At 48.8% G+C, this 136,912-nt stretch overlaps 10 protein-coding genes and 3 non-coding genes across 18 annotated transcripts in view; 10 read left to right on the top strand and 3 right to left on the bottom strand.

Annotated features, from left to right (window-relative positions):
* The window catches only part of Polr2a (RNA polymerase II subunit A), a 26,110-nt gene extending 18,521 nt beyond the window's left edge, over positions 1–7,589 (top strand). Inside the window, exons 22-29 of the mRNA XM_059270990.1 lie at positions 613–713; positions 4,137–4,241; positions 4,335–4,517; positions 4,715–4,918; positions 5,345–5,531; positions 5,686–5,799; positions 5,893–6,042; positions 6,126–7,589. Coding sequence (XP_059126973.1) covers positions 613–713; positions 4,137–4,241; positions 4,335–4,517; positions 4,715–4,918; positions 5,345–5,531; positions 5,686–5,799; positions 5,893–6,042; positions 6,126–7,282 — 2,201 coding nt within the window. The 3' untranslated portion in view covers positions 7,283–7,589. The remainder of the gene's footprint in view (positions 1–612; positions 714–4,136; positions 4,242–4,334; positions 4,518–4,714; positions 4,919–5,344; positions 5,532–5,685; positions 5,800–5,892; positions 6,043–6,125) is intronic.
* Positions 7,590–57,030: 49,441 nt separating this feature from the next.
* Positions 57,031–66,659, top strand: Tnfsf12 (TNF superfamily member 12). The gene is made up of 7 exons (XM_059270989.1): positions 57,031–57,517; positions 57,672–57,719; positions 58,426–58,501; positions 59,293–59,346; positions 59,978–60,013; positions 65,993–66,117; positions 66,320–66,659. Exons 1-7 carry the CDS (start codon positions 57,359–57,361, stop codon positions 66,569–66,571), a joined length of 750 nt encoding a protein of 249 aa, XP_059126972.1. The 5' UTR covers positions 57,031–57,358; the 3' UTR covers positions 66,572–66,659.
* A 1,286-nt stretch (positions 66,660–67,945) lies between these two features.
* Positions 67,946–70,716, top strand: Tnfsf13 (TNF superfamily member 13). 3 transcript variants are annotated; one of them, XM_059270985.1, is made up of 7 exons: positions 67,946–68,383; positions 68,715–68,793; positions 68,928–68,975; positions 69,125–69,243; positions 69,471–69,609; positions 70,165–70,258; positions 70,529–70,716. In XM_059270985.1, the coding sequence occupies exons 1-7, from the start codon at positions 68,129–68,131 to the stop codon at positions 70,617–70,619; spliced, it is 825 nt and encodes a 274-aa protein (XP_059126968.1). In that variant the 5' UTR covers positions 67,946–68,128; the 3' UTR covers positions 70,620–70,716. The 3 variants fall into 3 exon arrangements, with proteins under 3 accessions (XP_059126968.1, XP_059126970.1, XP_059126971.1); XM_059270987.1 differs by lacking the exon at positions 68,928–68,975; XM_059270988.1 differs by lacking the exons at positions 68,928–68,975; positions 70,529–70,716 and having other exon boundaries at positions 70,165–70,494.
* Positions 70,717–71,570: 854 nt separating this feature from the next.
* On the top strand, positions 71,571–80,996 carry Senp3 (SUMO specific peptidase 3). Its single transcript, XM_059270982.1, has 11 exons — positions 71,571–71,755; positions 72,573–73,283; positions 74,135–74,374; positions 74,468–74,579; positions 74,937–75,084; positions 75,203–75,250; positions 76,335–76,412; positions 79,495–79,632; positions 79,816–79,899; positions 80,023–80,073; positions 80,482–80,996. The coding sequence occupies exons 2-11, from the start codon at positions 72,584–72,586 to the stop codon at positions 80,590–80,592; spliced, it is 1,710 nt and encodes a 569-aa protein (XP_059126965.1). The 5' UTR covers positions 71,571–71,755; positions 72,573–72,583; the 3' UTR covers positions 80,593–80,996.
* A 768-nt stretch (positions 80,997–81,764) lies between these two features.
* Positions 81,765–87,423, top strand: Eif4a1 (eukaryotic translation initiation factor 4A1). Its single transcript, XM_059270983.1, has 11 exons — positions 81,765–81,894; positions 83,162–83,210; positions 83,433–83,565; positions 83,931–84,070; positions 85,099–85,267; positions 85,590–85,699; positions 85,801–85,944; positions 86,021–86,158; positions 86,239–86,328; positions 86,574–86,653; positions 86,746–87,423. Exons 1-11 carry the CDS (start codon positions 81,872–81,874, stop codon positions 86,888–86,890), a joined length of 1,221 nt encoding a protein of 406 aa, XP_059126966.1. The 5' UTR covers positions 81,765–81,871; the 3' UTR covers positions 86,891–87,423.
* Positions 84,292–84,435, top strand: LOC131918148 (small nucleolar RNA SNORA48). The gene has a single exon (XR_009380888.1). It is a non-coding gene; the product is annotated as a small nucleolar RNA SNORA48 (small nucleolar RNA).
* Positions 85,352–85,492, top strand: LOC131918166 (small nucleolar RNA SNORD10). The gene has a single exon (XR_009380901.1). It is a non-coding gene; the product is annotated as a small nucleolar RNA SNORD10 (small nucleolar RNA).
* Positions 86,371–86,512, top strand: LOC131918130 (small nucleolar RNA SNORA67). Its single transcript, XR_009380871.1, has one exon. It is a non-coding gene; the product is annotated as a small nucleolar RNA SNORA67 (small nucleolar RNA).
* Positions 87,424–87,520: 97 nt separating the features above from the next.
* Positions 87,521–89,939, top strand: Cd68 (CD68 molecule). Its single transcript, XM_059270984.1, has 6 exons — positions 87,521–88,218; positions 88,303–88,721; positions 88,854–88,973; positions 89,095–89,167; positions 89,272–89,442; positions 89,664–89,939. Exons 1-6 carry the CDS (start codon positions 88,173–88,175, stop codon positions 89,795–89,797), a joined length of 963 nt encoding a protein of 320 aa, XP_059126967.1. The 5' UTR covers positions 87,521–88,172; the 3' UTR covers positions 89,798–89,939.
* Positions 89,940–91,644: 1,705 nt separating this feature from the next.
* On the top strand, positions 91,645–96,662 carry Mpdu1 (mannose-P-dolichol utilization defect 1). 3 transcript variants are annotated; one of them, XM_059270978.1, is made up of 7 exons: positions 91,646–91,812; positions 94,706–94,771; positions 94,880–95,012; positions 95,424–95,509; positions 95,603–95,721; positions 95,877–95,987; positions 96,094–96,334. In XM_059270978.1, the coding sequence occupies exons 1-7, from the start codon at positions 91,710–91,712 to the stop codon at positions 96,217–96,219; spliced, it is 744 nt and encodes a 247-aa protein (XP_059126961.1). In that variant the 5' UTR covers positions 91,646–91,709; the 3' UTR covers positions 96,220–96,334. The 3 variants fall into 3 exon arrangements, with proteins under 3 accessions (XP_059126963.1, XP_059126961.1, XP_059126962.1); XM_059270980.1 differs by lacking the exons at positions 95,424–95,509; positions 95,603–95,721 and having other exon boundaries at positions 91,645–91,812; positions 96,094–96,662; XM_059270979.1 differs by lacking the exons at positions 91,646–91,812; positions 94,706–94,771; positions 94,880–95,012 and adding an exon at positions 95,190–95,299.
* Sox15 (SRY-box transcription factor 15) lies at positions 96,513–98,200 on the bottom strand. Its single transcript, XM_059270981.1, has 2 exons — positions 97,461–98,200; positions 96,513–96,905 (listed from the first exon to the last, which is right to left on the bottom strand). Exons 1-2 carry the CDS (start codon positions 97,985–97,987, stop codon positions 96,749–96,751), a joined length of 684 nt encoding a protein of 227 aa, XP_059126964.1. The 5' UTR covers positions 97,988–98,200; the 3' UTR covers positions 96,513–96,748.
* Positions 98,201–99,940: 1,740 nt separating this feature from the next.
* On the bottom strand, positions 99,941–121,782 carry Fxr2 (FMR1 autosomal homolog 2). Its single transcript, XM_059270976.1, has 17 exons — positions 121,514–121,782; positions 111,578–111,630; positions 111,182–111,275; positions 109,971–110,042; positions 109,719–109,867; positions 108,561–108,654; positions 107,172–107,288; positions 103,824–103,994; positions 103,572–103,650; positions 103,123–103,232; positions 102,531–102,617; positions 102,017–102,248; positions 101,651–101,848; positions 101,359–101,559; positions 101,178–101,273; positions 100,930–101,030; positions 99,941–100,634 (listed from the first exon to the last, which is right to left on the bottom strand). Exons 1-17 carry the CDS (start codon positions 121,592–121,594, stop codon positions 100,539–100,541), a joined length of 2,031 nt encoding a protein of 676 aa, XP_059126959.1. The 5' UTR covers positions 121,595–121,782; the 3' UTR covers positions 99,941–100,538.
* Positions 121,783–133,655: 11,873 nt separating this feature from the next.
* Sat2 (spermidine/spermine N1-acetyltransferase family member 2) lies at positions 133,656–135,491 on the bottom strand. Of its 2 annotated transcripts, XM_059269450.1 has the most exons (6): positions 135,242–135,491; positions 135,030–135,081; positions 134,801–134,884; positions 134,632–134,733; positions 134,448–134,488; positions 133,656–134,011 (listed from the first exon to the last, which is right to left on the bottom strand). In XM_059269450.1, exons 1-6 carry the CDS (start codon positions 135,305–135,307, stop codon positions 133,844–133,846), a joined length of 513 nt encoding a protein of 170 aa, XP_059125433.1. In that variant the 5' UTR covers positions 135,308–135,491; the 3' UTR covers positions 133,656–133,843. The 2 variants fall into 2 exon arrangements, with proteins under 2 accessions (XP_059125433.1, XP_059125434.1); XM_059269451.1 differs by lacking the exon at positions 134,632–134,733.
* Positions 135,492–136,912: the final 1,421 nt, after the last annotated feature.

Raw genomic sequence — 136,912 nt, 5'->3', positions numbered from 1 at the left:
TTCCAACAGGGCTTTTCCAGGATCCTGAAATCCTGCAGGTCCTCTCTGTACTTCTTTCTCTTTCTAATGTGTTTTGGGTTTGGTTTGGGTGTATGCATATGCATGTGTGTGCAATGTACATGCATTTGTGAGGGGCACACTTGCATATCTGGAGGGCAAAAGGTGACCTTAGCTGTAAGACTTTATCACTCTCCACCATATATACATACATACATACATACATACATATATATAAAATGTGTTTATCTGTTTATTTATTTATTGAGATAAGCTCTCTGGCTGAACCTGGAACCCACTGTTTTGTCTGGGCTGGATAACCAGTGAGTCTCTAGGACACATCCACTCCCCCACACACACACCCACATTTTACTTGAATTTACATGGTACTGGGGCTCCAAACTCAGGTCCTAATGCTAGCTGAGCAAGTGCTCTTACCCCCAAGGCCTCTCCCCAACCCCCTTTTCCTCTTTCTACAGAAGTGTTTATGAGAAAGAGGTATCTGTGAGGAAGAATTAGCCAAAAGAGTTCCCTCTGAGAGAAAAACTGCACATGAAATGAAACTGGGGAACGGTGAACTATGGTTTTTCTCATGGTGCGTTACTGTTCTGCCAGGTTTTGGCGATGATTTGAATTGCATCTTCAATGACGATAACGCAGAGAAGCTGGTCCTTCGTATCCGCATTATGAACAGTGATGAAAACAAGATGCAGGAGGTAAGGGGCGGGACACAGGAAAGTGATGGGTCCTGAAAGTCATCAGATTGTGTCTAGTAACCTAAAACAGTAAGATGGGAGTGGCATTGAAGGTCCAGTCACACCCACCTAATCCCCACCTAGTAGGAAACAGTTGATAATGATTTTCAAAACATTCAACAACAACATCTTTAAACTAAAGTCATAATGGCATCCAGATCGACAACAGAATGCAGTAGAAAAGGGGTGCTTAGAACTCTGCCACTTGGCTCTCCTCCCAGAGCTCCTCCTACAGCTGGCTTGCCTAACGCAGTAGAGACTTCAGCCTTGGGGGCAGATTGGATAGTAGGAATTATTGTGTTCTTGGGAAATGGTATACAGTAGACATAAAGATCCATGTTTGACTAGTGACTTGGTGGGCCTGGCTCCTGAGAGGTTGTGCTGGTCTGGAATTAGCTACATGGCTCATATATTCCAGATTCCCTTGAACCTTACTTTGGTGGTAGTGATGGGTTTTTGAGTCAGGTTCTGACTGTGTAGCCCATTAGCCTAGGTAAATCATGGCCCTCCCTCCTTAAGGTCCTGAGGGAGTGTTGTGATTACAAGTGTGTGCCGTCTATAATTTGGATAGTTCTGATTTTTAGCTATTTCAAGTTAAGAAGGTGGGAGAAAACTTAAAGCATTACTTTGGAGAATTGCATCTGGGTAGATAAAGGAGGAAAAGTCCAAATTGTAAGTAAAAAAATCTTTGAAGCAGTGAAAAGCATGCCTGTCTCCACTTTTGGGAAGATCAGTTACAGTAAGTCCACTTAATTAGAACAGTCACATTTTAGTATTGGTCTGATCATTTATATGAGTATAGCAAGATTTTTAGGATTTGTTTTGTTTGGCAGTACTCAGGAGATAGAGACAGTTGGATCTCTTAAGTTCCAGTCCCACCAGGATTACATAGTGAGACCCCATGTCACAGAAATGGGGGCAGAGCTGGAGCAGTAACTCAGAATTGAAGAGCCCTGGCTACTCTTCAAGAGGACCCAGATGCAATCCTCAGCATCCACATGGTGACTTCCAACTCCTGTCCTGGGGGTCTGACGCCCTCTTCTGGCCTCTGAGCTCCCTGCATGCATGCAGTACACAGACATGCAAGCAAAACACCCAGACCTACAGTGTAATGAGTTCAGAAAGAGACAGTCTTGCCAGATGTAGTCAAGCATACCTGTAATTCCAGATCAAGATGTTGAGGCAGGAATAACAAGTTTGAGCCCTACCTGGACTGCATAGCAAGACCCTGGCTCAAAAATAGCTGGGCGTGGGCTGGAGAGATGGCTCAGAGGTTAAAAGAGCATTGGCTGCTCTTCCAGAGGTCCTGAGTTCAATTCCCAGCACCCACATGGTGGCTTGCAACCATCTATAATGAGATCTGGTGCTCTCATCTGGCCTGCATACATACATGCAGACAGAACACTGAATATATAATAAATAAATACATAGCTGTGTGTGGTGGTGTACGACTCTGAGTTTGAGGCCAGCCAGATCTACAAAATGAGTTCTAAGACAGCCACAGCTACACAGACTAATCTCAGCATTTGGGAGACAGAGGCAAGCAAATGTGTGAGTTTAAGGTCAGCATAGTCCATAGAGCGTGGTCTAGGATAGCCAAGGATACATAGTGAGATTCTATCTCAAAAAAAATAAGGAAAAAAGAAAATGGTATTCTTTACTAACTCTTAAGATTAAAAACCCTGTAAAGGAATTGCTTTTCCCAGGATTTTTATTTATTTGTTTTTGAGGCAAGATTTTACTGTACCACTGGTTGTCCTGGACTCACTATGTAGACCAGGCTGGCCTTGAACCTTGTAGATTTCCCCTGCCTCTATTTCCCAAGTGCTGAAATCAAAGGTGTTCACCACCACACCTGGCCCTAGTACTCCATTTTTTGTTCTTTAAATTTATTTGTTTGTTTATTTATGTATGTATTTTTGTTTTTTTGTTTTTTTTGAGACAAGGTCTCTACATGTACCCCTGGCTGTCCTGGAGTTCATTATGTAGACCAGGTTAGCCTCAAATTCATAGAGATCCATCTGCCTCTTAGGTTCTGATATTAAAGATGTTGTCACCACACTCAGCTAAGTTTTTTTTAAATTGTAGGTGTGTGTGGGTGTTTCCATGTGTATATGCACCACAAGTGTGCCTTGTGCCCTTGGAGGTCTGAAGAAGCTGTTGGATCACCTAGCACTAGAATTATAGGTGATTGTGAGACACCATGCAGGTGCTGGGAACCAAACCCAAATCCTCTGAAAGGGCAACAAATGCTCTTAAAACACTGAGCCATCTCTCCAGCCACTCCAGGTTTCCTTAATGTTAAGTCATATCTCTGTCTTAAACTCTTGATCTTCTGCCATCATCTGCCAGTTACTGAAATAGTAGGAGTGCTTTACCATGCCTGGCTGCATGACATGAAGAACTTAGCAGCTACTGACTTAGAGGAATTATCAAAGTAATAGCATATCTTGATAGATGATACAATATATCCATTTAATGAAGTCATTTGGGAGCTGGAGAGATGGCTCAGTGGTTAAGAGCACTGGCTGCTCTTCCAGAGGACCTGGGTTCAGTTCCCAACACCTACATGTTGAGCCATAACCATCTGTAACTCCAGTTCCAAGGGATCTGATGCCCTCTTCTGGCCTCCATGGGCACTGAATGCACATAGTACATAGACATAACAAGCAGGCAAAATACCCTTACACATAAAAATAAATAAAATTGGGGCTGGAGTGATGGCTCAGTGGTTAAGAGCACCAACTGCTCTACCAGAGGACCTGGGTTCAATTCCCAGCACCCACATGGCAGCTAACAACTGTCTGTAACTCTAAGATCTGACACCCTTACACAGACATACATGCATACACCAATGCACATAAAATAAAGATAAATTATTAATAAATAAATAAATAAATAAATAAAATTGTCAAGCTGGGCAGTGGTGGTACACACCTTTAATCCCAGCACTTAGGAGGCAGAGGCAGGTGAATCTACAGAGTTCAAGGCCAGCCTGGTCTACAGAGCAAGTGCCAGGACAGCTGGGACTACACAGAGAAACCCTGTGGGGGGGGGGGGGATACTGTTACTCTTACAGAGGACCCAGTATCCATTCTCAGAACCCCCATGGTGGTTCACAATCATCAGTAATTTGAGTTCCAGAGTATCTGGTGCCTTCTGACTCCAAGGGCACCATGCAAGTATATTGTACATAGACATACATATAGGCAACAAACCACTCAAACATAAAGTAAATAAATTTTCTTGAAAGTTATTTTAAAAAGCTAAGAGTCTCAGTGGAGCCAAGGAAGCAGTTTTTTCTGGGAAGGTTGTAGTTTGGGGAGGGACCAGGGTTGAGACCAAAGGTGCTAGATAGGGTTCCTGACCTCATTCTTGTTGCAGGAGGAAGAGGTGGTGGATAAGATGGATGATGATGTTTTCCTGCGGTGTATTGAGTCCAACATGCTGACAGATATGACCCTGCAGGGTATCGAGCAGATTAGCAAGGTCAGCATTCAACCTTCTCTCCTACTCCACCCCAGGGCCGGCTGCCCCCTACTGCCCCACCTCACCTGACTGGAGTTCATGGTGTCTCTCCAGGTGTACATGCACTTACCTCAGACTGACAACAAGAAGAAGATCATCATCACAGAAGACGGAGAGTTCAAGGCCCTGCAAGAGTGGATCTTGGAGACTGATGGTGTGAGCCTGATGCGGGTCCTGAGCGAGAAGGATGTGGACCCTGTGCGCACCACATCCAATGACATCGTGGAGATCTTTACGGTGAGCCCGCAGAGCATGATGCCTGGAAGTCTCTAGGGCTCCCCACTCATGATTTCCATGCTTAGGCTTTCTGAGTCCATTTTTTAATTTAGGGTGGGCTGACCCTTGTTATCCTCCTGACAGTCTGGGTAGTGACAGGATCAGGGAGATGAACAGAGCCGACTTGGTCTTGACTCTTCCCTTCAACTCTGTGGCAGGTGCTGGGCATTGAGGCTGTGAGGAAGGCCCTGGAGCGGGAACTGTACCATGTCATCTCCTTTGATGGTTCCTATGTCAATTACCGGCATTTGGCTCTCTTGTGTGACACCATGACCTGTCGCGGCCACCTGATGGCCATCACTCGGCATGGAGTCAACCGCCAGGACACTGGACCACTCATGAAGTGCTCCTTCGAGGAAACGGTAATGGCAACCCGCTAAGCGTGCACGTGCCCACACTTCACTATGTAACCCTGCCTAGCCTTAGACTCAGTAATCCTCCTCCCTCGCCTTCTGAGGGCTTGGATGACAAAGCAAGCGTGAGTCACCAATCATCATTGTCATCATCATTTGTGTGTGTGTGAGACAGGGTCTCACTATGTAACCCTGACCGGAACTCACTGTGTAGACCAGGCTGGCTTTGAACTCAGAAAGATCCTTCTGCCTCTGCTTCCCAAGTGCTAGGACTAAATACTTGGGCCACCATGCCCAGCTTAGTAAAGGTAATCTCCAAGGAGCTTGAGTGGAGGGGATGGGTGCAGTGGGCTGGCACTGCCCTTCACTGTGGTGATGCTTGAACTGCTATGGTGCTGCGTATAGAAGGGCTGATGTGTCTCTTCTGTTGTTCAGGTGGACGTGCTTATGGAAGCAGCTGCCCACGGGGAGAGTGACCCCATGAAGGGAGTCTCTGAGAACATCATGCTGGGCCAGCTTGCTCCAGCTGGCACTGGCTGTTTTGACCTCCTGCTTGATGCTGAAAAGTGCAAATATGGCATGGAGATCCCCACCAATATTCCTGGCCTGGGGGCTGCTGGACGTGAGTCTGAGGGCTGCCTTCAGCTGTGTAGAACTGGCCGGGTCTCTGGAGGGTGGGTGGGTGAGGACAGGTGTGGGAGGGAGGGAGGGAGGAAGGGAGGGTGCCGTCAGTCCCTGAGCACTGTTCCTCATGATTACTCTGGGCTTCTTTACAGCTACTGGCATGTTCTTTGGCTCTGCACCCAGTCCAATGGGAGGAATATCGCCTGCAATGACACCCTGGAACCAGGGTGCAACCCCAGCCTATGGTGCCTGGTCCCCAAGTGTTGGTGAGTGGCCTCGTCCAGAAGAGAGCCGTTGGACTTGAGCGGCTAGGGGGCTGGGAAGGTATTGAGCTACAACTGATTGCACCTGTTCTCCAGGGAGCGGGATGACCCCAGGAGCGGCTGGCTTCTCTCCCAGTGCTGCGTCTGACGCCAGTGGCTTCAGCCCAGGTTACTCTCCTGCGTGGTCTCCCACCCCGGGCTCCCCGGGCTCCCCTGGACCCTCAAGCCCGTACATCCCCTCACCAGGTGAGTTGCTCTGCTCATCTCCTCCTCTCCTCCCCTCTGGGCCAGGCCCTCCATCACTGTCTCCTTTTGTCTTCTCCCTACAGGTGGTGCTATGTCTCCCAGCTACTCGCCAACATCACCTGCCTATGAGCCACGCTCCCCTGGGGGCTATACACCCCAGAGTCCCTCGTACTCCCCTACGTCACCTTCCTACTCCCCGACCTCCCCATCCTACTCTCCAACCAGTCCCAACTACAGCCCCACCTCGCCATCCTACTCGCCAACCTCTCCATCCTACTCGCCAACCTCTCCCAGCTACTCTCCTACATCTCCATCCTACTCCCCGACTTCTCCCAGCTACTCCCCCACATCGCCGAGCTATTCCCCAACCTCTCCCAGCTACTCCCCGACTTCTCCCAGCTACTCCCCAACATCTCCTAGCTACTCACCCACGTCTCCCAGCTACTCACCAACTTCACCAAGCTACTCTCCCACCTCCCCCAGTTACTCACCCACGTCTCCAAGCTATTCTCCTACATCTCCAAGCTACTCACCAACTTCTCCAAGTTACTCACCCACCAGCCCTAACTATTCTCCAACTAGTCCCAATTATACCCCAACATCACCCAGCTACAGCCCAACATCACCTAGCTACTCACCCACTAGTCCGAACTACACACCGACCAGCCCTAACTACAGCCCAACCTCTCCAAGCTATTCCCCAACTTCACCCAGTTACTCCCCCACCTCGCCAAGCTACTCCCCCTCCAGCCCACGGTACACGCCACAGTCTCCAACCTACACACCAAGCTCTCCCAGCTATAGCCCCAGCTCACCAAGCTATAGCCCCACTTCACCCAAGTATACCCCAACTAGTCCTTCCTACAGTCCCAGCTCACCAGAGTATACCCCTACCTCTCCCAAATACTCTCCTACAAGCCCTAAATATTCACCTACTTCTCCCAAGTATTCTCCTACCAGCCCCACTTACTCACCTACCACCCCAAAATACTCCCCGACCTCTCCTACATACTCCCCGACCTCTCCAGTCTACACCCCAACCTCCCCCAAGTACTCACCGACTAGCCCCACCTATTCCCCCACTTCTCCCAAGTACTCCCCCACCAGTCCCACCTACTCCCCCACCTCTCCCAAGGGTTCCACTTACTCTCCCACTTCCCCTGGCTACTCACCCACTAGCCCCACCTACAGCCTCACGAGCCCAGCCATCAGCCCAGACGACAGCGATGAGGAAAATTGAGGGTGAGCAGCGCATAGCAGCGGCAGGTTAGGGTCAGACAACCTTGGGGGCCTGTGCAGTCTCTTACCGCAGGCTGAGACCCTAGCCTGGGTCCCTTGTACATAGCTCCTTGTGACAGAATCCTCTGGAAGTTCTGAATCCCGTCCTTTGATGGCGCTTTTCGTCTTGTCCTCCACTCATGCTGTCTTGGGACTCACTGACAGCTGCAGGGTTTGGCCACCCACCTATTCCATGCCTGACTCCACAGTGAAGGTCTTTGCTTGCCTGGGATTTGATTGGGTGGGATTAAAGGCATTTTAACTCTGAAGGCTAGTTCCTGCTTTGGGTCATACAAATGATCTGGAAGAACAAAGCTTAAGCTGCCTTTTGTCTGTTATTTTTTTGAAATTTAAATAAAGTTTACTAATTTTGACCAAAAGTCAGTATGTGTGCTGCTTATTTGGGGCTCGGGAAGAGGAGAATTTCCAAGGCCCTTTCGCCCGATTGGAAAAGCACAGGAAAGGTTGATGCAGAAGGAACGGAGGTACTCTCCTAAATCCCACCATGAGGAGGCTTGCTTTGTTTGTTCTCTTTCAAGACAGGGTCTCTGTGTAGCCCTGGCTGTCTGGGAACTCTATCTGTAGACCAGGCTGGCCTCCAACTCAGGGTTCCTCCTGAGTGCTGGAATAGAAGAGGTGCACTACCACTGCCCAATAAATTGTGAGGGTTTGGTTTGGTTGTTGGTTGTTGGTTGGTTGGTTGGTTTTTCGAGACAGGGTTTCTCTGTGTAGTTTTGGTGCCTGTCCTGGATCTCGCTCTGTAGACCAGGCTGGCCTCAAATTCACAGAGATCCGCCTGGCTCTGCCTCCCGAGTGCTGGGATTAAAGGTGTGCGCCGCCGCCGCCGCCGCCGCCGCCGCCGCCGCCGCCGCCGCCGCCGCCGCCGCCGCCACCACCACCCTGCTTGGTTTGGGTTTTTTTTATTAGTTATTTTTATGTCCTGGTGGTGGTGGCAGCTGTGGCGAACACCTTTAATTATAGCACTCCAGGAGGCAGAGGCAGGTGGATTTCTGTGAGTTTGAGGTCAGCCTGGTTTACAGAGAGTTCCAGGACAGCCAAGGCTATACAGAGAAACCCTGTTGCACTGTGAGACTGTTAATAAAATTAACCTTGAATTGGGGGTGGAGCCAGTGACTAGTTGACAGGAATTAGGCAAGGAGAGGACAGGAGCCAGGAGTGCAGATAGATACACAGAAGTAGGGAGGGACTTAGAGTGGTTTGTTTTGGGGGGGTTTGGGACTGATGGAGAGACGCTCCCTTGCTAGGTCTCTGGCCCAAAAGCAAGGTCAGCTGGTTGCTTCTTGGCTTCTTTGATCTAGCAGGTTTTCACCCCAACATCTGACTCCCGAGTCTTCATTGGTGAATAGAATAACTTGTTAAAAACAACAAAACCATGTAAAACAAGAAGGAAGATTTGTGTGTATGTGTGTTTTGCCTGCATATTTGGTGTGCCACATCTGCATTGCCTTTTGAAGCCAGAGAGGGTGTTGGATCCTCTGGAACTAGTTACAGACTACTGTAGCTGCCATGTGGGTGCTGGGAACTGAACTGAGGTCCTCAGAAGAGCAACCAGTGCTGTCAACCCCAGCCATCTCTCCAGCCCCATTGTTTAGATTTGTTTAAAAAATTATTTTGTTTTAGCCAGGGGGTGGTGGCTTACGCCTTTAGTCCCAGCATTTGGGAGGCAGAGGCAGGAGGATCTCTGCGAGTTCGAGGCCGGCCTACAGAGTTCCAGGACAGGAACCAAAACTACAGAGAAACCCAATCTCAATAACAACAACAACAATAATAATAATAACTTTGTTTTGAGACAGTGTCTGTATAATCCTGACTGGCTATTGCGTCTCTGCAGACCAGGCTCCAACTCACAGAGATTCTCCTGCCTCTGCCTCAGGAGTGCTGGGATGAAAGGCGTGCACCATAATACCTACCCTTAAAAACATTTTTTGTTAAGGTTTGTTTTTATGTGTGTGAGTGTTTTTGCATATGCGTGTGTGCACCGAGTGTGTACGTGGTGCCCAAGGATCAGAAGAGGGTGTTGGATCCTCTGGACTGTAGTTAAAGATGGGTATGAGCCAACATGTAGGTGTTGGGAACCAAACCCAGTTCCTCTGAATGGAGTGGTTCTTAACCATTGAGCCGTCTCTCCAGCTCTCCCGACTCCCATTTTGATATTTTTATTTTACACACAGAGATCTGCCTGCCTTTAGTCTGGAGTGCTGGGATTATAGACATGTGCCACCACACCTAACCTCATAACTTAGTTTTTTAGAAAAAAGATTTCTGCCAAGTAGGGTGGCACATGAATTAATCCCAGCACTCCAAAGCAGAGTTGAAGACAGCCTGGTCTACAATAGTGAGTCACAGGGCAGCCAGGGCTATGTAGTAAGATCTAGAGACATGAATCCTTTTAAAAGTGCTCACTGCATTTGCAGAGGACCCAAGTTCAGTTTTCAGCCCACGTCAGGCAGTGACTCACAGCTACCCATAACTCTAGCTCCAGGGAATCCAACTCCACCTGGCCTCCAACGACTCCCGCACTCATTAGTACACAGACACAGAGACAGACACACACAATTTAAAGGTCTTTAAAAAACAGCCGGGCAGTGGTGGTGCATGCCTTTAGTCCTAGCACTAAAGGGATCTCTGAATTCGAGGCCAGCCTGGTGTACAGAGTGAGTTCCAGGACAGCCAGAGCTACAAAACAAAACAGAAGTTACTGGGCTGGAGAGAGAGTTTGGGGTAAGAACTGCGGCTGCTCTTACAGGGGACCTGGGTTCAGTTACCAAGCACCCACATGCTGATTGATAGCTGTTATGAATTTAATGCCCTCTTCCGATCTCCGCAGGTACCGGGCACACACTTGGTACACATACATACACGAAGCCGAGACACTCAGAAGTAAATCCATGAAAGGGGTTGCTTGTTTTTCTTTTCCGTGTGTACACGTCTCGGTGTGCTTGTGTTGCCCGGCTTTTACGGGAAGGCTGCCGATGGAACTCAAGTCGTCGCGTTTGAGGGGTGGACACTACCAGCTGAGCCATCTCTCCAACTCTCCCGTTACAGCTTTGATTCCCTGTGCTACTTCAGGATGAGGAATTTAAGTAAACTGACTAGAACTCATCTTTGTCTTCGGTCTTTTTAAAATATTTTTCCTATTTTTTTTTTTTTCGGATTTGTTCATGTGTAGGAATGTTTTACCTCCATATGCCTATGTGTACGCATGCGTGGTGTCTGCAGAGGTCAGAAGAGGGCGTTGGATCCCTGGAACTGGAATTATGAATGGTTATGAGCCACCATGTGCTAGGAAACAAACAAGTTCTCTAGAAGAGCGCTGAGCAGTCATCTCTCCAGCCTTATAATGTTTGTTTTCAAATAAAACTTCCAGGCTGGAGAGATGACTCGGCAGTTAAGAGCACTGGCTGCTCTCCCAGAGGACCTGGGTTGACTCCCAGCACCCACATAGCAGCTCACAACTGTCTGTAACTCCAGTTCCGGGGATCTGACACCCTCACAGACATACATGCAGGCAAAACACCAATGCACATAAAGTAAGAATAAATAAATTCTAAAAAATAAATAAATACAAAGTTCAGGCTAGAGAATTGGCTCAGTGGTTAAGAGCACTTGTTCTTGCAAAGCACCTGGATTCAATTTTCAGTCTCCTCATGGTGGCTCACAACCATCTGTTAACTCCAGTTCCAGGGGCTCCAACACCCTCCTCAGACCTCAAAGGGCACCAGACATGCATGTGGCACATAGATATACATGCGGTACACAGATATACACGCAAGCAAAACACACACACACACACACACACACACACACACACACACACATTTATTTTGAAGTAATAACGGGCTGGAAAGCTGATTCAGTGCGTAAGAGCGCACGTGCTGCTCCTGCCGAGGACCTCAGCTCAATCTCGGCATATGTCAGAAGGCTCACAGGAGCTCTTAACTCCAGCTCCAGGACCTCTGAGGCCTCTGAAAGTGCCTGCATTCACCTGCACACACCCACACTGAGGTACACACATACACACAATTAAAATAATAAATATTTTATTGCAGTAAAAGAGCTGGAGAAATGGCTCAGCAGTTAAGAGTATTTGCTATTCTTGCAGAGGACCCAGGTTTGGTTCTAGCACCTCCTTCTGGTTGTCCTTGACTCCAGTTCAGGGGATATGGCACCTCTTATGGCTTCTGAAGGCACCAGTCAACACACTCAGTGCACAAACCTACGTGCAGATAAATATACTCATACATATAAAACAAATCTTTAAAACAAAACAAAACAAAGAAAAAAAAAAAAAGCTAGTTCCAGGACAGTCAGGGCTACACACAGAGAAACCCTGTTGGAAAAACAAACTAACAAGCGAACACAAAAACAAAAGACTTGGGCATTTATTTTTCTAGGTAATGTACTAAGGCTAAAATTCTAGGGCTCAGGTAACTTTGCCCAGTTGGAACTGAACTTTCTCATCGAAGAATGGGCCTCAGAAGCAATGTTCTCAGTCGTGTGGCTGAGTCACTACAATTTTAGAAGAAACTCAGAATCTGAACAAAATCTCAAGAAGAGCCGTGCCAAGCTAAGCATGGTATGCAGGCCTTTAATCCCAGCTCAGGAGCCAGAGGCAGGTGAATCTCTGAGTTTGAGGCCAGCCTGGTCTACAGAGCAAGTTCCAGGACAGCCAAGGCTACACAGAGAAACCCTGTCTCAAAAAAAAAAAAAACAAAAACAAAAAACAAAAAACAAAAAAAAAAAAAAAAACAAAGCCAACAAAAAACAACAACAACAAAAAAAACAACCCCAACCCAACTTTAAAATGCAATAAAAACTGAAAGAGGAAAACAGTAGTGTTTTGTGTTTCCCTAAATATGTATCTTGCTGCGTTCCCTCCTTCCTGAGGGCCTCAACATTCTCTTCATACCGTTGCCTTCAGCATGAGAAACTCGATTTTCCACAGCCCCGCCCACCAGTGCTGCTGGCAGTGTTTTCTTTTCCACAGTTTTCTTTTTCTTTTTTTTTTTTTTTTGGTTTTTCAAGACAGGGTTTCTCTGTGTAGCTTTGTGCCTTTTCCTGGAACTCACTTGGTAGCCCAGGCTGGCCTCGAACTCACAGAGATCCGCCTGGCTCTGCCTCCCGAGTGCTGGGATTAAAGGCATGCGCCACCACCGCCCGGCTTTGTTTTGATTTTTTGAGATGGGATCTCACTAGGCAGCCCTGGCTGGCCTGAAAATTATTTTGATCCTCCTGCCTCTGCCTCCAAAGTCCTGGGATTACGGGTGTACATTACCACACGTGACTTCTGTCTTGTTCTTCTGAGAGCCCACTAACTATAACATGACTTTCTAGGGGTATTTTTCTTTTTCTTTCTGTTGTTTGTTTGTGTTGGGGGGCGTGGAATGTGGTTTGCTTGTTTATTTGGTCCTGGGAAGCAGTTAACAGGGTCCTGCTGTGTAACCTAGGCTGGCCTCGAACTCATGGTCTTACTTCAGCCTTCCAAGATCAATAATTACAGTCATGTGCACCATGTCCAACTTCTCATATCTGGTATGGCAGTGTGTGTCTGTAATCCTAACACTTGGGAAGTCAGGCTAGAAGATGAGGCGTTCAAAGCTAGTCTTGGCTACATAGCAAATTGGAGTTAGCCAGGGCTGCATGATAAGAGAGATACCGTCTTAACAAACCCCTTCTCACCTCTTTAAATAATCCGTATTTCCCCCTGATTTTTCTCTGTCATCTACACTATTTAAACTTATCCAATGAACTATCCATGGAAGACATTATTTTTTCAGTTCTAGAATTTTTCGTTGGTACACATAGTTGGCCTTTTTGGTTTTCCAATAGTCTGGTTTGGTACAATTGCCATAAACACTCTGGTAGCAAGTACTTTTTCCCAGCTCTTAAAAAAAACCCACAAGTTCCTGTCATCCTGTGGTTTCAAACTTTTCGTCAGCTGAGCAGTAGATGACCTTGTTTTACTTTGTTTAATATGTGTTGTTAACACATTAGCCCTGAAGTCACGGCCAGTGGCAGTATAACTCATGTGGATATGAAGCGTAGTTAACACCTGTTCATAACAGCCCGCTAGCACTTAGAACAGCGGACAGCACATTAGCACTGTGTTAGAAGCGGTGGGAGGATTGGGAGGGTGGGGGGAGTGGGAGGGTAGGGGGGTGGGGGGTATTTAAAGTCATACGTCTGTAAGTTCAAGGCCTGCCTGCCTCAACTACAGAGTGAGTTCAGAGCTAGCCTGGGCAACTCAGAGAGACCCTGTCTCAAATGGAGGGTGTCTTAGTTAAGGTTACTATGGCTGTGATAAAATACCATGACCTAAAACAACTTGGGGGGGAAAGGGTTTATTTCACTCAAAGCTCCGTATAACAGTTCATCATCAAAAGCAGAGAGGGCAGGAACTCACACAGAGCAGGAACCTGGAGGCAGGAGCTGATGCAGAGGCCATGGAGGGGAGCTGCTGACTGGCTTGCTTCCCCTGGCTTGCTCAGCCTGCTTTCTTATAGACCCCAGGACCACCAGCCCAGGGATGGCACCACACATAATGGGCTGGGCCTCCCCTATCAATCACTAATTAAGAAAATGCCTGGGTTGGGGATTTAGCTCAGTGGTAGAGCACTTGCCTAGCAAGCGCAAGGCCCTGGGTTCGATCCTCAGCTCCAAAAAAAAAAAAAAAAAAGAAAAGAAAAGAAAAAGAAAATGCCCCACGGGCTTGCCTGCTTTTATGATCTTATGGAGGCGTTTTTTCAGTTGAGTCTGAGTTTCTTTCCTCTCCTATGACTCTTGTATCAAGTTGACATAAAATTAGCCAGTACAGACAGGCCTAGAAACAGTTATTTTGAGTGAGGTAATCCAGTCACAGAAAGACAAACGTCACGTATTTTCTCTCCTTTGTGGATATAGCTTTGAATCTTCAGCTGTGTGTGTCACCTGAAATATCCAATGCAGCAGGGGGATGGAGGGGACTTCTAAGGGAGAGGAGGCAGAACACGGTGGTATACAGGCTTAAAGGGGAACGATGGAACAGGAAAGGTTAAAACTGAGAGACAGGGCCGGGCGGTGGTGGCGCACGCCTTTAATCCCAGCACTCGGGAGGCAGAGGCAGGCGGATCTCTGTGAGTTCGAGGCCAGCCTGGACTACAGAGGGAGTTCCAGGAAAGGCGCAAAACTACACAGAGAAACCCTGTCTGGGGGCGGGGAGAGTACTTATACAGTGGTAGAGCGCTTGCCTAGCAAGCGCAAGGCCCTGGGTTCAGTCCTCAGCTCCGGAAAAAAAAAAAGAGAAAAAAAAAAAAAAAAAAAAAAAAACCCTGGGAGAGAGGAGGGCATTTGATAGCTGCTGGGAGAGACAGTCAGTTTTCTTTAATGGTGGATTCACAGTCCATCCAAGGTGGACCACTCCAGGGAAGGCTCTAATGCTGAGAACAGGTGAGTTTCACAAACTGGACTGTGGGGGAGCAGGAGGAGAGAAAACCCGAAGTTGTATGAGTAGGTGAAGATGAAGAGGATGATAAGGGAGGAGATGGAGGGTCCATAGGATCAAAATACATTGTATGATGTTCTCAAATAACTACAAAATAGTTTTTAAAATAGAAAAATTTTAGAGCCAGGCGGTGGTGGCACACGCCTTTAATCCCAGATCTCTGTGAGTTCAAGGCCAGCCTGGTCTACAGAGCAAGTTCCAGGACAGCCAGAGCTACAAGTGAAACCCTATCTCAAAAAACCAAAAGCAAAACCAGAAAGATTTTTAGAAAGATCTAGGTTTGTAGCCCAGTGGTATAGTGTTTGTCTGGTATATGCAAGGCCCTAGGATCAAATCCTAACACCACAGACGCACATAGCACAAAAATATTTAAATATAGATTTATAAACATTTATATACATTATCTAAATTATATCTCATATAATATATAAACTTAGATAATATAGCATATATAATATGTATACATTATATGTAAAGTTTTTTTCCCTTCCCTGTCTAGGGGTCTTGATTTGGGTTCATTTTTGCTCAGTAACAGGGGTGAAATCTCAAACAGACGGGAGCAGACAGAATCAGCAGTTGAAGAAATGCTTTTATTAGGGTCGAGGAGACAGGCACAGCGCAGACACACAGAAAGACCCTCTATAAAGCAGAGAAAACCAGAGCAGCGTCCCCTTGAGGGCTGGGGCTTTAAAGTCTCTGAAGGGTTTCCTGACGGGAGCCATAAGCCTAAGCGACCCTTGACACACGTGCTGCCATATTTGGGCTTCTCTCCTCTTTTCTTAGATCTAGGCCTTGCTTAAGTCTCCGTAGCACCAGAACCTCTTCTCACAGATACCAGAACCTCTTCTCAGAAATCAGGTGAACGAGCTGCAGTCAAACAATTAGGCAGCTTGACAAGGGTAGATAGATAACCTTCAGAGCAACATTTCCTGCTGGCCGAACAGCCCATAATTAAGTCCCTTCCTGCTTGCGACCCCCATTACTAGTCCCTTCCTGCTTGCAACCCCCATAATTAAGTCCCTTCCTGCTCGAGACCCCCTTTGCCCCTGCCTATATACGCCTTGAGAGAAAAATAAAATTTTGGAGCTTGATCAGACGTCCTGTCTTGCTCTCATTCTTTGTGTCTCTTGTCCCTCTCATTCGCCGACCCTCCCTTCAGGTCCCCGTTGAAGACCCCGCTGGCCGGGGCAGTTTTCCTCTGTGGAGATGCAATATTTGAAAATATCTCTTCCATCTTAAGAACGTTTGCTGGATCTCCCAGCCAGAGTTAGTGACACACCTTGAATTCACTTAAGACGGCTACCCGGATATACTGTGTACTCTGCCTGTTTGTTTAACCTGCCTTTCTTTCAAGGAACAATGTAACAATCAACCTTGTGTGCCCGGACATTTACAGCCTAAGCTAATGTGTAGCTGTAATTTTAAGCTATCTGTCCCTCGGTGTCCCTGAACCAGAGGCACAAATGTATTATTTTGTGAATGAGGCAAATACAGGAATTGAAAACAACCATTTATGGATATTGGTCAATAAATAATGATGTGGTGTGGGTCACTGAGTGAATCTCTTGTAAAACTCTGTTAAAGATTTCTGCCGAGTGTCCCATTTCTTCTGGGTGTGATGCTTTCTGTCCTCTGACAGAGCGACAGACACGTGGTCACAAACACAGTCACACACAGGGACAGACGGATTCACGAGACAACCTCGGGCAGGCACAGACAGACAGACAGAGGACCGAAGACTCGAGGAGAATGAAATAGAGAATTCAAACCTGGACTCCGAGGGCAGTGTTTCCTGGAGTGGATACGGACGCATTATTGGTAACCCGGAGTCGATGACTAACCTGTAGGATTCCAGCACCCCTCCCTAATTTAGGGTTGGTCAGTTTGAAGGAAGACAGGATGATGGCTGATTGGCCCACAACTGTTGTGTAAACATGATCTGATCTGGCCTGAACTAGTTAGGCCAGTCCATCCACAGGGGCCAGCATTGGCAGGAGAGAAAGCCCACAGGCCTTTGTTTGAAGTTACCAGGCTTTTGTCTAAGTCAGGAGGGTGGGGAAGCCTCCAGCCACCTTTAACTCCTAGTTACCTCGGCCCCTCACCTTATCTGTCTGCCTATCAGGGACTCTGTCTAACTCTTAGCCCCTCAATATCACCAAATAGAAAGATACTTAGAGCCAGGCATGGTGGCCCACGCCTAATCCCTGCACTCGGGAGGCAGAGGCAGGCAGATCTGAGTTCGAAGCTAGTCTGGTCTACAGAGTGAGTTCCAGGACAGCCAGAGCTACATAGAGAAACCCTGTCTCAAAAAAACAACCAACAAACTTCCCCTCCCCAATACATACATGTCTTCATGTATGTATGTGCACCACATGCGACCCCGGTACCTGAAGAGGACAGAAGAGGTTGTTGGATAGGTCCCCTGGAACTGGAGTTACAGATGGTTGTGAACTGCTATGTGGGTGCTGGGAATCAAATCTGGATTCTTTTTACCACAGCTGCCTCTCCAGCCCCTGAAATACTGATTTTAGATTTACGGATCATTTTTAGAAAGTCAGCTCTCCCTACCCTCCTTTCTCCCTCACTCTTGTTTATGTGAGGGGGCCCCAAAATAGCTTGACCACACAGCATCCATGACAGGCCTAGGGGCCTAGACACAGCTTCTGTGACAGGCTTACTGGCAGGCAACACCCAGATCCAGGAAAAGCCTTAAGCTGATACCACCCAGGGATCTACCCAGGGGTGAGGAAGTACCTGACATCCCCAACATTCTAACCATTAGATAAGGTGGACAGATGTCCTTGAGTCTAGCACACACCTATTTTTGTTTTACAGATACCCCTAGACAATTGTCAGCCAATCAGGGTCCTGGACCCTGGAAATCCCCTGACCCCAACCTCTGCCATGATAAAAACTCTGCCCCACCTGAGCTCAGGGATCTCTGCTCTCACCGCTATGTCAGACAGACAGAGGGACCAAGCTCTGAGCTTGAAATAAAGGCTCTTTGCTTTTACATGTGGGGTTCGGTCTCCGTGGTGGTCTTTTGGGGGTCCCTGCGATCTGGGCATAACAGCTTTGTTGTTTGAGACAGAGTCTCAAGGCTGGCCCTGAACTGGCTGCTAGCTAGCATTATAGGCAGAGTGCAAGCACACCCCGCTTTTGTGGATGTGGTAATGGATACATTCACCATCCCCTCACCCCACAACTCTCCCTACCTCCCTACTCCCACCCCTGCCTCTGCCTCCCGAGTGCTGGGATCAAAGGCCAGTGAGTGGACCACCACCGTGCATTTAAGTCACTGTTTTCTTTAGCTGGGGTTTCACCTGTTGAGTTTATCCGTTGAGTTCATTTCAATTCACACACACAAACAAAACAAAACAACAACAAAGACAAAACAAAACAAACAACCCACACACACATTCTAACCTTTCCCAAAGTCCTAACTTGTTATTAAAATATATGCATGTTCATCTGCTTGGCCGGTCTAGACACCTCTGCTTACGCTTCATGCCTCTCGCTTGCTTTGCGGGCCTGTGGGTTTAGGCAGGCAATACTAGGGAAAGAGACAATCTGAGTGTGCTAGGATCTGACTTTCCTCAGGCCTCAGCTGGGGCAGCCCTGCCTGGGACCTCCTTGTCTACAGTTCCCGGCGGAGAAGCTAATGGAGCTGATCCGGCTGTCTCCAGCCCCAGCTGCAACGTGACACCACCGTGACACCGTCTACTCACATTTCAGCATCCTGAGGCCTAAGCACTGGTGACAGAGTACAACCATCTGGAAGGACAAGGATTTATATCAGCGAACGGAAAAAATTCTACTCGCCTTAAATAATGTCAAGGCGGGCATGGTGCAATCCAGCACTTGGGAGTAGAGGCAGAAGCATTAGGAGTTCAAAATTAGCCTCTTTATTTTTTTTTAATGATGTATTTATTTTTATTTTTATGTTGCATTGGTGTTTTGCTTGCATGTATGTCCATATGAGGGCGCTGGGTCCCCTAGAACTAGAGTTACAGACAGCTGTGGGCAACATGGGTGCTGGGAATTGAACTTGGGTCCTCTGGAAGAGCAGACAGTACTCTTAACCACTGAGCCATCTCTCTAGCCCCAAGATTAGACTCTTATACATAGCAAGCACAAGGCCAGCTACTTGAGATCCTGTCTCAAAATAATAATGATAATTTTTCAAAGGTTTCAGATTCATTTCTTTCATGTGTGAGTGTTTTGCCTGTGTGTAGGTATGTACACCATGGAGGTTAGGAGAGGTTGTCAGGTGCCCTGGGACTGGAGCTGTGGAGGTTTGTGAGCCACAGTGTAGGTGCTGGGGATTGAACCAGTGTCTTTGGCAAAAACAACAAGTGCTCTAAACTGCTGACCCATTTCTCCAGCCTAATTTAAAAAAACAAAACCAAAAAAACCTATGGTAAAAAGTAGTTTTATTTTTTAGAATTTTTAGTGGACCATCAATTTCTTTCTTTCTTTCTTTCTTTCTTTCTTTTTTTTTTTTTGTTGTTGTTGTAGGGCATATTCCTTTTATTAATCTCAGTGGTGGCAGATTTTAGTGCTTTGAGCACAAATGTGAGCTTGAAAAAGATCAAAGCCACTTCCTACCTACTCTGATGAGGAACAAAGTGGGTAACTGACATAAGCAAGACCATTTTACCAGCCTAGAAATGGCACTAAATAATGTCTTTATATGTCTCATGGAGTAAACAGATTCAAACATTCATCATAGTATCTCATAAGCAAATCCATACCTACCCAAAATGCTTACAGAGAACACAATCTGGTTGTTGCAAGGATTCATTCATTCGTTCATCCACTCATTTGCTCAATGAAATACTTTCTATTAAATGTAATAAGCCCACCACTGTCTGGATTTGAACGAGACAAAGTCTGCAGCCCTGGGAGGGACAAAAACCAATGAGCATCATCTTCACTGAAGTTAGACTGTAATAAGTAGCCAAAGTGGAAACACTTGACTTTGACTGACAAATCCATTTCCTCTGTTGTATCTCCAACACTGGAGAGTCTCTCTTCCATCTCTTATATTCTGTTGGTTATGCTCGCATCTGTAGTTCCTGTTCATTTTCTCAGATTTTCCATTTCCAGCATTTTCTCAATTTGTATCTTCTTTATTGTCTCTGTTTCAATCCTCAAATCTTGAACTGTTTCCTTCACCTGTTTAATTGCTTTTTCTTGCCTTTCTCTAAGGGATTTGAGTTCTTCCCATTTTTTGTTTGTCTTTTTCTTGAATTCTTTCAATTTTTTGTTTGTCTGTTTCTTGAATTCTTTATTGAATTCTTCCAATATTTTGTTTGTCTTTTCTTCAAATTCTTTAGGGGAATTTTCCATTTCCTCTTCAAGGGCCTCTAGCATCTTCTTAAAGTCATTTTTAAGGTCTCTTTCTTCTATTTCTTCTGCATTGGGATGTTCAGGTCTTGCTGATGTAGAACTACTAGGTTCAGGTGTCGCCATATTGCTCTTTATGTTGCTGACTGTATTTTTGCACCTGCGCCATCTCTTCCTCTACTCGGTGCAAGTGGTGTCTGTGTCTGAGGGGCCTTTCTTGGTCCAATTGACACTCTTGGTCCAATTGGAGCTCTTAGTCTAATCGGAGCTAGTGGGCTCTGTGTCTCAGGGTTGACTCTGAGCACAGATTCTGGAATTGTCCCTCTCTTTGGAAGATGTTAGAGGTGACACAGAAGCCTTTTGCCTCTGAGTTGCTGCCCTGAGGCCAGATGGTTAAGAGCCTTTGAATGTTGCTCTGATGTGTCCTTCTCACAGGCACCTTGAAAGCAGGTTGTGAGCTCAGGGGTCTTAGGAATGCTCTTTGGGAACTACAGATCTAGGCAAGGCCCAGAGCAGAGCTAGATGGAAGCTGAAGTTGAGTGGTGAGGACCAGGAGCCTTTATTAGCAAGGCATGTTCAGCTCCTGCTCCCTCTGCATCTGGCGGGCGACTCCAGACTCTGCCCTTCTCCTTCCCATCATCCTTAGTTTGGACCATCAATTTATGACCTTCTGACCTTAGCCTCCCTAGCGACTGGGATTGCCTACCTGCACCACCAAGCCGGGCCACTCACAGTTTCAATGAAAACAGTCGTCTTTACTGGAGGCCCCTCTGTGCGGTGATGTCCAGCAGGGCCTTGGCAACTCTACATCCTCCTGTCCACCGCTTTCACGGTGCCTGGCCAGCTTGTAGCTTTTGCTTGTGAGCTATTCTGTCCCTCGGAACCCTGTCTGTGGGGGACCTTTGATCCCTCGACCTGAGCACAATCTTCCAGAGAGAGCTTGTGAGCTCTCTCTACACCCTAGAACCCTTTGAACGTTGAGTTCACTTGGGCGATGGGCAGGGTCAAGCCTGAGGAAAAGCTGCAGGGCGCTGGCTTGCAGTGAGTCTTCCCTCAGAAAACATTCACGTTTCTCCAGAGTCAAGTGAATTTTTTATTCCCTACCTCCTTCGTTGAGATGTGTTCTTGTTGTTTTGGGATTTTTCCAGTGCTTTGAGACAAGGACTTTCTATGTTCCCTCCATGGGATTAATACTAGATCTTCCTCCTAAGTACCCGGGGTCATAAGCATGGGCCAGCTCCCTGAAGTGGGTCTTAGTTTTGGGGAGTTTGCAGCAGTCCGCTGGCTCAAACGCCATTACAAGATGGCGCTGGTTTCCTGTTTATCCCGAATGCTAACGTGTCGCTCTCCCGCCCGATAGTACTGACCAATCAGCTTACCGCCCAAGCTCCGCCCCCAGAACCTGCATATAAGCCAGCTTGCCCCGGCGCCCGGGGCCCTCCTCCCGTACCAGCTCTCCCGAGAAGCCATAACCGAGCAGCGTTCAATAAAACCGTGATAGAGGAAGAATCTTGGAGTCGTGTCTTGCTTCCCCGCTGGTCGGGGCGCGCCGCAACTGGTGCCGAAACCCGGGAAACTTCGGACCTTGCGAACGACTCGGAGGAGGGCCGAAGATTCAGAACCTCACACGGGAACGAATGCAAGAGACCCGATTTGGGTGCCGACAAGACTAACACGAGGGGTACAACAACATGAGGAAGATGGAGAAGATGATGCTGACCTTCCTGAGAATTTGAAATGTTACAATTGAATTTCACCGCCTCTATTGCTGCCCTAAATCAGACGCGTGCTCATTTGACCACCTTGGGAGAATTTACTGATTTTTTGGTCACAGCTGCATCTTATGTGAAGGAATGGGCTGGGGTGTGGGCGATGGGAACAGTGGGCTTGATTGGTCTAGTCATACTGGGTTGGATCCTCTGTAGGTTGATAAAGCGCAATCGTACAGAGCGTACACTTATGCTCAAAGCTATGGCCGCCCTGGATGCTGGCGGTTCCCCAAGTATCTGGTTGGCCCAGCTGAGGGAACTGTAGGCTGTCCTTGCACTCGGAGGGCTCTGCCCATTGCACCCGATTAGGAAGCCTATGATACTGCTCCTGCACACGGAGAGCTATGCTCATTGCACCCGTTTTGAGAGTATCATTGTTCCTCCTACTCAGCACTCGCCCATCGAGCAGGAAGCTCATCATGAGGAGACTCCTAGCTCTGGGTTGCCAAAAACAAAAAGGGGGAACTGCAGCAGTCCGCTGGCTCAAACGCCATTACAAGATGGCGCTGGTTTCCTGTTTATCCCGAATGCTAACGTGTCGCTCTCCCGCCCGATAGTACTGACCAATCAGCTTACCGCCCAAGCTCCGCCCCCAGAACCTGCATATAAGCCAGCTTGCCCCGGCGCCCGGGGCCCTCCTCCCGTACCAGCTCTCCCGAGAAGCCATAACCGAGCAGCGTTCAATAAAACCGTGATAGAGGAAGAATCTTGGAGTCGTGTCTTGCTTCCCCGCTGGTCGGGGCGCGCCGCAGGAGTTTACTTTCTTTGTACCTTTATACTGACATTGTAGGAGGCCACCAACTACACATAGGAGTGTCTCTCATCCATGAGTTTCTATTTTCTTTTTTTTTTTCTCAACAGGGTCTCATGTAGCTCAGGCAGGCAGTAAGCTTGCTATGTAGCTGAGGCTGGCCTTGAACTCCTGATCCTTCTGCCTCCAGTTCCAGACTGGCCTTGAACTCACAGAGATCCCCCTGCCTCTGTCTCCTGAGTGCTGGGATTAAAGGCATGCACCACCACGCTGGGTTGAGTTTCCTGTCTTTTCTCCTAAGTGTGTGAGAACAATTTAGGGAAAAGGAACTCTTTCTGTGTCTGCAGAACCCTTGAAAGAGAAGCTTGCTTTGGGTGCAAACTGGGTGGTGGTGGCGCACACCTTTAATCCCAGCACTTGGGAGGCAGAGCCAGGTGGATCTCTGTAAATTCGAGGCCAGCCTGGGCTACAGAGTGAGTTCCAGGAAAGGTGCAAAGCTACACAGAAAAACCCTGTCTCGAAAAACCAAAAAAAAAAAAAAAAAAAAAAAATCACCCTTGCTCTGTGATGGTGGCACACACCTTTAACCCCAGCACTCAGGAGGCAGAGGCAGGTGGATCTCTGTGAGTTTGAAGCCGGTCTGGTCTACAGAGCTAGTTCTGGGACAGCCAGGGCTACACAGAGAAACCCTGTCTCCAAAAACAAAAATAAAAACAAAACAACACATCACTGTAGTTGGATTTTTATTTTGGCTGCCAGCTCACAAATAAGGACATGGAAACTTATTATTGATTATAAAGACTCGGCCTTAGCTTAGGCTTGTCCCACTAGCTCTTATAACTTAAATTAACTTACTTATATTAATCTGCATTTTACCATGTGACTTTTTACCTCTCTCTTATTCTGCATGTCCGACTCCCTCGGTGTCTCCTAGGCATCTCCACATGCCTCAGTTCTTTCCCCTCTTCCTTCCCAGAAATCCCACCTATCTTCTTTCCCAGCTATTGGCCATTCAGCTCTTTATTACACCAGTCATAGCAATACATCTTCACACAATATACAGATATCCCACAACGCATCACCCTTGGGCTGCAGGGATGTATCGGCTGGCATTTTACAACACTGTTGCTCTTGCAGAGGGCTCTTCCCAGCACCTACGTGGTGGCTCACAAACATCAGTAACTCCAAGGGATCTAACACCCAGTTCTGACCTCCTCTGGCCCCAGATGTGATGGGGCAAGACAGGGCAGAGGTTCCTCCATCTTGTCTTCTTGCTGAGGCCATCCAGACCTCCTTGATGGAGAATCCCATGGGAAATGACCCAACTCATAGGAACCAAAGGTCAGGATGTCCTAGCTAATCGTTAAACTGCCTGTTGGTGTGGGACCCCCTCCAGCTAAGGGCTTATCTTATCTTAAACTAAAACTGCTTGCTTCAGCCTTGTGGTGGTACACACCTTAATCCCAGCACTTGGGAGGCAGGAGGGTCCCTGTGAGTTCAAGGCCAGCCAAGGCTACACAAAGAAGCCCTGTCCAAAGAAAAGAAACTTCTACTGGAGTGTGAGCAGGTGGCTCCAGCTCTTGCTGCCAGGATTTCCTACTCATGCCTTTATCTCACAAAGAGATGAGTTACCTCCGAATATCTCTTGAATTACAGTTGATCAACAGGGTAGCAGAAGCTGTATTCAAGCTGTGAAACAATCCCATGAAAATACAAATAACTGCTCAGTCCAGTTCACAGTGAGGCTGCTATACAGGAGCTCAGAGGTGGCCTCACCAGGACCAGACAGAGCTGGTCATACTCATCACATAATTCATGGTCTCTTTGAAGAAAACTTTTTTTAACATAATTTTTAAAATTTATTTTATGTGCATTAGTGTTTTGCCCGAATGTAAGTCTATGTGAGGGTGTCAGATCCCCTGTAACTGAAAACAGCTGTGAGCTGCCATGTGGGTACTGGCCATTGAACCTGGGTCCTCTGTAAGAACAGCCAGTGCTCTTAACAGCTGAGCCATCTCTCTGGTCCCTGGAGGAAACTCTTTTTGTTTTTTTGTTTTCTTGTTGAGACAGGGTTTCTCTGTGTAGCCTTGACTGTCCTGGAACTGGCTCTGTAGACCAGGCTGGCCTTGAACTCACAGAGATCTGTCTGTCTCTGCTTCCCAAGTGCTGGGATTAAAGGCACCACCCGGCAGGAAACAGATTTCTAAAGAATGCCGGTGCCCACCTATTTTCCTTTCCTTCTCCTGCTCCTCCTTTTCTTGTCCTTCTCCTTCTTTCTTCTTCGGTTTGGTTTTTGTTTGTTTGTTTGTTTTTTTGTTTGTTTGTTTTTTGTTTTTGTTTTGTTTTTCCAGACAGAGTTTCTCTGTGTAGCTTTGGCGCCTTTCCTAGAACTCACTCTGTAGCCTAGGCGGGCCTAGAACTCACAGAGATCCATCTGCCTCTGCCTCCCGAGTGCTGGGATTAAAGGCGTGCACCCCCCCCACCCCCCACCCCCCACCCCCCACCCCCCACCCCCCACCCCCACCCCCACCCCCACCCCCACCCCCACCCCCACCCCCACCCCCACCCCCGGCTTTTTGTATTTTGATCAGGTTTGTTATTTATTATTTATTTAAATTTATTTATTTAAATTTATTTCATGTGCATTGTGTGAAGGTGTCAGGTCCCCGGAACTCAAGTTACATACATCATGAGCTGCCATGTGGGTGCTGGGAATTGAACCCTGGTCCTCTGGAAGAGCAGTCAGCTCTCTTCACCACTGAGCCATCTCTCCAGCCCCTTATTTATTTATTTTTGAGGCAGGGTTTATTATGTAGCTCTGACTGTCCTAGAACTTGATATGTAGACCAAGCTGTCCTCAAAACTCACAGACATCCACCTGCCTCTGCCTCCTGAGTGCCGGGATTAAAATGAGTGTGCTACCATGTCCAGCCTCTTTTCCCTTCTTTTTTTTGGAGCAATCTTGTCAGTACTTTAATGTGTACATCAGACTGTAGGAGGCAGCTACACAGTGTGTTTCCTTGGTTCCTGCACGGCACCTGCACTACAGCAAGCCCAGCTCGTACTCCACCATCAAGTGCAGCTCGCCCATCAGTTTACTCTGGGATGGATCATTAAGAATATCCTCACCAGGCGGTGGTGGCGCACGCCTTTAATCCCAGCACTCGGGAGGCAGAGCCAGGCGGATCTCTGTGAGTTCGAGGCCAGCCTGGCCTACAAAATGAGTTCCAGGAAAGGCGCAAAGCTACACAGAGAAACCCTGTCTCGAAAAACCAAAAAAAAAAAAAAAAAAAAAAAAAAAAGTAAAGAGAGCATCCTTACAGATAAATAAATCATTAGGTGTGAGGAAAGACAAGAGATTCCCCTTCTCCAACTCCATCATCCCTCACAGTCCTGGGGTCCAAGGAGGAAAGCTGGATTCGGATGCTTGCTGTATTACGCTTTGAACTTCATGACAGACACAAGAAGAGCAAGTCCCAGAAACTTTCTATTTTGGATTCATTTATTTTTGTTGTATGCGTATGGGTGTTTTGCCTGCTTCTATACATGTGCACCACATACACGCAGTGCCAGTAGAGGCCAGAAGAGGGCGTCATATGCCCGTGCGTTGGTGTTACAGATGTCTGTGCACAGCCTTGCTGGAGCTGGAATCCAAGCCTGGTCCTCAGCAACAGCAACTCGCGCTCTTAACTGCTGAGCCACAGCTCCAGCTCTTCAAGCTGCCTACGTGTTACGTGCCTCTGCTGCTTGGAAGTTCTGGAAATGTGAGAATTTACAAACCAGGCGGACGCCACTGGCATGCAGCAGAGAAACAGAAGACGACCATCGGGAACAGCTCTTTCTTTGGCGAGGCCCTCGTCATGTCCCTTGTCCTGTCCTGCCCCTCAAAGTCCACATCACACACACACACACACACACACACACACACACACACACACACACACACACACGTGAACCCTCCAGTGTGTGTAAGTTCTTCAGTGCCGTTTGAAACAGATCAGGCAACTCATCTTGGTGTGCCTGGGACATTCACAGCTTTAGTACCCAGAGTGTTATGTCTTGTGAAACACTTCAGTCTCAGGCCGTTGGGACTCAGTTACTCCACCTTGTAGGACCCCGGGGCAGGCTTGGTGCAGGAGGTTTTCTGCCCAGATTTGAATACTCATGAACCTTTAGCTTTCTTGAGTGTTTTTGAGCCCAACTTCTTTAAGCAAAGTCTGTGTATGGCCAATTGCAGGGACTTCCTGGAAGCCCTGTGGCCACCTTGGCCACCTCACCATCAGGCTTCAAACTGCAGGAAAAAAGAGGCTGGGCAGCGGGACTTCCTGCATGGCCTCCCAGATGATGTCTCTGAAGACAGGGCCCAGGGCTCAGTTACAAGGTCAAACCTCATTACTAACCCAAGTACAGGGCCAGGCAGTGCAACCCCCTGCAGAGAGGGTGTTTCTGAGAAGCCTTCTGACTCACCTCCCAGGAACGGAGGGAGGTGTCTTTACCTCGCCCTTTGAGAGGACTGGAAGTCTTGTCTTTTGCTGTGATCCGAATACCAAGGTGAGGAGGTGTGTTCTTGAGCAGGGGCTTGCAGTTCATCAAGGGCACCGGGGCGGTCATGTGACACACCCACTCAAGCTTCTTACCTCACCACAGGGAAGATCAACGCAGATGTGCCGAGCCCTGACCCACACGTGAGGCAATTATGCCATCACAGCCTCTCAAACACAGGCTGCTGGTTTATGACTACCTCCATCTGCTTTGCCTTTTCATTGTGTTTTCTTTGATATCCCCCTCCCGCCCTCTCTCCCCCTCTGCTTTTTGAGACCAAGGCTTACTTAGCAGCCCAGACTGGCCTGGAACTCACTGGAGTGCCGGTCAGCTTTGACTTTCAGGCCGTCCCCCGCCAGAGCTCTGGGATTACAGACGAGAGCCCTTGCTTCCTCTCAGTCTTCTTTCTCTTTTTATTTCATGTGTGTGAGTGTTTTCTCTGCATGTATATATATGTGCACCATGTGTATGCCAGTGCCCATGGGGGCAAAAAAAAGGGAGTCGGATCCCCTGAAACCGGAGTTACAGACAGCTGTGAGCAGCCAGTGGGTGCTGGGACTCAAACCCAGGTCGTCTGGAAGAGCAGCCAGTGCCCTTACCTGCTGAGCCGTCTCTCCAACCCCTCAAGGCCGGGCATGGTGTCACATCTTCAATTCCAGCACTCGGGAGGCAGAGGCAGGGAGATCTCTGTGAGTTTGAGGCCAGCCTGGTCTATAGAGCGAGATCCAGGACAGCCAGGGCTACATAGTAAGACTCTGTCTCAAAAAAAAGAGTTGACACCCAATACCCAAATAAAAAAAAAAAAACTAGAGCATTTGTAGCATCTAGAAATTTCTCTCATCCTTATGATTGACTTCCTGCCTGTCACCTAAGTGTAATGCATTATCCTGTTTGTTTTTTCCCCCACGTGTTCAAATGTCTGTAATCCTGACTTGGAATGGAGAAGAACGTGAATAACCAGATGACAGGCAGGAGAAATCCCAGCCCCTGATCCTATAAACTATTTGTATTACATCTGTCACTTTACCAGCTGATGGGGACATAGAGACTTTGCTGGTCCTCAAGGGCCTTGCTAATTCACAAATATTAAAAACCACTTGTTTAGACTACTTTTCATTATGTAGCCTAGGCTGGACTCAAACTCATAATCCTCTTGCCTCAACTTTCCTATTCTTGGGACTACAGTCTGAACCACCACACCTGGGTAGTGAAGTTACTTCAAAATACAAGTCAGTACGTGACTTCTGAAGATGACTCTTACTGAAAATTACGTGCTGGTTGTGTGTGGTAAGCCCACACCTTTGATCCCAGAACTCGGGAGGCAGAGACAGGCAGATGTCTGTGAATTCGAGGCCAGCAGGGTGTACAGAGCTAGTTTCAGGACAACCAGAGCTACATAGTGAGACCCTATCTTAAAACCAAACCAAACCAAAACAAACCAAACCAAAACAAAACAGAAAGAAGTATTGTAGAGTATTTAACTGGGCAAAGATGTGTTACATTTGTTTATGCTGAAGAATATTACTTTAACTGTGTAAAGGTGTGTTACTTTTGTTTATGCTGCACCTCTTTAACATATAAGGATGTGTGTTTATGTAAAGACGTGCTACATCTGTTTAATATGTAAGGATGTGTGTTTAATTATGTAAAGATGTGTTGCATTTTTCACCTTGTCTGCCTGAGGCACCTGATTGGTCTAATAAAAAGCTGACCTGTCAATAGCTAGGCAGGAGAAAGGATAGGCAGGGCTGCCAGGCAGAGAGAATAAATAGGAGAAGAACTCTAAACCCTGGAGAAAAAAGAAAAAGGAGAGGAGAGGAGGAGGAGGAGGAGAGAACGAGAGAAACACCCAGGGCCAGAAGCCAGGCAGACGCCAGACAGACAAGAGATGCAGCGAAAGTAAGATGTACAGAAGTAAGAAAGGTAATAAGCTCCGAGACTAAAGGTAGATGAAGAGAAACAGGTTAATTTAAGTTGAAAGAGCTAGCCAGAAATGAGCCTAAGCTAGGCCGAGCACTCAGACCTAATGAGTCTCTGTGTCATGATTTGGGAGCTGGGTGGTAACCTAAAAGAAAAAGCCTGGTACAAAAGGAAGGAAGGAAGGAAGGAAGGGAGGAAGGAAGGAAGAAAACATGAAAACATGTGCCAAACTCACCCAGGTTCTCCTTTAGGTAGTCCAATTCATCAAGTTGTTCTGAAGTTATTGTTTTGTTTTTTGTCTGTTTGGTTTTTTTTTTTTTTTTTTTTTTTTTTTTAAAGATTTATTTATTTATTATGTATACAGTGTTCTGCCTGCACATATCCCTGCAAGCCAGAAGAGGGCACCAGATCTCACTACAGATGGTTGTGAGCCACCATGTGGTTGCTGGGAATTGAACTCAGGACCCTTGGAAGAACAAGCAGTGCTCTTAACCTCTGAGCCATCTCTCCAGCCCTGTTTGTTTGTTTTTTAAGATAAGGTTCCTCTGTGTCCCTGGCTGTCCTGGAACTTGTTCTGTAGAGCAGGCTGGCCTTGAACTAAGAGACATGCCTGCCTCTGCCTGGGATTAAAGACCTGTGCCACCACCGCCCAGCTGAATTAGTGGTTTTCATGTTACTACATGCTGGTGCAGTTCTTGACACTGGACTACGTCAGTATGTAAAGCTACTAGACTCTGGGGTCTTGGAGGCCTTATGTTTTATTGGGAATGAGGGCTGGAGAGGAGCTCAGTGGTTAGAGCACTGGCTGCTCTTCCAGAGGACTCGGCATCAATTTGGCACATGGCAGCTCAGAACTGTAACTCCTGTTCCAGAGACTCTGATGCCCTCTTCTGTGCTCTGCTGACACTCCATGCACATGGTGCACAGATGCAGACAAAATACCCAGGCGTGTAAAATAAAATACGGGGTTGGAGAGATGGGCTCAGCACTTGTAGTTCTTGCAGAGGACCCCTGGTTCAATCCCCAGCATCCACATGTTGGCTCACAGCTACCCACAATGCTAGTTCCAGGGGATCCACACACGTGTTGCACAGCCATATGTTCATAAAATGAATCTAAAGAAATTTTAAAAGTACCTTTATTTTAAAAAAATTAGCAGGAAATGACACACGATAACAAGTGAGCAAATCCTGTGGTGTTTCAGATGGCAACGGTTGCTGGAGAAGAGAAGCCCAAGGGGAGGGGTCCGAGGTGGGAGCAGATGCAGGGCTTGATAAGCTGTCGCGGGACCCTCACTGACAGGCTGAAGTCTGTCTGGAGACTTGGCAGGCCAGAGGACTCATCAGGAAGAAGCTGCAGAGAGATCATGGGGCCGTGATGTTCAGGCAGTGGCGATTCCGTGCTCCAGCCTAGGGGACACTTTCCAACATCTGGAGATGGTTTCGGTTGCGGGCAACCAGGCAAGGAGGGAATGTACTACCGGCATCTAGTGGGAAGCGGAGGGAATACTGCTGAAATCCTTCGGATTCACAGAACATCCCTCCTCGGCAATAATGGGAAGATTCCTGAGCCCAATAATCAATAATGCCTGGCTAACAGAAAGAACAGCCGGTGCAAAAGCCCGGAGGTTGGCGCTGAGGAAGCCAGAACACAATGGACGATGACAAAGTCTGGGAGGGACAGCGGTGCTAGAGGTCTTCGGCTAGGGGCACTGGAAACGAGGGAATGACGTCATCCTGCTTCGCTGTGCCGAGAACAAGCTCAAGGGAGAAGCAGGACGGAAGGGGGTGGACATGGGGCACCCACGTGGCTTCCAACAGGCTGCACTACCCTCTTGGCATCTCCTCAAAGCTGGTCCACACGCCCGTCCGCTGGACTCTGTGAGAACCTCCCTCCTGACTTCAGAGCAGCTGGCAGCCGGCTCTCCTCACAGCCTGCCATCGAGGACCTAACCCCGGGGCCGCACGCCTCTTTGTGCCTCCTGTGTGGGCACCAGCTAAGGGTCCAGGATCAATCACCATTGACCTCTCCACTCTCGGCTTCTACACCCTCCCCTTCAGACTTGCTCAGGTGCTCCCATGTGGAATACCACCTGATCAACCAGATGTACACCCCTTTCTCTCCCCCAGGAAGCTGGAGATGGGGTCATCCATCTCTGGTCACTATCCAGGGTTACCACTCTTCCTAAACGGTTGACCATTGTTTGTTTGCTGGCTTGCTTTTTCTTATTGTCAGAGAAGGTCTCACTGTGTAGCGCCGGCTGCCCTGAGACTCCCTGTGTCACCCAGGCTGGCCTAGCACTCAAGATGCTCTTGCTACAGTCCCAAGTGCTGGGACAGTATTGTGTGTGACAGACACCCTGCCCGGATTTAACCTCTTTCACTGTGCAAGGTGCTGGAGCTCCTGCCACCCCAATGTCTGTGTCCTTCCCTTCTCCCACATAAAGTACGTGATATAATGAGAAGTCGTTGCAGGCCATGGTGACCCATGCCTGTAATCCTGGCACTCGAGAGGCAGAAGCAAGGATCGCCGTGGATTTAAGGCCAGCCTGGGTTGTATAGTTAAGTTCTAGAACATTCTGGGCTGCTGAGTGAGAATCTGTGTCAAGACAACAAGAGTGGCTTGCTTTGATTGCAGAGATATTACATTTGAGCAGCACAGGGGGGATTACCATGTCCCGCGCACAAGGATGGCATACAGTCCTTGCAATGTTTGTTTTTATCTTTACGTATGGGCGTTTTGCCTGCATGTATGTCCACATACTGTTTGTGTGCCTGGTGCCCAGGGTCCCCTTAAGCTAGAGTTGCAGAGAGTCATGAGCCACCACGTGGTTGCTGGTAATTGAACCCAGGTCCTCTGCAAGAGCAGCCAGTGCTTTCTTAACCACTGAGCCATCTCTCCAGCTCCTCCCCAGATCTTTTCGGGTCACAGAAGTTTCTGAGGAAAACTTTTTTTTCTACAAAGAACTCCAAAGTAGTCTGCTTCTCACAATTTGTTCTGAGCGAACTTCTTTTTCTCTTCTTTTTTCTTTTTTGAGGTTAGAGCTCACATAGCCCAGGCTGGCTTTCGATTCTCTATGGAGCTGAAAACCACCTTGAATTCCCAATACTCCAGCCGCACCTCCTGGTGCGGAGAATGCAGGTGAGCACTGACACCTGGCTTCTAAGTGACCTTTCTAGAACACAGGTCTCCCCAGGCATGGCGATTCACACCTGTAATCCCAGCACTCCAGAGGCAGAGGCAGGAGGATCCCGACAAAACCAAGTCAGCCTGGGCTACACAGTGAACAGAGAAATCAGGGGTACATACATGCCCTGTCTGAAAATATGAAGTAATAATAATAATGCACCGGCCTCTTCCCTCCCAGGCTTGAACTCAGTTTACGGGCCCTTCTGGCCATACAATAGACTCCAAATGTTGAGTAGATCTCTGACTAGAGCAATCTGCAGAATGAGGGGTGGGGGTGGGGAGAGAGCCACAGTTCCCTGACAGTGGAGTCCTGTCTACTTCAAATTTTATATCTTTGCATCCTTTAACCCTTATTTAAAAAATAGCCTGAAGTAATTAGATATTAGCAAATCTGGTTCTTTTAAAGAATTTTATTTAATTTTTTTTTAATTTAAATTAAGCTGGGTGATGGTAGTGCATGCCTTTAATCCCAGCACTCTGGAGGCAGATGCAGGCAGATCTCTGTGAGTCTGAGGCCAGCCTGGTCTGCAGAGCAATTCTAGGGCATCCAGGGCTACACAGAGAAACTGTCTCGAAAAAGCAAAACAACAACAAAAACCTGTATTGAAAATAAATTTTTGTTTGTTTGTTTATTTGTTTTTTCGAGACAGGGTTTCTCTGTGTAGTTTTGCGCCTTTCCTGGAACTCGCTTGGTAGACCAGGCTGGCCTCGAACTCACAGAGATCCACCTGCCTCTGCCTCCTGAGTGCTGGAATTAAAGGCGTGCACCACCACCGCCCGGCGAAAATAATTTTCCACACAGTATATTCTGACCGTGGTTCCCCTTCCTCGCCTCCCCCAGATCCTCCCCTCCTCCCCACACATGTCTTCTTTCTTTCTCCTTTTCGAAAATAGTAGTATAAAACAAAGCAAACAGAAACAGACCGAGGGGAAAACGAACAGAAAAAGCAAGAGAAGCACATACACATGCAGACACACACACACACACACACACACACACACACACACACACACCCATAAAAACACAAAACCGGGAACCATAAGATACAAGCAAAAGACCATCAGGGTAAAAAATGCCCAAACAAAACACTATGAGACAAAACATCTCCAAAACTACCACTGAGCTCGTTTTGTGCTGGCCATGGGGCCTGCCGTACTGTGGTTTGTATACCCAGTGAGACTCCACTGGAGAAAACTAATTTTTCCTTTGTGTACAGTTGTCAATTTTTGAGACAGGGTCTCTATGTAGCCGTAGCTGTCCTGAAGCTTGATATTTAAACCAGGCTGGCCTGAAACTCACAGAGATTTGCCTGCCTCTGCATTCTGGGAATAAAGGTGTATGCATATTGTAAACTTGACTTTGGACACTACTTATCAAAAGATTGGCTAACATTTCCTCCTATTGTGAGGGCTAAAGTTACGTTTTAAGTTGTTTGTTTTTTGTTTGTTTGGTGGTTTTTTTTGGGGGGGTTGTTTGTTTTGTTTGTTTTTGTTTTTATTTTTGAGACAGGGTTTCTCTGTGTAGCTTTGGAGCCTATCCTGGAACTCACTCAGGAGGCAGAGGCTGGATCATGTTTTAAGTTTTAATTACTATGTTTAAAAGACCTATAAAACAAGCCAGTCATGGTGACGAACGCTTTTAATCCCAGCACTTGGGAGGCAGAGGCAGGTGAATCGCTGAAAGTTTGAGGCCAGCCTGGTCTACAGAGTGAGATCCAGGATAGGCGCAAAGCTACACAGAGAAACCCTGTCTTGAAAGCGCCCCCCTAAAAGAGAAATCTGTAAAATAAAAATGCCTCTAACCTATAAGCCCCACTTACTCAAGGACAGAGAACTTCCTGGGATGCTGGGGGCTGTTGTTCATGTAAGATAACAAGCCACTGTTTTGGCTTCTGTAAACAAGGTTGGTTGCCCCAGGTGCACAGGATGTGCTTGATCACACATAGGTGGGTGGAAGGTAGGCAGGAAGTACCTAGCCTTGTGGGTACTGCCTTTATAGCTTCTAACTAATGTATTTCACTGCCATTCGCTGGGAGTCCCAGGTATGGACATGGCCAATATCCGTTGTCCCAGCCAATATTTAATAAAGCTTGCTTCAAAGTTGGCTCAAAAATTGTGGTAGTGGTTTCATTCTCACCCAGAGGGATTAACACTATTCTATAGACTGCCTTTCATTTCAGCTGATCCAAGGAATATATGCTTCCGTGCATAGAAGTTTGGTTTTGGTTTTTCCAGACATGGTTTCTCTCTGTAGCCCTGGCTGTCCTGGAACTCACTCTGTAGCCCAGGCTAGCCTCAAACTCACAGAGATCTGTCTGGCTCTGCCTCCCGAGTGCTGGGATTACAGGCGTGGGCCACCACCGCCCACTAGTGCACAGAAGTTTTGAGTTTGGACCTCATCTCAGCTGTTTATTTCCGGTTGCCAAGAAATTGCTGCCAAAGCCCACGTCATGAAGCCATGAAGGTTCTACCTCATGGTGGAGGTCTGAGAGGAACTTGTGGAGTCAGTTCTCACTCCCCACCACGTGGGTCCTGGGGATTGGACTCAGATCACCAGGCCTGACAGCAAGGGCCTGTACCTGCTCAGCCACTCTGTCTCTTTACTGAACTCACTCCTTCAAGAACACAAGAATTGGGGGACTCACCCCACCTGCACTCCCACCTGACAGCATCCATGGTAATAAATGCACTGAGGGAAGGTGGGCTTTCTGCTCTCTGTAGAGGCCCCAGAGCCAGCTTCACTTTCCCAGCATCCCTTGCAGTGGATGGGGAACAGGCATTGTCTGAGGCAGGAGGACCACTACCTATTCAGACTTTGGTTGGACTAGTGAGGCAAGAAATCAAGAGGAGAAGGCATCACAGGGCAGCAGTGACCTCCAGCGTCTGCTGGCCTGTTGTGCTGGTGGGTCCCGGCCAGGAGACTGTGTCTTTATGGGCTATGTGAGGCATCAGGTGAGTCTTCACCAGGCCAGCTCTGCAGGGAGCTTTGGCCCTTTTCCACAGTGAGGCCTCTTCTACCCGGCTTGCTTTCCTAGTCTGGTTCTACAGCTTTGCCAGGGATGCTGGCTCTGCATGATCATCCATCATCTCATTTCCTGCTGAAACCCACCCCGGTTGGTTTCTGTTCCTTCCACTTACAAACTCTGCTTTGTCCGTCCCATTCGGGGCTCCGGGTAGAGCTGGAGGCCTCAGGTCCTGCTTATCTGACGGCCAGTCATCAGCCTCAGACCCAGCTCTGCCTAGGTCTCCCTCTGGTAGGGCTGGAGCAGAACACTGAGCCGGAGGGGGGTAGGAGGGTGGGGAGTGGGGTGGGGTGGGGGGTGGGGGGTGTTATCAGGTTCTGGGGCTGCTGATGGAATGCAGCGCAATTGTCACTTGGAATGCAAATTCCAGTTACACACACCAGTGAAACTCCAGGGCTGGGGCCAGTGCCCCCTACGTAATTTCTCTCCAGGCAATTCAGCTTCACACCCAGGTTGCCCTGCAGCTCCCAGGGTCTACTTAAGAAAAGGCAGCAGGGCCAGTTCCAGGTTCTGGGCCTTGGACGCCTTCACTCTGTGCAATGGCTTTACTCTGAGTCTGGATTTCTAGCCACAAGAGGTGATCACAATCTCACCACAAAGTCTATCGTAAGGAGTCATTAAATAGTATTTGGGGCTGAAAAGGAGAAGAAAAATTCAGGGATTATGAGCGCTGCTCTTCCAGAGGATCCAGGTTCTGTTCCCAGCACCTACATGGTCATCCCACATCCTGCTTTGTGTTTTGGCTTCCAAAGTCATGTTGCTTTGTGTGTGTGTGTGTGTGTGTGTGTGTGTGTGTGTGTGTGTGTGTGTGTGTGCATGTGCATGAAAGCTAGACACCAGCATTGGGTAACACAGGACATGCATGTGTGGACTTCTCACTGAACAGGCCCTGGGCTGTTGTGGGCAGAGCTGGATGAGGTTTTGCAGAGGTTCCAGGGATCCAGGAACTCCGTGAGCTCCCTAAAGCTGTTTGCACTCCTCGACTCCATCAGAGCAGTGTAACATGCTCATCTCCCCCGTAGAGCATTCAGATGTTATACATCCATACGGACAACTCTACAGAACTATCAAGTATGTAGCAGAATTAGAAATCACCTATGTGGAGGCAGAATTGCAGAGTTTGAATTAGATTTGGATTGAGATTAGTTTGAAAATAAAAAAATAAAACCTTAGCTTTCCCCTTTATTGTTAGAAATTATAAAAAAAATTACCGCCGGGCGGTGGTGGCGCACGCCTTTAATCCCAGCACTCGGGAGGCAGAGCCAGGCAGATCTCTGTGAGTTCGAGGCCAGCCTGGGCTACCAAGTGAGTTCCAGGAAAGGCGCAAAACTACACAGAGAAACCCTGCCTCGAAAAACCGAAAAAAAAAAAAAATTACCTCCATTTATTCCCTTCTCTTTCTTTTTATTGTTGTTTTGTGGGGGGAAGGGTCTTGCTACGTAGCTCAGGCTAGCCCCAAACTTGTTATATCACCCAGGCTCTTATTTCTACCTCAGTTTCCCAAGTGCCAGGATTACAGCATGCATCCGCACACCCAGAAAACTGATGTTATTCATTGACATATGTTTATTATCTAATTATTTAATGCAGTCCGGAGGGTTGAACACAGGGCTAGGCATTCTAGGCAAATACTCTTCCAGGGAGCTGAAGACCCTGCCCTCACAGCCATCTTAATAGCAAATGCTATTTCCCTGTAGGAAAAATTCCTCAGGAAAATCCAGACCTAGAAAGAAGTGCCACAAACACAAAAAGAATGTTGCCTTGAGGGTAGGTGTGGTGGCCCAGCCTATCACTCCAGTGCTTAGGAAGCTGAGGCTTGAGGTCACCCAAAGGTTCAAGGTCAGTTTAGGCTACAGTGGTGAGTCCTAGGATATCCTGGGCTACATCGTGAAACTTTCAAAAACAACTGAAAAGATAAACACATGTTGTACTAAACAAACAAAACTTTTCAGCATATGTATGTGGTCTAAAATCAACAGGAGAGGAGGGTGGGTTGAGGGGGAAGGCTGGGGGGTAGGAGGAGAGAGGACAGGAGAATCTGGTTGATATGTAAAATGAATAGAAAATCTCTTAATTAAAAAAAAACAATAAAAATAAAATAAAATAAAATCAACAGGCGGAGTCTCCTCTTGGTTCTTCTTCATTTAAATATTGCTCCTTAAACCCTCATCTGACACTCCTGGCAACAGGGGGAGAGCAAGTCAGGGCAGTAAGTCAGTCAGAGGTCTTATCTCAAGCCTCCCGGGACAGAGAAAAAGGCAGAAGCCACAAGGATGAGAGAGCTTCCAAGGCAAGAAACAGCTGGCCTCAGATTCACAGAGAGCTGGGCCAGGAGCCGAAAGGCACCAAGGCCGCAGTGGGGTTCCTTAGGGCTCAAGGCAGGGGCTGGAGATGCACAGTTACAGAGGATGAGGTCTGGATGTGGAGTTCAGTGGTGGAGAGCTGGACCAGCATGCATGAAACTTTGTGTTCAATTTCCAGCATTTCAAGACAAAAGACAGACTTTTATTAGTTCCCTCCACTGGAAACTGCAAAAGATCTGTTTTGAAGATTTACAATAGCCCTGCAGATGTGAGTGTATAGTGAAATTTTCCTTCCACGGAGCTTTCCGGGTTCTTATAACCTCCTGATACTAGGCCGTGCATACACATGGGAGACAGATCTGTGAGCTGTTTTTCTTCTTTCGCTTCACAATGTACCTCAGAGCGAACTCTCGTGAGAGCCAAAGTTACACTTTAAGTTTTAATTACTATGCCTTTGAGATCCATGAAACAAAAATGCCTCTGATCTGCAAGCCCCTTGCCCAAGGACAGATAGTTCCTGAAATGCTGGAGGCTATTGTTTGTGGGAGATAAAAAGTCACATGTTTTTCACTCCCTTAAACAAGTTTGTCTGACCCATCTGCACCGGATGTGCTTGATCACACGTGGGTTTAATCACGTGTGGAGGGAAGGTTCACGGGCAGGAAATACGTCAGGATGTACACTTGCCCCTTTTCCTGTTTGTTACCTGGTTACCCGTGTAACCGGCCTCCAGACCTTAGCACAACCGACTCCATGATGGAGGTACCATTCAGGCCATAAAACTCAGCACACAGACAGCACCACCTGCCAAAATGAAAACAGACCTAATCCATGAAAGTCCTATAGTTCTGGGAAAGTCTCTAAGTGTCCTAACCTTCCTTTTTGGTCTGTAGTTCTGCTTCTGGCTAACTGTTCTTGTTAACTGAAGTGTGTCAAACCAGGGTGTGGCTTTGTGCAAAATATCCAGTGTAGTCACCAGCCAGCTAATAAAGGCTTCCTATTGGCTTAAACCTGTGTCCGAGTAGTCTTCTCTGGAGAATATCCCACAACAACCCAAATGAAGTCTTCCCAGAGCCTTCAGTCTGCAGAGGACAGAATCCAGGTGCTATAGTTTGTATCTTAAATGTCTTCCAGCCTGGTGGTGGTGGTGGCGCACGCCTGTAATCCCAGCACTCGGAGGCAGAGCCAGGCGGATCTCTGTGAGTTCGAGGCCAGTCTGGTCTACAGAGGGAGATCCAGGACAGGCACCAAAACTACACAGAGAAACCCCGTCTTGAAAAAAAAACAAAAACAAAAAAAACAAGTCTTCCAAACATTTGTCCCAGCATGTGGTGCTACTGGGAGGCGGTGGTGAGACCTTTAGGAGATGGGGGGGTGGGGTGTCCCTGAAGGGATTGTGGGGATCCTGGTCTCTTCTCTTTTTCTCTTAGCTTCTCAGTCAGGAAGCAGTTATCTCCCTCCCCTTACTAGCCTGAAGGCAATGAAGCTATCTCGGGTACATTCTTACAGTAACCGAAAGCTGTGACTAACCAACCGGATTTTCCATTTCTTAGTCCATCATACCTAAAGGGTTAACAGCTAGCTGGCTCACTCAGGGTTTATTCCCGAAAGGGTCTCGGAGCAGCTGTTAGTTTTGTTATTGTTGCTTTGAGAAGGTCTCACCATGTAACATTGGCTGGCCTGGAACTTGCTCTGTAGACCAGGCTGGATCTAGAACTCACAGAGATCTGTCTGCTTCTACCTCCAAGGGCTGGGATTAAAGCCATGCCCCCCACCCCTCAGGAAGCTGTTCTCGAAGGCTGAAGGACACTCTCTTTTACCATCTCCCCTCTCCTGGGAGGGAGGACACATGGAGTGATGTATCAGCACTAAGGCACAAGTGAGTCAAGCTGCAGCTTGGTGCCAAGGGCCAGGAGCCAAACCAGGCCAATCTCATTAGAGCCCGGGCCAGGCAGCCGGTAGCACAGCCAGGTGTGAGCTAAAAGCTGAAGCCTGGCTGGGAAGCCTAGCTCAGAGTGAACCTTAAACAGCTACAGACTGAATGGAGAGTAGGGAGAAAGGCAGAGGACTGATTGTGGGGAGCTGGGTCAACCCAAGCCTTTCTCAGAGGCCACCATGAAAGGACAGAAGGACTTTAGATCTGTGTCCTTGTCCAGGAGTGGACTTGGTAAGCCCTGTCTGACGCTGCAGCAGGTGCCTCATATGGGTGGAGGTTTCAGTGTCTGGGGACCCAGCTCCTTCCCCTGGGCCGTAGTTATCAGTCTGAAGGCAGCTGGATCCTGTGTTCTCTTCGCCAACACTGTCAGACTCAGCTCTCTGTTGACCTTGGCTGTTTCCCACCCTGCAAATAGTATATATGATGCTGTACTTCGTAATTAACTTGCTTGGCACAAGTCAGCTTCAGCAAGACCTGCTGGACCCAGCTCCTGCTTTTGTCTTTATTTCTTCTTTCTTTCTCATTCCTGGTCCTCTCACTCAACACCTCATCACTCGCAGGTTTGGGGTCAACTGATGACCTGAGAAGCCCAGAACCTGTGAAGGTCAACTTACAAAAGAGCAGGTGACAAACAGAACCCAGGCATCCCCTTCCCCTCTGCTCACCTCTTCAGGCCTGGGTCCTTTTTCCCTCCTCCAGCGGGAACAGAGCATGCTTGGGAAAGGAGGTCGCTTTGCAGACCCAGGTTTTGCTGCAGGCCGCAGGAATATATCATAAGAACTCACCTGGTTATGGCAAAGTCACCACCTGGTGGGATCAGGGAATTCCTCCAGAGGAAGCCAAATTCCAAGGAGCTTTTGGTGTTACTTGGCTTGTTATATATCAGCTGTCTTCTGTTAAGAAAATCATGGCCGGGCGGTGGTGGCGCACGCCTTTAATCCCAGCACTCGGGAGGCAGAGCCAGGCGGATCTCTGTGAGTTCGAGGCCAGCCTGGGCTACCAAGTGAGTTCCAGGAGAGGCGCAAAGCTACACAGAGAAACCCTGTCTCGAAAAACCAAAAAAAAAAAAAAAAAAAAATCATGTGTGCCTTCATAGTTTTCCTAATTGATTTTTCCCTAAGAAGGGCTAACAGTGTGGACTGATCACTCTCTGGACATACACATTTCAGGTATTTGGAGAACTGCCTCAGGCTTTCTCTGGAATCAGATCTCCCTTGGCCACTTTCAAGGACTTGCAGTAATAACAGTCCACATGCAAGTCTCCTGATTTAAGGTAAATTCCACAAGGAGACACCGCCTAGGTCAGGTGGACGTTAAGTAATAGCTTTACACAATTTACTTGGACCCTCCTTTCTTACAGCCTTACTAACTTCATAGACCTTTAACTCCTTACCTAACCACTTCTAGGAATATTTAGATAACCTTCTGTACTGACAGCTATGCTCAGCCAGAACCCCAGTTCAAGCCTCCCTGTAATTATCGTCATTGGCAGCATCCGGCCAGGTCCATCCCAGAAGGAGGAAAGTACCTTATCAGAGATACCTCTGTACTCTCTAAGAACAGACTTAAGCATCCAGGCTACCTGTTTGAGAAGGCCTGGCGGATGTGCCAATTAAGCCTTACTTCCTCTTTTCCCAAACCTTACCTGTAGTTCCAGATCTCCCTTTAACTATCACCAGAGGCATCTAGCTGTACACAGGTTGCCTAGCGACTGAGCACACTTTCCCCCACCCTGCAGAAAAACGGCAGATAGCTTGGACAGATAGGAGCCACAGGAAAAAAGAAGGCAGTTTTATTTTCTCCCATTGACCTAGCAACTTATAGATTCTTAACATTTTCTACTAATCACATTTAAGACTATAGTTGAGCATATAAGATCCCTCTTCTTAGATGTTACCCGAATTTAGCCCTTAGTTAATTCATTTCCTCATTGGTCACTTCCCTTTGGGGTGGCAAACTAGATGGGGAAGAACTTGTGAGGAACAAACTGAGATGGGGAAGAATTAGATTGAAGGGCTAGAAGAGAGTACTAGAGGAACGAGATGGAAGATGAGGAAGAGCCAGATGGGGAAGTATTTGCTGGGGAAGAACAAGCTGAAAAGGACCTGGATGAGGCAGAATTAAGACGAGAGAATTAAGATAGAACTTAGAGGGAGTAATAGATAAATATAGAGAAAAAATCAGGCAAGAAAGGAGCTAGGCACGAGAACAGAACTGAAGCTGTGTAAATACGATGTTATGCCAGAGGAATTAAAGCAAGTGGACTATAGAGCTCGGTGTGCTGAGATTCTATTTCCCGAAAACAGTCCTCGCGGTAGTAGTTCTCTCTCCTGAGCCCCTGGGATGTATAATATTAAGGCTGGTCCCTCTAATATTGTACAAGAAGGTTTAACTCTGGAGGCTCCACTTCCGGGATGTGGTATGGCATCGGAGCAAGGTCAGTAGCTTTTCCAGGCAACACTCTGTTGAGGAATGTCTGAGGCATCAGCTAGTCCCGGGGAGTAAAGATGAGTGAGTCCAGTCCCTGCACTTGTGAAGTGGAGAGGGGAGTCAGGTAAGTAGATGATAACTTGAGAGACACTGGGTGTGGTTAGGGGGAGTCAGGCTGTGTGGGACACAGAATGCCCTAATTGGGAGAAAGTCTCAGAGAACCCGGAAAGCTCAGTGAGAATCCACTTCATTCATGAAATACATAACAGGAGCTGTCTGTGGTGGCACACACATTTAATCCTAGCATTTGGGAGACAGAGGCAGGCAGATCTCTGTCAGTTCAAGGTCAGCCTGGTCTACATGATGAGTTCCAAGACAGACAGGAACAGAGAGAGACCCTGTCTCAAAAAAAAAAAAAAAAGAAGCTGGGTGGTGGTGGTGGCACATGCCTTTAATCCCAGCACTCGGGAGGCAGAGGCAGATGGATCTCTGTGAGTTCAAGGCCAGCCTAGTCTACAGAGCTGGTCCAGGACAGGCTCCAAAGCTACAGAGAAACCCTATCTCAAAAAACCAAAAACCAAAAAACAAAAAAAAGAAAGAAAGAAAGAAAAGAAAGGAACATATAGGAGAGGGAGAGAGAGAGAGAGAGAGAGAGAGAGAGAGAGAGAGAGAGAGAGAGAGAGAGAGAGGAAGGGAGGGAGGGAGAGAGAGAGTAGAGGGAGCACATCAGCAATAGAGCACTTGCTTAGCATGAACCAGGTTCTAGTTCCCATCTCCAGAAGCCTCCCTCCACCACACACCAATAGTATAAAATTCTTACTGTGTGCCAGGTACTGAGCTGGGCCAGGAGAGCCAAGGACCTCAAGATAAACAGTCTTACCAGGCATGGGCTGCGGGAGGTTCGGGAGGTGTGGGAGGCAGACTCCGGGCAGTGAACATGGCCAGAGCAAGGATAGAAACTCAGGTGCTCTGGTGGTAAGAGGCCCTTGGGGAAGCCATAGGAGACAGCACTTGGTAGACTGGACCAGATCAGAGGTGACATGAATTTATCACGGTGATACTCAGTGGGCTTAAGTCCCAACAAATCCCAGTAGCCCAGAGAGAATGCTGGATCCGCCTTAACCTACTCCACACTTAGGACTACTCAGCACTGGGTAGTAGGGTGCAGTCGTTTCTTGGAGAGCAGAGGACTGGACGGACCTAGGGCTCTCAGCATCATAGTAGACTTCATGTCACTGGATGTGGGAAAGAAACCAATTCAGACTTCTAGAATGTGTGGTGCGGTAGTGCCAGTGGCAAAGGCTTGAGCTTTTATCCCGTGGCAAAGAGGAGCACTCTAAGCTGCAGGGTCCACCTGCTTGTTTACCATTTGCATATTCCATCTGTGCCCACAGGGAGCCTAGAGGCAGGCACACACCCAGGCACACTCAGCTAGTGTTTAGATCTTAGTTTCTATGTGGTGGTCTCCACAAAAGGAAGGGAGCTCCTCCTCAGAGAGATGGGTTCTGAATGGGGGAGGGAGGGAAGGAGGAGGGAGAAGGGAGAGAAAGATGGGGGGTGGTGGCGGGTGGGGGGTGGGGGGAGTTGTTGCGGTGAGTGCCTGCAATCCCAGCATTTGGGAGGCTGAAACAGAACCTCGATTAACAAACAAACAAGCAAACCGAACTGAAAACACAAGTTTCCCAGAGAACCAACTGAAACAGTTTAAGTATTAACATGGATACTGACTTAAATAGGTCATAACACATTTTAAAATACATATGAGTAGCCAGGTGGTGGTGACCCACACCTTTAATCCCAGCACTCTGGAGGCAGAGGGATCTCCATGATCTCAAGGCCAGCCTGGGCTACAGAGTGAGTTCCAGGACAGCCAAGGCTACACAGAGAAACCCTGTCTCGAAAAACAAAAACAAAACAAAAAAAAAGAAAGAAAGAAAAAGAAAAGAAAAAATGTGAGTAATGAGTTTATGACCACACTCAAAATGAATCCATGGAGCAAACAGGAGCCTGCCGCTGGCAGTAGTCGTCTGTCGATAGCAACTAGAGGCTGGTCAGGAACCGAACGACGACGCAGGCAAGAATTAGACCCTGAGGTCTCTGGTGAGAGCTGATGGAAACCGGTCACGGAGCCTCTGGACGTCCTTCCACGAAATACTAGTTAGTTATGAAGATGAAGAGGTGGCCTTAGGTGGTGAAGCCCAGCAGACGCCACCTTAGCGAGCGACCGACGCTGAGCCACGAGCCTCCTGACACACACACAGAGGGAGCAGCGGCGGTCCACAGTGGCCCTGTTCGAACAGCACCACCTGAGCTTAACCACGAACAAACCAATGGGGAAGCGTTCCATAAGACATCACGCCTTTAATCCCAGCACTCAGGAGGCAGAGGCAGGCGCATCTTTGTGAGTTCGAGGCCAGCCTGGGCTACAGAGCGAGATCCAGGAAAGCCTCCAAAGCTACACAGAGAAACCGTTGTCTCGAGAACAACAACAACAACAACAACAAAAAAAAAAAAAAAAAAAAAAAAAAAAAGAAGAAGAAGACATCAGGGCTCATACTCAAAATTATCAGTGTTGTGAAAGACAAAGGCCAAGCAACTGTTTTCCTTAAAGCTGCTGGCAGGCTGGGCGTTCTCTTCACTGCCCGCCAAAAATAAATGAGAGGAAGAAGCAAGTGAATGAAAAGGCAGTTTAAAGACAATGCTGATGAATCATATGATCCTGAATTGGAAAGGACAGTTGATGTAAAGGACGGTGTTAGGACAACCAGGGCCATCTGTACGTAGCCGGTGGAATTCTTTGGATTAACTGCTCACATTTGACCATTCCACAGCAGATGAAGAAAAGCTCTGTGTTAGGAGCGGTGGTACACACCTGTAACCCCACTGTAAGAATCAGGAGTTCAAGGCCTTGGCTGCAGTGAGCTCAATGCTATTCTGGGCCACATGGGACTCTCTGTGGGGTGGGCAGCCCTAGTTCTTAGGAGGCTGTGCTGGGGCAGGTAGGGTTGCTCTGTCTGCCCTCTACAGGGCTGAAGTTCCAGAAGCCCGGCTCGCTATATGGGCGCTAGGGGTCTAAATTTAGGTCCCGGAGCTTGTGTAGCAGGCAATACTGACCGAGTCATCTCTCCAGTGTCTCCCCAAGTTTCATATATTAAAACTGAATTCTTACTGTCAAGATCAATCCACCTGTGGCATTTAGCAGTGGGACATTTGGAAAGTGATTGTTAGAATGAAATAAATTCATCAAAGTTCAGCTCTGTGACTGAAACATGGAGCCTTTATAAGAAAAGGGAGTGGAGGCTGGGTGGTGGCACACGCCTTGAATCCCAGACCTCTGGGAGGCAGAGGCAGGCAGATCTCTGTGAGTTCAAGGCCAGCCTGGTCTACAGAGTGAGTTCCAGGACACCCAGGGCTACACAGAGAAACCCTGTCTCAGAAAACCAAGAAAAAAGAAAGGAAAAGAAACGGGAGTGGAGCTGAAGAGATGGCTCAGTGGTTAAGAATGCTTGCTTCAGCCGGGCAGTGGTGGCTCACGCCTTTAATCTCAGCACTCAGGAGGGCTGATCTCTGTGAGTTCGAGGCCAGCCTGAGCTACATAGAGAAACCCTGTCTCAAAAAACAAAAACAACAAAGAGCAGAAAGTTCTTGTAGAGGATCAGAGTTCAGTTCCCAGCAGTGACATCAGGAAGTTCACAACTGCTTGGAATTCCAGCTCCGGGTATCTGAGGGCACTCCACACACACGACACACATGCACATACATGTACACAGACCTATACACACATAAATAATAAAATAAATCTGAAAGGAAGGTGTGTGGACAGATGGTTCAGTAGTTGGGTGCACTTGCTCTGCCTCCAGAGGACGTAAGTTCAGTTCCTAGCACTCATGTTGGGCAGCTCACAACTTCCTGTCATTCTGGCTCTAGAGCAGCGGTTATCAACCTTACTAATGCTGTGACCCTAAATACAGTTCCTCATGTTGTGGTGACCACCAACCATAAAATTACGTTTTGTTGTTACTGTCATGGGTCATAATGTAAATATCTGATATGCAGATGGTCTTAGGTGACTCCTGTGAAAGGGTCGAGTGACCCACAAAGGGGTTTTGACCCACAGGTTGAGAAACTCTGCTCCAGAGGATCCAGTGCCCTCTTTTGGCCTCACTGGACACTGCACACACTCATGGCATATAAACACACACACAAACAGCATGCTAAAAGAAGGGTTTATAACATGGATATCAAAGGTGCACACTACCGTTTCCTATGGAATCCGCTGCTGGGCAAGAAATGGTTTTAGTCCCCTCGGGTGTTTCTCTTTCCCGTTATACAGTAATAAAAACACAACTTCATCCCAGTCCCACTGCTGTGAATAACCCTTCTGTACCCTGTGGACAGGTATTGTTCTCATTGGTTAATAAAAAGCTGACAGGCTGGTAGCTGGGCAGGAAGTTAGGTGGGAAAGCCAAACTGAGAATGATGGGAAGAAGGAGAGTGGAGTCAGAGATGCCAGCCAGCCACAGAGGGAGCAGGACATGCTGGAGCACAGGTAAAGCCAGGAGCCACGTGGCAAAATGTAGATTAATAGAAATGGATTAATTTAAGTTGTAAGAGCTAGTTAGTAATAAGCCTGAGCTATCAGCCAAGCATTTATAAGTAATATAAGCCTCAGTGTGGTCATTTGAAAGCAGCTGCTGGGACGGGAAACTCTGCCTACATCCTACATCCTCTCACCTGAAGGCCATTAGGATCTCACAGACATTCCAGGGCAAAGGTCAATGGCCCTTAAGGGATGCCTGGTACCATATTAAGTTTCTTTAGCCATCACAGGGGAGTTATGTGTAAATTATTACACAGGTCTGAGCTCTCTGGGGGAAGTGTCACTAATTAACTGAGATAGAACAAGCGCTAACACAGTGCCATCAGGTTAGGGCTGGCTGTCACACACACACCTTCACGTGTACGTGCATCACCACTCCCTGATGCTTGCAGCATTATACCATGGACAGTAGGATGACCAGCAAGAAAGAGCTCACCAGATGTGACCCTGCATTCTTGCATCTCCAGAACCACGAGACAGAATAAACCTCCATCCATGACACTGTGCTATTGGCAATCGAAGAACAGACTGATACAGAAGCCAGAGAAGGAGGCTTTTAAAAGGAGATTGAGGGCTGGAGAGACGGCTCAGCAGTTAAGAGCTGGCTGCTCTTCCAAAGGTCCTGAGTTCAATTCCCAGCAACTACCACCATCTATAATGAGATCTGGCGCTCTCCTCTGGCCCACAGGCATACACGCAGGCAGAACACTGAATACATAATAAATAAATAAATCTTTAAAAAAAAAAAGGAGAATGAGGTCGGGCAGTGGTGGCACATGCCTTTAATCCCAGCACTATGGAGGCAGGCGGATGTCTGAGTTCAAGGCCAGCCTGGTCTACAGAGTTCCAGGACATCCAGGGCTACACAGAGAAACCCTGTCTTGAACCACCCCCTTCCACCCAAAAAGGAGAATGAGATAGGCCCAAGGTGTAGAGGGGATCCAGGAGGAGGGAGGCCTCTGGAGGATCCCATGGTCAGTGGGGAAAAGGGTTTAGGGAGTCACCACTGATAGATGATGGTAACAGTCAGGCATGGATAGGCAAACGGGTGAGGAGAAGAAGGTACTCAGGATGGGGCCTTGAGTTATTTGATTGACTGAATGAGTGAAGCTTACACATTTGGGCTAAAAGCAAATGGTGGTGTAGGCCTCCCTTGGGTCTGTACTAACTCATCCCAAACTGTCCTGGCTTCAGCACTGACAGTCTCTCAACCTGGGTAGCTTTTCACTTCTAGCAAGCTAGGATGATCACTGTCCAGCCACAGGCTGTGAGCTGTGTCTCACCTTCATTAGTCACTCTGGCCCTACTCTAGGGAGGTTAGACTGCATGTATTCATTTCACAAACTCTAGCTGGCTCTGGGAACACAATAGCCATTGAGATGACATCGTGATACACCAAATCACTGTGTCAGATGCATGAAGGCAACGTGACATTCCCTAGAAAAACAAAACCAGAAAGGCCTCTCTTTCTTCAGTGTTGGGGTAGAAGCTTTAGAAAACAGGAAAGTGGAAGAAGCGGGGGAATGAAACTGGCAGGATTCCCTCAGTATTTTTCCTACACTTTCCCCAAGTCGTTTCCCATCAGTGTCCTAGAAGAATGCAAGTCAATTTTAGCTCTGGCGGCAAACCAAGAACAAGAAGGTTAAGTGTATTAAATTAATTTTTCAAGGCAAAGTTACAGGAGCTGCAGATGAGCTGCTGTCTCTGAGGGTCCAGTCCTCGTGTTTTTCCATTAGCAGGTGGGACTGAGGCCTGGTGCAGGCCGTGGGGACGGATCCCACTTTCCAGCAAGGCTTCCTGCTGTTGGAAGGTTTTCCTTTTCCCAAATTACAGTGCTGCATTCACCTGGCAAAGCCCGGCATAATGGGAAATGTCAGTGTCGTCCCCCCCCCCCCCATCCCATCCCAGCCCCTCTAGGCGACCCCTGGAACAGCTTGCTTTCGCCTTTTCTAGGCATTGTTCCAGAAATCCTTGTTTAATAACGTTCATACTTCTGGGTTTGTAAAAAAACCAACGCTGCTGTTGATGTCGCTAACGTATAAAATGTCGGGTGTGTGGTCCACACTCTCTTCCTTTCTGTTCCCCAATGAAGATGATATTTATAATGTTTTCTCTTCTTTTTATCCTCCCCCAGCAGGTCCAGGCACTGAACTCGGGGCCTTATCATGTGCCAGGCAAGTTCTCTACCACTGAGCTGCATTCCCAGCTTGTGGAACAGTGGGGCTTTGCATCTGTTTGTTTGGGACAGGGTCTCACCATGCAGCCCAGCTGGACTCAAAATACCCACTTGCTGGTTGGGATCACCGCTGTGTACCATCATGTCTTGCTTATGGAAGTAAGCATCTATTGCTTTGTCTCCTTGTCAGGGTGACCGGGGAGGAGTGTCTCGTTTATACTCTGCTCCCTCACTCCCATAACCCCTTCTCAGCTTCACATTTACAATACTCAAGGTTGTAAGCATTTGTGGGGTTTGCTACGCTGACAGCCAAGCCTCTGGATCTTGCTGAGGATGAGTCTATGTATAAACCGACAGCATGACTGCTCCATGGTACGGTTAAGGGGAAGGTTTTGATGGTAGATGTGAGAGAGAGAACCACCAGAGGCATCTGGAAAAAGTGCAGAGAAGAGGGAGAAATTAAGGGGACTGAACATGGCCAGCAGACTGGACATGGCCAGGGCTGTCTGTGGGACAGGAGAGAAAAGCAGGAAACAGAATAAAGAATGCACACACACACACATACACATACACACACACACACACACAGAGAGAGAGAGAGAGAGAGAGAGAGAGAGAGAGAGAGAGAGAGAGAGAGAGAGAGAGAAGAGCAGAAATAGCAGGGTTATAAGGAGTGTGAATAGCTCTCCGGAGGGGAGCCCATGAGCTGGAGGGAGTCTGGGGTAGGGGAGGAGATGAGAAGGGCTAGGAGCCAGCATGGACTCTGAAGTGTGTAACAGGTACTTGTGACACCAGCATGCACTTTGATATGCTGATGGGCACCCCAGGTAGCCATATGTCCCTTCTACCAGATGGAAGAAAACTACTTTTTGGTAGAGGGGAACTAGCTTCACAAGTTCCTGCGGAATGCTGGCTTTTATCTGTCCACTACAACTTCTCCTATAGTCCAGGCGGAGCTCATTTCTGGATATTTGGACTGCCTTTGTGGTTTGGGGAATCAGACTTTCCTTTGGACTGGACGGTATGAAAGATAAAACCCAACAGACAGACTTACGCTATGCTATCATGACCATGTCAACAAAGGCTTAGCTCCAGCAAACAATGGGCTGGCACTAGACCTTCTTTGTGTTGGCTAGACTTTTCATTGCTGCTACAGACACCTAGGAAACAAAAGCGGGAGACTAATCTGAAGCCATTTCCAAAGTCTCAGGTCATGGTCACTTGCTGCTGTTGTTCCTTTGCCCATGATGAGGAAGAACATCGTGGTGGAGAGCTTATGGCTGAGTTCCTCCCCCCAAGGAGGACCGGAAGCCGGAAGGATAAACAGAAGGCAAGGCACAAACCCAGTAATCTACTTGCTCCAACAGGGCCCTCTTTCCATAGTCCCACCACCCTCCAATAGTCTGGTACAAGTTTGAATTCCAGGCTGGAAAGAAAACTCAGCGGTAGAGCACTGGCTGCTTTTCCAGAGGACCTGGGATCGGTTCCCAGCGCCTACAAGGGAGCTCACCAGTGTCTGTAGCTCCAGTCCCAAGAAATCTAGCACCCTCTTCTGGCCTCCATAGGCAATGCATGTGTGTGGTGCACAGACAAACGCATTCAGACACCCATGCACATAAAATCAAAAGTAATAATAATAATAAAGGCTAAAGGAAAAAAAAAAAAAAAAGAAAAGAAAACCCCACCAAAGTTTGAATCCATCAATGATGAAAGCAAAGCCCTCCGGATCCAATCAGTTCTCCAAAGCCTGCCTCTGCACGTGACACTGGGTACTGGCTTTCGGGAGAACTTTATATCCAAACCGTAACTCTCCATACATTCAGCCCCACATGCCTTTCTAAGAACAATATGGGAAAACTTGAGTTTTTTAAATGGATACTTTACCAATTAAACATTATTGTCATATCATAGCTTATTTTTTCCCTTCAGTCATGAATGTATTCTTTAATTCTACCTGTTTTGCTTTCTTTTTTAAAAAAGCTTTATTTGTATTTTATGTACGTTCGTGTTTTACCTGCATGTATGTACACATGAGAGTGTCTGACCCCCTAGAACAGGACTTACAGACAGTTGTAAGTTGCCATGTGGGAGCTGGGAATTGAACCCAGGTCCTCTGGAAGAGCAGCCAGTGCTCAGCAGCTGCTGAGCCATCTCTCCAGCCCTGTTTTACACTCTTATGTCGTCTTCTATGGCCTTCTGTGGCCTCTGATACTCATGTTGGAATTTAATCCTCATTAGGAGATAATCAGAGGTGGGACGGGACCCGGCTGAGAGGTGACCAGGGCTCTGCCCTCAGTGGTAGATTGATCAATCCATCCGGGCAATGAGTGAGTTCGTGGGTTATCTTCACAGTGAGTTGCCTATCAAGCCAATTCGGCCACTCTCATGCTCCCTATCTATCACCATGTGATGTCCTGTGCTGCTTAGGACTTTGGCAAGAGGAAGGCCATCACTGAGTGGGGCCCTTCGACCTTGGACCAGAACCATGAGTCAAAGCAAACTCCTTTTAAGTTATGAAGTCTGCAACCGTGTGCAATCCCAACTGAGAACAGACTCAAACATCACACTTGAAGTGTTCCTCAAGCTGGGGCTTTGAGATGACGTCGACAGTGATGACTGCCTGCCATGTGAGCGTGAAGGACCTGAGTCAGATCAACACTCACATTCAGGCCGTCTGGGGCAGTGCACACCCACACACCCAGCTCTGGGTGGAGAGGCATGAGGAGAGATGGACCCCTGAGGCTCATTATCAGCTACTCCAGCCAAACAGATGACTTCTAAGGTCAGTGAGAGACTATCTCTCTAAAACTAAGATGGAGAGTTCCATGTACACACGTACTCATGCACCCACACATGTGATGTACTCACACAAACACACGACACAATTTTCCAAACTATCTTTTTGTTTGTTTGTTTTTTCCCTTTTTTGTGTGTTTGTTTGTTTTCGAGACAGGGTTTCTCTGTGTAGCTCTGGCTGTCCTGGAACTCACTCTGTAGACCAGGCTGGCCTTAAACTCAGAGGTCTGCCTGCTTCTTTTAAAAATGTGTTCACCCCCCCCCCAAAAAAAAAAAAAAGCCAGGCGGTGGTGGCGCACGCCTTTAATCCCAGCACTCAGGAGGCAGAGCCAGGTGGATCTCTGTGAGTTCTAGGCCAGCCTGGACTACCAAGTGAGTTCCAGGGAAGGCACAAAGCTACACAGAGAAACCCTGTCTCGAAAAACCAAAACAAACAAACAAACAAACAAACAAACAAAAAAGTGTTCACCACCCAACACAAATTATCTTTTTTTTTTTTTTTTTTTTTTTAAATTCGAGACAGGGTTTCTCTGTGTAGCTTTGAAGCCCGTCCTGGAACTTGCTTTATAGCCCAGGCTGGCCTCGAACTCATAGAGATCCTCCTGCCTCTGCCTCCCAGGTGCTGGGATTAAAGGTGTGCACCATCACCTCTCAGCTACAAATTATCTTTTTAAAAGACAATTTTTTAAAAATTTTATTTCACATCTATGGGTGTTTTTCCTGCATGTACCTCCGTGTACCACATGTATGCCGGGGGCCAAGAGAAGCTGGAGGAGGCCATCAGATCCACTGGAATTGAAGTTACAGATGGTTGTGAGCAGCCATGTAGGTACTGGGACTCAAACCCAGGACCTCTGCGAGAACAGCCAAGTGCTCTCAACCACTAAGCCATCTCTCCAGCTTGTGTTCTCCACTTTTATTTCAATGGAATCTGAGGAAATATTGGAGACCAAGAAATGTGTCTGGCTTTGAATCAGAAGGCACACTGTTTTCTTTTCCTTGTTTTAGACAGAGTCTCACTCATAGCCCTAGCTAGCCTGGAACTCACTCTGTAGACCAGGTTAGCCTCAAATTTACAGAGATCTGCCTGCCTCTATCTCCAGAACGCTGGGATTAAAGAGGTGTGCTGTCACACTCAGCCTGTTCTTTTTGGTTTTTGCACACAGCCAGTATACAGTTTGGTAGAGGCTCATGGAAATGGCTCATTCATCAAAGTCAATGGAAATCTAAGAACTATTTACTGACTGTATTGACAGAATATCTCCAACACAGGCTTTCACGTTCACTTCAAGGCCTGGCTTGAGAGCTAAGAGGGGAGGTAAACTGAGGAAGGAGACCAAACTACTTGAAGAAAGCATAAGCATTACTTGGTGGCAGGCTTTTCCTGGGGAACTGTCTAGCAACCTAAAGCATTAGGGTATATGGCTGGTGAGGTTTTTTTTTTTTTTTAAGAATTTATTTTTATTTTATGTGCATTAGTGTATGTATGTCTGTGTGAGGGTGTTGGGTGCCCTGACTGGAGTTACAGACAGTTGTGAGCTGCCATGTGGGTGCTGGGAATTGAACCTGGGTCCTCTGGAAGAGCATTCAGTGCTCTTAACTGCTGAGCCATCTCTCCAGCCCCTGGTGAGATTTTTATGGCTGAAAAAAAAAAAAAAAAAAGCCCCAAGTCTGATGAAGCATACCCATCCTCCTTTGAGATTATTCTCGGTTTTCTTCAGCTCTTCTGCTAACCCAGAAAAGAACCTCAAGGACCAATGTTCTTCTTCTTTCCTTGACTTTGAATTCTTGCCTAACTAATACAGAAAACCTCTTTTAAGGGCCAACGTGTAGTTTGGTGGTAGAGTACTTGCATAGCATATATAAGGCCTTGGGTTCCATCACCTTGCAAGAAAAAAGAGACACCCCGCCTTAAAGGTGTTTGTTTGTTTGTTGCATGTGCACACACTCGTTCGTGTGTGTGATTGTGGCACGCCATTGTGAAGGTCGGTGGACAACTTTCAGGAGTTGGTTCCTGCCTTCCACCTTGTTTCTTCCAGCTGTTTTTTTTCCTCTATGTCTCCCATTTCTTCTGTAGAAATGTTCAGATTAATTCACTCCACCACTGGGGCTACACGCTGCTTGGATAAAAGCGTAGACCCACCATAGATAGCTCCCAGAGCTGGCAGTAAACCTAGCCATGTTGGGAAGCTGAGGTGGGCGGAGCCAGCAGCCACAGCTGCTGCAGTTTAAAGCAATAGATTCACAATAAGACAGATTCAGATGTAATAGTTTACAATGTGTGTAAAATATACGTAGGCTTGAAAGAGACAAAAAAGGTGATATATAAAGTCATATAAACAAATACATAGTTTTAAAAAATAAAGTCTTTAAAGAGACAGTAAAATTAATATAAAAAATAAGCCACGTAAAGATGAGTATTACACAGATAATCTGGATTGTGTTGTCTTTGGGATTTTTAACTGCAGAAAAACATTTGATTGTAAAAGCTGTTGAGTTATGCCAAAATGTATATTTTAAAGATACCTTGACTTCAAAATTTGGATATAAGGATATGTTGCTTTGGAAAAGAGTCTCTTTTGTTTCCACAGAAAGCCAGAGGCTATGGATTTGTTCAAGATTAAGATACATCAAGTTTGACCAGCCAAGACCCCCTGAAAGGTCTCCAATGACACCATGGCCCAGATGATCCAACATCCAGAATAGTTTGAAGGCAACTGGCTCAGACAATACAGCCTCATGGACTATTCCATAATTCTAAAATTTTCTTTGTATCCCCATAAGATACAGCGCCCCCCTCCAGCAGGAAGTAGTAAGAGAAGCTACGCCCAATTTCCCAAATTATATGTAATTTTACTTTGTTAAGGTTAAAACCTTCCATTTTCGGGCGGTGGTGGCGCACGCCTTTAATCCCAGCACTCGGGAGGCAGAGCCAGGCGGGTCTTTCTGAGTTCAAGGCTAGCCTGGTCTACAGAGCGAGATCCAGGACAGGCACCAAAACTACACAGAGAAACCCTGTCTCGAAAAACCAAAAAAAAAAAAAAAAAAAACCAAAAAAACAAAAAACAAACAAACAAACAAACAAAAAACAAAAACCTTCCATTTTAGAAAAAAAAAAAAGGGAAGTGCTGTGGGATGTTCTGTATGGCAAATGTGTTGCTGATTGGTCAATAAAACACTGATTGGCTGTTGGCTAGGCAGGAAGTGTAGGCAGGACAAGGAGGAGAATAAAGCTGGGAAGTGGAAGGCTGAGTCAGAGAGACACTGCCAGCCGCCACCAGGACAAGCAGCATCATGTGAAGATGCCGGTAAGCCACGAGCCATGTGGCAAGGTATAGATTTATAGAAATGGATTAATATAAGCTGTAAGAACAGTTAGCAAGAAGCCTGCCACGGCCATACAGTTTGTAACCAATATAAGTCTCTGTGTTTATTTGGTCGGGTCTGAGGCTGTGGGACTGGCAGGTGAGAGAGATTTGTCCTGAGGTGGGCCAGGCAGGAAAACTCCAGCTACACACCATATTTTGTGATTTTTAAATTAATTCATTTTTATTTTTATTTTTTTAAAGATTGATTTATTTATTATGTACACAGAAGAAGGCGCCAGATGGTTGTGAGCCACCATGTGGGTGCTGGGAATTGAACTCAGGACCTCTGGAAGAACAGTTGGTGCTCTTAACCACTGAGCCATCTCTCTAGGCCCCATTTTTACTTTATGTGCATTGGTGTTTGGCCTGTGTGTATGTCTAAGTGAATTGTCAGATCCCCTGGAGCTGGAGTTACAGTCATGAGCTGTCATGTGGGTGCTAGGAATTGAACCCAGGTCCTCTGGAAGAGCAGCCAGTGCTCTTAACCACTGAGCCACCTGTTCCGTTCCCCACATTTTGCTTTTTATGAGGGTTTTAGGGACCTAACTCAGGTCACCAGGTTTGTGTGGCCAGTGCTTTGACTCAATGAGCCAGTTCCCTGCCTCCTAAACACTCTTTTATTGACAGCGCAGATTTCAGTGCGTAGGACTCTGCTCCTGGCCCCACCATATGGAGTCTTAGGGATTTTATTGGGTGCTGGGTGGGCATGGCTCTTGTTAAAAGCCTTTAAGGTTTGGAGTACAGTTCAGAGGCAGAACTTTTGTTTGCTTAGCATGCACAAAATTTAACCCCAGCAAAGATCTTTTAAAAAGGAAAAGGCTGGGGTTGATGGTACAAGCCTATAATCCCAGCACCTGGAGGGCACAAGCAGGCAGATCTCTGTGAGTTTGAGGCCAGATCCACACATCAAGTTCCAGGATAGCCAAGGCTACCCAGTGAGACTATCTGAACAAAGAAAAAAGGCAGGGGTGGGGGACTAAAGAGATGGTTCAGGAGTTAAGAGCATTTTCTGGGGCTGGAGAGATGGCTCAGTGGTTAAGAGCATCTGTTGTTCCTGCAAAAAAACAGGTTTGCCTCCCAGCACCTGTAACTGCAGTTCCAGAGGATCGAATGCCCTCTTCTGACCTCCGTGGGCACCAGGCACACATACGGGGCACATATATACCTGCAGGCAACATTAATACACATAAAATAAAATATATGAGTCTTATATAAGTCTTAAAAAAAAGATATCTTTGTGAGTTCGAGGCCAGGCTGGTCTACAGAGCGAGATCCAGGAAAGGCGCAAAGCTACACAGAGAAACCCTGTCTCGAAAAAACAAAAAAACAAAAAAAAGATAAAGCACTTGCTGTTCTTCCAGAGGACCAGAGTTTGGTTCCTGGCATCCACATCAGGCGGCTGTCACTCACTGTTAAGTCGGGTCCCAGGGACTCAGGTGCCTCTGGCCTCTGAGGCTACCTGCATGCACATACACACACACACACACACACACACACACACACACACACACACAAGAAAAAAAAAAACTAAAAATAGGAAATCTTTTTTTTTTTTAATATATAATATTTTAGTGAAGTATCTTTGGGAGATAACCAGTGGTCACATGGCCACAAATATCATTAGAAGTCCTCACACCTATAAGAAAAAGTGCTCACTCCCCCAGCGCTCTAGGGAAAACTGGGGTGGTACAGAGAAGCAAGACCCCTGTGAAACGCTGCCACAAATACCGATGAAATGTTCCCTAAAAACTAAACAAAACCGAGAAAGAAAGAAAAGGCGTTAGAGTAGACACTGGCGGAGTTGGGGGTTCCTCATTTCAAACCACGATGTGAAGAATCTCCTTTTTGGTGATCTATGCTGGGAAAGAGGTGGTATGCTGGTTAGATTTATCAACTTGATACAAGTTAGAGTCATCTGGAAGAGGGAATTTCAACTGAGAAAACGCCTCCATTAGATTGGCCTGTAGGCGTTCCCACTGGGGGCGTCTTCTTGATTAATGATTGCTGTGGGAGGGCCCAGAACAGAGGGGCCGGTGCTAGGTTCCTGGGTCCAGAGCCCGGTCCCCATCCCTGGCACTCAGGCCTGGGTGGATGCCGGTCCACTTCTGCTTTCCCTGGCTCTCAGAGGCCTAGGCCTGGGGTGCCACTGCGGTCGCCTGCTTGCACACGACCGGGCGCTGGACGCCTCTGACTTCTTGCACTGCACTCCGGGGAGGCTGGAGTTTAATCACACAGTGTCCGGCTTCCTGTCCTCGTTCGCCCCCCTCCGGCCCGCTTCCCTGGCCCCTCCCTCTCCCCTGGCCCGATCCGCCCACCAGCTCCCCCTCCCCATCCCTTGGGTCCTGGGATGGGGGGGCGGTGAGGCAGGCACAGCCCCCCGCCCCCATGGCCGCCCGTCGGAGCCAGAGGCGGAGGGGGCGCCGGGGGGAGCCGGGCACCGCCCTGCTGGCCCCGCTGGTGCTGAGCCTGGGCCTGGCGCTGGCCTGCCTTGGCCTCCTGCTGGTCGTGGTCAGCCTGGGGAGCTGGGCAACGCTGTCTGCCCAGGTGAGGCCCTCAGCGTACCCCTCTCTGAGCATATTAGGAGCAGAAAGTGCAGAGGAGCAGATGGGGGCCGGGAGGGCAGAGGGCCAGGGCATCGGAGAAGGGGTGGAGGATAAGATGTCAAGAGGACAGGGTGACGCTGCCTCCCTCCCAGCAGGAGCCTTCTCAGGAGGAGCTGACAGCAGAGGACCACCAGGAGCCCGCTGTGAGTAGGTGTGGATGCTGTGCGCAGGATGCCAGCATGGAAAAATGTGCCCGAGTTGAGGCTTTGGCTGGCGGTGACAGCTGTGTGTGTGTGTGTGTGTGTGTGTGTGTGTGTGTGTGTGTGTGTGGTGTGCATTCAGCTGTATGTGCATGAAGACTCTCGTGTGCACTAGTTTACAACGGAGTGTGCAGGGTGAACCAGCCCACGTGGGTATGTCTGTGTGTGCGAGGGTGATCTGGGCGTAAGGAGGTAACTCTTACCACAAAGTAAAGAGTTGTGCTACCTGAGTGGGAAGTGCTGATTGGCTGTGAGTGAGGTGAGCCTGAGAAATCGGAGCCTGGCACCAGGCAGAGGCTCTCTGAATGATACTATCACCTGTATATACATGCTGTCTGCCTGTGCCCCACCTCCCTCCGTGTGTGTGTGTGTGTGTGTGTGTGTGTGTGTGTGTGTGTGTGTGAGAGAGAGAGAGAGAGAGAGAGAGAGAGAGAGAGAGAGAGAGAGAGAGAGAGAGCGCACAGGGTGCAGGCTGTCTGTTGACTGAGGCTGAAGGCATTAAAGTCCATCCGGTTCCCCAGCCTCACTACCTAGGTTTAGCCAACCCCGAGGATTTGTGTCTGTTACCGGCTAATGGTTCTTCTGGCAGGCCCTATGTATGGCTTTTGTCTCCGGGAGGTCCTGTTTGAGCCCTGCCCTTGATTCCTAGGAACTGAATCCCCAGACAGAGGGAAGCCAGGATGTGGTACCTTTCTTGGAACGACTAGTCCGGCATCGAAGAAGTGGTGAGCATCCATCCTTGCGTCCCATCTCAGGAGGGACAAACCTGGGTAGTCATTGGTTCATTGACTGCTTTGTCTTTCACAACCATCTACGAAAGGAGCAGACTAAAACTGTTACTTTCATAGAGAAACTGAGGCAGGGAGCATGAAGGAGACACAGAGTCAAACAGCTAAACAGCTGAGCATGGGCTCTAGGAATTTTAGCTCTGCCTTCCAAAGCTGCTTTTGCTATATGGACTTGCTTCCTATGGACCCTACCACAAATGGCCAGGAGTTTGAAAGACTCCTGGAGCCTTCAAGGACAAGGTGGAGGAGTCTGAGGCCTGGGCATCCCTAAGCAAAGACTTCTATGAATCAATGGTACATTGATTACTATATATCCAAGTTCGGATGGATGAAATTGTCCTGGGTTTGTACCTGATATCTCAATATGGGGTGTGTGTGTGTGTGTGTGTGTGTGTGTGTGTGTGTGTGTCTGTGTCTGTGTCTGTGTCTGTGTGGTGGTGGAGATACAACCCAGAGCCTCTTACGTGCTGGACAAGCACCCTACCACCAAGCTGCACCCCTCCCCCAGTGTGATTATTAATTAATAGCCACCTTTTGCTCTCACAAGTATCCCAATTTGGATAAATTATGCTGTCACTGTTTATGAAGGAAGATGAGGCTTGAAGTATGATGGCTGGGGGTCTGGATAACAAACGCTAAGGCTGCCAGGGTCCTGAGCAGGGAGAGAGGCTGGGGGGCTGGCTCTGGTCTCCAGAGAGGTCTCTCTGCTGATCTCTCTTTATTCTTAGCTCCTAAAAGCCGGAAACCGCGGGCTCGGAAAGCTATTGCCGCCCATTATGAAGGTGGGTCGCCCCTTATGAAGGTGGGTCACCCCTTATGAAGGTGGGTCGCCCCTTATGAAGGTGGGTCGCCCCTTATGAAGGTGGGTCGCCCCTTATGAAGGTGGGTCGCCCCTTATGAAGGTGGGTTGCCCCTTATGAAGGTGGGTTGCCCCCCTTATGAAGGTGGGTCACCCCTTATGAAGGTGGGTCGCCCCTTATGAAGGTGGGTTGCCCCTTATGAAGGTGGTTCGCCCCCCTTATGAAGGTGGTTCGCCCCCCTTATGAAGGTGGGTCGCCCCTTATGAAGGTGGGTTGCCCCTTATGAAGGTGGTTCGCCCCCCTTATGAAGGTGGGTCGCCCCTTATGAAGGTGGGTTGCCCCTTATGAAGGTGGTTCGCCCCCCTTATGAAGGTGGGTCGCCCCTTATGAAGGTGGGTTGCCCCCCTTATGAAGGTAGGTTGCCCATTATGAGGGTAGGTCGCCCCTTATGAAGGTGGATCGCCCCTTATGAAGGTAGGTTGCCCATTATGAGGGTGGGTCGCCCCTTATGAAGGTGGGTCGCCCCTTATGAAGGTAGGTCGTCCATTATGAAGGGGGAAGCGGTGGCAGAGGGGCAGAACAAGTCTCACCAACCCTTTCCTGTGTCTCACAGTTCATCCACGGCCAGGACAGGATGGAGCGCAGGCAGGTGAGACCCCCATCTCCACCTCTGAGCTTTCTCTTGACCCATCAGAGCAGCATCCCCCACCCCAGAAAAGGGCTCCCCAAACCTCTTCCTCCCTGTGTCCAGCCTAGGAACCCCAGAAGCCAGTTTATGAAAGTCCTCCAAGTTCTCTTTGTGACCCTGGCATGGCGGGGTCAGGAGAGAAATAGGCGGAAAACTCCCACCCTTCCAGAACCCAGGCTAGCCCCTTTCCAGAACCGAGGCTAGCCCCTTTTCAGAACCCAGGCTAGCCCCTTTTCAGAACCCAGGCTAGCCCCTTCCCAAACCAATGGCCCCAGCTTTTTCTTCCTACCCTCAGACTTTGCGAAGAAGCCCCCATGATCTTTTCCTTTTTTTTTTCGGTGTTCCATGTGTTCTGTGCGACCATTGTTTCTCCAAGGGTTTCTAGTCTCTGCCCATCTCTATCACCTCCCTTAGAACCCCAAACTCAGCTCTGCCCCCTCGCCACCCTCAGTCTCCTTGCCTCCCCTCTTTGTCCACCTATGCTGCCCAGCAAAGCCCTCCTAAATGTTCAGATCCTCTCCCGTTGCTTTTCTGCTGAAGCTGCCCTGTCCCCCTGTGCTGTGGTCTCAGCCTCACTTCCTGGCACTTGCTTGTGGGGCTGACACTCCTGTGCCCTGGTATGTCTCTTCTGGACTTTGAACAGACTGTTTCCCCACTTGGAGCATCCTTCCACTGTGCGGGTGTGGAGACAAGACAGGAGGGTGGCTCAGGCCAGGGTGTTAGCCGTAGAGGAGGGGAGCTCTGGAGATCTGACAGACGGCTTCAAGATCCAGGGTTTGCTTGTGGGTTCCATGACCACGACCAAGAGAAATGGAGGGATAATAAGTAGCATGTACATTGTTTTCTTTTGAGACCGGGTCTTGCTGCTCCACCCAGGCTGCTCTAAAACTCAGGTGACCCTCTTGCCTCAGCCTCCTTAGAGGCTGGAGCTATACGGGCTTGTTGTGCCTTGACACCTGGCTTGAATATCTCTGAGAATGGTAGTGCCTAAGTCTGGATCGGCCAGGAGGGAAATAGGTTGTACGTCTAACAATGACCACGTGGAGAAAATGGTTAGTAAAGTAAATCTCACCAGTGGGTGGTGAGGAATGGTCATGGGGTTGTTATTTAAAGCAACAGGATGAGATGAGACACCAGAGGAGAGAAATACCCCAAGAATGAAGCTGGGCAGAGGGGGAGCCAGCGAGGAGATGGGAAAGGAAGAGGCTCAGGCAGGGCGGTGTCCTGAGAGCCCGACGACAGGGCAAGAGGATGTGGCTGTCTGTGCAGAAGCAGCTGAGAGGTCACGAGATGAAGACAGAGATGTGACTGCTGGGTTTGGTGACTAGCGTCAACTGATGACCTGATGGGTGACTTCAGAGTTGTGACTAGGAGAGCAGTGTGGACTGGGCAGAAAACAAGGAAAAGGGGGTGAGGGACAGTGACAAGAAAGAGAGAGAGCCGGTAGGTAAAGAGGAAGGGCCGGGCGGTGGTGGCACACGCCTTTAATCCCAGCACTCGGGAGGCAGAGGCAGGAGGATCTCTGTGAGTTCAAGGCCAGCCTGGTTTCCAAAGTGAGTTCCAGGAAGGGCGCAAAGCTACACAGAGAAACCCTGTCTCAAAAAACAAAACAAACAAACAAACAAAAAAAAAAAAAAGAGGGATGGAGGCCAAGGAAAACCTGTCCTTCTAATGAGACGATCCATCCTAGTGCTTTTGGGGTAGGCACTGGGACTACCTCGTATTATCAGATCCCCACAACTGCCTTTGCAGGAAGATATTCTGATGACCTCCACTTAGTAAATGAGGGTTATATGCTCTGAGATCACAGCAAAGCTAAGTGGTGGAGGCCATGGAGGCAGGATTCAAAGCCGGTAAGGACATGCATGCTTGGGTGCTGAATACAGTCTTCTTGAGAAGTATACTTGTTGGTGTGCGGATGAAGCTACCCATAGGCCAGAGCCCAAGAAGGTGGAAGGGATGTTTCTAGAAGAAAGGACACACATCATAACGGTGCCAAAGGAACATGTGAGAAGAGGTGCTTGGAGGTTTTGTACGGGGAGATGGGGAGCCCCGGCCTAAGGATGACTAGGGACACAGGAGCAGGGGTCTAAGAAGATGCTACAAAGCCCAGCACTTGGTAGGGGCAAGTGAGTTGCCAGGTAGCCTTAGACACCCTTTGAAGGGTTGTAGTGGTGACGTGAGTGACCTTGGGACCATTCACATTCCCGGGTACACCGTGCCCTTTGGCCACAACCAGACTTGCCCTAAGCTGGTCTGCACCCAGTTTACCTGCTTCTCTTTTCCCCTCCCTGTTCCAGGCCAGCTCTCATCACCTTAGTAGAGATCCTTTATTTGGGCACTTTCCCAGGCATCAGTTCCTTAACATACATGTATCCGGGGCCTGCTGTTTCCCGGGGACCAGGGACCAGAGCACGGTGGTGTCTGCTTCCCTACAGAGGAATAGCAGACAGTCTATAAATGTGTAATTACAGTACTGGAGGACAAGGACGGTAGTAAAGCAGCCCAAGACACATGGCACTGCACAGGAAGACAGTTTTACAGTGGAGTCAGGGACTCATCCACCCTTGCAGTAGCTTTGAGGCCTTCCGAGGCTGTGAAGCCTAATTGTATGGTGTTGAGAGGGTCAGGAACCATGCAAGGCCAGGCTTTTCCAAGAGTCTGATGAGGTTGAAAGTTGTAAGAATGTCAGCGGGGCTCAGGTGGAGAAAGTCCTCTAGAAATGTGGGGGGATCCGGTCTTTTGATACTGTCACATGATGATGTCCTCTACAAATATACTGGACCACATTCGTAGCACCTCTGGGATGCATGGGACCCCCTGAGGGCTGTAGATTGGACATACCTGTAAGAGAAATAGGGTGGGTTGTAAGATTGCAGAAGACAGATGGCAGGCAGGTCACAAAGAAAAAATGGGGCTTGATCTTCAGTGACCCATCACTGAAATGCAGGGAGAAGCAAGCCCAGGTCTGCAGTTTGGAAATAGCAACCCTGCGGCTTTGTTTGGGAAATAAACTTCAAGAGGCAAGGGTGGAGACCTGGATTCCAGTGAGGAGTCCCAAGGAGACCAGACAGGAGAAAAGGGAGGAGTGGGCAGGGCTGTTCAGGAGCAGGAATGGTAGGAAACAGTGGCCACCGAGCAAACCGGGTATAGAAGAGACCAGTGAGACCATGAGCCACGTGTGGGATGTAGATAGTGGAGCGAGTCTTCCTTCACCCTTCTGGGTTAGTTCAGTTTGGGTGAAGGAGGGCTCTGAGGAGCCGTTAGGGCTGGACTCAAAGGACTGTGCTAACTCAGGTGAGAATGCCCAGGAAGAAGCACCCCCCGCTTTTTGTTCAGTGTGGTGGGAGAGAGCAAACCTAGGACCCTACACAGGCTAGACAAGCGCTCTACCATGGTCCTGCGCCCTAACCCAGAGAGTTACTGTTTACTTCAAAAGGAGACAAGAAATTCAGGCAGGGTGGTACGTACTGGGATCCCAGCACCTTGAAGGATGAGGCAGGAGGACCACAAGTTCAAGTGCACTGTAACGACTAGGCAGCCAGGGCTACAGAGTGAGACCCTCTCCCAAGCCAACATTAAAAACCACAAGTGACAAGAGCAGAGGAGGAAGACTGGGAACGGCGGCGCACGACAGTGCTCGCACTCCTGAGACCCAGGCAGAAATGACTGAGCGCTCAGGCTCCTGAGACCCAGGCAGCCTATGGACCTAAGCACTCCTCTCTTCCCACCAGTGAGTCTTAGGCCCAGTTCCAAGTGCTGGGAATACAGACCGGGTGCATAAGACAGCTGTCCTTGCCCTTGCTGGGGAGTCACACCCTAGAGGGGATAAATACAAAAGGTTTCTCATTTTGCTGACTGCCAGGGAACCAGCAGGAGAGACAACAGAGGCGGGTTTGTCTGCTTGTCTTGTGTTGCTTTGTTTTGTCTGAGACAAAGTCTCAGTTTGTAGCCCATGCTGGCTTTGAACTCAGAGACTTTCTTTCTCAATCTCCCAAATGCTTGGATTATAGACCTGTGCCACCACACCCACCATTGCCACAGGGGAAGCTAGACTAGAAGGTGGCTGTCAGGAAGAAGTCCTGGGAAGAAGAAAGGACATTATAAAGCCCCAGAGATAGGGGCGCGTGGGGGGGGGGGGGAGCTTGGTGAATAGCAAGAGACGGGAAGAAGGTCAGGATGGTTGTGGTGGGCGAGAGTGTTGTGTGGGGAGTCAGTGAGATTGGAGAGGTAGACAGCCTTGGAGGCGGGTCTGGGAAGCCAGGGACACTGGGCTCTATGCTCACTTCTTCTGTTTCAATTTCCTTTTCATTTGTTTGCTTGTGTTTTCCTAGACAGAGTTTCTCTGTGTAGACCTGGCTGCTCTGGAACTCACTCTGTAGACCAGGCTGGCCTCGAACTCCCAGAGATCCATCTGGTTCTGCCTCCTGAGTGCTGGGATTAAAGGAGTGCCCAACCACCACCTGGTGGGGATTTCTTTTTGTTCATTTTGTGGTGACAGAATTTAAGGCCCAAGGCATGCTAGCTAAGGGCTTTAGCACTGAGCTGTATCCCCAGTCCTTTCCATGGTATAGTTTTTGGTAACAGCTTTATTGAGACAGATTTCACACTCCATGCAGTCTGCCCATCTGTACAACCCAGTGCTCTTTAGTCTATTGTGACTAAAGTACAGCCTAAGGTGCAAACCATTAATCGCCACGAGCCCTGACTCATGCCTTTAAATTAACCCCAGCATTTAGGAGGCAGAGGCAGGCACAGGCTGGTCTCTGTAAGTTTGAGGCCAGTCTGGTTCATGTAGTGGGCAACCAGTACAGCCAGGACAGGGAGACCCTGTCATAAAACAAAAATAAAACCCCACAAGCCCAAGTCTGGTAAAGTGGCACATACCCATAATCCCAGCACTTGGAAGGTAGGAGGAAGAGTATAAAGAATTCAAGGTCATCCTCAGCTGCCAGCCTGAGCTACAGAGACCCTCTCTCAAAAAATAATAGCAGTGATAAAAAGAGGAAGAAAAAGTCCTGTATCCTTTAGCTGTTACCTTATAGTCTCATCAGGCCTAACCTCAAGCAATCAATAACCCACTTGCGGTCTCTGTAGACTGCCAAATGCAGGCATTTCCTCTGCTCGGGAGCATACAATATGCGTTTCTTTCACTTAACATTGTTTTCAAGGTTTGTCTACATGATAGCAAGCAACTGTTCTTTATTCCCTTTGAAAGCAGAGTAATACTCAATATATAAGACTGCCACATTTGTGCATCTGTTCATCAGCTGATGGACAGTCCATGTCACTTTATTCTTTTCTTGTTTGTTTGTTTTTGTTTTTTTGAGACAGGGTTTCTCTGTGTAGCTCTGGTTGTCCTGGAACTTGCTCTGTAGATCAGGATGGCCTTGAACTCACAGAGATCTGCCTGCCTCTGCCTCCTGAGTGCTGCAATTAAAGGCGTGAACCACCACCGCCTGGCATATTCTTTTCTTGTTTTCATAAGAAATTTTAAATTCACAGCCCATGAGTCTGTGTCCTGTCACCCATTTCTTTTTATTGACTCAAATAATGCATGTCTATGTCTATATACTCTACTATATAGTCAAGACACAAGCAATAATGACAGATGAAGTAAAATGTAAAATCCCCAACTCTTCTGCTTCAGAACTATTCTTTAATCTCCCAAGAAGCAATCACCAGTGACAATTTGCCCTGAAACTCTCTGGTCACATATGGTAGATCTCATCACACAATACCTTATTATCATTGTGGGCTTCATAGGGGCCATGGAGCTTCTCCCGTACTCTGGGCCATTGATACCTCTTCTGGGTAAGGTGGAATATATATATATATATATATATATATATATATATATATATATATATATATTCTTGGGGAGTGTGGAGGATTCTTGTATTCTTGTAAAGTGACTTGTACTTATCCCTAAACATTCAGGTGTGGATGGGACAGTGAGTGGCTGGGAAGAGGCCAAAATCAACAGCTCCAGCCCTCTGCGCTACGACCGCCAGATCGGGGAATTTACAGTCATCAGAGCTGGGCTCTACTACCTATACTGCCAGGTAAGCTCTGCCTGGCTCCACAGGCAGAGCAGTGCTGAAGGGCAGAAGGACTTGGCTTGGGGGTAGGAAGGAGGGCAAGGTATAGGTGAGAGAGGGAGCCTCTGGGTTTTATGAGCGAAGAGATGCCTGGATTTCTAAGGAGACTGGAAATTAAGACGAGGCAGGCAGCGGCCTGGATCCTGCTCGCCCTCTTTCTATGCAGGTGCACTTTGATGAGGGGAAGGCTGTCTATCTGAAGCTGGACTTGCTGGTGAACGATGTGCTGGCCTTGCGCTGCCTGGAGGAGTTCTCGGCCACAGCAGCAAGCTCCCCCGGGCCCCAGCTCCGTCTGTGCCAGGTGTCTGGGCTGCTGGCCCTGCAGCCAGGGTCTTCCCTTCGGATCCGCACTCTCCCCTGGGCTCATCTTAAGGCTGCCCCCTTCCTCACCTACTTTGGACTCTTTCAAGTTCACTGAGGGGTCCTGCTCTCCAAGACTCCCTTTACCCTACAGCTCCCAGAGCACCATGCCCCCAAACCCTGAGCTGCTAGCTGCTCCTTGCTCCGGTGCTGTCCTCGCCTCTAAAGGCGGCCGGGGCTTGTTCACGTGTTTTCCATCCCACAGAAATATTCCTGGTCTTCCTTAACACTCCATCCCACCCCAGCTGTCCACCTCACTAGCTCCCAAAGCCCCACTTATCCCTGATCCCTCCCACCCTGGCCCCCAGGACACTGCGTTTACTGACTGAGCATCAGGCACTGAGATAGGCTGGACCTGGCAGCAGGAAGCAAAGAGCCTGGGACTGGGCCAGAAGTTCCCAAATGTGAGGGCTAAGAGCCTTAGACAAGCCCCTCCCTGGATCCCTGTGGATTTTGAAAAGATACTATTTTTATTATTATTGTGACAAAATGTTAAATGGATATTAAAGAGAATAAATCCTGATTTCTCTCTTCTTTGGGGCCCAGAATAACTGAAAGTCATGGGAAGGAAGTTTAGGCATTTAAGCTACAATTTTGAGTAGAAATCACAAAGGTATCAGAAAAACAAAACCACCTGGTCCTCTGCTCAAGGTACGGCAGAAGCAGTCTCATTTCCCTAACAGGCGGACTTCCTCCTGCAGGGGGAATCCCTGACTGGGAGGAGCAGGAGCCCTTCCTGTTGGAGGCCTTAGACCGCTCAGCAGTTCAGCAGGTGCTGGCACAGGCCCTAGCTAGGCGATGGGGTGGCAGCTAGCCTGGAAAGGGGCTCAGAGCCACGGGAAGGACTGCAGGGGCCGGGTGCATGAGCCGGGCCCCTGGGTCTGGGGAGCGCTGCAGGGGCTGGGGGGCTTGGGGCTCTTTCTTTTGTCTCTTTGTCCAGAGAGCCTTATGTAAGAACTCTTCTTGGGAAACAGGAAGTCCAGCTTTGCCAAGTTCAGCACAGGGAGTAGTGCAGGCCCGGTTCCAGCACACCCGGCCCAGCCTTAACCCCAGCACCCTGCCAGGTTCTTGTCCCGGGTTCTCTTCCCTGCTGGCCCCTCAACCCCTTTTTTCATCTCCAGTCACCCCTAATGAGCCTCCTCAGAGATCCTGTCCAGGCCTGAGTCAGAGGCTCTGCCTCACTCACCTTCGAAACCTCAATGCTGCCCAGTTTATACCCCTTCCCTGCTCCTGGCACCATGCCCCATAACCAACCGACCTTCCCTCCTCCAACTCAGGGGCCGTCCCTGGGCTCCTGAATGCGGGCCGCTCCTTCTGGGTGTCACAGGCCGCTCTGTCCTTCCTAGATAATTGGCACCAAATTCTCCTGAGGCTGGGAGTTGGGGTGGGGGGCAGAGTGACACCAGCTCTACGGGGGGGGGGGAGGTGGGCAGGGGTAAGAACAGCACCCCGAGTTTACTTTCTTCCTCTCTCCTTTTTATTCTCAAGTTCCTTTTTATTTCTCCCTTGCGTAATTGTGCTCTTCCTTCTGTGCCTGCCCTGTATTCCCACCCTCCCTGCTACCTCCCGGCCACCTCATTTCTGAGACCACGGCTGTGGGCAGCATCCCCAGCTCATGCCAGCCTCATCTCCAGGCAACATGGGGGGCTCAGTCCGAGAGCCGGCCCTCTCGGTTGCTCTCTGGTTGAGTTGGGGGGCGGTCCTGGGGGCTGTGACTTGTGCCGCGGCGCTACTGATCCAACAGACGGAGCTGCAAAGTCTGAGGAGGGAGGTGACCCGGATGCAGCAGCAGCAGCAGCAGCAGCAGCAGCGGAGTGGAGCGCCTTCCCAGAAGCGGGGAGAATGTCCATGGCAGAGCCTCTGGGAACAGGTGAGTCAGGGGAGTCTTGGGGTGAAGGAAGAATGGCAGAGGGGTCTCAGGGCCTCTCAGTCTGCAAAATTTCAAGTAGGTGCAAGAGGCGGCCCTGGATTCGGAAGTCAAGGGAACAGCCATTCCAGGAAAATAAACTGTTAAAGATTATCAATCTTTAACAATCTTTAATACTTCTTGTACCGAGAACACCCTGGAAGGCAGTCAGTGCCCAGGCCAGGGGCCTAGGACAGGTGCAGAGATCTGAGCTATTCCTGGTGTTGAGGAGGGCTGGGAATAAAGGCTGTCTGAGTTAAATGTCTTTAGTTAAATGACCCTCTTTCACGAGCAGAGTCCTGATGTCCTGCAAGCCTGGAAGGATGAGGCGAAATCTAGGAGGAGAAGAGCAGTGTTCACCCAGAGGCACAAGAGTGAGTGAGCCCTGGGGTTCAGCAGGGGCGGGAGGTGATCCGGTAGCTGGGGAATGCCGACCAGAGCTGAGGTGAGGGCGGAGGGTGGACTCCAGGGGCAGGTCAACACCGCTGTTTCCTCCTTCTCTCCTTAGAGAAGCACTCAGTCCTGCATCTTGTCCCCATTAACATTACCTCCAAGGGTGAGCACTATTTTAAATAATGGCATTGTGGGAGGGCACCAAGCAGGAACTGTGGGGCTGGGGCCGAGAGAATTCTAGAAATAAAGAGGGGGAGAGCTCATGTATCTGAGTGTAAAGAAATGCTGACCTGCCACACTCCTCACCTCCAGTGGACTCTGATGTGACCGAGGTGATATGGCAACCAGCTCTTAGGCGTGGGAGAGGCCTGGAGGCCCAAGGATATGTTGTCCGAGTCTGGGACACTGGAATTTATCTGCTCTACAGCCAGGTAACCCCAGACAAGCCCTGAGGCCACCATGTGGACATGGAGGCTGGCTTGTCACCTTCTTTCTTACGGACCTCATAATGAGGGTTCCCCTGATCCCTCTGTTCATACCACACTTAGAAGAGCCCGCCTTACTGCCTGGCTCCGTCCTATATCAGGGCTCCCGAGGCCTCCCAGGACTGAATTTTGCATTTCTGGTTTTCTTCAGCATCTTCTCCCTCCCCCGACAGGTCCTGTTTCATGATGTGACGTTCACCATGGGTCAGGTGGTATCTCGGGAAAGCCAAGGGAGACGGGAGACTCTATTCCGATGTGTCCGAAGTATGCCCTCAGACCCTGACCGGGCCTACAACAGCTGCTACAGTGCAGGTGAGAACTACAGGGTCAGTAGAGGGCTGATGTGAGCACAGCGGGTCACATCAGCTCAAGCAGAGCCCACTCTGCGGGGAGTCGCGAAGAGAGTTGGGGACTTGGGTGTAGGGGCAAATCCAAAGATGCCCACGTCCTTACAGGGAGAAAAGGTACGAGCCCATGAACCACAGGGTTCACCCCTATAATCACAACACTCAGGAAGCTGAGGTGGGAGGCTGGCGTAAAGTTCAAGGCCAGCCTACAGTACCGTGGGAGGCCGTCTCAAACATTAAACAAGGGCCAGTGAGATGACTCACTTAGGGAAGGAAGGTGCTTGTGCCATCCCTCACACTTCATGGCCTGAGTCTGATTCTTAGAGCCCACATAGCAGGAGGAAGTAATTGACTCTCTCATAAGTTGTCCTCGGATCTCCACACATGCCCATGCCCCCCCCCACACACACACAAAAAGAAAACATAAAATCAAAATGGAGGAGGAGCAGAGTGAAACATCTGAGAACTCGTGTGCCTCTGTTTCACTGAACATCTGTTCCCTCATTTTTTTTTCCCTCAGGTGTCTTTCGTTTACATCAAGGGGATATTCTCACTGTCAAAATCCCACGGGCAAACGCAAAACTTAGCCTTTCTCCGCACGGAACCTTCCTGGGGTGTGTGAAACTATGATTGTGCTATAAAAGGGGGTCCTGAACTGAGAAGAGCAGTATGGGCCCGTCCTGGAGGCTGCCAGGACTGGCTAGACAAAGGACAAGCAGATGGTCAAGACGGGGTCTCCTTGGGTTTGAATCCGTGCCTCTTGTCCCTCCCTCTGCCTTTCCCGCCCCCACTCCCTGGGCGTTGACTTAAAGGATATTAAAAAGGTACAAGATTTTGCGTTTATCTCCCACCCAGCCCCAAATTCTTTTGTTGTGTGTGTTAAGGGGGTTTCCGTGGCCTGTGCCAAGCCTTGTCCACTCGACGGAGTCCACTGGAATGCATCCAGAACAGCACCACCATCTAGCGGCAGCCTGAGGAACGAATACAGCCTCGGCTAGGGAAACCCGGGTCTCTTGGCCACGCCTCTTCAAGTGCCCTCAGCTTCGATTTACAAGAACCCCGTTTTCACTTCTATTGTGTCCGAGTTCTTGTTATCATCTAGAAAAATGTATTTATGGCGCGTCGATCCGCATGCCCTTCATGCTCCCCATCCCCCCTGGTAAACTTCCAAGCTGGGCATGGTGCTTCAGGTCCTTAATTCCGGTACCAGGAAGGCGGATCTGTGTGAGTGCGAGGTCGGCTTAGTCTAAGAAGCGAGTTCCAGGCCATCCAGGGTTGCATGGCTGAGACCCCGTCTCAAACAAACCAAACAACAAAAGACTCTCAAAGACCGGGCTGGTGTCCGGGTAGTTTCCATGTACTGGACGCCCTGGCAGCTGCTCGTGTCTCACCCCTTAATCAAGCCCTGCTTAAAGTGGAAAAAAAAAAAAAGAGTGGGTGTCGGCGCCCCGGGCCGCCTCCGTTTCCCCAAGCGCCAAGCCTCCGGCCAGTGCCCGTAGGACCCCCCGACATGCTGGCCACGCTCTGGGAAGCCCACTGGATCACCCCAAGCTCAGGCCACCGGGCGGGACGGGGGGCACCGTAGGCCTACGACGTACAACGTGAGGCCGGACGCGACACGCAGGCGTAAAAGGGCGAGCGGCGGGACCGCCACGCGCGGCGGGACTGCCAGGCGGCTGTGCGCAGGCTCGGCGGGCTCGGCGGAGGGCCCGAGGGCGGGACCGTCGGCTGGCCTGCACGCTGCCGGGTAGGCGGGACCGGGCGGCAGGAGCTGGCCGCGCCGGCGCCGCTCGCCGGGTGTGACGTCCTAATTCCGCGCCGCCATCGGCGGTGGGCCTGGGGCTCGCGGGAGGGGAAGGAGGAGGAGGAGGGGTGGCGGCGGCGGTGGCGGAGGCGGAGGCGGAGGTGGAGGAGGCGAAAGCCGCACCAGGGGCGGCCGCGGCGGGGCGGCCCGGCGCGCGGCCCGGCGCGTTGGCATCGTGGTACTGAGACGGCTCCACCTGAAGACAGCAGGAGTGGCGGGGTCGCCGCCGCCGTCCGAAGGATGAGCCGGAAAGCCTGAGGCGGAGACAGCCGCCTCGGGGCCCGTGTGGCCGGCTTCCCCGCCCCGGGTGAGGACGCCCCTTCCCCTCCCCCGCCCTTCGGGGGTCTCTTCCATGCCGGGGCTCGGCTCGCACCTAACCGGGCCCAAGAGGCCCTCTAAGGGACTTGAGACCCGTGTGTGCCGAGCCGCCCTGGGTTTCAGAACTATACCGGGGGCTGGAAAGCCTTCGGGTCCCCCGGGATAAGGCTGGAGACGGGGTGGGCTGCCCGGCTCCCACGGCTTCGGTCCGTCCCAGCTCCGTGATTCGGTCGCTAAGCACCGATTGGGTTCACTTCCAGTTTTCTTCGAGATCTTCCCCGCTTATCCCTCTATTTCCTGAGCCATAACCCTGGCAGCACCCTTCCCCACACCTGAGGCGTATGTGTCCCCCTCCCCCCGTATCATTCCAGAGTGAAGGGAACTTACCACTCGGGAACGAAGTTTTCCTGGTGAAAGCTGTCTTCCCAGATACCCAAAGCAGGATTCCCGTGGAGCCCTTTTCCTGAGCAAAGTAACCCAAGACTTACCCTAAGGACACCCACAGTGGCATTAAAGTGGAGCCTGGAAATACTGGGCTTCACCTGCGGAGCCTAGAAATAAAATCTCTCGGGCCTGGAACTTGGTCATTTTCCTCTGCCCCTCACCCGGGCGAGGGAAGCAATGACAGGTTCTGAAGGGTTCCCTGTGGACCAGGTTAGCCGAGAAGAGCTGAAGTCAGGAGTGTTTAGATTTTTCTTTATTTGTATCTGAAATCGGAGGGGAAATGCTGAGGAACAGTTATCTTGGAGGGAGGAGTAGGATGTTGATTCTGACATTCAAGCCTTTTTTTTTTTTTTTTTTTACAGAGTACTGGAAGATGAAAGAGACTATACAAGGGACCGGGTCTTGGGGGCCTGAGCCTCCGGGACCCGGCACCACTTACTCAAACCCCAGACGAGAACGTCTTCGTTGGCCCCTGCCCCCTAAGCCCCGGCTCAAGTCAGGTGGCGGATTCGGGCCGGATCCTGGGTCAGGGACCACAGTGCCAACTAGACGCCTCCCTGCCCCTCGGCCCTCTTTTGATGCCTCAGCCAGTGAAGAAGAGGAAGAGGAGGAGGAGGAGGAAGATGATGAGGAAGTAGCAGCTTGGAGGCTACCCCCTAGATGGGGCCACCTGGGGGCCTCCCAGCGCCCTCGTCCTCTCCGACCCTCTCATAGAAAAACCTGCTCACAGCGCCGGCGCCGAGCCATGAGAGCCTTCCAGATGCTGCTCTACTCAAAAAGCACCTCGTTGACATTCCACTGGAAGCTTTGGGGGCGCCACCGAGGCCGGCGGCGGAATCTGGCACACACCAAGAACCATCTCTCACCCCAGGAAGGGGGTGCAACGCCACAGGTGCCATCACCCTGCTGTCGTTTTGATTCTCCCCGGGGGCCACCCCCACCCCGGCTGGGTCTGCTAGGTGCTCTCATGGCTGAGGACGGGATGAGAGGGTCTTCACCAGTGCCCTCTGGGCCCCCCATGGAGGAAGATGGACTAAGGTGGACCCCAAAATCTCCTCTGGACCCCGACTCTGGTAAGGTGGGAAATGGAATGGGAAGGGTGAAGAGCCTGGAGCACCAGGAGTTTGTGGCTGTGGTGAGCACTGGGCCTAAGGACAGCAGAGTGAGGCGTCCGGAAGAGCTGTGAACCGATCTCATTAAGCCTTCATTTGGAAGGCCGGGTTCTGGCACACACACCTGTTATCCCTATCACTTGGGAGGCTAAGACAGGGGAACAGTGGATCAAGGCCTGGCATGCAAAGAAAGCTCCTATTCGGTGGGGGTGGGGAATCTCATTTTGAGCAGGAATGATGCCTGGAACACAGGGAGAGGAAAGAGACCCTTAAGTAGCTGTCCTGTGGTCTTCAGTACAGATGACAAAGGGAGCCATGGTTTAGGAAAATCAGTGTTGTCCATTCCAAAGCCTCCTTCGTCTTGGATTAAGGCTTACGAATATCTCCACAGGTTACTCACTGAGCTTGTGGAATGTGAGCTCTACAAGTAGGATAAATCACCTGTAGATTTCAGTATTTTATTTAGAATATTTCCTCTTTGGAGAACTCTAGCCAGATAATTGATCATCCTTATTAATGAGTCTTCTTCCACACTGTATTTCATTAGGGGTTAGGCATATATTGGTGGCGGATATTTTTGAAATCTCTCTGAACCCCAGCTGTCTGCTTTCCTCCTGCTTGTGACTAGGAACTACTACTCTTTTTCCTTCTGTAAACTCTGGTCGTCCTTACGTTAGGCTTTAGGGGTTTGTGTTCCGTAAGGTTTATGTTGTTAGGTCCTGCTTCAGTCCTGTTCTGTGCTCGTATTTGTATGTAGCAGTTTCTTTCCTTGGGCTGATTGCTCATTCCTATCCTTTTTCCATGCTTTACAGGCCTCCTCTCATGTACTCTGCCTAATGGTTTTGGGGGACTATCTGGTCCTGAAGGGGAGCGCAGCCTGGCACCCCCTGATGCCAGCATACTCATCAGCAATGTGTGCAGCATTGGGGACCATGTGGCTCAGGAACTTTTTCAGGGCTCTGACTTGGGCCCTGTGGAAGAGGCAGAGCGGCCTGAGGAGAAAGCGGGCCAGCATAGCCCCCTGCGGGAGGAACACGTGACCTGCGTGCAGAGTAAGACTTTAGAGGACGTAAGTCTCCTTTTGGCCAGCTCCTAAGTCAGAGTCTAAAGGCCTCACCCTACTCTTCTCTCCTACCTCTACTTAGGCATCTTAGATGAATTCCTTCAGACCTACGGTAGCCTCATCCCCCTCAGCACTGATGACGTTGTAGAGAAGTTGGAGGACATTTTCCAACAGGAGTTTTCGACCCCCTCCAGGTGAGGCTTGAAGGCGGTACCCTTTGAAGTGGGGCTGGGACCTCAGGGAGGGAGGGAGAGTGTTTTTCCTCCTGAGGGATGTATATGGGGATAGAAGAGCTACAGCTGCAGGAGAGGAGCTGCAGACGGAGTGCTGAGCCTTATAAGACAATTGGGAGGAACTTCTTTTAGGATACCATGAGACACTGTAAAGTTTATGCCTGATCTTTCCTCTTTCTGGGGAGCGGGAGACCCTCAGAAGGACTTGTGAAAAGAAAGAACAGTTGTTTTGGAATCTTACTCTAGACAGTCGTGGGTATTTCTGTCTGCCCCATCCCATTAGCTTTTGTATGATTTGCAAACCTTTGGCCTGTTCAGGAAGAGTCTGGTACTACAGTTGATCCAGTCCTACCAGCGAATGCCAGGCAACGCCATGGTGCGGGGCTTCCGGGTGTCCTACAAAAGACATGTGCTCACCATGGATGACTTGGGGACCTTATATGGACAGAACTGGCTCAATGACCAGGTAAGAGGAAGATGAAGGGCTTGAAGAGGCCTTTGGAGAGTGGAGCCTTTTGCACAGGGGGACCCTGTACCCGTGCCACACCCTCCAGAGCAAGCTGCTTTCCTCTTTTTTCCCCCAGGTGATGAACATGTATGGAGACCTGGTCATGGACACAGTCCCTGAAAAGGTAGATCCAACCAGATTTCTTCTTTTTTTTTTTGATCCAGGGTTTCTTTGTGTAGCTCTGGTTTTCCTGGAACTTGAAATGCAGACCAAGCTGGCCTTGAACCCAGAGATCCATGTGCCTCTACTTCCCCAGTGCTAGTATTAAAGGCCTCTGCCACCACCTGGCACCAAACAGATTCTTTAATTCCCAGAACTTGCAATTCTTAGCAAGTTTTGTTTTTGTTTTTCAAGACAGGGTTTCTCTGTGTAGCTTTGCACCTTTCCTGGAACTCGCTTTGGAGACCAGGCTGGCCTCGAACTCACAGAGATCCACCTGCCTCTGCCTCCCGAGTGCTGGGATTAAAGGCGTGCGCCACCACCGCCCGGCATCTTAGCAAGTTTTTATATCCCCTTTCATCTCTTCCATTTTATATAACTAGGGTCTGTGTTTTGGGGGAGGAGTAGTAAGTGGTGATCGGTTTATTTATTTTTTTGTTTGGTTTTTTTTTTTTTCAAGACAGGGTTTCTCTGTGTAGCTTTGCTCCTTTCCTGGAACTCACTTTGTAGCCCAGGCTGGCCTCGAACTCACAGAGATCCGCCTGCCTCTGCCTCCCGAGTGCTGGGATTAAAGGCGTGCTCCACCACCTCCCGGCTGATTTATTTTAAATCTGTAAGCAAATCTTTAGTGTTTTAGTTACCCCCAATAATTGAGACAGGAAATTATCTGTAAGAGAAAGTTAAAAACAGTTCCATGTCGGGCAGTGGTAGCACATACCTTTAATCTCAGCACTCAGGAGGCAGAAGCAGGGAGTCTCTGTGACTTCAAGGTGGTCAGCCTGGTCTACAAAGTGAGTTCCAGGACAGCCAGAGCTGTGAGGGAAACCCTGTCTCAAACCAAAAAAACAAAAAAAGAAAGCAAACAAAGAAAACCACCACCACCAACAAAACCACAGCTCCACTTTACTATTAAGTGAATTAGTGGCAGTTGTTGCAGCCATTCACCTAGGCCATTATGAACTGGAATGTGGATTGGGAGCGTGGAAGGGAACTTTGTGGGCAGCTCTGAAGTCTGAATTCTATCTGGCTCTTTTGTCTCTTTGGCACAGGTGCATTTCTTCAACAGTTTCTTCTATGATAAACTCCGTACCAAGGGTTATGATGGGGTGAAAAGGTGGACCAAAAACGTGAGTCATGTGTTCACAACTACTTGTGCAGCATCTTGTGTTTAATATTTTAAGAGTTTTGCTTTCTTTGAGCCCTTTCCCCAACCCTGGTCATCATTCTGCTAAATATTAAATATCTTGTGTGCCAGGCACTATTGTAGGAACTAAGGGTACAATATTAAATAAGGAAACGATCTTGCCTTGATGGGATGAGGGTAAGTTAAATCTCAGCTAGTCATAAAGTGCTGTGAACATTTTAAAACAGTAAGGGGACAGCGTAAGAGTAAGAGGTACTTTAGGTTGGGAAGAGGTCTTACTAGACTTAGTAAGGCCTTCCGTATCTGAATGATAGGAGTCACCATGTGTGTAGTCTGGGAACCAGTGCTCTAAGCAAAAGGAACAGCAAGTAATTGAGACCCAGATAGAAGAACAACATGCTTGGAACACAGTGACTAAGGTAGAATGATAGAGAAGATTGTGTGAGGCGTGTAAGGTAAGCTGACAAAGGTAGATGTTACTCTGGGTACACTGAGAAGCCGTTTTAAAATTCATTGCATTTCTACCGTGTGGATGTATGTGCTATGGTAGGCGTGTGGAGGGCAGAAGACAACTTACAAGAGTCAGTTCTTTCCTTCTGTTATGTGGGTTCCAGAGCTCAAACTCGGGTAGTGATACTTGGTGGGAGACCTTTTCCTGTTGAGCTCTCTTACCAGCCCTAGCAGACTAGAAGGCTTCATGTGTGATGCTCCTGTTTCGTGATGGGATGAAAGGGGAAGGGAGTCCAAGTGAAGTTGCTGGACTGGAGTGCCAGAGGGAGAGATGGGAGGGGATCCTCTACGTTTGACATGTAGAACCAGTAGACTTTCCTGGCAGGTTGCATGTGGGAGATGAGGAGAGCAGTGGAGGATAATACCTGGGTTTGGGGCTTAAGAAACAGGAAAAATTGGGACAGGAGAAGGTTTGGGGTGGATTCCAGAATATCTGTAGGTTTATTTGCCCTATCTGAAAGGCCAGGAAATCTCTACAGCAACAATGGAACATTGGTTCTAACACCCATTTGCCGGCCTGCCTCCTGTCACCCAACACTACCTCCCTACCTCTCTCTCCCTGCCTCCCCCCCCCCAAAAAAAAATAGCTAAAACTACAGCTGTGCAACACTCACCACTGGACTACCGCCCTAGCCCTAGCTCCAGTTGTAATCTTTGTGCTCAGGTTTACTCGGACCTGGTGAGCCTTGTTTCTTTCAGTAGAGGCAAGAGTAACAGTGTAGTGAAAAGAAAACTCTAGCCTTCTGTGTCCCTGAGTTCAATATTTTTGTGCATGGGTCAGTGAGATGGCCCATCAGGTAAAGACACTTGCTGTCAAGCCTGATGAATTCAGTTTGATCCCTGGGACTCACATGGTGGAAGGAGAGAATCAACTTGTCCCCTGACCTCCACACATATACCATGGCATGTGTGCCCCCTCTTCCTAATAATGAATAAAAAAATGTAAGTCTTTCCTGTACTGTTGCTTACTTCTGTGACCTTGAGCAATTGCTTGCCCATTTGGCAGTTTTGTGTCTTGAATGACACAAGAATTTGTGGTAGGGTGACTACAAACATTAACTGAGCATTTCTTTCAGGCCATGTGTCCATGTGGATAGTGACTGGTTTACTCCCTATAATGAATAAAGACAGGTACTTTTGCTCTCTTCCTCAGATAAGGCAGCATTAGAAGGTTAAGTAGCTTGCTCATGGTCACCTGGACCAGTAAGTGTAGAAGCTGGATTTCAACCCTGGCAATGTGCCACCAAAATCCTGAGTCTGTTTTGTTTTTGCTTTAATTATTATTATAAGGTGTGTACGAGTGTTCTGCCTGCATGAATGTCTGCACCACATGCGTGCAGTGCCATAGAGGCAAGAAGGGGCCATTGAATCCCTGAAACTTAAGTTATAGATGTTTGTGAGCCATCATGTCCGTGCTGGGAATTGAACCCAGGTCCTCAGGAAGAGTAGCCAGTGCTTTTAACCTGTGAACCATCTCTCCCGCTCCAGAGTCTGGGTTTTTACCTAGACTTTTTCCTTTAATGCATGAATACCTGGCACCAGACAGGATCTCGTATAGCAGAGGCTGGCCCTGAACTCCTAATTCCTCTTCCCAGCTGATGGAATTACAAGGCACATGTATATTCTGATACTGTTCTTATTTCTAACTTTCTTCTTCACCATCAAAAATCTCAACATCAGCCAGGTGTGATGGTGCATGCCTGTATTCCAAGTACTAAGGAGGGAGAAGCAGGAGGATCTCCGAGTTCAAGGCCAGCCTGGTCTACATAGTGAGTTCCAGGACAGCCAGGGCTATGTAGAGAGACCCTGTCTCAAAAAACCAACAACACAAAGCAACATCTGTACTAGGGAGATATCTCAGCCTGTAGAGTGATTACGAGGACTTGAGTTTGATCCCTACCTAAAAAAGCCAGGCCACTGGTAGCGGTAATATCAATCCTGTGGGAGTGGAGATAAGAGGGCCCCTGGGACTTGCTGTCCAGCCTGCTAAGCTTACTTGTGCGTCCTACATCAGTGAGGGACCCTGTCTTTTTTTTTTTTTTTTTTGGTTTTTCAAGACAGGGTTTCTCTGTGTAGCTTTGCGCCTTTCCTGGGACTCACTTGGTAGCCCAGGCTGGCCTTGAACTCAAAGAGATCCACCTGGCTCTGCCTCCCGAGTGCTGGGATTAAAGGCGTGCGCCACCACCGCCCGGCCGGGACCCTGTCTTAAACAAAAGGTCAACACTGAGGAAGGATACTGTCAGACCTCTGGCCTCCATATGCGTGGCACACATAACACATACACAGAGAATCTAAACAACAGGGTAGGATGTAATACAGTAGTAAAGTGCTTGCTTAGCATGCAGGAGACCCTGCATTGTATACCAAGCACTGCTTCCTTGCCTCACCCCCCCATCCCCCCCAAATAAGTATTAACCTCTGAAGCTGAGCCTTCTCTCACAATCTAGGATCTGTATTTTATGACTCCTTTGCCTGTTCCATATTCTCTCTTTAGAATCCTCATTGCAGTCAGCAGAGTTTTCTGTTGTTTCTGACCTCCAGCACTCTCTCTTTAGGTGGACATCTTCAATAAGGAACTACTGCTAATCCCCATCCATCTGGAGGTACACTGGTCCCTTATCTCGGTTGACGTAAGGCGGCGCACCATCACCTATTTTGACTCACAGCGCACTCTAAACCGCCGCTGCCCTAAGGTTTGAGGAGGTTGTGGGAAAACAAGTAGTAAAGATGTAGGGCATCTGGGAACAAGCCATTCCAGGAAGAACCGTGGGCTTGGAGTCTGAGGAGTGCCATGGGCATGGTGTTTGCCACCAGTATACTCTGCATTCGGCTGGTAAATCCTGAAGGTATCACTCTCTTTTTCCCTGTCCACATAGCATATTGCCAAGTATCTGCAGGCAGAGGCTGTAAAAAAAGACCGGCTGGATTTCCACCAGGGCTGGAAAGGTTACTTCAAAATGGTGAGTTTCCAGAGGGAAGTGGACGAGTGTAATGGTGAGGGCAGTGGCTAGGAGGCAGAAAGTGAATTCATAACCTCTGTGAGTCTCCAAGTGAACAACAGGTTCTTGCTTTCTGTTCCCTAGAATGTGGCCAGGCAGAATAATGACAGTGACTGTGGTGCCTTTGTGTTACAGGTAAGCAAATGATGAGGCCTCCTCCTTAGCTCGAGTCAGTGGCTTAGGGGCTGTTGGTAGGTTCGTGCCTCATTTGGTTCAGCCAAATTGTAGAGCAGGGAGTACCTTTATGTGTTAGAGCACAGAAACCCTGATTTCATCCATGTTCTCCAGGCCTCTCTCCATCCAGAGTTGGGCCTGGTTCTCTGGCTTTGGTCCTGATAGGCTTCCCAACACCCTCCCCTGACTCAGTGTATTTTCTCCCACTTGAACACTGGATCTATTATGAAGACTTTTTCAACCCCAGGCTACTAGACACTAATGCCAGTCTGTATGAGAAATGGGTTTCTGTGAAATGCGTAGCACAGGCCCTGACTTGGGAAGTGTGCTCAATAAATGGTTCTCATGGCCTGCTTTGTTAACACCCAGTACTGCAAGCACCTGGCCCTGTCTCAGCCATTCAGCTTCACCCAGCAGGACATGCCCAAACTTCGACGCCAGATCTACAAGGAACTGTGTCACTGCAAACTCACTGTGTGAGCCTCAGACCCCAGACCCTCAGCCTGACTAATGGGCAGGGGACAAGGGAGACCCTTCCCCAGAAACTCCAGTCCCTTTCGTCTCCCCACCCAATTCCCTTTGGATTTTCATATTTAAATGTTTTGATTTCTGTATTTTGTTCTCTTTGCAAGAATGTTGATTTCTGATGGGAAGGGAGTGGCCACATATGAGTCCTTTTCTCCCTCTCTAGAGGAATGTTGCCTTGTGACCTAGATGGAGCATCCATTCCTCCTTCCATGTTCAGGGGGCAGGAAAACTGTGGGGGTGGTGGGCGGGCAAAGGGATTACTGCCTGCCAGATGTTCAAACTTTTTTTTTATATAAATATATATATAAAAATGCCACGGTCCTGCTCTGGTCAATAAAGGATCCTTTGAAGATACATAGTGGTGGTCTTCCTTGAGGGGCCTTAAAGTAGTCGATGTGCTCTTATCTCAGGCCTTCCAGCTAGTGCCGTTAGCTGCCCCTTTTTCAGGTCTTAAGATCTCAAAAGCCAGCGTTCTATATGTGACAGTACTTCATCATCCAAACAAATCTCCAGGGCAGCGTGGCAGAGGGCCAGAAGAGGAGGAATTAAGCCTCGAAAATAAAGGGAGCCTGAGAGAAGCCGGGAACAGACACTGAAAGAACCATTGATGGAGTGGGCCAAGTACCCTGACAGCATACCTTTAGCCTTTTAGCCCAGAATGGATTCCATCCTTTTTCCCTCCAGCTAGGGAAACTTTCTATGCCCTGGGGTATCGATACTGGTTCTATCATTCCCGCTGCACTGTGAACACCAATCCTTACTGAACGGAAGAATAGAACTTGAGTCCTGTAGAAACCTGTGGCAGAGATGTAAAGGGAAGTGGTAGTCCTGAGTGCCCGGAAGTCCCCAGAGGCTAAGGCCTCACCCCCGTCGCTTGATAGGACCTGCGGAACCACGTGACTAAGGCACGATCGCCTCCGCACGTGTAAAGGTGCTGGGCTCCAAGATGGCTGCCCGGCCGCGAGGCTCGACTTCTGTATGTCACTTCCGTGCCAGCGAGAAAGGCGGGCCCTTCAGCCAATGAGGCTGCAGGGCGGGCCTCGACCTTGATAGGCATTCAAATTACCCAATAGGGCGTACGAGCCAAAGCGCCTACAAACTAACGTCACGTCGAGTTGCAGAGCGCCGGCAGGCGGGGCAGAGGCGGCCAAGCCAATGCGATGGCTGGGGCGGGGTCGGGCGCTCTATAAGTTGTCGATAGGCGGGCACTCCGCCCTAGATTCTAAGGATCATGTCTGCGAGTCAGGATTCTCGGTAAGAAAGGCATTTGCAAGCGCTTGTGGCTACTTACCCCGCCGCTCCCTTCCGAAGGCCCCGCGGCGGGCGGGTGGGGAGGTGGAGAGGCCCGTCGCCCCAGACCTACCAGGCTGCGGGGGAACCGAGCCGGGAGGAACCGTCCGGAGGGGGGCAGGGGGAGGTCCACGGCCGACGCCGCCACCGGCGCGGAGACGGGAAAGGACAGCCCGGCTAGGGCGGAGGGCGCGCGGTTCGTCACGAGGCCTCGGCCCGAGGGGCTGCCGGAGCGAAGCCCGGGTACCGAGAGGCGAGGCGAGGTCGCGACCTCGCGTGGGGCGGCGGCGGCGGCGCGGCCCGGAGCCGGCCGGGCTGGTTGCCTGCCTGGGTCGGGCAGGGCGCGCGCGGGTTCCGGAGCATTCTGGCGGTACCACTTGCGACAGGCAGGGGTGCCCGGGTCTTCAGCCAGCCCCTCGGCCGCTCTTGGAATGTGGGTCGGGGAGGAGAAGCCGGCCGTTCAGGGTGCTGGTTTTCCTGACGGCCAGGACTGAGCCCAACCCCGAGGAGCGGCCGCGGGAGGCACCGGCAGCCCACCCGGCGCCGGGCGGGCGGGTCCATTTTGCCGCACAAGCCGGGCAATTGGCAAACTGCGGATGGGCAGGTCCACTTTCCTTCGGGGGTGAGCGGCCTGAGGTATGGGAGGGCGACGCCATTTCTCGACGGGGGCGGGCGGGTTGCGGATTGTTTCATGGCGGGGGAGACGCCGCCGAGTGGCGGAGCGAGTGAGCACATGGCCGCTTGAGAGGCTCCCCTCCCCCAGTCTGCTTGGCTTGTCTGTGTTGTGCAATCTCCCCCTGAGCTAACTCGGCTGGGGCTCATTGTGCGCGAGGCCGCCACCGCCCGCGGCCTCCCACATCCGGGTACTGCGGAGGGGGGGCCGGCCGGAGGGAGTGGGGGAGGGCGCGGGCGGCATGACGTGGGGGGAAGGGGACGGCCCACCCTCGGAACTCGGAGGTGAAGGGCGGGACTTCCGGTGGCCTTGATGCCCGGGAGGAGGAGGTGCACGCGCTATGATCGGCCAGGCCCAGAACATGTGGGTCTGGCAGCCAAGGCCGAATCTCGGCGTCATGTGTGAAGGCCCAGCCCCTTGATCTTAACAGGAGGGTCGCTCTAGTTGCTCCTTGATTGTCCTTTGGGAACAGGTGGGTATTGGATCGGGAATGGGCTGGTTGCTTCCATGCTGTCTGTACTCAACCAGGAAATAAAACTAAATGCTTTGAATCAACAGATCCAGAGACAATGGCCCCGACGGGATGGAGCCTGAAGGCGTCATCGAGGTGAGACTAGAAACTTCTTCCACTACCTTGTCAAAGAGTGTTGTCCCCCATCCAATCCCCATGTCTGAACTGAAGCAAACAGGTGGCGCCTCCTTATAGCGACAGTGACCTCAGTCTTTAGAATGAAATGTCAGGCTTTGGGGGGGGGTGGAGTGGCTGTGTAGCTTTTGTGTAAACACACGTTACTATCTTGCTAAGTTTTTGTTTCTTTGCATCCTGCAGAGTAACTGGAATGAGATTGTGGATAGCTTCGATGACATGAATCTCTCAGAGTCCCTCCTCCGTGGTATTTATGCCTATGGTTTTGAGAAGCCCTCTGCCATCCAGCAGCGAGCCATTCTTCCTTGTATCAAGGGTAAGAGTTTCAGGATAGATTTGGATGGAGTTGGCAGTGGGCATAGCAAGCAGAGGGAAACAGCTTGTTTATCCCAGCTCCTTGGTTGCTGGTTTTTTATGTCAGTACCTAGGTCATACCTTGGATACAAGGGTTGGTGTTCTCAGTTCATTTAATGTGTTATGTCTAGCTCAAGTGGGTCTGGAGTGAGTTGTTAGTTCATAATGTTCTGATACCCTGGACTTCGTTGTCAGAATATCATGGTGGCAAAAGTTTGAGGCCCTTGACACTTTAGAACTTTTTTCCCTTATTGATATCATGTGGTAAGGTCTCAATTGTCTGTGGGCCCAAGATGTATGCACATGTAATTCTTGGTCTGCTTGCAGGTTATGATGTGATTGCCCAAGCCCAGTCTGGGACTGGGAAGACAGCTACGTTTGCCATATCTATCCTGCAGCAGATTGAGTTAGATCTAAAGGCCACTCAGGCTTTGGTTCTGGCACCCACTCGGGAGTTGGCGCAGCAGGTAAGAGTGGCTTCTTTCCTCTCGAAATGGCTGGTATAAGAATGATGGCAGCTGAAAGGTCGGGTGCATTTGCTGGCACAGATAGCTTCTAGAACTGTTGACTTGGGCTAATTATCAACAGTTTTTCCACCAGCGAAACTACTTCCTTTACCTGATTCTCAAGCAAAATGGGAAGGGAAGTGGAATCCAGCTGGTTGGGCAGGGTCAGCTGTTTTCTGAAGAACCCCTGGCAATGGGCAAAGAGACACCTTGTTGGTGGTGTTGCTCTTATATCAGTCAGGGGCAGAGCAGATGACAGTCCTTTGTTCATCCTAGCTTGATGCCTGACTTGGTGGCCAAAGCTGTTTCATGCCTAGGGCACATAAAATCCTGATGCTGCCAGGCGGTGGTGGCCAAATAGAAAGATACTTAGAGCCAGGCAATGGTGATCCACGCCTAATCCCAGCACTCAGGAGGCAGAGGCAGGCGGATCTCTGTTCGAGGCCAGCCTGGTCTACAGAGTGAGTTCCAGGAAAGGCTCCAGAACTGCACAGAGAAACCCTGTCTCGAAAAGAAACAAAATCCTGATGTTACTCTGCTACTAATATTTAAACCTAGTGATTATTCTGAACCATTTGGGTGCTGATGTAAGCAAGAAATTAAAGAATTAATGGAGAGCCCTATATATCCAGGGTATTTTGGGAGGGGGTGTGTTTTGTGTGTGGGCTAAGGGTGTAGCTCAGTAGTGGAATGCTTACCCAGCATAAGCAAAATCTTGGGTTCTGTGGCAGGGATGTAATAAACAAACATGTTGGGTGTGTCATTGTGTTCATAATCCCAGCTTTTGGAATGTGATGGTAGGATGGGGGCTGTGAGTTCTAAGCCGTAAGAGCTGCCTGGTTTTTAGACGGTTGCCATTTATGGTGGTGGTGGGGTGGGGTCTTAAGAGGATGAAATGGACAGCTGCTTTTCAGCAGTAAAGGGTAGAATAATTCCCATGAACTACCTGGTGTAGCTCCAGCTGACATTGATGTCTGTTTTGTGTTCAGATACAAAAAGTGGTCATGGCATTAGGAGACTACATGGGTGCCTCTTGTCATGCCTGTATTGGGGGCACCAATGTTCGTGCTGAGGTGCAGAAGCTGCAAATGGAAGCTCCCCATATCATCGTGGGCACCCCTGGCCGGGTGTTTGATATGCTTAACCGGAGATACCTGTGTGAGTACTGCTTTTCCAGGTGCTGGCTCACTTCCCCAAGTTTCATTTACTAGGATTTTAGTTTTCCCTTACTGGAACTGAGTTGCTCTGTGATGAACCACATGCGTGTCATCTGAGCCCAGCTTCCCTGTTGCCTTATCCCAGGTAGTGTTCTACTTACCAGGGCTGTTGTCTGGCCTGGCAGGGAGGCCTTGGGCAAAGGATCAGTCCTTATATTCTGAGAGCAGACTGTCTTCCCCCCTTGCCTGCACTCTTATCAAGAAACTTAATTAAATGTAAAGCATTTCTCTGATTATGTTTTGGTGTCTTTTCTGCCTTCTAGCCCCCAAATACATCAAGATGTTTGTACTGGATGAAGCAGACGAAATGTTAAGCCGTGGGTTCAAGGACCAGATCTATGATATATTCCAAAAGCTCAACAGTAACACACAGGTAAGAAAAGCTGCAGTGTTCATAGGATAGCTGTGGCTTGGTTGTGGTGTGGGGAGTACAGACCACCCTTGTGGCTGATTCCTTTTTTTTTTTCCCACTAGGTAGTTTTGTTGTCCGCTACAATGCCCTCTGATGTCCTTGAAGTGACCAAGAAGTTCATGAGAGACCCCATTCGGATCCTTGTGAAGAAGGAAGAATTGACCCTGGAGGGTATCCGCCAATTCTACATCAATGTGGAGCGAGAGGTGGGGCCCGTGCAGGAGGCGGGCCTGGCAGTAAGTTGTTGGGTATAGCCCCTGACTGATGTTTCCGGATCTCCAGGAGTGGAAGCTTGACACATTGTGTGACTTGTATGAAACCCTGACTATCACCCAGGCAGTAATCTTTATCAATACCAGAAGGAAGGTGGATTGGCTCACTGAGAAAATGCATGCCCGGGATTTCACTGTTTCTGCCATGGTAAGTTTTCTCAAATCTTGCTGACAGCTGTGTGCATGTGAAGCCTTGTGCTATTTGTTACTCACATCCTTGTTTTCTAGCATGGAGATATGGACCAAAAGGAACGAGATGTGATCATGAGGGAGTTCCGGTCTGGTTCTAGCAGAGTATTAATTACCACTGACCTGTTGGTGAGTAGAGGCCAGTGTAGGGAAAGCAAGGGGCAAGGGTGGGTCCAAGGTGATTCCCTCTCCAAGGGGCTGACTAGTGCCCCTTTCCGGAACGTAGCAACTTGGAAGAAAACTTGGCATGCCTGAGGTCTCTGGGGAACAAGGGATGCTTGTTGCCTTTGCCTGTCTTTGGCTGCCTACATGTATGCCTAGTCAGTCTGGATAGATTGTGTCCTCTGACAGCTCTGTCATCTTTCTTGACCTAGGCCAGAGGCATTGATGTGCAGCAGGTCTCCCTAGTCATCAATTACGACCTTCCCACCAACAGGGAAAACTACATCCACAGGTAAATGAAGGTCTGAGATACCAGACACACACTCAATGGGCTGAAACCCACACGTCATCCCTTCCCATTCCATTATTCTTTTCCCCCCTTAGAATTGGTCGTGGTGGTCGCTTTGGCCGTAAAGGTGTGGCTATTAACATGGTGACAGAAGAAGACAAAAGGACTCTTCGAGACATTGAGACATTCTACAACACCTCCATTGAAGAGATGCCCCTCAATGTTGCTGACCTCATTTGAGGGGCTGTCCTGCTACCTGGCCCTAGCCAGGGTTCAGTCCTGGGGGGCTGAGGAACAGCTGGAGGGGGGAGGGAAGGGAGCCAAGGGATGGACATCTTGTTTTTGGTTTTTTTGTTTTTTGTTTCTCTCTCTCTCTCTCTTTGAATAAATGTCACTTTTTGAGGCAAAAAGAAGGAACCGTGAACATTTTAGATACCCTTTTCTTTGGGGTAGGCTCTGCCCCAGGCGCCGTCTCCCCCCCCCCCCCAAAAAAAAAAAAAAAAAACACTAATCCAGTTCCCTAACCTAGTCACTTGATTCTAAAGGCTTTCCCGCCCCAGCCAAGTCTCCAAAAGTGTCAAGGGTCTAGAACATGTCTGGCCTCATTTGCTGGACCAAATCTACAGGGAGAGTCCCTGCATGAAGTTGTCCAGGGAATTGTCCCCAGGTGAGGGGAGCAGGGGAGAGAAAATGGTAGCCATTTTTACATTGTTTTGTATAGTATTTATTGATTCAGGAAACACAATTCTGAATAAAATGACTTGGAAACTGCCTGTTTGGGCTTCTCATTTGTCCCCTCCCACCTGCCGCTTGTGGGGATCGGCTGTTCCAGTTCATAACTGTTATGTTGCCCCCTACCGGTACTTGAAAGACCAAGTGCTCCACCTTCTACAGGAAACTGGTACTGACAGTAGAATACCCTTCACAGATTAGTCCCAAGTGTCACATGATTACAGCCTTGAGGAACTAGTAAGGGACGGGGGTCAAGGAGTGAGTGAAACCTGGCTCTGCTTACAAGCTCAGTGCTTGAGTTCCAACCCAGATGGAATGCTAATTGCCTATCTCCTTGGGGAGGTGGGGCTGGTCTCAAGCTCTTGGCTATCCTGGAACTATAGACCAGGCTGACCTGCCTCTACAGAGCTTCAGTGCTGGGCTTGAAGGCAGATACAGATGGTGTTGGATTTCTCACCAATGAGGAAGGGTCCTCCTATTCCTCTGCCTTGTAAACTCCCAAGTAAAGCAAGTTTTGCTTAGGTAAGATTCTTATGAGCCAACTGCCTCCTTTTTCACGTGGTAACGAAGACGTCCCTCCCACTCAAAAGGCCACTGCCAATCACAGCTTAATTGTGAAAACCAGTGACTAAAATGGGTGGCTGGAGCAGAGGTGTCTGAGTCAGGCTCTGGGTGGGATTATCTTACTTAAAGGAAGTGCAACTTTCATTTCCTCTTCCAAGAGAAGGCAGAGGTTATTGGGTTGAGGAAGGAACTGGTACAGCCCAGCTGGACTCTGAGCTGCTCTACCATGAGGTTTCAAGTACGTTGCTTGGTCTTGCTGGGACTGCTTGTAGGTAAGGAGAATTGAGAGGTGGGAGGGAGGGAGCTCCTCGGGCAGGAACTCTTGCTTGGGTTGCCAACCAATCTCTTCCTGAAAGCCCAAGGAACAGGGAAAGACTGTCCTCATAGAAAAGCCGCTACTCTCCTGCCATCCTTCACGGTGACACCTACGACCACAGAAAGCACAGCAAGCCCTACGACCAGCCACGGAAATGTCACAGTTCATCCAACAAGTAATAGTACCAGCTCCAGGCCCGCAACTTCCACTCACAACCCTGCCATGACCACCAGTCATGGGAATGCCACAGTTTACCCCACCACAGACAACGGCACTGCTACCAGTCCGGGAGTCACCACCGGCCCTCACCCTGGACCACCTCCACCCTCTCCGAGTCCTAGTCCAGGCTCCAAGGGGGTTCTTGGAAACTACACGTGGACAAACGGCTCCCGGCCCTGTGTTCAGCTCCAAGCACAGATTCAGATTCGAATCCTGTACCCAACCCGGGGCGGAGGAAAGGTAAAGCTAAGGTAGTGGGGCTTAAAAGGGGCAAGAGGCAAGTCCTGTGGTGGGTTAGGAGGAGGAGGAAGAGCGGAGGAGGGGATAAAAAACATTGCTTGGCCCAGACTCACTGTTCTCTCACTTCTGTAGGCCTGGGGCATCTCTGTACTGAATCCCAACAAAACCAAGGTCCAGGGGGGCTGTGACAGTGCCTATTCCCACCTGCCTCTCTCATTTCCGTATGGGCAGCTCACCTTTGGATTCAAACAGGTACACAGCTTTTGTCTTCATCCTTTACTCTCCCATGCCCCATAACCATACCTTCTTGCCCTGTGGACGTGACGCCACTGCCACTGTCCCTGCTGCTCTGATCTTTTTTCTTCACCTCAAGGACCTGGAGCAGAGTATAGTCTACCTCAACTACATGGCAGTGGAATACAACGTGTCCTTCCCACAGGCAGCACGTGAGTAACCTTCCCTTCTTACCACACTAGCTAGTGAGGGGAAGAGGGGACACTGGGAAGTTGGGAGTGGACTGGATTTGACTCTTCATTACTAACTTCTTCAGAGTGGACATTCTCAGCTCAGAATTCATCTCTCCGAGAGCTCCAAGCTCCTCTGGGCCAAAGCTTCTGTTGCAGAAATACAAGCATCGTTCTTTCTCCAGCTGCTCACCTTGACCTGCTCTCCCTGAGGCTACAGGCTGCTCAGCTGCCCAACACAGGACACTTGGGGCCATGTAAGGCTTCTCAGAAGTTTCCCACTGCACGGGAAGTCTCTTCTCCAGAGCTCTTTCCACACCCTAGTCTCCTCCCCAAGACTACCTATTCCCCTTCCCTTACTGCTCTCAATTATGGGGTTGAGCTTCTCATCAGGCTCCTCCCCCTTTATTCTTCCTTCCTCCCACCTTTAGCCCGTCCACCACTTCAGCAACTCCTAATCATCCCATCTTTCCACCAGGTTTCTCCTGCACCAGCGACCAATCCCTCTTGCTGCCTCTCGTCATTGGCCTGGTCCTCCTTGGCCTCCTCACCCTGGTGCTCATTGCCTTCTGCATTACCCGGAGACGACAATCACCCTACCAGCCCCTCTGAGCATTTGCTCCAATCCACTTGGGGCCACCAAGGAGCACCCTCATTTCTTCAGTGTACACCTGACTCAACAAAGTTATTCTCCTTTCCTGTCTTTAAGAACAAAAGTAGAGATTTTGTAATGGGGGGATTAATAAAGAGGAACGGTGTCTCCTTCCTGCTCACAAAAGGAGCATGAAAACTTACAAAATCTGTGTCCTTGTTCCCTTGCCCTGCCAGGGTTAACAGCCACGAGTTTCTTGTCATGTGCCTTCCGGTGCCTTCCCATGGTTGAGTCACCAGGGGACAGCTGGCAAGAAGGGATGCGAATCCCAGAGTGCCCAAATGCCTTCATGGTTCATCCTTTGGTGTCTGGCAGAGTGGCTGGGGAAGGTACCAAAACTCCCTTCCCCCTGCTGGGGCCAATGGCTGCCCACTCCCTTAACAATGCATCAGTCCACCCTGGCATCCTGTCCTGACCCTCTGTACAGCCGGAGGTGCGACACAGTCAAAACGAGTAGGTGGCTGTGTCATTTCATTTTCAAAGGGTGATGCCAGGGGCCACTGAGCAACGAGAGTCCCTGTCCACTGTGTCCAGGGCTAGATTCACTTCAAGAGCCCACTGCAAAGAAATGCACCAACCATGGAGGCAGTGGGTGCTCTAAGAACAACTCAAGGCCCAGCAAACATACCCTTGATGCCTGGGTACCAGAGGGCGAGGGGGTGGTGCCACTTGCAGGACAGACCATGTCCAGATTCTAAAAGGACTTCCAGATGGCCACCCACTGTACCAAAATCAAGTCTAAGCTTTACTATTTTGTGTGGGGTTTTTTTTTTTTTTTTTTTTTTTTGAGACAGGGTTTCTCTGTGTAGCCTTGGCTGTCCTGGAACCCACCCTGTAGACCAGGCTGGCCTCGAACTCACCAAGATCCTCCTGCCTCTGCCTCCAGTGCTGGGATTAAAGGCATGTGCCACCACCGCCAGACAAGTTTTATTATTTATAGTAGGACATAGTGCATCCAATGGGAGTCAAGGATGGATGCCATTCCAGTTGGGGCTCCATGCGGGTCTAGAAATTCTTGGGGGGCTGGAGCCCTACACAGCTGAGGTACCCGTGGCAGACGCCGACCAGCACCGCTCCTCCAAGAACAAGGAGCAGGGAAATTGGACGTGTCCTACAGCCCGAGGGCCGGGGGCACATCCGTGAGGGGGAACCGAGAGCGCTGTCTGGGGACTGGGGTGCAGCATGGAGTGACCCCAGGTGCCCCTTCCCAAACACGAGCTCCTGGGGACCTCTGGCCTGCGCCCTCCGGGCCATCCCCAGCGTTCCCGCCTGGACACGGCAGAGGCCGCGGGATGTGTCTGTCGGGGCTGCTCTCCGGTTCGCTCCTGTTCTGCCTCAGGGTCATCTTCCTACACCCGGGCAAAGCACAGGAAGGAGCGGGGCTGGGAGGGACGCCACGCTCGGAACGGCCTCTTCCTGGTGCCGTGCCCTCCAGAGACCGAGAGGAAAAGAGAAGGGAGCCGCAGCGCCCCCGCTAGCGCCATTTTGAAGACTCGTACTCTTTCCCTCGCCAACTTCAAATCTGAAGTTGGCCGGGCGAGGACAAGATGGCGCGCACGCAGGGGGACGGGGGAAGGCGGAGGGATGAACCTTCCTTTCGGAACGCTGCCTAGCGTAAACAAAAGCGCGGAGGTCCTCACTGCGCAGGCGCAAAGCTCGGACGCGCTTTACCATTGGAACGTCAGGGCGCGTACAAAAGCCAGCCGGCGGCGGGGACCTGGCCCGGGCTCCTGGGGCCCGGATGGCGCCGGAAGGGGAGGGGCTGCCGTGTCCCCGGGGAGGGCGCGGTGGGGAGGGCGCGGCGCGGAGCGCGCATGCGCGGCGGAGGTCAATGGCGGGGCGAGCCGGCCTGGCGGAAGCCATCGCTCCAACATGGCGGCCGAGGCGGACGGGCTGTTCAAACGGGTGCTGGTGCCGATTCTTTTACCTGAGAAATGCTACGACCAGCTCTTCGTCCAATGGGACTTGCTTCATGGTGAGTTTCATTCAGGCTTTCAGGTCTAGTCGAGCAGCCTGGCACCGTAAGCAGGCGTGGGTCGCGCCTAAGTGACAGCGGTGGCTGGTGTCACGCGAAGCTGGGCGGAAGGCGCTTCTGAAGAGGGCGGAAGTGTTCTGGGCCCTGCATAGGGAAGGTGCCATATTTGGGCAATGAGGGGGGAGTCGCCCGAAAAGAGAGTTAAATATCTGCTTTACAGTCTGGGAAGTCCGTGCTCGCCACCCCCGTTTCTAGGCTGGGGATCGAACTCAGGACCTCGGGCGTGTAAGGCAACCACTCTGCCAACCGAGCTCTATCCCCAGCCGGGAAGACTGACATTTTATAGACCTCCTCCTCATCCCAGCATTGAACTGACAGAGGCAGACGGAATGCCTTTTTTCCTTTTTTGAGATGCATTCCCACCCGGTGCTGACTTCTAGAACTTGCTGTGTAGCACAGGCTGCCCTTGAACTGGCAGCATCCTTCCTCGGCCACCAGAGTGCTGGGAATACAGGGATGAGCTATCCCTTCCTTTACCAAGCAAGTCCATGGCCAAGGGTTACACCAGCTCCAGAGCCTTGCATCAGGCTCTCCATATCTGCTCTAGTCAGGTCATATACATTTTGCAATCGTCAGACTCCCTGCTGGCCGAATTCCATCCAGGTCAAGAATTCAATGACAGGGCTGGAGAGATGGCTCAGAGGTTAAGAGCACTGATGCTCTTCCAAGGGTCCTGAGTTCAATTCCCAGCAACCACATGGTGGCTCACAACCATCTGTAATGAGATCTGGTGCCCTCTTCTGGCCTGCAGGGATACACGCAGACAGAGCACTGTATACATAATTAATAAATAAATCTTTAAAAAAAAAAAAAAAAAGAATTCAATGACAGAGAAACTGCCAGGAATAGTGTGGCCACCCACACCTTTAATCCCAGCACTTGGGAGGCAGAGGCAGGAGGATCTCTGAGTTCAAGGACAGCCAGGGCTACACAGAGAAACCTTGTCTCGGAAAACCAAAATAAATAAATGATAGAGATTCTAGATGAACAGGGATAAAAACAAGCCCTGGAAGTGGCTTGGCCACTGCCAGGAGCAACCAGAAGGTTCAGGAATGTAAGCTGTAGAGATTTGTCTGTGGAAGGAGACCATTTGAAGTGGGTTACTGAGGAGAGAGAGAGAGAAGGGTCAGGGAGCCCTTGAGCAATGCCTGTGTAACTGAAGGCAGTGGTGGTCATGCCTGGGGGCCTACACCTTTATTTGGAACTGGTAGGTGACTGCAAGGCTGGTGATCTGAGTTCAATTTGTGGAACCCACAGAAAGGCCAAACAGGAGAACTGGCTCCACAAAGTTGTCCTTTGGCCTTCATACGTGTACCTATCTATATGTCCACACGCAGTATATGTAGATATAGATGATTTATATTTAAAAGAGATTATGTATGTGTATGTGAGCCCATGATTGCAGGGGCATGAAGATGCCAGAGGCACAAGATATCACCGGAACTGGAATTCCAGGCAGTTGTGAGCCGCCGAACATGGGCGCTGGAATTTGAACTCAGATCCCCTAAAAGAGCAGTAGGTGCTCTTAACTACGAAGCCATTTCTCTAGCCCCATATTTTTAAAGCTCATTTTTGTTGTGTACCTCTACTTATGCATGCTCAGGTTATCAGATTTAGCAACAGAGCCCTATTGCTGGTACAGTAATTTTGTTTGTTTTCTGTGCATTGGTGTTTTCATGCATGTATGTGACGGCGCCAGATCCCCTGGAACTGGAGTTACAGTGAAGTCTATATGGGTTCTGGGTATTGAACCTGGGTCCTCTGGAAGAGCAATCAATGCTTTTAACCACTGAGCCAGCTCTCCAGCCCCTTATTTTTTTTTTTCTTTTTTTGAGACAGGGTCTCTCTACAGAGCTCTGGCTATCTTGTTTTTTGTTTTTGAGACAGAGTTTCTCTGTGTAGCTTTGGAACCTTTCCTGGAACTCACTCTGTAGCCCAGGCTGGCCTTGAACTCACAGAGATCCGCCTGGCTCTGCCTCCCAAGTGCTGGGATTAAAGGCGTGCGCCACCACACCTGGCAATAGTTTGTAAATATTTCAGGCAGACTCCCTATGTAATCCAGGCTGGCCTTGAACTCAGAGATTAAAAGAGATTAAAGGCATGTACCACAACACAGCTCTAATGACTTTTTAAGATTTATTTATTATGTATACAGTGTTCTGCCTGCATGTGTCCCTGCAGGCCAGAAGAAGGCACCAAATCTCATTATAGATGGTTGTGGGCCACCATGTGGTTGCTGGAAATTGAACCTGGGTCCTCTGGAAGAACAGCCAGTGCTCTTAACTGCTGAGCCATCTCTCCAGCCCCTAATGACTTTCTAAAAAGACAATTTCTTGGTACTTTTTAATTTTCGAGACAGGGTTTCTCTACATAGCTTTGGAGCCTTTCCTGGATCTCATTCTGTAGCCCAGGCTGGCCTGGAACTCAGAGATCCCCCTGACTTTGCCTCCCGAGTGCTTGGATTAAAGGCGCACTCCTCCACCACTGCCCGGCTCTTAGTACATTTTTATTAGGGGGCTCATGCATGGAAGTCAGAGGACAGTCCTGAAATTGATTTTCTCCATCTGCCATGTGGATCCCGGGTTGAACTTAGGTCATTAGCTATCTTGTCAGGCCTAAAAAATAGACGATTTCCATGTGTGTTATAGGAAAGGAGCAGGAGGGAAGGCATCAGTTGGTAGCTGTGTTGGTGAAGGAGCCTGCCCCATTCCAGAGAGAGACTTACTGGTGTGGTGGCCATGCCAAGGGTGAGGGGAGGGGAACAGCTCACAGAGCACTTCAGACCCTCACCTGGGTCCCAGAGGCTTCTGCTCACTTTCTTCTCTTCTCTCAGTTCCCTGCCTCAAGATTCTCCTCAGCAAAGGCCTTGGGCTGGGCATCGTGGCCGGGTCACTTCTAGGTATGTACAGTTCCTTCTTTCTGTCAGAGTAAAGATGGAGGTGTGGAGAGGCTGATGCCAAGGGCTGGGGACGGTCTGCCCTTCCTCAGCCGTGCCCTTCTCCCCCAGTAAAGCTGCCCCAGATACTTAAAATCCTGGGAGCTAAGAGTGCAGAGGGACTGAGTCTCCAGTCAGTGATGCTGGAGCTAGTGGCGTTGACGGGAACTGTCGTCTACAGCATCGCCAACAACTTCCCCTTCAGGTGAGGGCCCCACTCTTCATCCCCAAGGCCAAATGCCCACAATTCTTTTTTTTATTATAGTTATTTATTTATTGGGGGGAGGGGAGTCAGAGAACAACTTGTAGGAACTGGTTCTCTCCTTCCAGTGTGTGGATCCTGGGGCTGGAAGGGCAGGTGGTCAGGCATGGAGGCTGGCAAGCACCTTTACCTGCTGACCTACTTGACCAGCCCTAGTGCCCACAGCTCTAACAAGGGTGAAGAACATTTCAGCCCTTCCAGAAGTTCCATCACACCCAAGTGGTGATGACGTGAGCACTCTCTAAATGAGCCAGGCATGGTGGGGCTGGGGAAGCACAGGCCGGATGGGTGGGCTGTGGAGCCTGCCTGCCTCTTTCCAGGCCCGCCTTTTTCCCTCCTACCTCTTGACTGCAGCTCTTGGGGTGAAGCACTGTTCCTGACCCTCCAGACAGTCACCATCTGCTTCCTGGTCATGCACTACAGAGGAGAGTCCGTGAAAGGTGCCGGGGCTTGGCTGGAGAGCAGGCATTGGATCCTGGGACTCTTGTGGGACTCGGGAGGCTCAAGAGGGCCCTTGTCTCCCTGACCCCCAGGAGTCGCTTTCCTCGCCTGCTACGCGATGCTCCTGCTGGCGCTGCTCTCCCCACTCACACCTCTGGCTCTAGTCACCCTGCTCCAGGCCTCCAATGTACCTGCCGTGGTGGCGGGGAAGGTGGGTGGGTGCTTGGAAGGGGACAGATGCACGTGTTGGAGGGGCAGGGTGGAACCCCCGAGTACAGAGTGTTAGTCTGCAGGGAGGGAGGGAATTAGTGATGGGAACACAGCGGATGTTCAGATGACAAAGCATAAGTACGAACTCTCCTCCAGTTGCTGCAGGCAGCCACCAACTACCACAACGGGCACACAGGCCAGCTCTCGGCCATCACAGTGTTCATGCTGTTTGGGGGCTCCTTGGCCCGAATCTTCACTTCGGTTCAGGTGAGTGCACCTTCTGCCCTCCAGAGGGCACTCAAACCTCACTGGCAGCTGAGTCAGAGCCTCTCCCTCTGGAACCTTTCTAGGGCTGTGTTGTCTTTCCTAACAGGAAACTGGAGACCCCCTCATGGCTGGCATCTTTGTGGTCTCCTCCCTCTGCAATGGTCTCATTGCTGCCCAGGTCCTCTTCTACTGGAATGCAAAGCCTCCCCACAGACAGAAAAAGGAGCAATAGTGTGGGGCCAGCATCCAGAATCATTCCATTTCCATCATCCACTCAACTTCTCCATTCCTCTAACTGCACCTCTGGAGCCAGGGTGCATAAACACTCACTTCACCTGGGCTGAGCTTCCTCCCTTGTAAGCCGCTGTTTTCTAACTGGAGCAGAAGCTTGCCTTGTCCACTTACCTCCCGTCTGGACGGAGGACAGAGCCTGGACAAATGTGGTTGTGAGCTTGGGGCTGCTTCCCTTTGCCACCTGGCTGGGACAATCTATTGGACCCCGGTTCTGGAGGTGGGGGAGGGGAGAATGACTCAGATAAGGGCCTCAGGGTGGGGTGGGGAGGTTCCTGCTGTGGCAGGTCCAGACGGAAGGGTGTGGAGAGGCAGAGGTTGCTGTAGTGTTGAGCGTACAGACGGGACAATAAAGACTCAGAGACGTGCTTTGATTGTACAAAATTGTGTTATTGTGCTTTTGTGCATTCTGGTTCCTTGAGAGACTTGTAGGCCTCTGAACTGAAATGTCTCTGCCAGTTAAAGGTGGGTTACAGACACGGGGCACCAGCAAGGGAAGTGCTGTAGGGGGTGGAAGAGCCTGGGGATAGGTAGGTGGGAAAAGAGGGCATTAGCTCCCCTTGGAGCCTAGGATCACTCTGAGGGAGGGAGCACGGCGAGGGGGCCTCCGGTCTACAGTGGGAAGAGCTGTAAAGAGAAAAATGAGGTTTGGAGGTTACATTTCTGGGATGAAGAGACTGGGCAGTGTCCCCAACTCTCAGGAGACTGGTCTGACCAGTTTGCAGCAAACAGGGTTAGAATTTGCTACTCAGCCAGCCATGCTGGGTACAGCAGGCATGGAACAAGACCCTAAGACGGCTTAAAGAGCAAGGCGTTCTGTCGGGGCACGCTCGCTCGGGAGCCGACTTGCGTGCTGCACGAGCTGTTTGCCTCTTGGGGCGGCAGGCCAGGAGGGAGCAACAGGATGGGCTTGGCCTCTCCTTGCCCCGGGGGCTGGGAGAGGAGGCCGGGTCACACAAGGGCCATCAGCAAGGGGGAGACTGACATTCAGAAGGTGAAGACGTTAGGCTGGGGTGGACAGGCCTCTGTCCTGAACTCTGCCCTCCCACCCAACCTCAGCCTGGTGCGCTTCTGCTAAGATGGATGGGGTTCTCCCACCTTAGCCCTCGGTCCTCCATCCCTACCCAGCCTTCAGGAAGAGGGGGGTGCGGGGTGGGGTGTGGGGGACAATCGGACACTCACGCGTAACTGCCAGGCAGGTAGGCCGTCGAGTAGTTGGGGGGCTGGTACCCAAAGCCTCTGCTCCCTTGGGTAGTTGTGTACCCTGGCCCCCAGTGCGGGCCACCAGAGGCCAGGCCACCTCCTCCCTGGCTGAAGTGGACAGACCCGGTGCCCGAGTTCTTGCTCTTGCGCCGAGGCCGGTACTTGTAGTCGGGGTAGTCGCGTAGGTGGCGGGCTCGGAGACGCTTGGCCTCCTCCACGAACGGACGCTTCTCTTCGTCGCCCAGCAGCTTCCACTGCGCTCCCAGGCGCTTCGAGATCTCCGAGTTGTGCAGCTTGGGGTTCTGCTGCGCCATCTGGCGGCGTTGAATAGAGCTCCACACCATGAAGGCGTTCATGGGCCGCTTCACCTTCTCCTGCGGGAGCCCTCCGGACGCTGCAGGGCTCCCGGCACCCTCCTGCTCCTGAGGTCCCGAGGGCAAAGAGGCTGTGGGAACCGGAGGCTCCACGCTCCAAGTCTGGGCTTGTGAGGAGCCGGGCAGCGCCATGGGGTGAGGATAAAGCGTCTTGGAGAGGGCGTCTTGAATGCCCTCCTCCCAGGGTGAAGACTGGCCTCTGAGAATTTGGGTTAAGAATCTTGCGGAGTCCTTGAATCGAACCTTTGCTCTCAGGGATGGATTCACCACCTCTGGAAAGCTGAATGCAGAATCCTCCTTGTCTGGCGCCCCTGCCCTGGAGAGGTGCTGTTCTCTCAAGTCCTACAGTCCTTCTCCCTACCCTCTGCGGCGGGCCGGCGGGCGGGCCGGCGGGCGGGCGGGCGGCGGGACGGAGTCTTCGGGGGAGGCTGCAACTCTGGCTCTGTGAGGCTCTTGGGCTCCAAAGTTGCCACAGCTGCCAGGAGCGTACTCAGGTGCCACAGACCTTCCCCACCTGTGCTCAGCCTCTATGAACCGGCTTTGAAAGCCTGACTCCTCCCCCAATCCCTCCCAGAGGCTGTGCTTCTCCGGCAAACCCAAGTGTCCTGTTATTTGCTGCCCAGACACCTCCCCTGGGGCACCACGCCCCCTCTCCACCCAAGGTCTGGATGTCAGGCTAATGGCCCCAATGGCTACAATTGTCTACTCAAGCACCAGCAATTTAAAGCAAATTCCTTCCCAAGCATGGGCATCAAATGCCCTCAGGGTCAACCGAACTGGGAGACCTTAGGCGATCTCACACCCTATTCAAGGCCTTTTCCGGTGTCTGTTGATCTTCAAACCCTGACCTGCCCCAGAGGTGAGAAATTAAGTAGACAGGCCATTTTGTCTTGAGTCATTCCAACAGGTGCCTGGGTGGGTGAGAACACTCAAGCCACTTCCAGTCCTGACATTTCCCCACTGCCACTGATTAAGGCAAGTTTCACCTTTCAACCTAAACCAGGAGGAGACAGCCAAAGGATCTGGACCTAGAGATACACACTTTTAAAAGATAGAATCTTCGTATTTTCAGAAAGCTGATGGGAGGGGGCACAAGTGTTGCCATTTGCAGTGTAGAGGTCAGAGGACAACTTCCAGAAGTCTACTCTCCTTCCAGGGTCTCAAGGTGAAGAGGAAGTGGCTACCTCGGTGGCCCAGCTCAGGTCCTGACTTGGCAGGGAGCACTCTGTTTTGTTTTTATAGACAGGGTTTCTCTGTTGTAGCCTTGCTGTCCGGGAACTATCTTTACTGCTCTGCTACATCTCTCTCTTTTTTTTTTTTTTATGTAGACTAGGCTGGCCTTGAGCTACCTGCTACATCCTGTTTGTTTTTCAAAACAGGGTTTCTCGGTGTAACAATCCTGGCTGTCCTGGAACTCGAGAGATCTGCCTGCCTCTGCCTCCGTGCTGGGACTAAAGGCGTGCACCACCATCACCTGACTGATACATATTTCTTAAGGATTCAAGTTCCCTCCACTTTAAGGTCATGGCTTCTCTGACAAGGCATTCAGGACACCCTCTTTAGGATCATCTTCAGCCCTCAGCATACTGTCCAACCGAGGTCTGGAGTCTCCCAATCCCAGTCACTACCTCTTCACCCTTAAGACCCCAAAAGCTGCAGTCAGTGATGTGGGTTCTGGAGCCAGAGCAACACCAAGCCAGAAATGCATGCTGACCCTCCTGGGTTCTAGAGGCCATGCTGAAAGAACCCTATTTTCTCCTCTGATGATGGCCCTGCCTGTGCCCCAGGCCCCAGATAATCCGATTAAATAGCCTGCCCAGACTCTCAGTTCCTAGCAGGAACAGGTCCAGCTTCAAGCAGCCCTGCCTAACCTCCTGTGACTCAGGGCTTAGGAGTGGCCCAACTCTATCAAGCAACCAAGTCGCTGGGCACAGAGAATTAAGTATGCAGCAATTTCCAGAATATCATCTTCCTGACACAGAATGAGAAGCTAAGAATACAGAATAGCCAGGGAGCAGTACAGGTCAGTCCTAGAGACCCAAACAGACCAGAGACTGGGGGCAAATAAGGCATGGGAACCACAAGGCCATTGGATTTTTTTTATTCTCTTTTTAAATACTGTACAGTGAAAAATAAATACGCCTTCTCATCCACCAGACAAGGTTACTCCCCCCAATTCCCTGGGGGACCTTGTCACCCCCCTTCATACACACCCCTGGTTCTACTCCAAAACCTTCCCCATGCCTCCCACCCACAAATACCCTCACTATCCCCGTCTTCCACAGTGATGAGGCCCCAGAAATGGGGGGTACAGGATGGGAGGAGGGATAGCAGGGGAGCCCCCCTGAACTGTCAAATCTGGGTGGGTCAAGGAGCACCCCCACCAACAGGCGGAGAATGGGGGTGTTCAGAGGTCGGGGCATTAGAGGATAAAGGCACATCCAGTCTGATAGGGAAGGGGAGGCTCCCCTCACCCTGGGGGTTGGGTGGACAAGAGGGAGGGGGTATGACCCTGTTACACACCCCTCCACTAGCTCCTGGAGGTTGGGGGGGACCCAAGCTGCTGTGCCACCCCCCTCCCCCATAGATAAGAGCAGCTCCAGCGCAGGTCAGTTGGACCCATGAGGGCCATGGTGGTGGGCAGCAAGCGAGATGGAGAAAGGAGGGATGTGGACTGGAGGTTTTATGAAACCCCATTCACCAAACTACCCAACTCCAAGGGGGCAGAGAGCTCCCCGTTCTCCGAGGGGCCCTTGGGAAGCTTGCTGACAGAGTCACCCTGAAGAGGAAGCAGGAGGAAAACGAAAAGAAAGCAGTCCATCAGTACACAAAGTGTAGGCATTCCTTCTCACTGCAGACACATGGAGACCAGGGCCGATTCCCCCATCTCCCTGCGCTCTCGTCACTGTGAGCCTAGCCTCCCGTCCACGCCAGCTCCGCTCTAGCCTCGGCTTAAACCTCAACTCCACCACATACAGCCAATTCAACAACTCAGGTATTTCCTACACAAGTTTTCTGTGTCCCTGCCCCAAATAAAAAAAAAGAATGGGGTAAGCTGTATCATGACTGCCAACCTTCTGTCCTGAAAGAGAATCCTCTGAGGCTTTCGTGCATTCCAGAGGTGGCCGCTGGCGGCTCTGAGACTCTGCCCGTGAGATATAGTCTGCCACAGTCACTAGGAAAGGCAGAGAGGGATCAAGACTTTCAGGAACACAGGGATCCATCTCCACGGTTCCCACTGAACCCAACCCTGGTTTTCCTAGAGCACCAAGCATTCCATTCTTAGCTCTAGGAAGGCTCCACTCCCGCAATGTCAGCTGACCTGGTTGGCGGTCTCCGCTGATGGACCCATCAGTTCGATTACCACGATTGCGGCGGCGGCGGCTGCGATTGCGTCGCTGGGGTCTTGATTCCTCTTCTGTGGAGTAAAGAAAAGTCATCCACCCATCCTCTCATTCTTCATTCTTTCTCAAGACACCTAAGAATCCAGGCTTGCCCCTCACCCAGGCCATTCTCTGTCATGTTAGGACCGTCAGACTCCAGGCCTCCATCCATGACAGTCCTGTCTTCATCAGTACGACGGCGGCGGGAACGGCGACGACGGGCACTTGCTGGAGGGGGTTCCCCAGGCTCTGAATCAACTGGGGGCTCTGGTTCAGATGTGTCCAATAGGCTGTAAGGATTACTGTCTGGGTCCTTTAGCACTGAGGAGAGGAAGGAGAGGGACTTGGGGTCAGGTGACAACTGTTTTCTTCTGTGGGCCCACATATATATGACCCCCAGCTCTCTGATAACCTGAGCTAATAGATGATGAGTTGTATCTTGAGGTAGGCCGGGGAACAGGTGGGGGTCCCCTTCCCCGGCCCCCAATTGGCCGCCTCCGGCTTTCTTCTCCACGGCTTGGGGGATCTCGGTCGCCAGGTCCTGCTCGATTAGGCTCATCTCTCTTTTCTGACTCTGTCTCAGAAGCCGTGGATGGGTCTGAGCTGGGGCCTGAGGGGCACAGAAGGGTTTAATCAGAGCCACTGGTGTTGCCCTATGAGTTCTACCACCTCCTCCAAACTACAATTCTTCCTATCACTCACAAGCACCCAAGTCACTGCTTTCCCCAGGCTTCCCCCTAAACATGCACCTCCTCCACCGCTCCCACAGGTCTCTCACCATAGGCAGGACCGCCAGTCCTCCGGCCCCGGCCCCGGCCCCCATAGCTGCCCCCGTATGTTCGGGTCGTGTGCAGGGAAGAGGAGGAGCTCTCATCTGTAGTATAGCCAGCCTTGTCGCTGCCACCACCACCACCACCACCACGTCCACTCCCAGGAGGGCGAAAGCCCAGCCCAATCTGCCGAAGCTGTTCATCAATTTGCAGTCTCTCCAAGCGAAGCTGTTCAACCTCCTGTAGAAAGCAGACAGACAACACAGGAGAAGGAAAATGAGGGACAGTCCACTTCCTTCATGCTTTTCTACTCATACGGTCCCTGTGCAGCTAAGCTTTTGAGATACAAGAAGGAAGACACAGACTTAGAAAGAACAGGATACAGTCCCAGAGCCAAACTATGAACCAACAGTCCTGTTCTACAGAAAGACACAGCAGGCAGGCCAGCCCAGAGATTATACACCAGCAGCCCCTACCCCCTTGTTCCCCCGGCCTGTCTGACATGGCTTCTGACATGCGTACCTGCAGGTAGGAGAGGTGGTACTCTAGCAGTGCCTGGGCATTGCTGATATTCTCTCGGGTGCCAACAAATATGAAGGGAACCATTCCCTAAAGAACAGAGCAAAAGAAAGAGTACAAGTCAGTTAGGTGTGATGGTACAAATAATCTTAGCACTCAGGAGACAGAGGAGCAGCAGGAATTCAAAGCTATCTTCAGCTACATGGTAAAGTTAATTAATTTCAAGCACAACCTATGCTACATGAGATTCTGTCTCAATCCACACCCCCCCAAATGCCAGGCATGGTGGCACACGCCTTTAGTCCCAACACTGGGGAGGCAGAGGCAGGCAATATCTCTGTAAATTGAGTTTAAGGCCAGCCTGGTTCACAAAGTTAGTTCCAGGCCAGCTAGGACTATATAGTGAGCTCCTGCTAAAAAAAAAGAAGACGATCAGGAAGGAAAAGACTGAAATGTTAAGCCCACTCCTCAAAGGACAACAGGACCATAGTCTACTAGGGCTACGTTCTGTGCCCCACCCTCTAAAGTCCCCAGCCCTCAGAAAACAGTGCCTCCTACTTCTAGAAGACGATTTCTAGGCCTCTGTGCTCCATACCTCCTCCCTGGGGTTCTTCTTGTCATTATCACCTTCCACACGAACCCTCACCACACCAGACTTATCCACAATCTCCTGGATCACTTTCCCATTCTTTCCAATCACTTTGCCTAAATGGATAAAGGAGGAATTAGGCTTTTAATTTTTGTTGTTATTGTTGTTAAGGAAATAAAAGTAAATGTCTTCTATAGCCCCTTCTCTACATATATTGCACTTAATTCATTCTCCTATTTCTAGGAATCTCATAACCTCTCCATGGGATAAAATGCTACAATCTCCACACATTTATCATTCCCTTTTTCTCATTCCTATGTCAGACTATTTATTCTGTCCTTATGAAACCAGAAGTCCACAGAGTAGCATCAATCCTAGTCACATGCCTAACACTGTTTTCAAGACCCTGCCACCCGGGCCCAAACTATTCCTTTCATACACACACCCAAACTCACCAACCAGGTTCCTGGGCACTTGTACAGAGTCCTCAGAAAACTCCAGGTAGCTTCGAGCTTGTCGGCATGCCTCTGGCGTCTATAGAAAGAGTAAACTAAAACAGAACCTGGATCTCTGCCATTCTCTGACTTTGGAGAAATAAGCTGCTACCAAAGTCATGCAGGGAGGTCACCACAGCTCAGACTTGCTTTCCACTTTACCCTCTATCCCCTCAGTCCCCCAAGGAACCAAAAGACCCATCTTTGGCTGACCTCCCCATAGATGCGGAAAGTGCAAGTCTCTTCACCCAACTCAATGGCAGTCACTCCTGGCACTTTGCGGGCCTGCTGGATGTTGGCACCATGGGTCCCAATTGCCAGACCCATTAGGTCCTCTCTCACTGTAAACTCCTCTTGGAACGCTGCTGCCAACTGCTTACTTGTCTGAAAGGAAAAGGGACTGTGAGATCATGGTGGTGGAATCTCAGAACACGTGTCCCAGGTGGCTAATCCTTTGTATAGTTTAAATAAGGGAAAACGTATGAAGAAAACCAGGACCACCTGTGGTCTGCTGGCCACTGAGCCCTGCACAGCAATCTCAGGCACTTTTAAATACGAGGGTTTATGGGCAGTGACTAACTAATGAGGGCAGTTTGAGCTAGAAGCCACCAAGGCTCTAGATTTGGCTCTAACACTAACCGGATGAATGGTCCTTAACAAGACACACCCTCGTACCTCTGGTCTATCACCTGACAAGTCCTTACAGCTGGCCTACTCACTCTGAAGTTAATAAGAGTACTATTCCTCTTTTGAGCCCTTCCCACTCTCAGGAGTTCTCACTTTTCATTAATAAATCAGTGTTTATTCTGCTTGAGAGAGAGAGAGAGAGAGAGAGAGAGAGAGAGAGAGAGAGAGAGAGAAAGAGAGAGAGAGAGAGAGACCGGCAGTGGTGGTGCACGCCTTAAATCCCAGCACTTGGGAGGTAGAGGCAGGAGGATCTCTGTGAGTTCGAGGCCAGCCTGGTCTACAGAGTGAGTTCAAAGACAGTCAGGGCTACAGAGAAAAACCCTGTCTTGAAAAACAAAAACAAAAAAACAAACACAAAAAGACCAGCAATCGAGTTAAACAAGGCTGACATCCAAGAGGCTTCTTAAAATTCTTATGAGTGTTTGCCTACATGCTCCAGGCCTATGTTCCACCCCTGGCATCAAAAACAAACTACTGGGCAGGAGTATGATCAAAACATTGTAGGAAATTGGGGCTGGAGAGATGGCTCAGCGGTTAAGAGCACTGACTGCTCTTCCAGAGGTCTTGAGTTCAATTCCCAGCAACCACATGGTGGCTCACAACCATCCACAATGAGATCTGGTACCCTCTTCTGGCCTGCAAGGACACATGCAGACAGAACACTGTATACATAATAAATAAATCTTTAAAAAAAAAAAAAAAAAAAAAAAAACCACAAACATTGTAGGAAATAATTAAATAAATAAATTGCTGGGCATCAAGCAGCAGAGGTAGGCAGATCTGTGAGTTCGAGGCCAGCCTGATCTGCATAACAAGTTCCAGGACAGCCAGGGCTACAGAGAACCTGTCTCAAACACCAAAATAAATAAGCTGCCTATGACTGTTTGCTACACACACATTTTTTTTTTTTTACCATTTACATGATCAAATTCCTACTGTTTTGATTTAAATTTTTTTATTTTTATGTATGAATATTTTGCTTGCATGTCTATCTGTGTGTACTGTGTACATGCTTGTTGCTCCAGGAGGCCAGAAGAGGCATAAAATCCCCTGGAACTGAAGTTAAAGATGGTTATAAGCTGCCATGTAAGTGCTGGGAATCAAACCCAGGTCCTCTGCAAGAGCAACTGGTGCTCTTAACTTTCTAGTCCAAATAACAGGTACATGTCACTATGCCCAGCTGTCCAGTTCTTCTTCAGATGGGGTCTCACTATGCTGGCCTTGAACTAATGCATTCAAGCAGTTTTCCTGCCTCTCCCGAGTATCTGGGTAGAGTCAACTGTTATATGCATAGTTTCTCATACTCTAGGCAAATGCTGTACCACTCAGCTATAGTCCTAACAGTTATTTTAAAACACTGCCTATTGTAGGTCAGTGTTCGAGAACTTGCCTCAAGTGCGGAAGGCTCTAGATTTAGTCCCCAGCAAAGAGATAAAAAGAAAGGGGTTGGGAAAACAAGAAAAGGAGTATTAGCTGGGTACAGTGGTACACACCTTTAATCCCAGCACTAGGAAGGCAGAGACAGGTGGATCTCTGAGTTTGAGACAAGTCTGGTCTACATAGCAAGTTCCAGGTCAGCCAAGGTTACACAGTGAGACTATATGTCTCAAAAAAAAAAAAAAAAAAAAAAAAAGAGAGAAAAGAAAAGAAAGAGAGAGCTATGTCTGGGGCTCCAATTATTAAAGGGACTAGTCAATTACCAAATCCTCCAATTATTATTGGTATTACTATAAAGAAAATTATAACAAATGCATGGGCAGTGATGATTACATTATAATTTGATCGTCGCCTAATAAGGCTCCCGGCTGTCCTAGTTCTGCTCGAATTAGGATGCTTAGAGCTGTTCCTACTGTACCTGCTCAAGCCCCAAATAGAAGATATAGTGTTCCGATGTCTTTAGGATTGGTAGAGAATAATCAACGATTAATGAACATAGGTAAAATGGCTGAGTAAGCATTAGACTGTAAATCTAAAGACAGAGGTTTGATCCCTGTTTTTACCAAGCCTTAAGGTGATATTCATGTTGAATTGCAAATTCGAAGGTGTAGAAAACTACTCTACTAAGGCTTCTCCCACCCCTTTTCTGATAGGTGGGAGAAGTAGATTGAAGCCAGTTTAGGGTGTTTAGCTGTTAACTAAAAGTTCATAGGTTTGATTCCTATCAATCTAGATGAGGATTTAGCTTAATTAAAGCGATTGATTTGCATTCATTAGATATAAAGCAGTCTTGCAAAGAAACAAACAAACAAAAAAAACCCAAGCTAGGCGTGGTGGTACACACCTTTGATTCCAGCACTTGAGAAGCAGAGGTAGGCAATCTCTTTGAGACTGTGACTAGCCTGGCCTGCACAGAGAGTTTCAGGCCAGCCAAGGAAACCAGTGAAACCCTGTTTCAAAATGACAACATTGCCGGGCAGTGGTAGTGCATGCATTGCACTTGGGAGACAGGCGGGTGGATCTCTATGAGTTTGGCCAGCCTGCTTTATATAGCAAGTTCCAGGACAGCCAAAGCTATATAATAGAGAGACCTTGACTCAAAAAATAGATAGACAGACAGAATGTACTTTTGGCCAGATACGGTGGCACAACTTTTTAATCCCAGTACTCAGGAGGCAGAGGCAGGTGGATCTCTATGAGTTCGTGGCTAGCCTGGTTTACAGAGTTAGTTCCAGGATAGCCAGAGGTACACAGAAACCCTGTCTCAAAAAACCCAACACAGAACATGACAGAACACTGTCCTCTGGAGAATATAAGACCAAACAGCCAATCCAGGACAAATAACCCAGTAGCCTTTCTCTATGTTTCAGAAACACAAGAAGATCAAAAAGGAAAGAAGAACATTATTCAGCATGAGAAAGAGCAGCCAAAACTTGCCTCTAGGTGCTTGGTAGCTTCTTCATTGCGGGACATAAGCAGCAATTTGGTGCGAAGGCTTCGAAAATGCATATCACCCAGCAAAGACGCCCTCTTCACAGGGGCTTCTGTGGTTGACTGGGAAGAAATGAATAGAAGGTCTTAAATGCAAAATATACCCCAGGGACCATCAGAGACTACGCAATGCCAGAGTCCCTGAAAGAAGGCAGGTGTCAAGAATGAATTTCAGCTGAGCCATGGTGGGTCAAGCCTTTGATCCAAACACTTAAGAGGCAGAGGCAGGCGGATCTCTGTGAGTTTGAGGCCAGCCTGGTCTACAGAGTGAGTTCCAGGACAGCCAGAGCTACACAAAGAGAAGCCCTGTCTCAAAAAGCTAAAAAATAAAATAAACGAAGTTTAAAACAAGGTGTGGTAGCACATGCCTATCACCTCAAAAATAGGGAAGGTAAAGCAGGAAAACCATCAAATTCAAGTGCAGCTTCAGCCACATAGTGAATACCAGGTCAGCAGGGGGTAGGGGTAGGGGGTGGTGTACACCTTGTCTCCAAGACAAAAAGAAATGAGGTAGGCTGCAGGAAAATTACTGTCCATCACTAAATATTGACAGAAGCCATTTGACAATAAGGAGCAAGTACAAGGTGAGAGTTATTCAGTGGGGTTTCCCCCCCTTCTTAAAGATTTATAGCCAGGGGTAGTGGTGGATGCAGCAGGTAGATCTCTGTGAGTTTGAGGCCAGACTGGTTTACATAGTAAGTTCTAGGGGGAAAAAAAATTATTTCTATGTGTCTCTCTCTGTGAATATGTTATGTGCACACAGGTGTAAAGACCTGAAGAGGGTGTCAGATGCCTTAGAACTGGAGTTACAGCTGGTTGTGAGACACATGGAAAAGGCAGAACAGGAATTCCCAGGGCTGGCTAACTGGACAGCTAGCCTAACCAGAACTGGCTTGCTCTGGGTTCAAAAATAAATAAATAAATAAACTCTGCCTTGTAAAGTGTAGAGTGAGTGAGAAAGATACCTGATACCAACACTTCAGGCTTTTCCAACCCCTCCCCCCATGGTGTGCACCTATATACACGCAAATATATATGTGTGTGTGTGTGTGTGTATGTGTGTGTGTGTGTGTGTGTGTGTATACAGATCCTAACAAGCTAGGGTACTTGTCTAGAGCACATAGGTATGTGAAAACCATGGTTTAATCTCTCACAATGGGAAAAAAACAAAGGGGGAAATTAAGATATACATGAGGAAAACTAAGGAAGGGTCAGGAGTAACAAAGTCACAAGTAAGTGTGAGCAGGCTAGCATATCCACTTTTGCAAAAGTTTACAAAGGGAAAAGGGAAAACTGTTGAAAAGGCCTATGTTAAATTCAAGCATGAAAACTCACCAGAATAAAGAGCTCACTGTTTGTGATGTTGAGAAAGATGCAATTGGCTCCCAGTGCTTTCTTGAACTCCTTATGGACGTTTTCATTGGAGCAGCTGCAAAGAACAGTAAAGTATTCAGGGTGGAGCAGGAAGGGTTCAAGGGACAAAAAGCAGGGAAAATAAGAAAGATAGAACCACTGGTTTTTGTTGTTGGTTTGGTTTGATTTTGGTTTTTCAAGACAGGGTTTCTCTGTGTAGCTTTGGAGCCTGTCCTGGAACTTGTTCTGGAGACCAGGCTGGTCTTGAACTCACAGAGATACGGCTGCCTCTGCCTCCCAAGTGCTGGGATTCAAGGCGTGCGCCACCACCGCCCGGCTTTTGTTTTGTTTTTTGAGACAGGGGTTTCTCTGTGTAACAGCTCTGGCTATCCTGGAACTCACTCTGTAGACCAGATTGGGATAGAAACATTGCTAAAGAATAGGGATTTAAGAAAACTATTGTTTAATGATTATAAATGTTTGTTTAAAAAGGTAAAGTGCAAATGTGAATTTAACAATAAGTTGTAGATTTTCAACACTGTACATAAACTCCTTTGTTACAAATAAATATTTATGCTTCCAAAAAAAAAAAAAAAAAACCCAACTATTTTTAAAAATAATCAGGAGCCGGGCGGTGGTGGCGCACGCCTTTAATCCCAGCACTCGGGAGGCAGAGCCAGGCGGATCTCTGTGAGTTCCAGGCCAGCCTGGGCTACCAAGTGAGTCCCAGGAAAGGCGCAAAGCTACACAGAGAAACCCTGTCTCGAAAAACCAAAAAAAAATAAAAATTAAAAAAAATAATAATAATCAGAACACGGCATAGTGGCACACACCTTTAATCCCAGCACTCAGGAAGGCAGAGGCAGGTGGATCACTGTGACTTCAAGGCCAGCCTGGTTTACACATAGAGTTTCAGGCCAGCCAGAGCTTGTGTAGTGAGGCCCTGTCTCAAAATAAACAAAACAAAGAGAGAAAGAGAGACAAAGATGAAAAATGGAAGGGGTACAGGTGTATCATGCAAAAAGGTTCTCACAGGGTCAGGGGATGAACAGCAGACTGAAGAGTGGGAGACCTGGGAGAAATAAGGACAGAGGCTGGCACTGTAGAAAACCCCCAATTTCCAACCTCCCCAACACTCACGCCTCTCTGAGATCTTCAGGCACAGCCATTGTAACCTTGAAGAAGCTGCCTTTGGTTGCAAGGGGATTGGGATTAACAGGCCGAAGTCGTTCCAGGGTGACAATCTCATTGTAGGTAGCATCACAGGCAGCATACTCAATGACATAGAACTAGCAGAAAGGAAAAAGGAGGTGAATGACCTGAGCATCCATTTGCTACCTTTCCAAGAACAAAACACTTTCAGGAGTTCTCCAAAGGGCCTCAGTCACTCACATCTCCCTTCATCATCCGAACCCGGGCCAGCCACCAACCACAAGGTTCCTGTTCGTTGGCTCTCGAATAAACCTGGAAAAGTTAGAAATAAAGAGACATAGCACTGAAGACTATTCAAAAACATCAAGAATTGGAGAAAGCAAGCCGAGTGTGGTAATGCACACTTTTAACCCTAGCACTCAGGAGGTAGAGACAGGTGGATCTCTGTGTGTCAGTTCCAGGACAGCCAAGTCTGTTACACAGAGAAACCCTGTCTCAAAAAACTAAACAAAAAGCAAACAAAAAGAATTGGAAGCTGGGCCGTGGTGGTTTAATCTCAGCACCTGGGGGATCTCTGTGAGTTTGAGGCCAGCCTGGTCTACAAAGTGAGTTCTAGGACAGGCAGTTCTAGGAGAGCTGTAACACAGAGAGACCCTGTCTGGAGGGGAGGGGGGATTGGAGAAAGCATTCAGATACTTGAGAAGCATTTCTAAACCCACAAAAAGGAAACCAGAGTAAGGAAATACTAACTGAAAAATATGAGGTCACTGGGTTTTAATTATTTCATTTTCCATGCACAGTGGGTAAGAGCTGTCCAAGTCTGATGACTTGAGTTCAATGTCCTGACCACCACTTGTGAGCTGTGGCACACTCATCACACACACTCATCACACACACACACACACACACACACACACACACACACACACACACACTATGCCCAAGGCCCTGGGTTTAGTTCTAAGCCTCACACACATACATATTTTGGAACTATAGGAACTAGACTTTAAGTGGATTTATCGCACATCAAAGAGTAGCCCCTTTCAACTGGTGCACCCTCAGATCACACCCAGGATAGAAAGGCACTGCTGCACTTTCCTTCACTGGCTATATGGCTAGAAGTGGTGGTTCAAATGAAGAGGGAACAAAATCAGTAAGTTAAAAACCCAGAATCCAGCTGGGTGTGGTGATGCATGCCTTTGATCCCAGCACTCAGAAGGCAGAGGCAGGTGAATCTCTGTGAGTCAGAGATCAGCCTGGTCTACAAAGCAAATTCCAGGACAGTCAGAAAACCCCTCTCTTCAAACAAACAAACAAACAAACAAACAAACCAAAAAAAAAAAAAAACACCACACACAAAAAAAAAACAAAACAACAACAACAAAAAAACCCAGAATCCTGAGGGAAAAAAGGCAAACTGACACTGGAAAGGTTGACTTCACAGGCCTTACCTCGACCTCATCTCCTTCTGTGATCTCCTTATTATAGTCAGCTGGAGGTGGTAGTCGGACGTCCCCAAAAGGAATCTGTCTCTCACTTTGCCAGCTACAAGACAAAAGTGCCATGAAAGCTATTCAGATTGATGTGACTGTCCACTTCTTCACAAGACCCCGTCTACCCTTCCTGGCAGTCAAAGAGTCCCAACCACAGGCTCTGCTCCACAGTGGTCTCTTATCCCTTGCCACCCACTACCAAATGCCTACAGCTCACACCAAGCTATCTGCCCTTTTCTTTCCTGGAATTCTCACCCGAACTCCCAGCCCCCTGACACCTGCAGGCCTCAGCAGCCCCCGCTTTCTCATTCTCCTTCTAGGACCTAGTGTGCTTGTCTATTCCTAAGGTCTTACTTGTTTTCAAAGAAGATGGTGACAGAGTCTTCATGGACATCCTTCACAAAGCCCTAGAAAAAGTTTTAGAAAAAAAAATGTAAAAAGCATTAATGAAAATACATTTAACCACCATCTCAGCCATCAGGAAGAGAAATCAGAAACCTTTAAAATTAAGAGGTTTAGCAGGGGATGTGAACAGTCTAAACACAGCAAGGAAGATGTACTGCAAAAGAATATAAACAATAAGAGAAAGGAAACCATCCTGACAAAAATACAGAAATAACATGGGGTAAGAACAATGCAGAGCTGGGCGGTGGTGGCGCATGCCTTTAATCCCAGCACTTGGGAGGCAGAGCCAGGCGGATCTCTGTGAGTTCGAGGCCAGCCTGGGCTACCAAGTGAGTTCCAAGAAAAGGCGCAAAGCTACACAGAGAAACCCTGTCTCAAAAAACCAAAAAAAGCCGGGCGGTGGTGGCGCACGCCTTTAATCCCAGCACTCGGGAGGCAGAGCCAGGCGGATCTCTGTGAGTTCGAGGCCAGCCTGGACTACCAAGTGAGTCCCAGGAAAGGCGCAAAGCTACACAGAGAAACCCTGCCTCGAAGAAAAAAAAAAAAAAGAACAATGCAGAACCTGCACCAGAGCAGCCTGGAAACTGTTACCTCCCCGTCTGCCTGCCTCCTGGTGGGCTAAGCAGCTTGCCAGAGTTCAATTAAAATACCAGAAACTTTCAGCAAGCTAAGAATATCCCACAAGACAGTGTACGACTGGACTAGAACATACAGAGGACATCAGGGCAAGAAGTGAGAAGAGTTTAACTTTGCAGGGACCTGGCGAATTTAGTACCCAGATGCCCAAGTCCTTGGAGAATAACTGGAACACTGGAGTTCTAAATAATAAGCAGTTTACTGAAGAAAAAACTAGAATTGAACAGATGTCATAATTCTGGATGGCAAAAATAACTACTGAATCTGAAAATAAAATATGTAGAAGACCCCATCTTGAGATCATGACAACAGCAACCATTAAACAGTGGCTTATTTCCTAAGAAGGCCAAAACTGTATATTCAAACCTACAGTCTTCAGTTCTTCTGCCTTCTTTCCCTATTTTTCACACAAAGATTTCTAGTTTTGTCAAAGTACAATTCTTATTTTGTTTTTTTGGTTTTTCGAGAAAGGGTTTCTCTGTGAACAGTCCTGGCTGTCCTGAAACTCACTCTGTAGACCAGGCTGGCCTTGAACTCAAGAGATCTGCCTGCCTTTCCCTCCTAAGTGCTAGGATTAAAGGCATGAGCCGCCACCACCGCCCGGCTCAATTCATTATTTTTTAGGAGCTATGCTTCTCGTTTCATATCTAATAATCTTTTGGAACCTAAATCCACTAAATTTTGTATGTGTTTTAAATTACACATTGTATATGTGTGTATCATGTGTATAGATGTGCGTGTGAACACATGCATCCTTCTGCCACCACATCTTGTGGAGGTCAAAGGACAACCTATGAAGTTGGTTCTCTTCTACCATGTGGGTCCTGGAATCAAACTTGGGCCTACAGGCTTGATGGCAGATACCTTTACCCACTGAGCCATCTCCCTGGCCCAAGCTTTTTATTTGGCATTTAGGTATGTAACAGATTTTACAGTAGCCCAGGCTGGCCTCAAACTCATACGCAGCAGAGCCTTTAACTTCTGATCTTCCTGTCTCTGTCTCCCAAGTGCTGTGGTAACAGGTATGCACCACCATATCCAATTTATTTGGTGCTCAGAGTGTTTTATGCATGCAGTATCAACTGCACTACACTCGCAGCCCCAAACTGCTTTCAGTTATTATACATTACTTTGTACTTCCTGATTTTTTTTTTTTTTTTTTTTTTGGTTTTTCCAGACAGGGTTTCTCTGTGTAGCTTTGCGCCTTTCCTGGAACTCACTTGGTAGCCCAGGCTGGCCTCGAACTCACAGAGATCCGCCTGGCTCTGCCTCTGAGTGCTGGGATTAAAGGAGTGTGCCACCACCGCCCGGCCTGTACTTCCTGATTTTTGATGAAAGTGAAAAGGAAGTTTGGAGAAAGGATAGTGCTTTTCAACAAATGGTGTTAGAAAAACTGGACAGCCACAGACAAAAAAAATGAACTTTGATACCTCATATCATATACACAATTTACCTCAACAATTTTAAATGGGGGTAGAGAACTGGCTCAGTAGTTAAGACCACTTGCTACTCTTGCCAATGACCCAGGCTCACAGGCTCGCACCTATGAGTGACTCACAACCACTTCTAACTCCAATTCCAGAGGACCTGACCTTGTTCTGGCCTGTGCAGGCAGCAGGTACATATGTGGTACACATGCCGACAAGCATTCATATACATAAAATTTTCAAAAATAATTTTTAAAATATTTATGTTTATAATTTTTCATTATGTGTGTAGGTGTGTGGGTCTGCTTGTGGGTATGGGAATGTTGAGTGCAGGTGCTCAAGGAGGCCAGAAGTGTTAGATACCCTGGAGCTGAAGTTATACAGTTGTGAACCCCCTGATGCAGATGCTGGAATTGAACTCCGGTCCTCAGGAAGAGCAAGTGTTTTTAACTGCTGAGCTGTCTCTCCAGTTCTAAAAAAGAAAAAAATAAACTTAATGTATCATAACCCAAGCATGGTGAAGTACACATATAACCCAGCACTCAAGTGAAGGCAGAAAGAGCAGAATTTGGCTAGGCGGTGGTGGCACACGCCTTTAATCCCAGCACTCGGGAGGTAGAGGCAGGTGGATCTCTGTGAGTTCGAGGCCAGCCTGGGCTACAGAGCGAGTTCTAGAACAGGCTCCAAAGCTACACAGAGAAACTCTGTCTTGAATAAAAAAGGAAAAAAATAGCCAGGCGGTGGTGGCACACGCCTTTAATCCCAGCACTCGGGAGGTAGAGGCAGGCGGATCTTTGTTAGTTCAAGGCCAGCCTGGGCTACCAAGTGAGTTCCAGGAAAGGCGCAAAGCTACACAGAGAAACCTTGTCTCAAAAAACCAAAAAAAAAAAGGAAGAAAGAAAGAAAGAGCAATATTTTAGGGTCATCCTTGGTAGAGGCACCTGTGGGCGCCAGGCATACAAGCAGTACACAGATATATATGCTGGTAAAATACCCATACACAGGCTGAATGCAGTGGTGCACAGCTTCTTTAGTCTCAGAATTTACGTAGAGGCAGGTGGATCTTTGTAAGTTCAAGGCCAGCCTGGTCTACATAACAAGTTCCAGGCCACCCAGAGATACATACATAGTAAGACATTGTCTCAAAAAAAATTAATATAAAAATAAAAAAATTAGTTGCCACTGGGTGTTGGTGGCGCACACCTTTAATCCCAGCACTTGGGAGGCAAAGGCAAGTTGACCTTTGCAAGTTTGAGGCCAGCCTGGTCTACACAGCAAGTTCCAGGACAGTCAGGGCTACACAGAAAAACCCTGTCTAGAAAAAAAAAAAAAATTAGTTGCCAGGCGGTGGTAGCACATGCCTTTAATCCTAGCACTCTGGAGGCAGAGGCAAGAGGGTCTCTGAGTTCCAGGCCAGTCTGGTCTACAGAGTGAGTTCCAGAACTGCTAGGGCTACACAGAAAAACCCTGTATCTATCAAACAAACAAATAAATAAATAGGGGCTCTGGCTCTGGAGTGTATACTTTAGTGTGTGCTTAGCATGTACAAAGCCCTGAATTCAATCTTCACATCAAAACCAGTAAGAAGGCAGGTGCTTCTAAAGGCTACTGGCTCAAGTACCAACCCTGAGCATAGGAGCTGGGATAGTGGCAGAGCTTAGGAGAAAATAGACCAATAATCTCTAGAGAATGCACAGCTCCCACCACACAGACCAGTCAACCACCACTTCCTGTACTGCTCTTCCTTTATATTGGGAAAATCTAAACCTGGATTTCGCACCAGATACAATCTACTTTGGCTGTTTTGTGTAAACAGTCTCACTGTACAGCCCTGGACAACCTGGAACCTGCTATGTATACCAAGCTGTTATATGGTCTTGAACTCAGAGCGATCTATCTGCCTCTATTTCTCAAGTGCTGGGACTGCAGGCATATGCTAACATGTCCAGGTTTGTGTGGTATGTGTATGTATGTGAAAGCCAGAAATCCTTCTATCGTAATTTTTGAGATAGAATCCTTCACTGAACTTGGACTGACCAATAAACCCCTGGGTTTCTCCTGTCTGCCTGTCAGTGCTAAATCACAGTTTTGCTGCTACACCAAGCTACTTATGTTGGTTCTTGGGATCCGCACTCAAGTCCTGATGCTAGTGTAGCAAGAACTGAGCTATCTTCTCAGCCCTACTACTACGACTTTTTTTTCCCTTAAAGATTTACTTATTCATGTAGGCAGTGATGGCGCAGGCCTAAAATTCCAGCACTCAGAAGCAGAGGCAAGATGATCTTTGAGTTCCAGCCTGCTGATCTACAGAGCAAGCACCAGGACAGCTAGGGTTATACAGAGAAACCGTCTCAAAAAACAACGAAACAAAATAAGATTTGCTTATTTAATCTTACGTGTATGAGTGTTAGGCCTGCAGGCATGTATGTGCACCACTGTGTCCCTGGCTCCATCAGAGATCAGAAGAGGATGTCAGATCCTTGGAACTAGAGTTATGGACAGTTGAGAGCAACTATATGGGTGCTTGGAATGAACCCCAGTCCTCTGAAAGACAAACAAGCGCTCTAAACCCATAAGCCATCTCTCCAGACCGCTGCTGCTTTTTTTTTTTTTTTTTTTTTTTTTTGAGACAGTCTTTCTTAGAACCTTACTATTGCCCAAGTAGGGACTAGTTAAGACATCCTGGCTTGGTTCTTAGCATACTTTTTTAAAATACATTTCCTCGCAATGTCTATCTTCTCTTCATTCAGAATCAATGCCCATTCCTGCTAGTCTCTACATGGTAACTCTTCCAGAGCACTTCTACTAGTCAGTATTCGCCTGGTCCTGCTTCCCTTTGGGTTCTTTAGCTTGTCTGAGACAGGATCTCAAGTGGAATTCACTATGTAGGTGAGGATGACCACGAACTCCTGACCCACCAGTCTCTACCTCCCAAGTGCTGGGATTACAGGGATACGTCACGAAGCCTAACCTTTCATCAAACAAAGATCCAAATGGCCATCCCTAAGAATTTGTCCCCCAGGGTGAATGTAGATTTATTAAGGAAAAGTGGGACAGAGAAGCCAGGCTTGGTGGCATGCACTTCTAATCCCAGCACTAAGGAGGCAGAGGCAGATGGATATGAGTTCCAGGCCAGCCTGATCTATACAGTGAGTTCTAGGCCAATCAGGGCTATATAAAAAAACTCTGACTTTAAATAAATGAATAAATGGCAAAGAACTCCTGTGAGTGGGAAAGGCCCAAAGTCTTAGTAGATTATCAAGATACTTAACATTTATCGAAAACATTCTAAGGAGGAAAAAAAAGTAGAAAAGTAATATAATCACTTGCTTGCCTCTTAAATAGTTTCTCTCTTTCACAAAGGCTATGTCTAAGACTCTAATTCTCTACTATGTTGAACTGACACATAAAAGTAGCAATATTACCGTTTTTTCTTCCTCAACAAATAGTGACTTCCAAGGCAGAAATGCTAAGCTCAGAATAGAATCCTCCTTCCTCTGCAGTATAACCCAATGCCACTTATCCTTATACCTCCAGCATCGTTTTCCCTTCACCTACTTTCCAGAATAAACTCTCTTCCCAACATCATACTCCAGTTCCACCTCTGCCTCTGAATTCTACCCATTCACTTCAGATACAAGGTTCTCTCTGGAGGACAACAGTTATGGAAAGGAACTGTTTGGTCTATGCCACTGGGGAAATGAGCAAGTGCATAAAATCTCTTAGAAAACCTCTATCCAGATGATCTGATTCAAAGGCTGTAGCACTTCCTGGCTTAGCTTTCTGGGCTTAGCACTGTGAGATGAATGAAGAAAGCTCTTCAGTTTCTAGACACTTCTGTTTCTTTAAACAAGAAGATATGAAATTAACCTCCATCTTCACCCTTGAGAAGAAAAGGAATTCTAGGAGAAAAAGAGCCAATGCAAAAAGCATGTTTTGAAGCTGATGATGTCCCTTAAGAAAAGAAGGCAGCCGGGCGGTGGTGGCGCACGCCTTTAATCCCAGCCCTCGGGAGGCAGAGCCAGGTGGATCTCTGTGAGTTCAAGGCCAGCCTGGGCTACCAAGTGAGTTCCAGGAGAGGCGCAAAGCTACACAGAGAAACCCTGTCTCGAAAAACCAAAAAAAAAAAAAAAAAAAAAGAAGGCTGAGCCAGGCGGTGGTGGTGGTTGTGGTGCACAACTTTAATCCCAGCACTCGGGAGGCAGAGGCAGAGGCAGGCAGATCCCTGTGAGTTCGAGGTCAGCCAGGTCTACAGACAGTTCCAGGACAGTCAGGGCTACACAGAGAAACCGTGTCTAGAAAAAAAGAGAAAGAAAAGAATGCTGGCTGGTCAGTGGTGGCACATGCCATAATGCCAGTAGTGGAGAGGCAAAAGTAGGTGGCTAGCTGAGTTCGAGGCCAGCCTGGTCTACAGAAGTTGGGGTTGGTGATATGTACCAATCCTAGCACTTAGTAGAGGCATTAAGACCAGAAGTTCAAGGTCATCCTCAGCTAAAAGTCAGCCTGAGCCACACCTTAAAACAAAAAAGTAAAGTTTGATAGTATAGTTATAAAATAACTCAGATCTTAGATCTGGTATCTGCCCTAGAAAAATCAAAATAAAACACAATTTTGGGAGAGAAAATGGGGATCTCCCCAAATTTACAGATCTAAAAGACAGGTTAACACTCCTTTACTCACACCAAAGTTTGCTGAGTCATGAATATTAATCAGCAAGTTTGGAAGACAAGCAATTACATTACACACTGAGTTTAAGAAATATTAGTGCAATGGAAGGGAATTGTTTTAACTCAGTCATGGACCAGAAAGTGCTGAAGTGGCTAGAACACAGGAGTTCCATTGCTAGCCTTTTCATTCAACTGTTACTGTCAACTCTACTCTGTCCCAGAGAAACCTATCCCGCTTCACTCAAATCTATTACTGCTGTGGGGCTGGAGAGATGGCTCAGAGGTTAAGAGCACTTACTGCTCTTCCAGAGGTCCTGAGTTCAATTCCCAGCAACCACATGGTGGCTCACAACCATCTGTAATGAGATCTGGTGCCCTCTTCTGGCCTGCAGACATACATGCTGTATACTAAATAAATAAATCTTAAAAAAAAAAAAAAAAAAAAAAAAAAAAAAAAAAAAATCTATTACTGCTGTGGCCCACAGGTAAAAAGGAAAATATCCAGAGACTTTCTGCTGGAAACTCATCTATGTAACAGAAAACATATCCCTTCCCAACCACTGCAGACAGTTAATTTGACCTGAGCACTGATCTTTCCCAGCTGTGCATGGCTCCCACGCCTCCTAGAACAAAAGCAAGTATCTTATCTTGATCTCATGCTCAATTTAAGAATCTTTTTCCAAATTGGGTGTGGTTGTGGATGATTTTAATCCCAATACTCAACAGAGGGAGACCTATATTCCAGTGAGTTCAAGGCCAGCTTGGTCTACACAGTGAATTCCAGGGCCACATATAGAGATCCTGTCCCCCAAAAAAACAAGCAAAAGAAAACAAAACAAAAAACAACAAGAAAACACTTTTCTTGAAATTCAAAATTTGGGGGTGAGAATGATACAGATGAAGGCTAAGATATATCAAGGAAAAAAGAACTAACATCTTATGAAGAAAGGTACTTCTTTTTTTTGTTTTTGGTTTTTTGAGACTAGATTTTCTACTTCAGCCTTCCAAGTACTAGGATTAGAAGTATGGACCACCATACACAGCCTAAGGAAGACTGTTTTAACAAATGCAATACAAGTCTGAGGAAAAGAATATTAAAACATATGGCCAGGTAGTGGTGGTGCACACCTTTAATCTCAGCACTCGGGAGGCAAAGGCAGGTGGATCTCTGAGTTCAAAGCTAGCCTGGTCTACAGAGTTCCAGGACAGACAGGGCTACACAGAAAAATCCTGCCCCCGCCCCAACAAAACACAGATGTGTCCCATCAGAACCTGAAAGGAATTAGAGACTTTTGTCACAGAAAACATAAATGTTACAAAGACATCTTTCCAGTCAGAAGAAAAAGTACCAAGAGTCAGGAGAGTTAGGAAGGTGACAGGGGTCAGAATCTGCTAGGAGCTTTCTTCGGCTATTCATGAACAGGCGGACATCAGTGAGGATTACACAGGAATACAGAAATATCAAGATAAAGCCCAAGACTTAACTGAGAGGATAAGCTAAGACTAATAGATATGTACACCCACAGGCACTGGGTAAAGAACTTGATCAGAAAAGGCAGGCTAAATGTTATGGCACTTATAGTTGAGTGAAATACAACTTATCAGTCAGTGGAAGTGGGGGCAGAAACCATCTACAAGGGCGAGCACAAGTCCTTTTCCAGCTACAAAAAGATACAATTTCATAGTAGTCAGAGAAAGTAATTTCCAAGGGCATGAGAAAGCAGAAAGGTCTACTGGGGTAGGGGGTGGACCCAAGGAGATCTGAAGCAAAAGGTGGCTCATCTAACTTATCTGATGCTATGAAAATTCCTCTTTCTCTCCAGAGTAAAAAGAGTAAGGAAGGAATCAAAAGTTTCTGGGACAATTCAACACATAAAAGTCAAAAGCGAGCTAGCAGTGTTGGAGGCAGAGGCTATGAGCTCAAGGCCAGCCTGGTCTACAGAGCACAGGACAGCCAAGGCTACACAGAGAACCCCTGTGGGAAAAACCAAAGTTCAAAGTGGTTCAGAATTCCACCTATCAGACGATGAAAAACACTTGGGAGCAAGGAGAGTCAGTCTTAATCTAAATTGGGGAGGGGGATCCAGAATAAGACTCAGAACAGATCCAGAAGGTGGGATGGATGTATGGACAGAATGAAGGAAAAGACAAAAGGTCTGATCTAGTATGGTGGCTCAAGGCTGGAATCCCAGAACTTAGAAGGCTGAGGTAGGAGTACAGAAGAGTTCAAGTTTAGCCTGGGCTAAGTAGTGAGAGCTACATATCAAGATCCTGTTCCAACCCCACCCCCGAAACAGCTCAACGGAATCAAATCTTGGGCAAAGAAAAGCTGAAATTAGCAATTCTGAAAGATACTTTTCTCTCTCCAGAAAGACTGTCAACAAGTAGAAATCTGTTCGAATAAGAACAGAAAGAATCTTGTTGAGACACCCTTTTAATGAAGCTTAAACTTAAGAAGCCAATAGAGGAACGACCTAAATGTATCTGGAGTCCAAGAGATAAAGAGGAATCCATCCCTGGGTAGCTGGTTTGGGGATAAAGGTGTGGTGGGGTGACAGACTTGTCCAACAAACCTACTTTTATGGCTGATAAAACCTGAGGCCAAAGATGCTCAACACCACAAATGGGTTCTGACCATTTCTTCTTAGGCAGGGAACAAGAATACAAGATCCAAGTTGAGTAAACGGTCTCGAGGCAGCAGGCAGAAGCCTCCCTGCAGACCGAAGACCTAATGTGGGCCAGTGGGCCTTCCCAAGGGGTCATGGAGGAAAAGAAAGACTCTCCCATGTGCTGGGGCGGTGGAGAGGCTGGGATTAGGAGCTCAAGTATCTCCTGCACTAAGACACAAGCCAAGTCAATCAGAAGCTGGGTAAAGGGCTTTCTCCGGAGGGACCAGGGGTGCCCATCCGCGCGCAGTAATGACCCGACGGTCACGCTTCAGCTGAGGATAAAAAGCAGGTGTCACAGCAGCCTCCAAAGTAAAAGCACGAGGGTGAACTCCCACGGTCTCCCCGGGCGCGTTTCGAGTGGGAGCGTGGGTCGAAGGTTCCAAGGGTCAGGACTGAGCTCCAGAAACTCGATCCCGCCGCGCTCTTCCCTGCCTCGGCGGGGGGAGGGGGCTGGGGAGGGTGTCCCGGGGCGACGCGCAGCCTCACCTTGTAGAAGGCCCCGTTGGAGCCCCGCACCTCGACGGGCAGTCCCGGCTCCACATCCCCCCCAGAGGCCAGGCCGCCCATGGCGCCGCCGCCGCCACCACCTCCGACTGCCCCGGCAGCGGCTGAAGCAGAGCTCTGAGTGCGGGCCGGGCCGGGCCCCCGGCGTCTCCCAGGAGGAGGAGCCGGAGGGGGAGCCGCGGGGGGCGGGAGCCGGGCCGGCCCCACGGCGGCCCTGCTACAGCCGACGAGCAGGGGGCCGGGGCCGGGCCGCTCCCCGTCCGCCGCCGCCGCCGCCGCCGCTGCCTTGGTCTCCGCCACCGTGAGAGGAACGGCCGCCGCCGCCGCCGCCGCCGCCGCCTTCGTCACCTCAGCTTCCGCCCGCCGGCGCCCCCGCTGCTGCCTCAGTCCCGGGACCCGCTGCTGCCGCTGCCGCTCCACGGCCTCCACCTCCCCCTGCCGCCGCCGCCGCCGCCGCCGCCGCCTACTGCGCAGGCGCACAGGGCACCCGCCCGCCGCGCGCGGAGCCCGAGGGCCAAGGCGCAGGCGTCGAGGCTGGCGACCCAGCTCCGGCTCGCCAGCGCGTCAGGGCTTCCACATTCTCTTCCCCTCTCTCACGCCCCCTCCTGGTCGCCGCTCTGCGCTTGCGCGGAGCGAGGCGAACGCTCGAGCTCCACCACCCCAACCTTCCTCTGTCCCTGTCCCTTCCTTTCCCCGCCCCACAACACTGAGCCCGACCAATCCGGGGAAGGGAGGGGCCGCGCTCGCTCCATCGGATTGGACTTCCGCCCCCACCAAGGGAGCCCCGCGGAGCCAGGGCAATTTAGGGATGGGCATGCGCCGGAATGACTGCTTGGTCACTTTCACCACCTTTGTCTTTCTTGGTGCACACACTCCAAAGTGGGGGGGCGGAAGGGAAGCGGGGGGGGGAGGGGGGGCGGAGGACCCGAAAGGCTAAAAAAAAAGTTGCCCAGTGCGCATGCGCCGGGCTTCGGTGTCCCTGCGCATGTGTTGACTCTCTTCCTCTATAGGAGATTCAAGAGTCACGGTTCTTGGCTTGAGTAGTTTGGTTTTGTTTTTTTTAAAGTTTTGTGAGACCGGCTCTCTTGTATCCTAGGTTGACCACGAACTCACTAAGTGGATGGGGAATGACCTTGAATTCCTGAAACCTCCCAAGTAAAAATTACAGGCAACCATGTCACTGCCATGCTTGCCCTAAGTTGATTCTAATATTCTAGGAAATTCAAGGCCACATTGAAAAGAAAATGCAACATGATCTGATACATAAATGCTGGGGAAAATCAAAACAGGAAAATTGTCATGGAGTAAAAAAAAAAAAAAACCAAGCCTGGCCTGGAAGATGGTTCAACTTAGAAAGCGTAACGACTGGGGTTCAATTCCTGGACCCAGGAGATGGAAGGAGATACCCACCTCCTGAAAGTTGTCTTCTGACTGTCACACGTGTGATATCACTCATGTTCACCCACACATATGACACAATAAATTTTTTCTCAATTTTTTTAATACCTTTTTTTTTTTTAAGTAAGAATAAAACGGAACAGCCGGGTGGCACAAACATTTAATCCCAGCACTCGGGAGACAGGCAGATGGATCTCTATGAGTTCTAGGCCAGCCTGGTCTACAGAGAGTTCAAGGACAGCCAAGGCTTTATAGAGAAACCCTATCTCAAAAAAATAAAATAAAATGATAATAAAAAGGAACTGTGATATAATTTGTACGTGTTTGTTTGTACAAGGCCTTTGAGTTTGATCCAGAGCACAGTAAATAAATAAACCAAAATTAAATCAATAAATTAAGTAAAATGGAATGTTATACTGAAAAAAAATACCTTGTAGACATTAGTAAGATATAACAAAGAAGCTGGGCGGTGGTGGCGCACGCCTTTAATCCCAGCATTCGGGAGGCAGAGGCAGGCGGATCTTTGTGAGTTCAAGGCCAGCATGGTCTATAGAGCGAGACTCAGGAAAGGTGCAAAGCTACACAGAGAAACCCTGTCTCGAAAAAAAACAAAAAACAAACAAATAAAAAAACAACCAAGATATAACAAAGAAGACTGGAGAGACGGCCCAGTGGTTAGGAGCACTTGCTGCTCTCCCAGAGGTTCTGCATTCAATTTGAAGCACCCACATGGCAGTTCACAACTGTCTGTAACTCCAGCTCTAGGGGATCTGACACCTCACATAGACATACATGCAGGTCAAACACCCAATACACACAAAATAAAAGTTAAAATAAATTATTTTAAAAATAAACCGGGCGGCAGTGGTGCACACCTTTAATCCCAGCACTCGGGAGGCAGAGCCAGGCGGATCTGTGAGTTCAAGGCTCACCTGGTCTACAGAGGAAAATCCAGGACAGGCACCAAAACTACACAGAGAAACCCTGTCTCCAAAAACCAAAAAAAAAAAAAAGAAGAAGAAGAATTATTATGACCTAGAACCGAGGCTGGTCGCCATACACCTTTAATTCCTGCCCTCTGGAGGCAGAGGCAAGTGTATTTCTGGGTGATTGAGGCCAGCCTGGTCTACAGAGTGAGTCCCAGGACATCCAGGATTATACAGAAAAACCCTGTCTCAAGAAACCACACACGCCTGGCGGTGGTGGCGCACGCCTTTAATCCCAGCACTTGGGAGGCAGAGCCAGGCGGATCTCTGTGAGTTCGAGGCCAGCCTGGTCTACAGAGTGAGTTCCAGGAAAGGCGCAAAGATACACAGAGAAACCCTGTCTCAAAAAACCAAAAGAAAAAAAAAAAAAGAAACCACACACACACACACACACATACACACACACACACACACAACCTAGAACTAAGGTTTTGTTTTGTGTTTGGAGGTGTTTTGCTTTCCCTGGCTGGTCTGGAACTCACTACATAGCACAGGCTGGCCACAAACTCAAAAAGATCCACCACCTGCCTCTACCTCCCCAGTGGATTAAAACCAGGTACCACCAGTCTGGCAAATAACGCTAACTTAAATTAATTTTAAATTTTCCAGGCATGGTGGTGCATACCTTGATTGCAGAACTCCAGAGGCAAAGACAGGAAGATCTCTATGACTTTGAGTCTACCCTGGTCTTGAAAAAAAAAAAAAAAAAAACCAAAAACAAAAAGCTGTATCGCAGTAGGCAAAGGCAGGTGGGTCTCTGTGTTGTGATCAGCCTGATCTACATGCAGTTTCTGGCTAAAAAAAAAAAAATTCTTTTTTCATTGGAGAATTAAATTACCTTTTTTAATAGATAGAAGAGCCCGCTGATGACCCGTGTTCAATCTCCGGGCCCCACACTGTGGAAGATAAAAACTAATTCCCACAAATTGTCCTCTGACCTCCACACATGAGCCATGATGTGTCTTACACGGCCAAACAAAATAAATAAAGTGTAGTTAAAAAAAAAATTAAATTAAAAAACCCCTACTAAGGAAGCTGGAGAGATGGCTCAGTGGTTAGGAACACTGCTGCTCTTCCAGAGGTCCTGAGTTTGGTTCCCAGCAGCCACATGTCAGCTCACAATCACCTATAATTCTAGTTCTAGGAGACTGGACACTCCTTATCGCCTCTGTGGGCACCAGGCACACCTGTGGTGCACATACACGCAGGCAGACAAAACACTCAGCAAGTAAGAGTGGTTGTCACTAGTGACCTCCACAGCACATTGGGGATGGACAAAATGGAGTCCTCGAGGCTGTCCTCTGACCTCCACAAGCATGCTGTGAGAAGGGCATGGCCACACACATACATACAAAAATAGCCCGTGGTGCTGGCACGGCGCTTCATCGCAGCACTCAGAGGGCAGAGGCAGGGGGATCTCTGAGTTTGAGCCAGTGTGGTCTACAGAGCGAGATCTAGGATAGCCAGAGCTATGCAGAGAAACCCTGTTTTGAAAAAATCAAAAAATAAAAATGTCCTATTAAGGGGGCTGGAGAGATGGCTCAGCGGTTAAGAGCACAGACTACTCTTCCAGAGGTCCTGAGTTCAATTCCCAGCAACCACATGGTGGCTCACAACCATCTGTAATGAGATCTGGTGCCCTCTTCTGGCATGCAGTCATATATGCTATATACATAATAAATAAATAAATCTTTAAAAAAAATTTTTTAAAAATGTCCTATTAAGCATGGTAGATCTTTTCTGTAATTCTAAAATTTGTGAGGCAGAGAAAGAAGTTTTGCAAGTTCCAAGCCAGCCTGAGACACACCAAGACTATAAACTAATGAAATGAATAGAAACAATAGCCCTAGCAGAGGACAGATCATCATCTATATGTCATGTATTTATTATTATTATTCTGTGGGTATGTGTGTGCATGATGTACATGTGTAGGTGGGACAACTTTGTGGAGTCTGGGATATAGAGTGAAACTGAGGCCAGTTTGGGCAACTTAATGAGACCCTCACTCAAAACTAAAAGAAGTCTATGTGTCCAGTTCAGTTGTCGCACACCTGCCTTGGCAGGTGTAAGACCCTAGGTTCCATCCCTACTACTGAAAAAAAAAAGATAAATATTAAATATTTTCTCTCACATTTAGAATCTATATAAAAATATCTAGCCGGGTGGTGGTGGTGGTGGTGGTGGTGGTGGTGGTGGTGGTGGCGGCGGCGGCGGCGGCGGCGGCGGCGGCGGCGGCGGCGCACGCCTTTAATCCCAGCACTCGAGAGGCAGAGCCAGGCGGATCTCTGTGAGTTCGAAACCAGCCTGATCTACAGAGTGAGATCCAGGACAGGCACCAAAACTACACAGAGAAACCCTGTCTCAGAAAAAATAAATCTATGTATATACATAAAGGGGAGGCGTGGATTCTAAAGGGAGGAGGAGTAAAGAGGTCATGGATGAAACACAATGTGGCATTTTTTTCTCATAGAATCTAGATTCAACAGCATATGTACATATATATGGCATGAAAGCAAAAGAGAGATTCTTTGAGGAGAGGAGTGTCAGAGCAGGGGAGAAATGAGAGAAGGCGGTGGGCAGATATATTATGAGCAAGGTACAAAGATATATGTATTTGATATTCTAATTTAAAAAAAAGAAAAACTCCATGACAGGCTTGAGAACTTCCAGAAAGCTGAATATGGGAAGGTTCCTGGATGGTGGCCCCCCTGGACAGGACAAGGGTGCCCCAACCTAATACTCCAATTCCTCACCCCAGACATTTCTTCATCTGTATCCTTTGTAGTAACACCCTTAACAATAAACTGTAAACATATTTGCTAATTCTGTGGGCTGTCCTAACAAATTCACTGGACCCAAGGAGAGGCTGTACGAACCTGATTTCTAACTAGTTGGTCAGAAACATTGCTGAAACAATCAGGGACTTGACTTTGGCCCCTGAAGTGAGAAACAGGCAAATTGTGGGGACTGAGCCCACACCTGTGGGGTCTGCGCCCTCTCTAGGCAGATGACGTAAAAGGATGGAGTTAAAGGACTTCCCCTTAGTGTTAGTCCTTACTTAATCTTGTGTTCACATAGGTCTGTGTTTGTGTGTTCTTGTACTTTCAGTATGGAGTGGGTATGGAGGCCAGAGTCAATGCTAAAGGTCTTCTCCATCAATATCCACTTGCCTTTTTTCCCTTTTTTAAAAAAGTTTTGTGACAGCCGGGCGGTGGTGGCGCACGCCTTTAATCCCAGCACTCGGGAGGCAGAGCCAGGCGGATCTCTGTGAGTTCGAGGCCAGCCTGGGCTACCAAGTGAGTTCTAGGAAAGGCACAAAGCTACACAGAGAAACCCTGTCTTGAAAAACCAAAAAAAAAAAAAAAAAAAAAGTTTTGTTACATTTTATTTGTTGGGAGCAGGCATACCATTGCTCAACTATCAGGGTCCTGGAGATCCAACTTAGGCCTTCAGACTGAGTCATCTCATCAGTATCTCTACCTTTTTTTGTTGTTGATTTGGGGGTTTTCTAGGGGGGGGTTGTTTGTTTTTCGAAACAGGGTGTCTCTGTGTAGCCCTGGCTGTCCTGTAGACCAGGCTGGTCTCGAACTCACTGAGATCTGCAAGTGCTGGGATTAAAGCTGCGTGCCACCACTGCCCGTTGGGCATGTTGTTGTTTTTATGTTACAGAATCTGCTGTATCTCAGCCTGGCTTGAAACTTGGAGCCTCCCGCCTCAGGACCTAGGACTACAGGTATGCATCATCATGTTCTTTGAAGCAGGGCCTCATATAGCCCAACACTGTATAGTCAAAGCTGGCCTTGAATGCCTGAGACTCTTTTTTTTTGGTTTTTCGAAACAGGGTTTCTCTGTGTAATCCTGAATCTCACTCTGTAGTCCAGGCTGGCCTTGAACTCACAGAGATCCTCCCGGCTCTGCCTCCCGAGTGCTGGGATTAAAGGCGAGCGCCACTGTTGCCCGGCAACGCCTGAGATTCTTGCTTTCATCTCCCCAGTGCTGTGGTTATAGGTGTGCCCCTGGGTCGGCCTTGGTTTGGAGGTTTTGTTTTGTCTCAGATTATTTATCTTACATATATGAATGTTTTGCCTGCATATACCTATGTGCATCACATGTATGTCTGGTGCCCTTCGGAGGTCAGGATCACCTGGAACCATTTAGGTACTGAGAACCAAACCTTGGTCTTTTGCAAGAGCAACAAGCGTTCTTAACTGCTGAACCTCTCTCTAGCCCCTCGGTTTTTGTTTAGTAAGACAAAGTTGCATCTGTAGCTCAGACTCACCTAGAACTTGCTGTGGAGACCAGGTTGGCCTCTAACTCATGGCAATCCTCCTACCTCATCTTTCTGAGTTCTGGGATTGCAGGTATGAGCCACCATGTCTGGCTTGAGGTTGGTTGTGGGATTTCTGTTGTTTAAGTGATTTTTAATTTATACATTTAACCCCTGTGAGCGCCATTCACAGGCACCTGTCCCCTTAAGGTTTGAACTATTCTGTGTTCGTTCACTATCAATACATTAGAAGGGGGGGGGGGTACGAATGCGAACAACAGGCTTGGAGAACTAAGTAGTCAGTTCCAGCTTTAAAAGAATTTATTTTAAACTTATGTGTCTGCAGCACGAGCATGAATCCAGATGAAAGCATCAGATCCCCTGGATGTGGGTGATTTTTAATTTTCATGTTGGAAATTTTGGGTTGCCACATTTTAACTCTGTAAAGATCAATAAAGTGATTCTCGGCCAAAAAAAAAAAAAAAAAAAAAAATTTATACATTTAAGCCGGGCGGTGATGGCGCACGCCTTTAATCCCAGCACTCGGGAGGCAGAGGCAGGAGGATCTCTGTGAGTTGGAGGCCAGCCTGGGCTACAGAGTGAGTTCCAGGAAAGGCGCAAAGCTACACAGAGAAACCCTGTCTCGGAAAAAAAAAAAAATTAAAATTAAAATTAAAAAAATTTATACATTTAACTTCATGCGTATTTTGCCTGAACATATGTATACGCACCATGTGTGTGCCTTGTGCCCAGGTAGACGAGAAATAAATGGAGGATCCCCAGGAACTGGAGCTATAGATGGCTGTAAAGCACCATGTGGGTCCTGGGAACTAAAACCTGATCTTCCAGAAAAGCATAAACTGCGTTTAGCTGCTGAGCCATTTTCTGCTCTCTTTAGATTTCTCTTTGTTGCTGTTGTTGTTCTCATTTTATTGGAGGACTGGGAATCAAACCCCAGGTCTTCCCAAAGCTAGGCAGCTGCTCTACCTAGCCCCAGCTAGATTTTTTATCCTCCCCCCGCCCCCCTAGAGACAGGGTTTCTCTGTGTAGCTTTGCACCTTTCCTGGAACTCACTCTGTAGACCAGGCTGGCCTCAAACTCTGCCTGGCTCGGCTCTGCCTCCCAAGTGCTGGGATTAAAGGTGTGGGCCGCCACTGCCCCGCGATTTTTTTTAAAACCCAGGGCCTTGCACATTTTAAGCAAGCACTCCAGCACTGAGCTACAGCTATAGTTCATTTAAAAATCTTTTTGTTTGTTTGTTTTTGTTTTTTGATACAGTGTTTCTCTTGTGTATCCCTGGCTGTTCTGGAACTTGCTCTGTAGACCAGGCTGGCCTCCAACTCAGGGATCTATAGTTGGAGTTTCTTTGGAACACCAGCTCCCAAATAATGACATGGAGACTTTTTATTAATTGTGAAAGCTTGGCCTTAGTTTAGGCTTGTACCCGACTAGCTCTTTTTTTTTTTTTTTTTAATGTAATTTTGCTTTAAAAAAAAAAAAAAGAGGGCTGGGGAGATGCCTCAGTGGTTAAGAACATTGGATGCTCTTCCTGAGTTCAATTCCCAGCAACCACATGGTGGCTCACAACCATCTATAATGTGATGTGATGCCCTCTGGTGACATTTAGGCATACATGCAGATAGAGCACTCATACCTAAAAAACAAAACAAAAAAAAACATAAATAAAATAAATTAAAAAAAGAAAAGAAAAGAAAAGATTTATCTAGGTCAGGCAGCGGTGGCACACACCTTTAATCCCAACACTCAGTAGGCAGAGCCGAGCCAGGCAGAGTTTGAGGCCAGCCTGGTCTGCAGAGCGAGATCCAGAACCAGCACCAAAACTACACAGAGAAACCCTGTCTCCAGAAACCAAAATAAATAAATTAATTAGGCCGGGCGGTGGTGGCGCACGCCTTTAATCCCAGCACTCGGGAGGCAGAGCCAGGTGGATCTCTGTGAGTTCGAGGCCAGCCTGGGCTACCAAGTGAGTTCCAGGAAAGGCACAAAGCTACACAGAGAAACCCTGTCTCGAAAAACAAAACAAAACAAAATAAATAAATAAATTAATTAATTAATTAATTAAATTTTAAAAATAAAAAAAAAGATTTATCTATTATATATACAGTGTTCTGCCTGCATGTATTGCTGCATGCCAGAAGAGGGCACCAGATCTCATTACAGATGGTTGTGAGCCTCCATATGGTTTCTGGGAATTGAATTCAGGACTACTGAAACAGCAGACCGTGCTCTTCACCTCTGAGCCATCTCTCCAGCCCCCCAACTAGCTCTTAAAACTTAAATTAGCCGGGCGGTGGTGGCGCACGCCTTTAATCCCAGCACTCGGGAGGCAGAGCCAGGCGGATCTCTGTGAGTTCGAGGCCAGCCTGGACTACCAAGTGAGTTCCAGGAAAGGCGCAAAGCTACACAGAGAAACCCTGTCTCGAAAAACCAAAAAAAAAAAAAAACTTAAATTAACTCATTTACATTAATCTACATTCTGCCATGTGGCTTGTTACTGTTGTGGAATATTAATTTAAGATGTGTTACATTTGTTTATGCTGTGGAACATTTGCTTAATGATGCAAAGATGTGTTGCATTCTATATGTTGCATTTGTTTTAACTCTGTGAAGCTGTGTTACTGTGCCTGTCTAAAATACCTGATTGGTCTGATAAAGAGCTGAACGGCCAATACCAAGGCAGGAAAAAGGACAGGCGGGGCTGGCAGGCAGAGAGGATAGATAAGAGGAGAAATCTGGCTGGGCGGTGGTGGCGCACGCCTTTAATCCCAGCACTCGGGAGGCAGAGCCAGGCGGATCTCTGTGAGTTCGAGGCCAGCCTGGGCTACCACCAAGTGAGTTCCAGGAAAGGCGCAAAGCTACACAGAGAAACCCTGTCTCGAAAAACCAAAAAAAAAAAAAAAAAAAAAAAAAAAAAAGAGGAGAAATCTGGGGAGAGAGAGAGAGATCTAGGAGTGAGAGAAGGAGGAGGACTCCAGGGGCCAGTCACCCAGCTACACAGCCAGCCATGGAGTAAGAAGTAAAGAAAGGCATATAGGCTAAAGATAAAGGCCCAGAGGCAAAAGGTAGACAGGATAATTTAAGTTAAGAAAAGCTGGCTAGAAATAAGCCAAGCTAAGGCCAGGCATTTATAAGTAAGAATAAGCCTCCCTGTGATTTATTTGGGAGCTAGGTGGCAGACCAAAAAGAGTAAACAAACAAACAAACAAACAAAAAAACCCAACACTTTACGTCTGACTTCCCCCTAGTCTAGCTGACAAATCTAGAGTGCCTCAGATTCTTTCCAGAGTTCTTTTCTGTATCTGGAAGTCCTGCCTATCCTCCCCTGCCTACCTATTGCCATTCAGCTCTTTATTAAACCAATCAATAGTTGCCTTAAGCAGATGGGGTAAAAAAGAGACACCTCTTCACACAGTGTGATCAAATATCCTGCAATGGGGGTCTGCCTGCCTGGGCCTCCCGAATGCTGGGATCAGAGGCCTGTGGCGCTCCACATCTTTTCCTTTCCTTTTTTTTCCCCCCTTGGTTTTTCAAGATAGGGTTTCTCTGTGTAACCTTCAAATCTTTTGAGACAGGATCTCCCCAAATCTTGAAGAATTCTCAAATCTTCTGCCTCAGCCTTCTGAGTATCTGGGATTACAGACCTGCATTATCAGGCTCAATTCCAGATAAGTTTTTTTTAAAATTTATTTTTAAACTTATTTATTATGTGTATGGGCGTTTTGCTTGTATGTATGTCTGTGCACCATGTATATTCAGTGCCCACAGACTACTAGAGTGAGCCATGGCACCCTTGTGCCCCTATACACAAATAAATAAATTAATGTAAAAAATAAAAAAGGAACGGAGGATGAGGAATGCAGCTTAGGTGGTAGGTAGAATGCTTTCCTAGCATGCATGAGCCCCATGTTCCAACCCCAACACATCTATGAAATGGGCGTGGTTATCTCAGCACTCTAGCAGTACAGGCAGAGGATAAGAGATGCAAGGTCATTCTTGGCTACACAGGGAGTTGGAGGCCAGCCTGGGCTAGAGACTATTCAAAACAACAAAACAAAAAAATGACACACTTTTTTTTTTTTTTTTGGTTTTTCGAGACAAGGTTTCCCTGTGTAGCTTTGCGCCTTTCCTGGGACTCACTTGGTAGCCCAGGCTGGCCTCGAACTCACAGAGATCCGCCTGGCTCTGCCTCCTGAGTGCTGGGATTAAAGGTGTGCGCCACCACCGCCCGGCCTAAATGACACACTTTTAATCGCAGCACTCTCGAGGTAGAGACAGTGAATCTCTGTAAGTTCTAGGCCAGACTGGTGATCTGCACAGTGAGTTCCAGGCCAGCCAGAGCTACACAGTGTAGACCCTATCTAAAAAGAAGAAAAGCCCAGCAGTGATGGTGCACACCTTGAATCCCAGCACTCGGGAGGCAGAGGCAGGTGAATCTCTGTGAGTTCGAGGCCAGCCTGGTCTACAGAGCAAGATCCAGGACAGGCTCCAAAGCTACAGAGAGAAACCCTGTCTCGAAAAACAAAAACAAAACAAAACAAACAAACAAACAAAAAAACCATGAGAGAAAGCCAGACAGTGGTGCACGCCTGTAATCCCAGCACTCGGGAGGCAGAGGCAGGGAGATCTCTATGAGTTCAAAGCCAGCCTGATCTACAAAGCAAGTTCCAGGAAAGGCACAAAGCTACACAGAGAAACCCTGTCTCGAAAAACAAAACAAAACAACAAACAAACAAAAAAAAAAAGAGAGAGAGAGAAATAGCCTGTTTCCTTTATTGTTCCCAGAGTTTTAAAGATTTGCTTTGGTTTTTTTAATCTTACTTTAGTGTCAAACTAGTAATAAAAAGATTTTTTTTTTAATTTGATTTTTGATGAGACAGATCTCACTTTTCTAGGTGGGCCCTGAAGGAATTTTCCTGTTTCGGCCTCCCCAGTACCATGCCGTCATACCTACCCAGCTGAGGTTGATCGGTTTAGGTGAGGCAATTGCTTCTTCCCAGTGCTCCTTGAAATGCTGACAGCAACAGCCAGTCTGTAGTCTATGGCACATGAGTCCTAAAAGAACTTTGGGTTCCAAAGATGATGACAAGCTTGATATGCCATTCCTATACCCTCTTGTTCTTTTTTTAAAAAAAATTATGTGCACTAGTGTTTGGCCTACGTGTATGTCTGTGTGAGGATGCCAAGTCCCCTGGAACCGGAGTTACAGACAGTTGTGAGCTGCCATGTGGGTGCTGGGAATTGAACCCGGGTCCTCTGGAGAGCAGCCAGTGCTTTTAACGGCAGATCCACCTCTCTAGCCCCTTGTTCTCTTTTTAAAATCACAGGCAAGAGCGAAGCTAGGGTCTCCTGTGGCCGTGGGGCCTGAGCAGTCCTGGCTCTCTGGCTGTCCCAACCCCATCAGAGCAGTATTCTCCACCTGAAAACAAAAGAAGGATTTCTCCCCAACACCACACCAGGGAAGCCACGTATTTTATTTGTCATTCTCAACAAGACTGGTCCCTTGCTTCCACTCTTTCTACGCCTCAGGAGGCCTTTGGGGTAGTGTCTGTCTGGGTCCCTGTCTGTGAATACAGTCTTAGGGAAACCTGATACGGTGATCCCAACGAGTGGGCAGTAGAGAGAACTCCCCTGGGGCTGACGTCAGCATCCTGCCATCTCCTTCATTGCCTCTTCTTCAAATCGAAAGGAGCGCCAGCCTTCTGCTTCAGTCAGATCTTGAGCTCCCAGAGACTTGTACAAGTCCATGGCCTTCTTGTTCCAGTCCAGAACTGCCAGGCGGAACTGGGAGCACCCCTTCTGCAGGGCAACCTGTGGGAGGGAGAAGACACTGCTGACTGCCCTGGGCTCTAAAAAGAAGAATTGACCGGTGGCGGCGGCGGCGCACACCTTTAATCTCAGCACATGGGAGGCAGAGGCAGGCGGATCTCTGAGTTCAAGGACAGCCTGGTCTAAGAGCAAGTTCCAGGACAGCAGGGCCACACAGAGAACCCTGTCTCGAAACACCAAAAGAAAAAAAAAAAAAAAAAAAAAAAAGAATTTCTCTCATCTCCTCATTCAACCTCAGGAACCCCAAACCTTCCAGGAGGGTTTGTTTGGCTGATTGGTTGGTTTTTGTTTTTGTTTTCTGGCCGGGGAGACGGGGTGGGGTGGGGTGAGGGTGGGGTGGGGTGGGGAGGTGGGGGATGGAGGGGTCGAGGGGGGGCTCGGGCGGGGACTAGTTTCTAACCCCCACCCCTTTGCTCACCTCAGCCACCTTTTTGATTATTTTGGTACCAATCCCTTGACCTGTAGTGGAAAAAGGGGGAGTTGAAGGGGTATGAGAGGAAACCATAGACTGATATTAGGGGGCAGGGAAGGGGATGGGTCTAAGGATTGCTCAGTGGGCTTGTGGGTACTTCGTGTCCACCCTTAGCCTCTGCCAGCAGTACCCCGATATTGCGGCATCACATAGATGTCTTCCAGATAAATGTTTCGTCCCTTCCATGTGCTGTAGCTGAAGTAGTATAGCCCGTAGCCCACCACACGGGGCCCTGAAAATGAGAGGGAAGGTTAAGGCCTCTGGGAGGAAAAACTGAGGATGCCTGGAGGGTCCCTTACCTTGGAGCTCCCCAGACTCTGGAACAACCTCTGCCACCAAACAGTGAAAGAAAGGGTTCTCTCCAAAGCCATCTGCTCTCAGGACTGTAGAGATTGGGGTGTGACAAGGGCAGAGACAGCGGGAGGAGGGGGAGGGAAGGAGGGGGGCGGATTAATGTCCAGTCCTGTAGTTAGTTACTGCCTTTTCTCCCCCCCCCCCCCCCCCCAGGACCCAGCTGCAAAGCCCCACCTTCTTCACTAATCTTCACCTGATGGGACAGTTGCTCGTACTTGGCCAGTTCCTACAATGGGAGAACCAAGACATCGTTAGGGTAGGAAGGCCCTGCCACTCGGAGAGCAGGGTCCAAAGGTACACCCCCCTGTCTACCCCCCCCCCCCCCCCGCTCCGACCACGCCGCTCCCAGCCCCAAGGCACTCGGTTTTCCAGCCCGCAGGCTTCACCCGTATCATCCTCAGAATGTCTGCACAATCTCTCTCCCTGGCCTCTCGGATCCGTGTGGAAGCCATCCAGATCGTCACTGTCAAAAATCAAAGATCAAAGAGTCTCCACTTCCGTTCTTCAGGACCGCAGAAAGAGCCTACAGCTCAGGTCTCAAAGAGCTGGAAATGAGGGGCAAAAGAAATGCTAGGAGCTCCCAGACAGGCTTCGGGCACCAGCGGATCTCAGCCAGGAGCGTGGATCGGCTTGATGGTCTCTTCTCCTAGGAAAGGCCTTAAATGCTGCACCCCGCCCTCCAGCCAATCAGCTTCTGGTTAAGACCATTTTCCCCACCCCACCCCCGGCCCCGCCTCGCCCCGCGGCTCCCGTGGCAAGACTAGGAGCAAGTGGTAAAGCTTGCAATTTCTGTCATGTATACCCTAGGCTTGAAAGTCCTCTTCTGCGCTGCTTTAGTTAAAGTATGCTCCAGTTAGCGGCTTTACTTTTCACTCTTAGTCGTCCAGCCGCGGGGGTATCCCAGACTCAGCGCGAGACCCTCAGGGGTCTCCAGGAGCTGTCTTGGATAGTGGAAGCCCAGTGCTCTGCCTCTTCCAGCTTTCCCTCCCTCTCTCCCTGCCTCCCTCGCCCCCTCCCTCCCTCTCATTCTCCCCCCTCCCCTTCCTCCCATTCTCCCTCCTCCCCTTCCTCCCATTCTCCCCCTCCCCCCCTCCTCTTCCCTTCTTTGGCTCTGGGCATTAAACCCAGGATCTCTGGACACGCTGAGCAAACCCTACCCTTGCTTCCTATGACTGTTGGGTGGCTCATAGGGTTTTTACTTTTCTACATTAGGTCCTATAATAAATCCCTGTAATTAAGAGTAATAGCAATTTCCTTATTCTTTTTTTCTCCTTTACTTCTGATAGGGTCTTCAGGGAGTGGGAGTTTTTCCTGGGTATGTAGCCCAGGCTGGCCTCAGATTCACTGTGTAGCCAAGAATGACCTAGAACTTCTGATTTTCCTGCCTCTACCTCCCAGGTGATGGGATTACATGTCACTATATCTGATTTTGCCTGAATCCCTTGATGCTTTGGACTCAATAGCCTCCGTTCCCCAGCAGCAGCTGGGACTACAGTCTTAGGCCCCCGTCTCCACCTTTATGTTTCATTTTGACACTTCTCACCCTGACACTCAGGCTGGCCTGAAACTTATTAGCAGCCCTCTTGCCTCAACCTCCCAAGTGTTTGGATTCTAGGTGTGAGCCACCATCCAGCTTAGCCTTGAACTTTTTATTTTTTATTTGGTGAGTGTGCTATATGGGCACATGGGCAGGCGTGTGAGTGTGCAGAGCGAGGAGTCAACGTTTTGTCTTCTTCAGTTGCTCTTCACCTGAATTTTGAGACAGAGTCCTTTCAGTGAACCTGGAGCTCACCACTTCTGCTGGACTGGCTGGCCAGTGAGCTCCAGGGAGCTCCACCTCTTTGCAACTCTACCATCTCATCTGCCCCGGCCCTGGGGTCACAGGTGTGCACCTCTTTGTCCAGGTATCGTGTGAGTGGTGGGCAGTCTGAACTCCGGTCTTCGTGTGTGTTCACAAAGCACTTGACCTCTTGGATCGTTTCCCCAGCCCAGTGTCAAACTCTGGATCGCAGCCAGAGTTTACGTTTCTCCCCTCACTGCATCTGTTTTTTGTTTGT

Source organism: Peromyscus eremicus, chromosome 8a (genome assembly GCF_949786415.1).
Source record: "Peromyscus eremicus chromosome 8a, PerEre_H2_v1, whole genome shotgun sequence".
In the NCBI taxonomy this organism is placed as follows: domain Eukaryota; kingdom Metazoa; phylum Chordata; class Mammalia; order Rodentia; family Cricetidae; genus Peromyscus; species Peromyscus eremicus.
Note: the sequence above shows the minus strand (reverse complement) of the source record. Positions and strands in the feature narration are given on the sequence as shown.

Excerpts from the sequence above, each read along its gene's own strand:
- Tnfsf12 (XM_059270989.1), top strand. The coding sequence starts at position 57,359 with ATGGCCGCCCGTCGGAGCCAGAGGCGGAGGGGGCGCCGGGGGGAGCCG. Across the intron at positions 57,518-57,671 it reads GGGCAACGCTGTCTGCCCAG|GAGCCTTCTCAGGAGGAGCT; the intron begins GTGAGGCCCTCA and ends CCCTCCCAGCAG. Across the intron at positions 66,118-66,319 it reads TCTACTACCTATACTGCCAG|GTGCACTTTGATGAGGGGAA; the intron begins GTAAGCTCTGCC and ends CTTTCTATGCAG.
- Tnfsf13 (XM_059270985.1), top strand. The coding sequence starts at position 68,129 with ATGCCAGCCTCATCTCCAGGCAACATGGGGGGCTCAGTCCGAGAGCCG. Across the intron at positions 68,794-68,927 it reads GTTCACCCAGAGGCACAAGA|AGAAGCACTCAGTCCTGCAT; the intron begins GTGAGTGAGCCC and ends TTCTCTCCTTAG. Across the intron at positions 69,610-70,164 it reads CAACAGCTGCTACAGTGCAG|GTGTCTTTCGTTTACATCAA; the intron begins GTGAGAACTACA and ends TTTTTCCCTCAG.
- Senp3 (XM_059270982.1), top strand. The coding sequence starts at position 72,584 with ATGAAAGAGACTATACAAGGGACCGGGTCTTGGGGGCCTGAGCCTCCG. Across the intron at positions 76,413-79,494 it reads TGAAAAGGTGGACCAAAAAC|GTGGACATCTTCAATAAGGA; the intron begins GTGAGTCATGTG and ends CTCTCTCTTTAG. Across the intron at positions 79,900-80,022 it reads GGAAAGGTTACTTCAAAATG|AATGTGGCCAGGCAGAATAA; the intron begins GTGAGTTTCCAG and ends TCTGTTCCCTAG.
- Eif4a1 (XM_059270983.1), top strand. The coding sequence starts at position 81,872 with ATGTCTGCGAGTCAGGATTCTCG. Across the intron at positions 84,071-85,098 it reads CTCGGGAGTTGGCGCAGCAG|ATACAAAAAGTGGTCATGGC; the intron begins GTAAGAGTGGCT and ends TTTTGTGTTCAG. Across the intron at positions 86,159-86,238 it reads ATTTCACTGTTTCTGCCATG|CATGGAGATATGGACCAAAA; the intron begins GTAAGTTTTCTC and ends CTTGTTTTCTAG.
- Cd68 (XM_059270984.1), top strand. The coding sequence starts at position 88,173 with ATGAGGTTTCAAGTACGTTGCTTGGTCTTGCTGGGACTGCTTGTAG. Across the intron at positions 88,722-88,853 it reads CAACCCGGGGCGGAGGAAAG|GCCTGGGGCATCTCTGTACT; the intron begins GTAAAGCTAAGG and ends TCACTTCTGTAG. Across the intron at positions 89,168-89,271 it reads GTCCTTCCCACAGGCAGCAC|AGTGGACATTCTCAGCTCAG; the intron begins GTGAGTAACCTT and ends TAACTTCTTCAG.
- Mpdu1 (XM_059270978.1), top strand. The coding sequence starts at position 91,710 with ATGGCGGCCGAGGCGGACGGGCTGTTCAAACGGGTGCTGGTGCCGATT. Across the intron at positions 94,772-94,879 it reads CGTGGCCGGGTCACTTCTAG|TAAAGCTGCCCCAGATACTT; the intron begins GTATGTACAGTT and ends CTTCTCCCCCAG. Across the intron at positions 95,988-96,093 it reads GAATCTTCACTTCGGTTCAG|GAAACTGGAGACCCCCTCAT; the intron begins GTGAGTGCACCT and ends CTTTCCTAACAG.
- Sox15 (XM_059270981.1), bottom strand. The coding sequence starts at position 97,987 with ATGGCGCTGCCCGGCTCCTCACAAGCCCAGACTTGGAGCGTGGAGCCT. Across the intron at positions 96,906-97,460 it reads TACCTGCCTGGCAGTTACGC|CTCTTCCCACTGTAGACCGG; the intron begins GTGAGTGTCCGA and ends TTCTCTTTACAG.
- Fxr2 (XM_059270976.1), bottom strand. The coding sequence starts at position 121,594 with ATGGGCGGCCTGGCCTCTGGGGGGGATGTGGAGCCGGGACTGCCCGTC. Across the intron at positions 111,631-121,513 it reads CCAACGGGGCCTTCTACAAG|GGCTTTGTGAAGGATGTCCA; the intron begins GTGAGGCTGCGC and ends AACTTTTTCTAG. Across the intron at positions 102,249-102,530 it reads ACCACCTCTCCTACCTGCAG|GAGGTTGAACAGCTTCGCTT; the intron begins GTACGCATGTCA and ends TGCTTTCTACAG.
- Sat2 (XM_059269450.1), bottom strand. The coding sequence starts at position 135,307 with ATGGCTTCCACACGGATCCGAGAGGCCAGGGAGAGAGATTGTGCAGAC. Across the intron at positions 135,082-135,241 it reads ACATTCTGAGGATGATACGG|GAACTGGCCAAGTACGAGCA; the intron begins GTGAAGCCTGCG and ends CTCCCATTGTAG. Across the intron at positions 134,012-134,447 it reads TAATCAAAAAGGTGGCTGAG|GTTGCCCTGCAGAAGGGGTG; the intron begins GTGAGCAAAGGG and ends TCCCTCCCACAG.